Source organism: Nipponia nippon, unplaced genomic scaffold (assembly GCF_047370975.1).
Source record: "Nipponia nippon isolate SJK-2023a ecotype South Korea unplaced genomic scaffold, ASM4737097v1 scaffold_40, whole genome shotgun sequence".
In the NCBI taxonomy this organism is placed as follows: domain Eukaryota; kingdom Metazoa; phylum Chordata; class Aves; order Pelecaniformes; family Threskiornithidae; genus Nipponia; species Nipponia nippon.
In genome coordinates, this window is record NW_028262359.1 from 763,971 (window position 1) to 897,998 (window position 134,028).

At 57.8% G+C, this 134,028-nt stretch overlaps 7 protein-coding genes across 34 annotated transcripts in view; 5 read left to right on the plus strand and 2 right to left on the minus strand.

The window, feature by feature from the left end:
• The first annotated feature begins 764 nt into the window (after positions 1-764).
• ATOSB (atos homolog B) lies at positions 765-41,719 on the plus strand. Of its 19 annotated transcripts, none has more exons than XM_087777718.1 (16): positions 765-847; positions 6,020-6,116; positions 17,537-17,681; positions 23,799-23,935; positions 24,242-24,362; positions 30,697-30,845; positions 33,095-33,187; positions 33,794-33,949; positions 34,248-34,349; positions 35,760-37,016; positions 38,600-38,658; positions 38,945-39,041; positions 39,529-39,687; positions 40,099-40,167; positions 40,638-40,843; positions 41,153-41,719. In XM_087777718.1, the coding sequence occupies exons 10-16, from the start codon at positions 35,940-35,942 to the stop codon at positions 41,304-41,306; spliced, it is 1,821 nt and encodes a 606-aa protein (XP_087633844.1). In that variant the 5' UTR covers positions 765-847; positions 6,020-6,116; positions 17,537-17,681; positions 23,799-23,935; positions 24,242-24,362; positions 30,697-30,845; positions 33,095-33,187; positions 33,794-33,949; positions 34,248-34,349; positions 35,760-35,939; the 3' UTR covers positions 41,307-41,719. The 19 variants fall into 19 exon arrangements, with proteins under 19 accessions (XP_087633844.1, XP_087633842.1, XP_087633835.1 ...); XM_087777716.1 differs by lacking the exon at positions 17,537-17,681 and adding an exon at positions 22,133-22,296; XM_087777715.1 differs by lacking the exons at positions 765-847; positions 6,020-6,116; positions 17,537-17,681 and adding exons at positions 19,768-19,937; positions 20,205-20,977; positions 22,133-22,296.
• A 630-nt stretch (positions 41,720-42,349) lies between these two features.
• LOC148053038 (stomatin-like protein 2, mitochondrial) lies at positions 42,350-48,403 on the plus strand. The gene is made up of 10 exons (XM_087777730.1): positions 42,350-42,652; positions 43,383-43,535; positions 43,871-43,970; positions 44,643-44,701; positions 45,044-45,145; positions 46,435-46,569; positions 47,116-47,260; positions 47,594-47,673; positions 47,899-48,027; positions 48,134-48,403. The coding sequence occupies exons 1-10, from the start codon at positions 42,602-42,604 to the stop codon at positions 48,263-48,265; spliced, it is 1,086 nt and encodes a 361-aa protein (XP_087633856.1). The 5' UTR covers positions 42,350-42,601; the 3' UTR covers positions 48,266-48,403.
• On the plus strand, positions 48,138-60,481 carry PIGO (phosphatidylinositol glycan anchor biosynthesis class O). Of its 4 annotated transcripts, none has more exons than XM_087777704.1 (11): positions 48,138-48,232; positions 49,027-49,520; positions 50,874-51,017; positions 52,153-52,276; positions 53,288-53,447; positions 53,994-54,167; positions 56,128-57,700; positions 58,198-58,401; positions 58,711-58,913; positions 59,710-59,780; positions 60,342-60,481. In XM_087777704.1, exons 2-11 carry the CDS (start codon positions 49,028-49,030, stop codon positions 60,460-60,462), a joined length of 3,267 nt encoding a protein of 1,088 aa, XP_087633830.1. In that variant the 5' UTR covers positions 48,138-48,232; position 49,027; the 3' UTR covers positions 60,463-60,481. The 4 variants fall into 4 exon arrangements, with proteins under 4 accessions (XP_087633830.1, XP_087633829.1, XP_087633831.1 ...); XM_087777703.1 differs by lacking the exon at positions 48,138-48,232 and adding an exon at positions 48,514-48,910; XM_087777705.1 differs by lacking the exons at positions 48,138-48,232; positions 50,874-51,017 and adding an exon at positions 48,514-48,910.
• Positions 60,482-64,009: 3,528 nt separating this feature from the next.
• Positions 64,010-73,364, plus strand: FANCG (FA complementation group G). 2 transcript variants are annotated; one of them, XM_087777707.1, is made up of 14 exons: positions 64,010-64,408; positions 64,606-64,696; positions 65,362-65,493; positions 66,108-66,301; positions 66,930-67,083; positions 68,266-68,396; positions 68,771-68,917; positions 69,705-69,865; positions 70,109-70,175; positions 70,636-70,973; positions 71,136-71,191; positions 71,733-71,870; positions 72,732-72,855; positions 73,102-73,364. In XM_087777707.1, exons 1-14 carry the CDS (start codon positions 64,010-64,012, stop codon positions 73,217-73,219), a joined length of 2,250 nt encoding a protein of 749 aa, XP_087633833.1. In that variant the 3' UTR covers positions 73,220-73,364. The 2 variants fall into 2 exon arrangements, with proteins under 2 accessions (XP_087633833.1, XP_087633834.1); XM_087777708.1 differs by lacking the exon at positions 72,732-72,855.
• Positions 73,365-74,683: 1,319 nt separating this feature from the next.
• VCP (valosin containing protein) lies at positions 74,684-95,429 on the plus strand. Its single transcript, XM_087777605.1, has 17 exons — positions 74,684-74,841; positions 79,693-79,804; positions 80,194-80,366; positions 82,586-82,728; positions 83,719-83,849; positions 85,568-85,699; positions 86,108-86,210; positions 87,728-87,861; positions 88,116-88,251; positions 89,313-89,425; positions 90,090-90,254; positions 90,365-90,487; positions 91,499-91,711; positions 92,966-93,274; positions 94,167-94,322; positions 94,459-94,613; positions 95,007-95,429. The coding sequence occupies exons 1-17, from the start codon at positions 74,825-74,827 to the stop codon at positions 95,110-95,112; spliced, it is 2,421 nt and encodes an 806-aa protein (XP_087633731.1). The 5' UTR covers positions 74,684-74,824; the 3' UTR covers positions 95,113-95,429.
• Positions 95,430-99,273: 3,844 nt separating this feature from the next.
• DNAJB5 (DnaJ heat shock protein family (Hsp40) member B5) lies at positions 99,274-114,376 on the minus strand. Of its 5 annotated transcripts, XM_087777632.1 has the most exons (5): positions 114,331-114,365; positions 111,780-111,901; positions 107,291-107,535; positions 104,613-105,211; positions 99,274-100,313 (listed from the first exon to the last, which is right to left on the minus strand). In XM_087777632.1, exons 2-5 carry the CDS (start codon positions 111,815-111,817, stop codon positions 100,080-100,082), a joined length of 1,116 nt encoding a protein of 371 aa, XP_087633758.1. In that variant the 5' UTR covers positions 111,818-111,901; positions 114,331-114,365; the 3' UTR covers positions 99,274-100,079. The 5 variants fall into 5 exon arrangements, with proteins under 5 accessions (XP_087633758.1, XP_087633760.1, XP_087633757.1 ...); XM_087777634.1 differs by lacking the exon at positions 111,780-111,901 and having other exon boundaries at positions 114,331-114,376; XM_087777631.1 differs by lacking the exon at positions 114,331-114,365 and having other exon boundaries at positions 111,780-113,189.
• Positions 114,377-129,722: 15,346 nt separating this feature from the next.
• PHF24 (PHD finger protein 24) overlaps positions 129,723-134,028 on the minus strand; it is a 10,228-nt gene continuing 5,922 nt past the window's right edge. For both annotated transcript variants that reach the window (XM_087777615.1, XM_087777614.1), the window contains 6 exons: positions 133,191-133,376; positions 132,678-132,756; positions 132,385-132,587; positions 131,573-131,739; positions 131,301-131,402; positions 129,723-131,195 (listed from right to left, as the gene is read on the minus strand). In XM_087777615.1, coding sequence (XP_087633741.1) covers positions 131,099-131,195; positions 131,301-131,402; positions 131,573-131,739; positions 132,385-132,587; positions 132,678-132,756; positions 133,191-133,376 — 834 coding nt within the window. In that variant the 3' untranslated portion in view covers positions 129,723-131,098. The remainder of the gene's footprint in view (positions 131,196-131,300; positions 131,403-131,572; positions 131,740-132,384; positions 132,588-132,677; positions 132,757-133,190; positions 133,377-134,028) is intronic.

A 134,028-nucleotide genomic window follows, 5' to 3' on the forward strand; every position in this document is an offset into this window, starting at 1 on the left:
GGGGGCAGCTGCCCCCGTGGGTCCTGCACCCACGGTCGGCTCCGGCACAGCCCGGCGCTGCCGTTTCCCAGCCCGGCTGCGTGGGTGTCCGGCAGGCTGGGCCCGTGGGCACCGGCACCACCGGGACACACACACACCCCCGGGTGGTCCCACTCGGGACATGATCCGTGGGGTGGGGACGCCGCGGGGGTCCCGCCTGGGGGAGGCCATGCCCGTGGGGCCGTGCCTGTGGGGCTGGGACACGCCGCAGCGTGGGGCTGGGGGGTGTCTGTGGGGCTGGGACACGCCGTGCCCGTGGGGTGGGACACGCCGTGGGGTCGGTGGCGGGGGGAGCGGGGGGGATGAGACACGCTGTGCCCACGGGGCAGGGGGGGGCCGTGCCTGCGGGGTGGGACACGCCGTGGCCGCGGGGCCCGGGGGTGCCCGCGGGGCCCGGACCAGGCCGCGGCCGTGGGGCAGAGGCGCGGGGCCGGCACCGTGGCAGCGCCCCCCCCCCCCCGCCCCCGCCCCCAGCCCGGCGCGGCGTGAGGCCCCGCCCCTTCCGCCGGCGGCCAATGAGGAGCCGCTTCGCCCGTGACCGCCCCTTCCCCGCTGTCATCACACACCCGCACGTGGAGGGGGCGGGGAGAGGGCGGGATCTCGGCGCCGCGCGTCACCACTTCTCCTCCCGCCCATTGGCCTCACCGCCCCAGCGCTGGCCCCGCCCCGCGTCGTGCCCCGCCCAGCGCACCAATCAGCGCGGGGAAGGCGGGCGTGCGGGGGGCGTGTCCCCGCCGGCACCCGGAAGGAGCGGAGGGAGCCGCGCAGCAGCTGGGGCCGCGGCGGCGGCGGCGCGGAGGGGGCGCTGGTGGGTCCGGCGGCGGGCGGGGCCGGGGGGGCACCGGGCGGCACCGGGCAGAGGGGGGGACGGGCCGCCTGTCCGGCGTGAGAGAGGGGCCAGTGCGCCCCGTCCCCGCCGCCCCCTCCCGGTTCCAGAAGGTTCGGGGGGGGCGCTAGGACCGGTGTGGGGAGGCCGTGACCGGGTGGTGCCGGGGGGCCGTGACCGGGATGGGGGGCTGGGACCTGCGGGGGGAAGGTCGGGCAGGGGCAGGGTTGGGGTTCGGGGGGCGCGGCGGGGCCGCTGCCCGGGGGGGCGGCGCAGGCTGCCTCGGGGGGGTGCCCCCGGTCCTGGCTCCCACCCCCCGCCGCGGCCCCCGGCAGCGCAGGGCGGCTGCGCTGTCCCCGGTCTCGCCCACCAAGGCCACGTCCGCTCCGCCGTGAGATGGGCAGGGACAGCCTGTCCGGGGCTCTGCGGGCAGGATGGGGCCTCTTCCTCCTCCTCCTCCAGGGCATCAGCTCGCACCGCTTGGGACGCGCTGGCTGCTTTTCTCCCCCCTGGACACCCGTGGCAGTGGGGCCGTGCCAGAGGCCTGGAGCTGCCGTGCCCCGTGGCCCGGCCACGCAGCCCAGCGAGGCGGGGAGCGGGAGATGCGGCTCGTCCAGCGCCTGCTCGGCCGGCACCTACCCCGTGGGTAAATCGCAGCCTTCAGCGTGGGGCTGTAAAAACAGCTCTGGCGTGGATGCGGACCCCAGCATCCGTGCCGAGAGGCCTGTCACCCTCCGGTGACAGCCGCCACCGGTGGGGGACATTCACCCACCCAAAACCAGCGGCTAGAGGCCTGGTGGGGTTTTCAAGCATTTTGCTGTAGCCAAGGCCCCCGATTTCTACAGAAACGGCATGGGCGGTGGGCAATGTACTCTTGGCAGTCCCAGACGTTATGTTTGGAAAGCTGCCGTGCATTAGGGAAGACGGAGGGGATGGCTGCGCAATGGGAGCTGGGGCTGTGGGCTTGCTCACGACCCACCTGTGAACGTGACCCGTCTGGTGACACATACAAGGGGCATAGGCTTATCTCCGGGGTTTCTAGCCTTCTTTTGTTTTTTAAGGAAGGAGCGTGGAGTTTGCTGCTGCTGTGGAAAGTGTATGGTAGAGGAATGCGGTGCTGTGTCTTAGGGTATTTTAAAAGTCACTTCCACTCAGTGCCTTTTTAAACAGCATCACACAAGCAAAGATCTGCTTATGGACTTCTCCTCCTCTGCCTGATTTGTGCCCATTAGCCTTAGCAAAGAGGGGAAGTGGTGGAGAGTGTAGCAGGGCTGAACCTTGACACAGAAGAGAGTCTTGGCAAACTCAGTAACACGTGCAGAAGGTGTACAAGGTCTGGCAGGTGAAACAGGAGAAAACTCTGTATGTGATAGTACTAGAGTTACTTTTGGCTGCGCTCTGCTTTAGAAAGGGGTTGAGGACCGGGAGAATTAAGTCACCCTGTAAAGCCTTGTCACCGCCTTATTTCAGAGCAGCGACTCACATCGTGCGGGTCTTGGCGTGAGTGAGCCCTGGTAGGGACTACATGTCCCAGCATGCAGCTCCCTCTGCGCAGCCCAGCCAGTCCGGGCATCGCGGCAGGCTGGGATCTGCAGCCTCCTGGCAGCTCTGCCTGTGCTGAGGGCAGGGCAGGGGCGGGAGCTGGGTGGGCAGGGAGGTTTGTACAGGGTTTGGATCAGAGCGGGACACTGCTGCCATGGTGTCTTTTGTAGAGGAGACAGCACCTGCCTTGGCTTCATCTGCAGCAGCTGCTCCCATAATGTTTTGCCGGGTGCCTGCTGACTCTCATGGGGCCCAAACACGTCCCTTCCCGTGGACCCTGGGGTGGCCAGGGTGTGTGGGGACAGCAGAGCCCTCCTGTCGCCCCAGCCATACAGCTGCGGTCTTTGGGGAGCTGCGCTTCTGGACCAAAGCCCAGCCTGCAAGTGGGGCAGGGCTGGGGCTGTTTCAGCTCTGCCAGTCACCGTGTTTCTGTTCCCAGTCCGAGAGGTTTCTTGCCCACCGCCCGAAGGAAAGCTGGTGGGGTCACCCTGCGCTGAAGGTGGGGACCCCGCTGTTTGAGGCACGGCTGGCTGAGGGGCTCCCCCACTCCGCTGCCTTTGCAGCAGCTGGGCAGAGCCGCTCTCAATGCTCTGTTCTTCACATCTGCCCTCTCTGCAGAAATGGACTTTAGAGAATAACATACCATGTTAATTTTACTGGTAGGGTTGCTATTTCACTCCTGGCAGCTTCCTGAAAGGCAGATGAAGCACCCAGTCCATACACCCTCCCTCTGCTGTGCTGCTGAGCTTTCCCAGCCCCTGTTCCCTCAGCAGTTTCAGGTCTTCTGAGCATGCGGAGCAGGAGGAGGAAAGGAAGTTCCCTCCCTGAGTTCAGGGGACCTCTGAGGTCAGAGAAGCACATCTGCACCGCTGGTCTTCCTTCTTGCTGTCTGCTACCATCTGCTTGCCCTGGCACGTTTCTGCATGGCCACTCTGAGAAGCAGAGGCCAGAGATGCCCGGACCTTCGTCACTGCTTGAGTCTGAGGGTGGTTCTAGGGGATAGTTATCGACCTGACTCTGGAAAGTCAATGACTCTTGACTCTTCCCGAGTCCTTTACCTGCCCTTACTGCTCTGGGCCTGCCCACGCTTGTCCCCTGCTAGATTTGGTAGGCACCGTCGTGTGCTGTGTGGAAATGCATAGTGCCTGGGGGCCAGGACGTCTCTTGGATGCAGAACAAGAAAACCTGTCATTCGTAGGTACACAGCCACAGGTGTGAAAGGAAAAAAGTGAAGCCATCTTGGTTAGAAAAGTGGTGTCCTCAGCACGCTATCAGTGTAGCTTTAATCAAATTATCGGAGGCTTCCATGGCTGGAGGAATTAAGAAGTCAGGTTTGAAGCAGGACAGGTGTGAAGGGCAACACGGGAGAAATCCCGAAGGGAAACATTTATATGCTAACAGATGGCTTGTGGAGGGTGTCGTTGCGGGTTACTTGGCAGTGAGAGTCTTCTGTGGGAGGGTTTTGCCTGGTGCCTCTCCACCACACATCGCTCCCAGAGTCCGTCTTCCTCCAGTGGGTTGTGTGGGTCCCTGCCTCCTGGTGTGGTCCCTGCCATCGCGTGTTTCTGGTCCTTCCTTCTGTCTGCAGCACCTGGCAGCTCTGCTCCCTGGAGCCTGTTTTCTGACCAACTCTCTTCCTTTGTTTTTCCATGTTGCTTTTGCTCGTGAGCAAGTGAGCCAGGTGAATATAACCTCTAGAGAACCTGCTCTCACAAAGTTTGAGGTTGGCTTTAAAAATTATTTTCTTTGACTGGGAAGTGTCCTTGCAACTCCTCATCTTCCCTTTGCTCCTCTCTTTCATAGTCTCACTTGCTTGGCCTCGTGAGTGCCCAGCTGCCAATTAACATGTTTTCCCCCTGTTTCTGCCAGTGTCCTCAGCTGGTTGTGAATCCTGAATGAAGAGCAGCTGAGCTCACATGCTCTGCATTTCAGTGAGCTTTTTCAGGACTGGCCGGTGGTTTGCAGCCATACTTGCCTATGTTGTGGCCTGGACAACCCCCCAGCTAAGCAGCATGATGGTAGAACAACACTTGGATGGGGAGCCTCCAACAGAGTCCTGTGTACTGCAAAAAGTGCAGTTAGTGATTCAGCTGGAAGTGCTTTTTAGTAACAAATCCATGTCCTGGGCCAGGGCTGATGTCAACCCTGTGATTCTTCTGGTTGGAAATGAACAAAGCAAAGCCCTTTATGCAAGAGCTGAGGTGATAATCCAGATCTCTTGGCCTCAGTCCATTTGGGGTAATTGCATTCTTCCTGGGGAGTGTTTTCAACCCATCCCTGTCGGATACATCACCATCGCTTCCTGCGCTGCAGCAGTATGTGGGTGGCAGGCCTTCAGCCGTGTCCAAAGCAATTCTTGTCACTGCTCAGGCTTGGAGCCTCTTGAGCCCTCCCTGAAAGACAGTGTGGTAGAGCAGGGAATTGGTGGAGAGTTTTAAACATATACACATGCTGCACTTACTGGGGCTTGTTCTGCTTGTAAGCTCCCCAAAACCAGCCCCCATGACAAGCCGGTTCAGCTTCCAGGTGGGACCTCTCCTGGGACGCTGGTGCAGGTTGACCTGCTAGCTGTGTCGGTGCAGGTGACGTTGAGCACAAACTTTCTGGGTGCCTTCATGACTTGTTTTAAGGACTGGTGCACCAGTAAGCTAGTGTGGGTGCTTCCCCATATCACAATTTAAAGGCTGTGCTTCTGGGGGACCGGCAGCGTGACTGCTGCTGCGGCTCTGGTCGGAGCTGGGTTGCGCTGCCGGTGGTAGCCCATGCGGGAGGGCAGGCTGGGGAGCGGGGACTGCCCCTACGCAGCTTTTGCTCATCATGCCTGTTGCCAGGGGAATGTCAGACCTGGTTTTGGGGAGGCTGATGTTGTCCCAGTTTTCAGGACCTGCTGGGCATCAGGACCTAGTGCCCACACAGTGCGATCTGCAGTAGTCTGTAATTAGAGCCCTGAGAGTCCGGGGAGGAGTCTTAAACGTCTTTGTGATGGTGTTGGCAGGCCTCTCGGAGATTTCTATTAAGCAGTTGTCGCTTTCCCCCTTCAATGTAGCCTGGGAAACGCTGCAGTGTTGGATTTGGCTTGGTCTGTTTGGGTTGTTGGGAGCGGTGTCTCCCTGCAGCGGAGTTTGGCCCTCCCTGCCCTGGCTTCACGTCCCCATGGGGTGGTTTAGCAGGTGGCCTGTGGGGACCACGGCCAAAGCCTGTTCTTGCAGGTAAGCCATATGCCAGTGCACCCACTCGAGTACCAGCAAAGCCTGTGTGGTGGAGCAACTTCGCACTGAAATCCGGGGAAGGGGGACAGTGGCAGTGACCTTAGCAGCCCTCTCTGGGGGACCAACTGTGCACCCACCCGCAGTCACAAGGGGAACTGGGGTGATAACTGGAACCCCAGGAGGGAGTCAGGGCTGCAGCTGGAGGGGCGGCCTCAGCACTGGTAAAAGATACGGTGGGATCTTTGAGGTGCTGGGGTGCTCGGGGTCTCTTGCTTCTGTGCATAGGCCACTAACTCGCTTGGCTTGGATGGGCAATTACTGCCCGCCCAGTGTTCAGAAGGTCTTCTTGGGTGGGCAGGGTATTTCCCAGCTGAGCTGAACGTGTGTGCACTTGTCTTTCCAGGTCACCCAAGACAGCTGGAACAAGCAACCCCAAGACCACACTGCGGGTGCTGACAGCTGAGAGCTGCCTTTCCTGTCTGCTTCAGCCCTACACCAAGGTTAGCACCCGTTCAATCATCACCGCTTTCTCTTCCTTCACCAGGGCTACGTGAAGAAGCAAGGGAACCCTGTGCTTTCCTCCCCTTGGCCCGTAAGGGACCGCTCCATAGGGTAGGCGTCAGCCAGGTGAGGTGCTCCCACCGCCCAGGCTTGCTGGGTGCTCCTGCCTCCCACCTTGCTGGCAGTGTGGTGAAGGCAGCCTGGATGTGTACCACCGGTGCTGTTAAGACCGTTGAACCCTGCACACAGTTGTCAGGAGCTCAAGGGTAGTGTGTTTTAAGCCCCTGGGAACTTGCAGCCTGTCCTGCTTGCTGCACTCATCCTTCTGTGTACCAGCAGTATGGAATTGGGAGCGTTTCCCAGCTGCTGGTCTCTGCTGCTTGCTGTCTTTTGCCTGAACAAACAGAGCTGAGACTCTGTATGGCCACTGTCAAGAAATGTGAAGGTCAGGCCCTCACTGCTCTAAGGTAACCAGCCTGGAGCAGGCTGAGATGGCTGTGGGCTTCCCGTCCCTATGCCTGGATGCTTGCGTGCCTGCAGGGGATCCAGCAGTGCCCGCCCTGGGTGTGCTCATACCAGGAAGGGAGCTCTCATCAGCACTGTGCCTCCAGGGAGACAGAGCCCTTCTCTCACCCCACTGCTCAGGTACAATTTGGCCAAGAGAGGTTATATGGGGAAGCCGCTGTTCAGGATGCGTGGCTGCCCAGGCTGTGTGGCTCTTCCTCTGAAGTGTCTGCCAGGGAAGTTGGGGCCAGTCCAGAGACAGCTGGAGACTGGGCCTCAGGCCATCTCGTCCTTCAGCCTGATGCTGACGTGGTACCCACAGCGAGTGCGGCAGGGGTAGATTTACCTGGGAAGTTAAAAGGAAGGAAGGAAGAAGTCCTTCGCTCATGTCAGTGCTGTGTGCTGCAGATTCCCAACAACACAACGCAGTGGCAGCAGAGCAGCCCCATTATCCAGCAGAGTTGTTGCAATCACTAATACCTGCTCCATGCTGGGATCTTATATCTCTCTTAGTGATGGAAAAGAGACACGTTATGCGGCTAAGACCAGAGAAAAGGTTTGCCCTTGGTTCTGCTGGAGCTGCTTGCAGATCCCAGCCCACCAAGCTCACAGCATCCTCTCAGGGCTCCCCTGTCTTTTGACAACAGGCATTTGAACAAAAAGCTTACCATGTCGGATACACTTTTCTTCCCCCCTCCCTCCCCCACCCCCCACCTTGCTGACCAAATAACATGATACCTCCAGGGACAGCAAATCTCCCATATATGTGTAATGCAGCAGCCTCTCCTGTTACTTGGTCATAGCATGAGCCTCTTCTCTCTGCTTTCAACCTCTTCTCTCTCATGCCTAACCCAGGTGTTATATATTTGGGCTGAATTAACCATGTTAGTTCAGTTTCAGGCAGCTGGCAGTAATCTGGAAGCCGATAGGGCTTGCAGACCCTTGGACAGACTTGCAGTGCCTCTGTTGGGATGGACTGCTTTGCTGGCAAACTCAAAGACCGGGCAAAGTGGAGCTTATATCTTCAACAGAAAGTGGTCAGCCTAATGTCCTTCGGCCTGCTCTTAACGTGTGTAGGCTGCCATTGCCCCTTGGTCTGACCAGCTGATTTAGGAGTAGGTCTTCTTTCCACTGGAAACCTCAAGAAAATGCTGCCCCCCTTCAGAGATGGGGCCCTGGGTGCCTCGTGAGTATTAGCACTGGAGTTATGCGAGGAATCCCCTCTTTGCCCTACCATCTCTGTTCCAAGTAGGTTGGGCATTCAAAGATCCTGTTCATGGGAGTGTTGGGACAGCTGGATCCTTGTTCGGTTCTCGCTGCTCCCAAGAATGGAGCAGAGAATCATCTGCTGAGGCTAATTTTAGGTCTCTGAACATTGCTGGTGTCCCTCTGAGCTCCTATTTGTGTGCAATCCTGCAGCTCCCTACTAAGAGCTATGTGAGAGTCCCATATCCTCATGTGCGAAGGTTTTGCCGGGGCATAGCGTCCCAGGGATTAGGAAGAACTTTGAATTCCTCACTTACCTAAAGTGTCTAAGCCATATCAGATATATGTGTGACCCCTTTTTATAGCCCTAGTGCCAAGCACCCTTTGGACCTTGCTTTGTGGGTGCCCAAGCATTGCACAGTGGAAACTGGGCTGCAGCTTTCCAGCCTTTCCCTGCCAAAAATGCAGCATCCCTCCTGTTTGCACCAGTCGGTTCCTATTGTCTCAGGTGGGTGCACGTGATGCAGGAAACAGCCTTCCACAAAGCCTCTGGGTGTGGAAATACTCCAAAGCTCACAGCCGAGTGAGACGAGAGCCCAGCTCTGGACGTCTCTGTACGGCTGGATGGCTGCTTGGCATTTGTCACCGCCATGCTCCAGCCCAGCACAGGGTGAGGCTTCCCAGCCTCTCCCTTGTTTGTACACCCAAGACTTTTGGCCTCTCTGCACTTTTTGGTTTCCATCTGCTCAGGTGATTTTTCATCAGCGCTGAGCTTAGCGCTGAGCTTTGCTAAGTTTCGTGTTGAGGCAAGACATGGCTCTGCATTTTTTGGCCCATCTTTATTTTTAGCCTGTGTAAGACATGGTTGATGGTATCAGAAGGAAGTTGCACGGTCTCCTGGGCTCCTTGACTCATCCTGGATCAGGACCGAGGCTTCGCTAGCTTCTGCTATAACCCTCAAGTGATGCAACCAGTTGTGGTGGGCCCTACTAGATCTGGGGAAGGGCAGAATGGAGAGGGAAGCAGAGCTTTTAGAAGGTCTTTTTTTTTTCTTTTTTTAATCCATTCTGTTCAGCCATTAAATTTGTTCTTTGAAAGACATTGGCAGGTATCACACCTGAGTGTGGTTCAGCATTGTCCTTTGTCTTCCCCTCACATCTTGTGCCTGTGATCCCCTCGCATCTTGTGGGAGAGGTGAAAGGGAGAGGAGCTCTGCTCTCACGCCGGGTTGGGTAACTGTTTAGCAGCACGTAGCAACAGTAAACAACAGTTTTAGGACAGGAAGCGAAGCAGGATCCCGTCTCCGGTTCACGCCACAGCGAGGTTCGGTGCAGCAGAACAGAACTGCCTGAAGTGGAAATGGGCTGGGACTAGAGCACAGAGATGTAGGAGGTGCCTGCCAGGCTGCAGCGAGAAGAGTCTGGGACCCTCATTTCCATCAAACCTGGTGCTGTCACAAGGTAGAAAGAGCTCATGGGGCTTTCTGAGCTGCAGGCAGCTGTGTTGGGCTGGGCTGGGCAGGGGCTGCGTGTCACCACCGTGGAGCAGGCAGTGTGGGACAGGCAGTGATGTTGAAGCATCCCTGCCTGCCACAGCACAATATGGGGTGCAGCTGGAGAGGCCTCTGCACCTCAGGTCTGGCCGCCTGACTCTCCTATGTCTCCGAGCATGGTGGGGTGTGATACACCCGGGTGTGGGGTAGGCACCTTGCCCGTGCAGCGGGTGGGGATGGCGGCTTGTGGGGTGGGCTTCCACCTCTGCCCCCTGTCCTTCCTCGGGGTGATGAACAGCCCTTTAGCAGCATGTTGAGGCTTTTGGGTGTTGTGCAGCGGGTTTTATGTGTGGGGTAGCAGGGAGGGGACAGCAAGGCTTGGGGGAGCAGAGACAAAGGAGGGAGGCAGGGAGGGCATGCTTGGGGGGATTGCTATGGCAACTCACTGCTGGCAGTATCGCTGCACCGCAGCGCAAGGTGGAGGAGCAGCCAGGGCAAACGTGCAGCCTGCCGCAGCCTTTGATGCAGCCCCATCCCAGCTGTGCCATGGGCTCAGCACCACTGGGCTCCTGCATGACAGTCTGGTGTCTGGAGCCCTTCTCCTCGGGCAGCAGCCTCAGGGTGGGTGGCCAGGGGGGTTTTGTCCATCTTCTCCCCTCTTTCACCCCTCGCTGGGGAATGGGCAGGCAGCTCCTGTTTGCAGACCTGTTCTGTTTGAAGCCTTGAGTTGTAGAGCAGGCCAGCCAGAAAGAAGCCAGTTTCCTGAGACCTCTCACTGAACCGCAGAGGAAAGCAAATTAGAGTGGGTCCAGAGGAGGGCCACAAAAATGATCAGAGGGACAGAGCACCTCTGCTATGAGGACAGGCTGAGAAAGTTGGGATTGTTCAGCCTGGAGAAAAGAAGGCTGCGGGGAGACCTTATTGTGGCCTTTCAGTACTTAAAGGGAGCTTATAAGAAAGATGGTGGTGGACTTTTTAATAGGCCCTGTTGCAATAGGACAAGGGGTAATGGTTTTAAACTACAAGAGGGTAGATTCAGACTAGATATAAGGAAGACATTTTTCACGATGAGGGTGGTGAAACACTGGAACAGGTTGCCCAGAGAGGTGGTAGATGCCCCATCCCTGGAAACATTCAAGGTCAGGTTGGACAGGGCTCTGAGCAACCTGATCCAGTTGAAGATGTTGCTGCTCATTGTAGGGGGTTGGACTGGATGACCTTTAAAAGTCCCTTCCAACCCAAACTATTCTATGAGTCTGCTGGCCTTGTTCATCCTCAGTTAATCAATGTAAGTGGCTCCAGCCATGCCAGCATCTTCCAAGGATACCTGGCCTTGTACCATGCTGGCCACCTCTTGCAGCCAGTTTGCCTTGCTCCAGTGTATCTGTGCTCTGATGGAGAGCAGACAATCTAGTGAGCCCTCTGATACAGTCCGAGACCATCTTCTGCAGCAGGTAAAGGGGGAGTTAAATGTTTCTGAAGCTGCCTTTGGGCAGACGCCTTGCCAGATCCTGGTAGAGAGCTGGCTCCTGTTGCTGAAGGAAGCAGGGAACATCGTGCCCCTTGCTGCACAGAGAGAACAGGTCAGGAAGCCAGCTCCAGCCTGGCCGTAACGTGAGTGTGACTGAGACCTGACCTGTCATCCGTGATGTGCCTAAAGCCCTGGATGCGAGCCAGGGGGAAGGGACCGGCTGGCAGCAAGCACAGCTTGCCCGTCTCGACACGGATGGCTGTGTGAGCTGTAAACCTCTCTCATTACACCTCTCAAAGGTCAGTGCTCACAGTGAGCTACAACGCCCTGCCCGCAGCTCTGCACCCAGCCCAGACGAGAAGGGAAGGATCCTGCCCCACCTTCGGAGGATGCTCTGAGGGCAGACGTGCGGGGTTGCCATGGGGTGGCACGCACTGCTGTGGTGCCTGTGGCCAGAGTTTGTCTGGGACTAGGATGTTCAGGCAAAACTGAGGGGGAAAGGATGCCTGCCTGTGAGCTGCCCAAATGGCCTTGTGCTCACAAATGTCATGATCCTGATCTCTGACTGCTCCTTCCAGCTCTGAACCAGGGTACAAAGCCACAGGAATTCCCCTGAAAACCATTTTGCCATTTCCAATCTGCCATAGTGTCCGTCTCCAATTTAGGGTGATTATAAGATCTGTATAGACTGCCCAGCGCTGTCCAGTGCTACAGTTCCAATCATCTTAAAACTCCCAAATAGGCTAGACTTGTTTGTAAAATGTCCCCTGGACTCCAGACCCTGGTGTTGCCAAGGGAGAGCAAACCAGGAGGTGGCAGCTGGAGCATGGAGGCTCTGGGCAACCTGCTTGCGGCAGACAGCGGCGTGCTTCCTCCCTCCCGCTTCCAACAGGCTCCTTCCCTTTTCGGAGGGGAACAGCTTGCTTTGCACAGACGGCTGGAGCTTCCTTCCCACGGAGGAAGCTGGGACACTGGTACCTGACACTGAAGGCGATTTCAGCTCAGCAGCTCGAGCACTGTTCTTCGGGTATGTGACCTTCAGCACTTGGTGTGAGAACTGGCGTTACAATATGTTACGGGTACGGATGATGGCAGAGCATGGTCAGAATCCATTGAGCCAAACTGTAGTTCCCTCTGACCCCACTGTCACAGCCTGTTGTTTCTGATCTTTTCTCCGAACTGAGGCCCCAAGATGTGCTATGAAATACCGTGGGGTGGATGCAGAGCCCAGCAGATAAGGTTATGTGTGTGTTTTGGGGTGCGAATTGCCAGTTCCTAAGGGAGATGGTGTTTTCTCTTTTGCCATTTGTACAGCGTCTCATGTGCCGAGATCCTTGTCCAAGACTCGAGCTCCTGGGCGCTGTGATCTGATGAGTTATAACCATGCCATCTTTGAAATCACTGCTCCCTCCTTTTCTGTCTTGCCTGTTCATACTATGTGTTTTTAAGCACAGCACAAAGGGTCAGAAAAGCCCAAAGGCAGTGGGGTCACATACTCGGCTCCTGATTTGGGGAGGAGTTAAGACAGGCAGTACTGGAATAAGCATTTAGGGAGAGGCAGCCAAAAGAGATTTCCTCCTGGCTGAGCTGCAGTGTTGAAGTTCGGAAAGTACTTTGTGGGTTACGTGCTGCTGCGCTTAGGCAAGTCCGGGACATGCATACCTGCTAGCAGTCAGATGGGAACACCATCCTGAGCAGTGTCACTCTGAAAAAATGGCCGGTGTCCTTTTGGACATCAGGAGCAACCTTAATGCTGCTGCTGCAGAGAGTGCGCTGGGGATTTCAGCAGAGAGATGATGGATCATTGGGACCAAGAGGAAACTTTGACTCGGTGGGTGTTTCTACCTGCATTTGCTAAATTGTGAGAAGACAGTCGAGCCCAGCAGTGCTGTACAGATTGCCTTGTCTGGAAGATGCATAAAGAATAGCTTGCAAGAGCCAACTCTTTGCTCATATTAGACCTGGGGAAAATGCTCTGTGCACTGGGGTTTTCTTGCTGCCATTCAGCAGTGCTGTAGCTGTGCGGAGAGAGCATAGCGTAGACAGGTTAGCAGAGTCACTCGAGTCCTTTCTATACCAGTGTTTGCATTACTGATGAGATTAGCATAGCTGGGCCAGCGGTGGACAAAGAGGGGAACTCTCAAGGACCTCTGTGCTGTGGCTGCCAGCTAAATAAAGCAGTTACGGCATCAAGTAGCAGGTCTGAGCTTTGCTTTCAATTCATCTTCTAGGGGCAGCAATGGCTAAAAATATGAGCAGTTTTTGAGGAACTAGAATATTCTCAGGCTTTTTGTCTGGGTCTGCTCTGCCAAACTCTCTCTCCCCTGGGCTGACAGTCTGGGATCTTGGGGTATTTGCAATGATCTGTCTTGGCCATGTGATAAATCCGGAGAGAGAGAACACAAAAATCGGTGGCATCGGTCTGCTGCCCTGAAAGTGCTCCTCTTGCTGCTGTGCCTGTTCCCTGTAACCAAAGGGCTGTCTCATGGCTGAGATTTGTTGAGGAAACAGACTTACAGCTCCTCTCTTTTCTCCTGTGCAGCTATCTCCCTGGCAGCTCAGTAGGAATGATTTATTATAGATTACAGCTCCGTTTAATTCCGTTTCCCTACAATATCATACTGTTAAGAGTAACGGAGCAAAACGCAGCGGTGCATCCGGAGGAAGGCTGCTATCAGAGGCCGGCCCTGTAGCAGAGGCTGGAAGCAAGGAGGAGCAGTTTACCAGGAAACGCCTGTGTTTGTGTGCTAGTCGCTTTTGGGAAGGAAAAGGCATCTCACACTCCTTGAAAACTTTCTTACTACAGCACTCCAGATGCTGCTGATGGAGCTGCACCAGTGTGAGCAGCAGTGAGAATGTTGCCCTCCAGAGCCTGGGAAAGGTCTGACCAAAGTGGTGGTCTGGAATGAAAAGTCAAATTCTGTCCCTAAGTGAACGTCCTAGTGGTTTTTTTTGGAGTGGGTTTTTTTTGTTTGTTTGTTTGTTTTTTTGGTGGTGTTGTTGGTTTGGTTTCGGCTTTTTTTGCTACCAAAAAGAAAAGGTATTGCTTGTGCAAATCCTTGTGAGGAAAGAGCAGGGAATGTCCTTTGGAGTGAGCCTGCCTGCAGCTCAATACGTCTCAGATGTGTGTTAATAGAGAAATGAAAAGATTGTGCCATAAAGTGATAGGGCATAATGAGTTTAATCTACTGTTATGTTGTTCTGGGAGATAGAGCTGGGGCAAGCATATTGGCAGTAATGTTGTGCTTTGCATGACAATAGCAGCAAATACCACCTGAACAGGCTTCCCTGGGCAGGGGTGAAAGGGTCTGTTTTCAGCGTCCCCAGGAAGGTGGAGTGAGGCAACCAAGAGACCCTCAGCCTGGGGAAAGATGCCAGGAGATTTGCAGATGGGCAGTGCATAGTAGCTGTGCATTTTCTGCGACTTGAGCTCTGCTTTCCCATTCAGTGGCCCAGTTGAACTGGACAATGCTGGGCTCTTAATCTCATGGAGATCTTGAGAAATGCAGAAACTGTAACTTCAATAACATTAGTGAGATATCTGACCTGGTCCTGGGAAGGCTTAATTGGGGAGCAGGGCCCCAAAGGGTTTTTGGAGGGGTGTGGTGAAAACAGAGGCTGAGGGCAGTACCTGGAAACCTGTCAGCTCCTAGAGCTGGACTGGAGAATCCAAGTCTTTACTCAGATGCATGAATCTTTCAAAGTAAAGAATGCAATGATCTGCTTTCAAGGAAACATCCAGTCCGCTACCAGCTTTTTGGGAGCCAGGGCACTCTTCTGATTTATAATGCTGTATCTGGGTTGTTAATTTTTTTTGTTTGTTTTGGTCCTGTGTGGCATTACCTTTCTTTTCTGGGCCACGCTAAGTGACGTGCATCTGGTGCAGAGCCCTGCACATCCCCATCCCCTCTGGTGCCCGCGAGAATGTGGGTCGGTCTGTGGGGCAGATGTAGCCCACGCAGTCCGTAAGTCCACCAGCAGAGCAGGGCCAACTTCTGCTTCAAGAGAGGTGGGAGCAGAGGAGACTTGTAATTCGGATAGCTGCTCAGTGCAGGACTTGTGGGTATCTTTATCTCTCCCCATCGCTGGGGTTTTCAGAGGTGTCGGTACCAACCTTGCCCTGCTGCCCGCGCAGTGGTGGGGGCTGCCCACCCGCTCCCCTTCCCCGGGGCAGGGATGGCACGCCGTGACTCAGTTTCCCTGTGGCCTGGGGAGCAGGGAGGGGCGGAGCGCGGCCAGAAAGGGGCAGAGGGGAAGTTACAGCAGCTGGTAGGAAATGGCATTTTGGGGTGCTGCAAGGTGGCCCTACCCCATCCTGTCTGCAGAGGTGGTGTTTTGGGGTGCAGTGGCACAAGCTTGCTCTGTCTACCATGGAGCTGGTGTTTTGGGGTGCTGCAGGGCAGATCTGTTCCATCCCAGCTGCAGAGCTGCCATTTTTGGGTGCCACAAAGCATCTCTTGCTCCATACTGCCTTCTCCTGTGCCAGGGAGGGCTAGGGCAGGGAGGGCTGGCTGCACCTTCCATCCCCTCTGCATTCCCTTGTGCAGGGCGTATGATTACAGACAGTCCCGTGGCACTGCTTCCTCTAACGTGTGATTTATGGGCTGCTGCTTGGGACGTGGGTCTGAGCTTATCTCAGACAAGGCAAGAATCGGGAGGGCTGTCACTGCGCTCTTGCCTATGTGCAGGCTGCAGAGGTGACGGTATGGCATCCCTCGCTGTCTCTGCTTTGCACCTGGGCATGGTGCGATGGCTGTCCCTGGGGGCAGGAGCAGAGGAGTCCTTGCAGGAGTGACAAGGGGACTGCCCGGTCCCACTTGCTTCCTTCCTCACCCCTATTCCTTCCTTGCGGCCCCAAATCTGCCTGCATGGAGCATGTTTTGTAATAAACCTGCTGAACTGAGGGCAGGCAGAGCAAAACCAGGAGACTATAGACTTGTGAGCCCAGCCCATGCCCATGTCACTGCATCAGTGTGTGGCACAGGGTCCCCACATGCCCATCTTGGTAGTAGTTTGTGCTGCTGATGAGGATGAACAGAGACATCTCCTCCCCCTGCCCCGTTGTGTCTATCCGATGTGTCCTGCAAGCCACCAGCAGATTGTCAGCACAGCTCTTCTGTAGGTGGACGGTAGGTCCAGCTTCCCGTGGATGCTGCAACCTGCCTTGCTTCTGTGAAGCACTCTTTATTTGAGGCAGTGCCCTAAAGGGTTAAGCGGTTGTGGGGTAGGGTTTGTAGCAGGAACAAAGAGGGCTTTTAAGGTCTGTGTTGGGCTAGGAATAGAGGGGATGGATTGAGCCTTTCCCAGTGTGTTGAATTACAAAGGTCGTGGAGACCCTTTTGCTGGGAGGCAGCAGCAGTTGAGGTCCCTGCTGGAAGCAGGGCAGAGAGAAAAGAAATTGTGAGGGTCAGTGAGAGCAACTTCGTGGGGAGCTTTAAGGCCAGAGTGAAAACTGGAACTGTATCCCGAGATGAATGAGTGTTAAACACAAGGCTGAGAGCCAGGAGGCCAGGACTGTAGGCTTTATGCAGGCCTTCTGGCTTGGGATTTTTGGGTGGTTTGGTTTTGGTTTTCCCCCCCATATTACATTTGCAGCTGCCCCCACACATGGCACCTGAATTTTCAGCATTGCTGGTATAAGAAGCACTTGGGCCTCTCCAACCTGCTCTGAGCAGAAGGCTGCAGAGGGTAAAAGGCAATGCCTGCAAGGGAGGATCTCTCCAAAATGCAGAAGAGGAGACAGTCCCGGGTGCCTGCGGACACATTTTGCCTTGACAGAAGAGGGAAGTTGGCTTTTAAATGCCTGCCCAGGCTAAAACTGGATTTTTCATGTGTAGTTAAGCAGGAAAGCCCAAGTCTAGCTGCCTTCCTAGCCCCTTTGCTTCATGTTGTCTGCTCAGGGTGCCCCATAGGGCAGAGCACCAGACAGGCCAGCAAAAGAAGCCAGGGAAGGGATGGATGGCAGAAACCTCTGTTTCCCTTCCCACAGCAAGGTAGAAAGAGGGCACAGCTAGTTTCCATCCTGAGATTCGGACAGTGTAAGCCAGCCAGCCAGCCCACCCAGGACGTGTACGGAGGGCTGCAGGATGTGCTGAGTCAATAGGAGCATCCCCTTGCCACCGGCGGGGGGCTGATCAGGGCCGCCGAGACAATAGGGGTCTCCAGCTTGCAGGAGGGGTGAGTGCCAGCTGCGAACCACACAGTGGGATTTCCAATTTTAGCAAACTTGGATTGGTGTTACCGACCAGAAAAGGCGGTTTAGTCCTTAAAACTTTCAGGCTGGGTTAGCAGGCACTTGGCCATTCAGCTTCACCCCCTGGCACAGGCATGCCCCCCATCTAAGCTTTCATTTAAAGAAATTCCACATCTGGTCTTTATGTTGGATCAGATGACCTTGGATGTGACTTTTGGAACAAAAAGCTGCTGCTTTCTTGGTCTCTGTGTAGGTGAAGAGAGCTGGTCCCAGGGAATACTCCATGAGGGTCACTACAGCCACCACCTAAGTGGTGCAACCGGGAGGCTGCTCTACTTTCTCAAGGGAAGGGAGTACTGCTGCTCTACTTTTTCTCCCGTGAAGGGAGAACTGTAGGGAGATCAGAGCTGCTGTGAGAAGGAGAACCCAGAAATGAAAGGCTCAGTTCGGGGCTCCTGGAAGTGCTAATGTCCTCTGTTCACCTTGGTAGGTGGCCTGTTCTCAGAGTCGTGCTCTGTGTGTCTGTCCTTGTAACCAGTGACTGTTTCAGCAGAAGCACCAACTTTGTGTACTTCTTGCTGCTCAGCATCCACATTGAGAAAGCCTGAACTTCTCCACCTGTCATTGCCCCAAATCCTCTCTTCTCATCCCGCCCTCTGGCATCGCCTGTGCTGCAGAAGCAAGCCGCTGACATAAAGGTGGGTGAACAAACTGGCACCCCTCTGCTGACAGTTCCCAGCTTGCTGAGCTGAAACGTGCTATTTGAAGGCAGCAAGGTCTTGTCACTGTGCTTTGGAGGGACACTCTGCCACTCTTCTTAGCCACCTGGGCTGCAGAAGGGGAACACAAGGCAGGTGCAAGGGATCCCCTTGGCGTGGTCACAAGCAAGAGCAGCTTGGCTGTCTCCTCTCTGCTCTTCCCCTGCCAGCCTGGCTGGAGGGGGTGTTGCAGATGGGGTGTTAGCCCTCTGTTACAGCCCTCTGTTACACAAATGGGGGGCTGTCAGGGAATCGTTATGGTCTGGCTCAAATCGGAGCAGTCCCCGGCTGCTCTAACTGGTTGTGAGGCATATGCCTTGGCTTCCCCTCTGCCTGGGGGCTACGGCAGGGAGCTGTTCTTGCCTAAGAGCTCGTGTAGGTTGTAGCTGCTCTCTCAGGGCTCCCAGAGCTTGTAAGGAAACTCATGTTTTCAGTGGTGACAGGCTGATTTAAGCACGTGCCTTTAAGTTGCTGGGCCTGTCCTGCTGCTGGCTGCTGAGTTTTGCTCAGGTGCTTGCCCAGCGCTGTGACCTCGGTGACACCGTGACCACGGTGTTGGCTCTGCCTCTGGCCTCGCTGATGAGACGCGTTGAGCACTATGGATCTCCCTCCCTGCTTCCCTGGAAGGGACCCTGGCGACTGGAGCATCCTGATGAGAGGAGGGGTGGCACGCAGGGCAAGCTGCTGGTGCCCGTGGGACCCTGTGTGACAAAGAAAACTTGGTTTTCTTTGCCCTGAGAAGGGAGAAAGGCTCTTGTGTGTACATGGTGAGAATCAGGAGTGTAAAAATCTGGGGAGAACCAGCAGCTCTGACATACAGTCCTGAGTTTTGGCAGAAAATCATTCTTTGTCCCTATTAAATCCGTGACATCCCAGCCCAGAACATTGTCCCTCTCTCCCCAGCCAAAGGATGGTTTAGTCTGGCCTTAATTCCAGGGTGGCAGGGCCTCCTGACCCAGCTGGGCTGTGTGACCCTGCTGGAGACGTGATGCTTGACCGACTTGTTCTATTGCAGCACCAGCAAGTCTTGTCCTGAGCAACCTGCCTGTGGCTGTGGGCAAGATGCTGCAGCTGGCCAAGCGCTCCTCGGTGGAAGGGGCCAGAGCCCCTTGTCAGCGTGACTCTGACCCGTGGGATGTGGAGTGGAAAGAGTGAAAGAGCCAGTAATTTTCTCCTGTAGTCAATGGGAAATGGATCCTCCAGCTACGACAGGCAGAGGCGCAGGTCCGTGACCGGCTGTGCTGCACAGACCGGCGTCTTCCGCGTGCGCCGGCGCTCTCGTGTGCTCCTTGACGCAGATGGATGTGCTCTGGTACGCAGAGCCGCTCGCCGGCTGGGAGGTGTGTACCGCAGCTCTCGCTGAGCTCCGGCACAGCTGCGATGTGCGGTCTTACTCTTGTCGCCTCTCTCTGCTCTGGTCCGCCCCGAGAAGGAGGCTGAGGTTAGCCGGAGGGCCCTCGGAAGGGTGATGCTGGGGGAGAGGTGAAGGGAAAGGCGAAGCCTGTTTGAGGTTCACCCCTTAGCATTAGGGGCATTGCTAGCCAGAGAAGCAGCCTGCAGAGGACATCTGTGCGTAGCATTGTGTGCGGGCCTTGTAGGTCCAGATTTAGGAACTGGCCAAGCCTGTGGGCCCTGCATGGGCAGTGGCACTAGCTGATGCTGCGTGCTTAGAAGAAATCCCTTTCTGCCTCCCAGGACGCTCTTCACCCTGGAGAGTCAAACTGGGAAGGGGCACAGCCTGGGAAGGGTATATTTGGCTGTACCCAAAGGCAGGTTAGTTGGCAGACCACTTGCCTGTGGATCTGAGCTGCGGCAGTGCTGGGTAACCCTCCCACAGCCAGCGGTGGGGTCAGGCTGCCAGAGGGCTGATAAAGCGAACGGGTTTGCCTGGAAGGCAGCCTTGGAGCCCGGAGGAAGCCCTCCCCCAGCATCGCTCCTTATCTCGGCAGCGCTGGCACACAGCAGTGCTCCCGGCCTGCCTTTCCGCCCCGTCTCCCTGCCATGGACTTGAGCCAGCGGCGTCATTTCTGCCTCTCCTGCCGCTGGGTGCTGCGGGAGCCGAGGGCTCTGGCACAGCCCTGCTTGGCTCCCTGTCCGGTTTGCTGCCTTGCAGAGTTTGTGCCATTGCCCCGACAACTGCGGCTGGGTTGCACAGACACACGCGTGTGTGTGTGCACGGGGCTGTGGCAGAAATGGGTGAGTCAGGCAGGAGGAGGGGGTGAATCACAGGGGAATGAGTCAGCGGGAAGCAGAGGGCAGGTGCTCTCCCAGGGCTGGGCTTTAAGGGAGCCCAAGGGCCTGGCAGCCCATGCCGGGTCCCTCGGGGGATGGGATGAGAGTGCCGGAGGAGAGCTGGGAAAGCCGCAGGGCTTAGCAGGTGGAAGCAGTGCCTGTGGCTTGGGAATGGGCCTGGATCCAGCTCAGCCACGTGCCGAAGCCATACTCTGCCCGTGTCTCCTCCAGCCGTGGGTACGTTGCTCTACTGGAGGGGCCTGGGGCATCCTCGGTGCCAAGGCTTTCCCAGGAGGGACCAAAGACGAGCGCCGCAAGGGAGCAGTGCAGTGACCAGGTATCCCAGCCTCCGGTGCATGGGGTGGATCCCTGTCCCCATGCAGGCAGCCCTGGGCAAGCTGAGCAGGTCTCTTTCAGGGTCAGATCCTGCCCGGTAACCTTCCCATCTGCTCTGAGAGAGCGGGAAGAGGATGGAAAAATGAATGATCCCTGCTGGAGCAGAGGTGGATAAACAGATAGCTCTGGATTGAGTGGACGCAGCGTGGGGGGAGACCTGGGATGGGGATGGTGCGCGGCAGATCTGGGGGCATGGTTGGTTGTTGGCTCTGACATCCTTTGCGTGACCTGGGCTCTGCTGTAGACCCTGGGGGGTCCAGGGGGGGTCGTGGATGGCTGCTTCCCGCATCCACAGACCTGCTTTGGGCTGTCGAGTCTCCATCTAGCCCAGCTGGTCTCTGCTGAGTTTGACTCCTGGAGGTCCTGCTCCTCACTCCTGAGGGCAGGTCCCCGTGGGTGTGATGGAGGTAGGCCTGCTATCAGTGCCACAGCGGTGAAGCCAAAGGTCTCTGTATTTAGGGCCAAACTTCTTGGAGCAGGTACTTGGGACTCCCAGCTCGGGATAGCCTAGGTGTTTTGCCACAGGCACTGACACAGGTACTTGCTTCCAAGCAGAACAAGGATCTAATACTTGAATGAAAACAACGCCCACTGGTCTCAGTGTTGAGGTGAGTCTCTTTTTCCAATACCTTCAAGGTGTGCAGGTGTCTGCTGCTCAAGGCTGGCCGCCAGTACCTCTTGTCCTCCCTGTTGGCACCCTTGGCTGGGCAGGATTGAGACTAATGGCCTCCAGCACTCTCCAGAGATGCCCTGGAGCTCTGGTCCCACTGTGGGGCTGCTGGTGTGCTGCAGCACATCGGGGGCAGAGGCTGAGAGCGGTGGGTTTGTGCAGCCTGGGAAAGGGAAGGCAGTGAAGGGGGCTCTCACCGCTGCCGGCAGCTGTGGTTTTGGAGAGAAACTGTAGGCAGGCTCTCCTGGGAAGTACCCAGGGACAGGATGAGAAGCAATGGCACCCAAGGGAAATTCCAATTAGATATTAGGAAAAATATTTCCCCACAAGGACAGTTAGACTCTGGAGCACGGCCCAGAGAAGGGGGGCAGTCTCCACATTTGGAGACCTTCAGCCCTTCGCAGGGGCAAGCCCTGAGCAACCTGCTCGACGTTGGCCCTGCTGTGAGCAGGATTGGACCGAAACCGCCGGAGGTCCCTTCCCATCATCATTCCCCAGTTCTTCACCTCTCGGGGTGCTTGACAATGGCAGCAGCTTGTGGCCTGTTGGACTGACAGGCTTGTAGGCAAATGGAGGGCTCAGGGGGTTGTTCTGTCCACCCCCTTGTCCTGGCTTGGTTCACTGCATCCGTATGGTATTAGCAGTGCTGGGGGATGGAGACACTGCCTTAACAGCATTGCCTAGCTCATTGCTTTGCCCCCACCTATCTTAGCCATCTCTCCAGAGGTCCACATTATTCCCTCCCTGCACGAACACAAAAAGCTGGTCGGCAGTAAAGCACGGGATGGTAGACCATCCGCCCTGCTCTGCTGGCAGTGCAGAGCTGTGGTCTGTAGCAGGCTGCTGGCGTTGTTGGGGGGCTGGGGAGGACGCTGGCCCCCAGCCCTTCTGCTGGAAGGGCTCCAGGTTTGTCTTCCCCATGGTGCCTGTCCCAGAGACAGTGGCGATTGTGGGGGAGGTCACCAGTAGCCTTTTTAAAGGCTCCAGCTGCCTGACCGTCCCAAGCAGATAGGGAGCAGATGGAGGCTGAGATGAGCCCAAAGAACTGTCTGGAAAGAATTACTTACTCCAGTATTTTCTGTTTCTTTGCCAGCCTGTTATTCTTATGGCTGTTCTTTTCCTGATCCTGTACTTCTGCAAGGCTGGCAGCTGGCAGCCTTATCAGCCTTGTCTTCAGAAACAACTTTGCTCTGCGATTTATTGTGTATCCGAGCTTTGACCCTGGTGCCTGATGCTGCAGAAGCCCGTGTATGGTGTGTAAGTGCTCAAAGGGTGTTTAGTGTTTTCCCCATCCCGTCTGTAAGAGTAATGAACTCTGGTTCATTAAGGGGGCAAAGACAACTGGGTCCAAAACTGGGTCCAAAACACCTTCAACCCTGCTAGCAGCCGTGCCGCTGGGGACACAGATGTCCCCCAGGACCTGACCCTCCTAGGGAGACAGAGCCATAAGAGACCCAAGAACTCCCCACGGACTACCAGGAACCAGTTCGTCCTGGGCAAAGGGGGCTGCATGTAGCAATGGCGTCGGGGCAGAGCTGGCCTGCAGTGGTAGCTATGTCTGCCTCCCCGTCTGGCAGAGGCTGGGAGGATGTACAGGCTCCCCGTGCTTTTATATGCATTTTCAAGATCTAGGACATTCCCATGAGCCTGTGTTAGTCTCCAGATCCCTTCTCAAGTTGCTCCTCTCAGCCTTTCCCTTGGGCTTGTTGATGCTGGGCTCCCATCTTCCTCAGAGCCCAGTGTGCTCTCCCTTCCTTGTCAGCCTGCTCGTTACTCAGTACCGCTCTGGGCACTCTTGTGTTACTTGGGTATCCCTGTTACAACACCCGCACGCATCGAGAGCAGCAAGGTCTCGTGGTCTGAGCCAAGAGGCCTCTGGGGTCCGTGCCCAGCTGTACGGGACAGACTGGTTCCTAGTAGACCATGGAGAGCTCTCAGGTCTTTCGTGGGCTCTGTCTCCCTCGGAGGGTCAGGTCTCGGGGGAAATCTGTGTCCCCAGCGGCACAGCTGCTACCAGGGTTGAAGGTGTTTTGAATCCAGTTGCCATAGTTCAGCTGGTATCTGAGGTCTCTGAGCTTTGTGTGTTCCCACAGAAGCAGCACAGCAAAACACAGGGTGCAACAGTGGCAGCAAGCAGAGTTTGCCTGGGGGCCTTTGCGTCTTGCAGAGACTGACGTGGGGGCTCATGTCCTGCAGATGAGGGTTGTCTGGGGATGCAGCTGCGTCTTGAGCCCATCCCTGTTCACTATCACTTCTGTGAGGACGGAGGATGCTGATATCCCGGTGCCCCAGTGCCGTGTAGTCCCTGCAGGCTGCACCTGCCAGATAGCCCCAAGGGCAGGTCCTCTCTGGCCTCCTCCTGATGTGAAGCACCAGTTCAGCCTTGGCTTCCTCCATCTCCATGCAACATCCAGGTGCCAGGTGGATTCCCCCTTCCATCCCAAGGGCATCCCCGGCCATGTGCATTGCTCAGAGCCCTGGCAGCCCTGCAGGAGCCCGGTCCTGCTAGAGGGAGTAGTGGATGGGCTCTGCTGGGAGGGCAGAGGACTCTGCTGTCGATGGGACCCACAGGTGGTTTGGGGTGCGTGGACCAGGTTTGCCAGTTTCACGGGGTGAAATAGGAGCTGGGCTGTGCCTCCTGCTGCCCTGCGTATTGGTATGCCTGCAGTTGGACATGCCAGTCCCTCCTACCCCCACTTTCTTTTCTCTGACAAAGCACAGGACGTTGAATTCATGGTGGAAATCCTCCTTCCTTGCAGTAGCCCTGGATGTGTCCAGCTCGTTGCAATCAAAGATGGACAAAGCCTCACCCTTACGGCCCGAATCCCTGCCCAGCTTGTGCCACCGCTCTGGCCTGCGATAGACTTGAGACTTTCTAAATCGCTGCTGGAAAGGGGTGAGTTGGGTGGGTGTGCATAGCCATATATGTGTGTGTGTGTGGTATCTCCTCCCCCTGTGCCATGTAGATGTCTAGCACGGGGAGTGGAAAAGATGCTGAATGTCCCCACAGCTGCTGCAGCCTTATCTGCAGGCTGCAGCTTGGTAACACCCAGCCGGAGGCCTGCGTGCCTGTGCCCAAGCACCTCCCTTGGAGGGCTCTTACGGTAAAAGGAAGTGTATCGCAAGAGCATTGCGGTGGGGACGGGCAGTTCCCACGGGGTAAACGCTGCATGCACAATCCTTGCTGCTCTCCCCACCACAGGTACTTCGCCTGCTCCCGCTTCCCACACATAGCTTTGATGCCGGTGTTGTGAGCTGCTTGGGGTGATGCAGCATCCCTGGGACCTTCTTCGCCGCTCTGCAGTGCCCTGGTGATCATTCAGGTGTGCGGGGAAAGGTGACGTTGCTGTGGCTGTCCCAGATGGGTGTTGGGGACTCGTCAGCGGTGTGTGTGCGAGCAGGCTCGGGCTGGCAGGGCTGTAGGTGCATGACAGCTGGGGACGGGGAGAGACTGGTGTAAGTTTCTATAGATACATTAGCAACAAAAGGAGGGCTGAGGAGAATCTCCATCCTTTATTGGATGTGGGGGGACACATAGTGACAAAGGATGAGGAAAGGGCTGAGGTACTTAATGCCTTCTTTGCCTCCGTCTTTAATAGTCAGACAGTTGTTTTCTGGGTACCCAGCCCCCTGAGCTGGAAGACAGGGATGGGGAGCAGAATGAAGCCCCTGTAATTGAAGGGGAAATGCTTAGTGACCTGCTACACCACGTAGACATACAGAATTCTATGGGGCCGGATGGGATCCACCCAAGGGTACTGAGGGAGCTGGCGGAGGTGCTCACCAAGCCACTTCCCATCATTTATCAGCAGTCCTGGTCAACCGCGGAGGTCCCAGTTGACTAGAGCTTAGCAAATGTGACGCCCATCTACAGGAAGGGTTGGAAGGAGGATCCGGGGAACTGCAGGCCTGTCAGCCTGACCTTGGTGCTGGGGAAGGTCATGGAGCAGATCATCTTGAGTGCCATCATGTGGCACGTGCAGGACAACTAACGGATCGGGCCCAGTCAGCATGGGTTTATGAAAGGCAGGTCCAGCTTGACCAACCTGATCTCCTTCTGTGACAAGGTGACCTGCTTGGTGGATGAGGGGGAGGCTGTGGATGTTGTCTACCTGGGCTTTAGTAAAGTCTTTGACACCATTTCCCACACCATTCTCCTGGAGAAACTGGATGCTCATGGCTTGGACAGGCATAGTCTTTGCTGGGTAAAAAACTGGCTGGACGGCCAGGCCGAAAGAGTTGTGGTGAATGGAGTCAAATCCAGTTGGCGGCCGGTCACGAGTGGTGTTCCCCAGGACTCAGTACTGGGGCTGGTCCTGTTCAATATCTTCACTGATGATCTGGATGAGGGGATCGAGGGCACCCTCAGTAAGTTTGCAGACAACACCAAGTTGGGTGGAAGTGTCGATCTGCTGGAGGGTAGGAAGGCCCTGCAGAGGGACCTGGACAGGCTGGATCGTTGGGCCAAGGCCAACTGTATGAGGTTCAACAAGGCTCAGTGCTGGGTCCTGCACTTGGGTCACAACAACCCCATGCAACACTACAGGCTTGGGGAGGAGTGGATGGAGAGCTGCCTGGCAGAAAAGGACCTGGGTGTGTTGGTCGACAGCCAGCTGAACATGAGCCAGCAGTGTGCTCAGGTGGCCAAGAGGGCCAATGGCATCCTGGCCTGTATCAGGAGTAGTGTGGCCAGCAGGACTTGGGAAGTGAACGTCCCCCTGTACTTGGCACTGGTGAGGCCGCACCTCGAGTCCTGTGTTCAGTTTTGGGCCCCTCACTACAAGAAGGACATCGAGGTGCTGGAGCGTGTCCAGAGAAGGGCAACGAAGTTGGTGAAGGGTCTGGAGCACAAGTCTTATGAGGAGCGGCTGAGGGAGCTGGGATTGTTCAGCCTGGAGAAGAGGATGCTGAGGGGAGACCTTATCGCTCTTTACAACTACCTGAAAGGAGGCTGTAGCGAGGTGGGGGTTGGTCTCTTCTCCCAAGTAACAAGCGATGGGACGAGAGGAAACGGCCTCAAGCTGCGCCAGGGGAGGTTTAGGTTGGATATTTGGTAAAATTTCATCACTGAGAGGGAAGTCAGGCACTGGAACAGGCTGCCCAGGGAAGTGGTTGAGTCCCCATCCCTGAAAGTATTTAAAAGACATAAAATGATAGAATCGTTTAGGTTGGAAAAGACCTTTAAGATCATCAAGTCCAACCGTTAACGTAGCACTGCCAAGTCCACCACGAAACCATGTCCCTAAGCACCACGCCTCCATGTCTTTTAAATACCTCTTGTTACGGCACAAGCTGCAGTGATCAGGAGGCAACAGAGCACGGGTAAAGAGCTGGGTACATTGGCAATATGCATGGGGGTGCATGTAAACAGGGCAGCATCTGATGGTGGAGGAGGACGGGGCTGGGGTGGGAGTGAAGAGGAGCACGCTTATGGGGATGCAGAGCCTGGCTGTCGCGTGAAGGATGTGGGGAAGGTGAAGGGTTTTGCATCTGGGATCAGGCAGTGTGGATGGCTGCGGGGTATCAGGGTACAGAAGGAGCTGGCTCAGTAAGGAGGCTGCAGCTGTATGCGGGGTGGCTAAAGGGAAAAGAGTGCAGACAGCAGAGGTGGGAGCAAAAGGGGTCCCATCACCCACGGACTGCCGTGCTGTCTTCTCCCACCTCAGAAAGCATCACCCCGCCCCGGGGCTCCCTGTCAAGGAGTCGTGTTTCTGTACCCTGGTTGTAGCGATGGAGAGCGGGCTGAGCTGTTCATGCCACACGGTTAGATCACACTTTCCACAGTGCACGGCCTGGGACGGGGGGCTGATGGGATGGGAGTTACCAGTAAGTGATTGCCTTTCCATTGGGGTTGAGTTAAATGGGTTGGGATAGGGGTTCCCAGGGCTTCTGATGCAGACACCAACCCCAGGGCATCATTCTTCCTCTTGGGACGTCAGATAAAAAGGATTGTTAATGCTAACATTTGTGCATCACTTAGTATGGTGAGGGTGTAATCCTGCTTGGACCTGGGGGATGCCTCCCTTGGACAAATGTTCGTATTGAACTTGAAACATGGCAGTGCATTGATGCCCTGGTCACGGCCAAAGACCCTAGGTGTCATGCAAGCACAGAGCAGAAGTGGTCCCTGCCCCTCTGCCAGGCCCCATTTGCCTTCTTGTGGCCATCCTGCGACCGGCTGCACAGGCACATGACTTTGTAATCACCCATGGTGGAAAATTTTCCATCGGTTGCGGTTGGCACCGAGGTCTGGAGTGGAACAGCCAGTCTGCATGGTCATCCAGTGGCCGAGGTCCCCGTCCTTTGGGTCATGCCCCTGGAGAGGGACAGGAGGACTGGAAGGGAGCTGGCCAACATGTCCCTGTACCTGGGAGGCCAGGGGCTTGCTTTTGCTGCGGGCACTTCCTTTGTTGCCCCAGGGTGACTGCCAAGGCTGCTGTGCCGCTGCAAGGTCAACGCTGCCGGGCTCTGCAGATTGCCCTGGTGGCAAAACTCGCAGGCACAGCGCTGGCTGCGCCTTCCCCCGGGAAGCAGTGGCGCGCAGCAGCTACCCCGAGGTGAAAAGACGCAGCTTTTTACGAAGCAGAGCCAGCCCGGAGGAATTTTCCCCTTGTGGCCAGCTGTTGTCCTGGGCCTGGCTTGCGTCCTCCAGCACTTCCCAGCCGGCGCTGCCTCAGGGAGGGGAGCGGGGGCTGGCCCACCCTCAGGACTCCCTGCGCCAGGCGAGTGGGTGCCACCTCGGGCTCGCGGGGGTGAGTAGCCACGGTGGAGCCCAGCAGCATCTTGCTGCCTCTGCAGGGATCCTCTTGGGCAGCGGAGAGTTTTCCCCACCCCCAGCTCTGCCGCTGCGTCTTTGTTTTCTGGCAGAAGCCTCCGTGCCTTTTCATTGCCGTTGAGGCGCCGAGCAGGAGCCTACATGTGCCGTGTGTGCATCTCGCCGGGAACGTGATGCGGGCTGGCAAGCCTGCTGGGCCAGGCATCTCCTTCGTGGGGCTGTGGAGGCCAGCTGGCAGCTTCGTGGGTCTCCTTTCCTTGGGCCGTTCCTCCGGTCGAGCAGGGCTTCGAGGCCGCTGGTTTCCTCCGCGAAACCCTCTTTCGCATTGGCAGCGTTTCTGCACCTTGCCACAAGTGGAGTAAGTTGGATGGGAAGGGGCCGGTCCTCAGCTCTGCTCCACTGGGGGCTTGGGCTCTCCGCTGCGGTCCTCCCTCGCCCTCGCTCCCGCTGAGAAGGCACCTGAGATTAGAGCAGCGCCAGGGGCTGCGGAGCCGGATACGGTGGTGGCTGAGGATTGCTTGTGCTGCGCCTGCCTCTCGGTGTATTTGATCTCTCGACTTCCAGCGGGGACTGAATTCCTGTGCTGGATTCTGGGCTCGGCTCTTGTGAAAGGATCCAATTATTTCAGAGCTTTGAGCATCTCCATTTGCTGCCCATATTTGCGGCACCCGGGTCTGCGCTGGCTGGAATTCCAAGTGATTAACGTGGCTGTGACATCCCTCCTAGGGGTGTTATCTTTGCTCGCTGTCCCCCACCGCCCCCCTCTTCTTCCTCCTCCGGCAGTGAGCGAACGAGACAGGCAGGCAGAGACAAAGGTCTGTCCTCAACCTGGGCTGTCCTCCCCGTGAGCGGCTGCTGCATGGGATTTCCCTGCCCTGCCTGCTGCAGGTTTCCTGGGCTCCCGGTCGAAGGCTGGCGCTGGGCGGCCGTGGGCTGTATCGCTGAGGTTTGAGCCTGCTGGTGCTGGGTGGGCAGGGGGTGCTGCTGGCTTTGGAGAGCTGCCCAATTGTCCTGATGGATTTTAGGCTGCTTTTCGTTCTTTGACTGTGCTTTCCTGGGGAGAGGGGCAGCCGTGCATGGAGGGGAGGCTGGCGGGGGCAGTTGTACGTGGGGGAAAGCCGTACACAGGTGGCTGTTGGATAGTAGGATCTGCCTGCAGACCCTGCGAGCCCCCCTTCCCAGCCGCAGGCTATTGTCAGCGTCGCTGCCTGCACGCGAGGCACCCGGGCAAGGTGTGCGGAGGCGATCCGTGACAAGATGTGGGGCATCGGAGGGAGCAGGGGTAAGCCCCCGGGCCAGGAGCTCCCAGGAGAGGTTTCGTTGTGTTATCCTGGCTCGGCCGAGCGGAAGGGCTCAGTCCCTGCGGCACCTGTGCGCGGGGCTGGGGAGGCACCGCACGTCGCTGGGCAGACCTCAGCCCCTCAGGAGCCTGCTGCAGCCTGGAGCCCCAGCAAGGCACCCTGTGGAGAGGGCTGCTCTGTCCCCAGGGGCATCTGCACCCTGTCAGTGTCCCCTCCCACAGGATGGATGGAAGGGCAGCAGCAGCACCTCACGAACATGGTTGCTGTGGGGCAGTGGGAGATGTCGGGTCTGTCTCTGTAGAAGCTGTCTCTGTTGGTTTCTAGGAGCTTGCACTCCTGACGTGGGCACTGCCTCTTGCCCCATCCTTCCCCTCTGGGCTTGGGCTTCCTCCCTGTTATCTGCACAGGGGCCAGCACTGAGCGAGGCTCTGCGGCTGCATAAATCTGGCACAGCAGGAGGCCTCCTGAGGACCCCTGAGAGCAGCACTTGCCCTTGTGGAGGGGCAGGGATGCCCCCTCCCTCTCCATCCTTCCTCCCTCCCTCTCTCTTGTTTCCACCAAGTGTGAGCTCCTTCCTCCCCAACCTGAATCCCAGGGGAGTGCCAGAGCCACGTCCACACCGGTCGTCTTTCCCTGCAGGCACAGTTTGTCCCTCTAGCATCTCTCTAACCATCTTCTCTCCAGGATTGCCACCTCTCCTATGGATGGTGCTGGAGGTGGTCCCCAGCCTCACATGTCTGTCTCTGTCCTGATGGTGATATGCCTGATCTGTCAGGCTGTGGAGAAACCCTTCTCTGGTGGCAGCATTGCTGCTGGTGCTGCTGTCCTTCGGGGTTGTGATGGAAACTTTCTGCCTGCTGGTGCTTCTTAAGCTCTGTTCTTAGCCTGTGCCAGGGAGCTTCTGGGTTTGCACTTCCACTGACTGGATTTCCTTCCTTCTGCTTGGGTTCAGATAGGACCGATGGAGCTGTGGCTTATCCTCCAGGCAGTCTGTTTCCAGCAGTTTCTGTTGCCTCTTCTCTTGCCTTGTGCTATGCTTATATCGAGGATGATTACTTGCCCTCTAGTAATGACAGCTCCTCTCTTTCCTCGCTGCATGGTTCCTGCTTCACCCTCAGTGAGGCTGCGAAGGAGACCTTAGCCTCTTCCTAGGAGAGGGAGCAGGAGGGAGGAAGGCAGCAAAAGCCAGTTTGGGGTTGGTTTGGGGTTTTTTGTGGTCTAAATAGTGCAAGAACCCTTCTCAGCCCAGCCAGCCCCTGGGCATGGCACTCTGTCCCAGGCAGTAATGCCAACACCAAAGCCTCTTGTCCACCAGCCGTGTGTCCCCGTGACTGGCTGGCAGTGCTGCTCTGGGAAACCGCATGGATCCCCAAGTGAGCATGGCCCCTTTGGGCACAGCTCTTGCTCTCTCCCTTGCACCAGTGCTGTGCTGCCAGCCCTGCCAGGCTCCCCTTTCCAAGGGCTCTGCCGGTCCTGCCCTGTGACAGATGCCTCCCTGGCTGGCAGACCTGCCCCTGCACCCGTCCCGCGTCCTTTCTGACCGGTACAGTACAGTTAAAACAGCAACAGATCCTTTTGCAGGCTGCAGCCCGGCATGTGGTACAGCTGCTGCATCGCCCAGCCAGGGACCCTTCCTCACCCGCCATCCTGCTCTGTTACCACCAGACTGAGACCACGGTCTGTTAATCCTGGGTCCCCCCTGGATGTGCTAATAGGAATGAAACCAGCAGGTAAGCCAAGTCCCCAACCCCCTCCACCCCTCCAGCCTGGCTGTGTCATCCCATCAGGGTCTGGTGGCTCGGTGTCCCCGGGGAATGCAGTGCCTCTGCCCCAGTGCCTGGGAGACGCTCCCTCCCTGCAGGTCCTTTGGCACTGGGTATTTCATCGCTGTTGAAGCATAGTGCCCTTCCCCAGACCTCACCGGGCTAGAGGAAGAAAAGCAAGCTGTGCCTGGCATAGCTCTGGACCCAGGTGCTTGGAGACCCTGGGAAAAGCACAGGTCCCCTCCTGTCCTCTGAGCATCAGGGGAGGCCTGGGAGCTTGGCAGGAGCAGGGCAGAGAGCAGGAGGAGCTCTTGCTGGGCTTCACCCAACAGGCAAAGCCCTTCAAGTCCTGTCTTAGAGTCAGAGCACCAGCACGGGCTGAAACACCAGCAAAATCACCATCACTTGGGCTTAGGAGGGGCCAAACTCTTGGCTTGGGCACATGGAGCCCCACGTGCTGCATCCAGGGAATGGTACTTGTGCTGCTCGGCTGAGCTGGTGAGGACCTGGACCTGTCCCATCCAGGCGGCCAGAAGCAGGGCCCTGGAGACGCCTGGCTCAAGGGGAGGAGAAGGGAGAGGTGACCAGGTGCCATCTCCCCGTCCCTGCTTCAGGTGCGGGAGTCGCTGGTCCCTGTGCTGCTCTCTGGCTCTTGGTGGGTGCTGTAAGAGGCTGAGCCCTGCTGCGAACTGTCTGGGCTCTCAGCAGGGAGGAGCTGCCCTGGGAGGCAGAGCTAAACACAGCCAAGAAAAACCCCAAAGACTAGGGGAAGGGGAACAAGAGCCTCCCTTGGCCACAGTGCCTGGCAGGAGGGTGAGGAGCAGTGCTGTGCTCCAGCTGCTCCCCATCCCAGGCTGCCAGGTGCAGCCCTCCACGGGGATGTACAAGGAGGTCCCAAGGTGTACTTGAAGACGTTTTTGGGGTGGGCTGGGGAATTCTGGCATTTCCCACCACGGTGCTTTGGGAAACAGTGTTTGGGCTGGCAAAACGTGGTGCAGCCCCTTGTGCTCGGTGTGTGCACTACTGGCTAGTGCTGGCATCACCTGGTGACTGGTGTTGAGGTTTGTGGGATGGGTTTGTGGTGTCAGCATGTCAGCCTCTCCCGATGGACTCCCTGCCCCGAAAGGCAGCTGCTGCTGGGGAGCAAAGGGCTGTGACTGCAGACGGACATGGGAAGGAGAAAGAAAGGATGAAGTTAACTGTGTATTTGTCCCGGCACGGACACACGCAGGAAGGATGTGGCTTTCTCCCACCATGCCATGGTGACTCTTGCCGCCGGTTGCTGATTTTGCTTCCCAGCGGTTGACTGTACCATGCAAGTCATGGTACAAATCTCCCCCAGGGATGGAGGAGGGAAGCGGCAACCTTCCAGGCAGGCAGAGCACAGCATGTTACCACCTTGGCGTCCGCCTACAGCTGCGGGCATTCACTTGCTTTTTCTACCTGGCTTGGTGCAGTCCCCATGTGGGGTGCCAAGAGGAGCTAATCTTTACAAAGAGCTTTTGTTGATGTTTTGGACCAGAGGTTTGTTATGCTACAGCGTTGATTTGCCCTGCTGCAAGTGCTCCTTGGCAGCTGGTGTATTGTATCTGTGTTCTGGCTGGTCGCTGGCAGTGCTCTTCCCCAGCACTGCTGGCAGTGGCTTTTGGGCTGGCCAGCTCTCAGAGACTGGCCATGACTGCCTGTGAATCACAAATCTTAGTGGAAATGTGATGAAAGAACAACCCGTTTCCTGGGGCAGGCGAGGCCAGGCAGCGAGCACAACGAGTGACCTGCTGAAGCTGACTTCCCACCTGCAGGATGGCGGGATGCAGAACTTGCCGCACCAGGGTGCCAGAAAGGGGGTGCACTTGGGTGTTTGGTGCCTCTGAGCATCCCTTCAGGGATTTTGTTCATCTGCCTGGCCCTGCTCTTTCCAGATTCAGAACAGTGCTGGCGGGCAGGATGCCCAGTAGGACAGACGGCAGCTTCCCTCAGGACGGCCGCTGCAGTGAGCCCCCAGCCGAGGGCTGCATGGAGAGGGAAGCAGGGAGGACATGGTACAGGGATGGGCAGCATTTCCTCCTTCACTCGGAGGTTCCTAGGCCAGCAAAGCTTACATGCTGTCCCTGCCACAGGGGGGAGAGGGTGGAGGTGCCTGAGGGCTCCTGCCCACTCTGAAGGTGTTGCACCACAAGCTGCTGCCCAGGCTGACTTTCCTCCTTGCCCCCTTCCAGGCATCAAAGCTGCAGTGCCAGTGGAGTATGACCGCAGGGGAGCTGTGTTGCATCTGCAAACCTCCATCATGCATCAAGGGCACATCTGAGCAGGTGAGTGCTGTGCACATGAAAAGACTGCTGTCTTTGTGCTGGGGGAAGCTGGTGGGGGGCCATCATGGCTCAGGGCTGTCAGGCTCCTGGTTTCTGCCTTCCTGGCCAGGCATCTCTTATTGGAAGAAAACAATTGCAAGCTCTTCTCCGTGTCTGTAGGGCTAGAAAGTGTCCTGTGCTGTGGGTGAAAGGGGCAGGAGGTGGACATGAGACCAGCAGCTAGCCGGAGGCCCAGAGGTTGCTGGTGATCTGCAGTGTCTTGGAAAACAAGACATGAAATGGTCACCAGAAAGAAGCGGGGATCTGTTCATATGCACAGGTTTTCCTACAGGAACACATGCAAAAGGGATGTAAAATACGAGCCAGGTATGAGAGTTCACAGCTTAGTTTAACATATTTGTAGTTTAAATGGAAATCGAGGTGATAGCACTGCCTGAGATGGCTGAGATGTATGTGGCCTTTGGGTTTGGGAGGTTGGGAGGGGCTGCGCCTCGATGCTGCCTCTCTGCCTGTGTGACCCCGCAGGCAGCCAGTACCCTAATGCCCTTCTTCTGGAAAGCATGTGAATCACTCCAGCCCTGCATCTCCCCCTTTCCTTTCCCTCAGAGCCAGTGCGCAGACTGAAGAGCTGGAGAGGACGGTGCAGAGGTTCGGAGCCACACCGTGATGGTGGGAGCCATTCCACGGCAGCCACACCGCTTCTGGGGGGTGCCTGGCTGTCAGGTGTCTTCAGCTAGTTGTGCCAACGACCGCCCGCTGCAGGTCAGGGAAGTTAATCTGGAGCAAAGTGGGGTTCTGCTGCAGAGGGCTGAGTGTGGGGGGCAGCCAGGACAGGCTGCAGCGTAGCGGGTTATGAAGAGGGGTTGAGGTTGGTAGGGACCTCTGGAGGTGATCTGGTCCCACCCCTCTGCCCAAGCAGGGCCACCTAGAGCCATTGTCCAGGACTGTGTCCAGACAGCTTTTGAATATCTCCAAGGATGGAGACTCCACAACCTCTCTAGGCAACCTGTTCCAGTGCTCAGTCACCCTCACAGTAAAAAAAGTGTTTCCTGATGTTCAGACAGAACCTCCTGTGTTCCAGTTTGTGCCCATTGCCTCTTGTCCTATCACTGGACACCACTGGAAAGAGCCTGGCTCCATCTTCTTTGCATCCTCCCTTCAGGTATTTATATACACTGATAAGATCCCCCTTCTCTTCTCCAGGCTGAACATCCCAGCTCTCCCAGCCTTTCCTCATAGGAGAGATGCTCCAGTCCCTTAATTATCTTAGTGGCCCTTTGCCACACTCTCTCAGGTGTGGCCTCATCAGTGCTGAGCGGAGGGGAAAGATCACCTCCCTCGACCTGCTGGCAATGCTGTGCCTAATGCAGCCCAGGATACCATTGGCTTCTTTGTGGCAAGGGCACATTGCTGGTTCATGTTCAACATGGGTGTCCTCCAGGATCCCAGTGTCTTTTCTGCAAAGCTGCTTTCCAGCTGGGCAGCCCCCAGCACGTGCTGGTGCATGGTTATACCTGGCAGCACTCCTTTTAAACAAAATCCCTGGGCTCACCCACCCTGGCCTGCCACTTTCCCATCCTCATCGTGGCAGGGGTGAAAATACCACGTGCAGCCTCGCTCTGCAGATAGCCTTCACCCACTTGGAGAACCAATTCCCCTGTTGCACGCCTGCCTCTAAGCCTTTGCTCCACAAGAGCAGGCAGAGCTGTGGGGACAGGCAAAGGGCAGAGCTGCCAGGCACAGGCATTTTGTAAGGCTCTGGAGCTCCTCAGCCTGCCGGTGACTTTTCCTGCATCTCCTCAGCTCTTGCAGCCATTTCAGTATTTATCATGCCAGAAAAACTCATGGCCAGGATTCTCACAGCTCTGAAACTGGGATGAAAATCAAAAGTGAGGCACCATACAGCACAGAGGAGGTCAGGCCCTCGGGGCAGGCAGGGGTGGGTGGATGGTGCAGAAGCCCGTGGTGGGCTCTGCAGCCCCTGGTACCACTCAGCTGCTGATTGAGGTGGTGGAGGTCTCTGGTCCAAGCCAGCAGAGCTCGGTGACGTTAGGCTGCCCAGCCAGGTTTATGTCCCTGCCATGGGGCTGGCAGCGCAGGGCACCAGCCCTGCCTCATTCAGCGCATGCGGCCAGGGCAGGTCTTCTTGGTGAGCGCTGGGAGATCTTGTTGCCGTTCCCCAAAGGGGTGATTACAGGCCTGAGCCCCTGGGACTGGTCTGACCTGCCTGACTCCTGCGCTCCTGAACAGCACAAGCACATCAAGTCCCTGGCGGAGGGCAGGCCCCCTTCTCCCCACTTGTCCAGACTTGTCCCCAGTAGCCTCCAGCCCGGCTGGAGACTCCTCTCCGTGCCCAGGCCAGGAAGGAAGTGCTGATCCTGCAGGTGGGTGATGCCGCAGGGTTCCCCGGGGAGCCGCACCAGCCTGGTTCCTCTTCCCGTCCCCGGAGAGGGAGGTCCGAGTGGGGCTGTATGGGGAGTTGCCCGCATCCCGGCAGGTCCCTTGCAGCCAAAAGCCCAGATGAGGACGGCGATCCCGGGCTGATCTCCCTCCTCCTGCTCTCTCTTTTCAGATGCTGAGCTGCAGTGCACTCCGTAGCGGAGGGCTCACCCGGACATCCTGAGCGAGGGGGGGTCCAGCTCCCACCCCCTGCCCTCGCACCCTGATCTGTGGCACTTTACGGTCCCCCTCCTGCCGCTGCATGGGCTGTTCTGACTCCGGTTCTGCACAGAGTCCAGGCAAGTAAGGCTCCATGCGGCACATCCACGCGGAGACCTCCCTGCCCCCGGAGCGCGGCACGGACACCAGCCTGTCCCGGCCCAGTGGAGAGGCGCCCTTGGAGCCTTCCTCTCAGCGCTGCACCCACCGTGGCATCCTCATGGGCTACAATGAGACGGAGATCAAGCGCCAGAAGGTTTACCAGGTCTCCATCTTCTCCCATCTCTCCAGCTCCTCTGAGAGCACGGAGCAGCGGGCAGGCAGCCGGCTGGCTGGCAAGAGGGGTTACCCTGAGCAGCGAACTCCGGAGGCGGGGCGAGATCCCAAACGAACTCACTGGGGTGTCAGGGGGGTGGATGGCAAGCACGATGGGGGCCCTGGGCAGGCTTCCCTGGACGATGATGATACCTTTGAGGATGGTCTGCTGGTGGAGGAGCTATCCCTGTGTGGCTCAGCCCAGCACTTCTCCCACAGCGGGCTGCGGGTGGTGGAGCACCGGTGTGAGGGCAGCCCTAGCCACAGCCCCAAGGCCAGCAGAGAGGACAAGTCACAGGATGTTTCCTCCTCCTCCTGGCTCCAGCACATTGCTTGCAGTACTTTGCACACGAGAGACGGTTGCTCTGTCTCATCGGGGGATCAGCCCACAGACTATGGGGAGAATGGGGAGCAGGCAAGTGGCCACAACTTGCTTCACCTTGATTTGCACAATATTGCACAAACAGCCCAGTTGGACTCTGGTGGGAAGAGAGAGAAGCCAGGGAGCAGCCCAGCTCACAGCAGCAGGGCTAGTGGAGAAGAAGAATGGCCAGTGGTGGCCAATGGGTGCAAGGAGCCCCCAGCAACTCAGACAGTGCTCAGCCCTGAGCCCAGCAACCTGAGCTCCCTGGAGAAGACGCCCTGTGGGAGCAGCCAGCTCAGCAGCAGCAGCTGTCCTGCCAAAAGGAAGCTGCTGCCCGCTGGTGAGGCTGTGGCCGACTCCTGCTCTGAGGACGAGAGCCTGTCCCCGCTGCCAAGGAAGAGGGCCCTGCCGTGCCATCCGGCGCCCACGGCCTGCCGCAGCACCGATGCCAAGGGAGCTCCATTCTGGAATCACCTGCTTCCCACAGCCAAGGTGAGCATCGCTCGCAGGGGCAGGCAGGGCATGGCCTGGGGACAGCCAGAGCTCAGGGCTGTCCTCAGGGGCACCCATCGTGGCACAGCACCCCCTCCTGTCCCAGTGCCACAGCACTGGTGTGAGCAGGACGGTGGCTGACAGCCAGCCCTGGGACATAGAGTCTATATGCTGTCACTGACTTGACACCTTTTAGTCACTGGATCCTCTGCTTACAACCAGCTCTTTAGCCTAGAGAGCCTTGCTCGGACAGGACACGACCTCCCTGTGACAGCAAGAGTTGGACATGTGGCGTGGGGCCACCCTCGGTGTCTGACAACTTCACCTTAAGCCGGACTTGCTGGCAGGCTTGGGAAGAGTCACTGTCTTCTGCTTGCCTGACAAGGAGGAGGACAGAGGGGTGGGATGGCTTGGGTCCCTGGCCGTGATATCCATCAGGGCAAGGGTTTGGTGGCAAGGAGTGGGACTGGACACGCTCTGGCCAGGGAGTGGGAGCCCCAGTGCTGTGTGCAGAGATGCCACTGTTTTTTTCTGCGCTTCTGGGGTGCCTGTGGCATGTCCCCAGGGTGCCACAAACTCAGAAATGGGGCAGGCTCCGGAGGTTTGCAACCACCCTGGCAACTCAGGAGCTGCCTGCAATTCCTCCTTGCTTACCAGTCCCGCCTGACCAGCTCCCTGCCTTTGCTGCGTCCTGCCAGCTGAGGCTGCAGTAGGCTCACACCAGAGCTGGCACGCTCCTCTCTTTCCCTGGCGCAGGGACCCGCAGGGACCAACGGCAGAGCTGCCCTAGCTTCTTGCTGCTTGGAGCCAGGACACATCACCCGTGGAGCACAGCTCCATCCCTGCCCACGTACCCTTTTGGGTGACTGTCCCCCAGCCCAGCTGCCCCCAGCACTGCCCTTGCGGAGTGAAGCCCTCCAGCAGCTTCCCTGGGTTTTCCTGGTCATGCCAGCCAGCTCCATCATCCCTTTGTGTTGTGCTGCCCTTTGTGTGGCTTCCAGAAGGGAAAACCCCTGAAAAGGGGACATCTTTAAAAGGAGGCTGCAGTATGGTCCCGGCTTTAACCCCCCACCCTACAGCTGTAGGAGCCTGGCTGTGGGCAGGGGTGGGCAGCAACCCCTCTGCCCGCCATCACTGTTGAGGACTTTGCATGAATCACCACGGGACGGGACTTTTCCTGGGCCAGCCGGGGAGCTTCATCGTACGTGTTACCCTTCTGGGAGGTACAAGGGGATGTTGGTGCCTGGATCTGTCTGGGAGAGCCTCATCACCAGGGCTGGTCCTGAAACCTGCTTTGCAATGTGGGAGCTGTGTGCTTCACCCTCGGCTTGGGTACCAACACCCTCATCCCCAGCAGAGCCGCTTTGGGGTTTGGGCAGCCCCACATCTCCACCAGACACCGCAGCCCTTACGCTGCCCTGTTTGCCGCCCCTGCAGAGGCCACTGACAGCTACCTACGGATAGGAGCCTCTCCGATCTGCTGGGACCCTTGTGGGGCATGGCAAGGGGCAGTGGCACCTCCTGGGGGTGAGCAGTCCCTGGTTGCTGTCCTAACGCGGTTCTCTGTTTCGTGTCCCCTCTAGAGCTCTGCAGATTGCACTGCGGTCGGGAGGAGGCTGAAGAGCGGGCTGCGCCTCAAATCGTGAGTGTCCTGGCAGCCCCGTGGGAGGGATGTGGGGGCTTGGGGTGCCCAGCCATCCCAGCACCCCACAGGCCTGTGGGAGGGTCAGGTTGGGTCCCTTTCCTGTACCAAGTGTCTCCCGTCCTCAAGACCCCAGGCTGTGGGGCGGAGGGAGGTTTCTTCTGCCTCTGGTTGGTAGGAAAGTGGGTTCAACGTCCACCAAAGAAAGGGATAGGGGGGCTTGGAGAGGGCAGCCCAGAGCTGCATGCTCTGCAGTCCAACACCAATCTTGTCTCCTCTCTCAAAGGCGACATCTCCGGAGCAGCCTCCGGAGGGGTACCAGGTCCTCCGCAGCACCCTGGGCCACCACCACTGTCAGCCATGCTCTGCTGGGCAACTTTGAGGTAACGACACCCACCTGCCGGGGAGGGAAGTGGGTCCTGGGGGCTCCAGGCTGGGCTGGTGACGGACGTGAGAGGCTGAACCTGGCACGATCCCTGGTGTGGGGCTGGGCTGATTGTCCCCAAGGGCCTGGTGTGCAGTGGCTGTGTCACACAGCCACCATCCACCAGCAGATTGTCTCAGCCAGCAGATCCTTGGGTGATGCGCCAGGACCCTGGACCCTGCTGAGATGGCTGCAGCGGGGCTGAGCCGAGGCGCTTTCGCTGGTTCTCTGTGTTAGATGGCTGGTTTTAGCCCACCAGTTCAGGATGGGTCTGTTCCAGAGTGAGCAGCCAGGGACCCTCGTGGGTGGTCTCCAGAAAGCCAGGAGACATGCGAGGGAAAGCAGACATGCAGTTGCGGTGGAGATGGGGGTGATCTCACCTGCAGCTTCAAGGCGAGGGGCAGGACTGGTGTTTCAAGTTCCCTAACACTTCCCTCCTCTCTCAGGAGTCCATCCTGAAAGGGCGCTTTGCACCCTCGGGGAGGATCGAGGGCTTCACGGCAGAGATCGGCGCCAGCGGCTCCTACTGCCCCCAGCACGCCACCCTGCCCGTCGACGTCACCTACTTCGACATCTCTGAACACAGCGCGCCCTCGCCTTTCCTGGTACGGATGAGGGAGGGCTGGGACCCTGGGGGAGGTGAGTGGGGGCTGTACCCAGGCACTGCACATCCTGGGGGCTGCCCCTCTCCAGAGAGTGCTGCTGGAGCAACCACCTGCCTGAGGAGACCACTAGGTGTGCCAGGAGCAGTTTTTCACTCAAAAAGCAAAGAGGGAACCCTTGCAGGTGTATAAATAGGCAGGCTGCTGCCCAGCCGTCTCATGGCTGTTGCTTTGCTGTCACCTCTGCATTGCTGGTTGTTTGTCCACGGGTCTGGAGAGGGACTGAGCTGGGCGTCTTCTTGCCGCCTTGTGCCAGGCATTCCTGGCAAGGGGGGCCCTCGGCGCTGTGCCTGGTCCCAGCTGGGCTCTCTGTGGGCTTTCTTCCTCTCTCACGTGCTCGCTCTTTTGCCCCAGGGTGTGATTGACTTGGAGGCCTTGGGAAAGAAGGGTTACAGTGTCCCCAAAGCTGGAACCATCCAAGTGGTGAGTCGTCCCCTGGCCTCTGGCAGCGCCATGGGGAGGGGGCTGGGTGGGCTCCGGTTGCTCCCCTGGTGTGGATATGCTCCATTACATTGTTTGGCAGGGCAGCAGCCAGAAAGCTTGTGCAGAGGGAGTATGTGGCCACCAAGACAGCACAGCAGAAGGGAGCACAGGGTCCCCGGGGTGCTGGCAGGGATACAAGGTGATGGGAGATGCAGGAAAGGAAGAGGTTGGTGGGAGGGACGGGGTCTCAGCAGGAGAGCATGTACGTGCAGTGGGGATGGGATAGGAGCATGGGAGCAGAGGTGGGTGCAAAGGACCGACCTGTGGGCCTCAGGCTAAGCCCTTTGGGGCTGGTGTGGGGCTTTCTGGACCCTTGGGCCTGCCGGTGCTGCCCCCAGATGCCTCAGCCCTACCCTACGGATCCATTCCTGTGCCCTTCCCAGTCTTACCCCCTACCCCTCTGCCCCCAGACCTTATTTAACCCCAACAAGACTGTGGTGAAGATGTTCTTGGTGACATACGACTTCCAGGACATGCCAGCCAACCACATGACCTTCCTACGCCATCGCATCTTCCTGGTGCCTGTGGGGGAAGAGGAGGGGGCCACTGTGGCCCCCAGCGACCCACCAGGCTCTGGCCCTCCTCGCCGGGTCCTCTGCTACCTGATGCACCTAAGGTAGGGTGGGATGGATGCCTGCCCCGGGCTCGCCCCTGGGCTCCTCTCCCACGTGTCCTTGTCTCCCCAAACCTGCAGGCCAGAGCCGGGGGGTGGCAGCCTGACCCCCTTGCCCTGGGGAGAAGCAGGGACCGGCTGCTCTTTTGGGGAGGCTGGAGCTGCCATCCTGCCCAAGGGCAGCGGTCTCTGTCCCTCTGAAGGCAACCGGAGTGTGGCCACCTTGGTGAGGGGGTCGTGCCCACCACCGAGGCTGTCCTGCCCTCGCCTGGGAGCCTGAGGCCCCTCCACCCTGGTCTTGTCTCCGCTCAGGTTTCACAGCTCCAAGTCGGGAAAGATCTACCTTCACGACGATATCCGGCTGCTTTTCTCCCGCAAGTCGATCGAGGTCGACTCGGGGATCCCCTATGAACTGAAATCCTTCACGGAGATGCCAAGGAATCCCTGCTACTCACCTCGGGCCTGACCTTCTCCATCTCCCAGGGCCACCGGGGAGCCTCCAGCCCAGCACTTTGGGGAGAGATGAGTGAAGGGCCAGCAAGGAAGCACTGCCTTGAAGTATCGCCCTCCCTGCGCACCCCTGTCCTCCCGAGCAGCACGGACACTGTGCCCGTGCCCTGCGGCAGGGCTGGGATCACCGCGGGGCTTTCCCAGGAGGGGCAGGGGCTGGGGAGCAGCCCTGGTGCTCCAGGGACATGCCCAAGCCTTCTGCTGGAGCTGCTCCCAGCTTGGAGACTTGGCTGTAGCTGGGGGAGGGGGGGAGTGAAGAGTTGGGCTGGGGGCTCTGGGTGAGGCTGCCTACACTGGTCCTGGGGTTGGGAGCAGAAAGTGTGGAAAAGTTTGTATTTATTAGTATTTATTGTTGCTGGGAGCACAGAAGAGGCTTGCAGAGAATTGGTTCTTCCCCTGACCCTGTCGGTGCTGGCCAGGCCCCCGACTGTGCGGGGCTGCCCGGGTTGGGGCAGAGCTGTGGGGACTGCGAGGGGGACGGGGACCCCGCAGCCTGTGGAAGAGGGTGACCACCGCTCAGCCAGGGTGACCACCGCTCGGCCGGGGTGCAGCTTGGGGGCCGGGGCTGTATTTAAAGCCCCGGGAGAGGCCGAGACTTGCTGGGCATCCATTCTTCAGGCAGCTTGGGGAGGCCTGGACTCGTCCTCCGACCCCTTTAGGGCACGCCAGACCCCAAGGCGTGTGTGGCTGCCGGGGAAGTGGCCATCGCCACGGACCCTGAGCCAAGAGGCATGGCTGCCGCACGGACGGGGACCTGTGCTCTCTGCAGGAGCTGTGGGTGTGAGAAAAGATGGAGACTGCCAAAAAAGCCGAGTTTTGCACCGTCTGCAGGCATGGGGCGAGTCCCATCCAGGAGGCGGCTTTGGGCAGTGCCCGCAGGTGCCGGAGGATGGGCAGGAGCCCGGGCTGAGTCCTGGGACGAGGGGGAGCAGCGGAGGGGAGGTGGCAGGGCCTTCACGGGGAGGTGGGGGCGATGGGGACGGGGCTGCTGCAGCCCAGGCGGGGTCCGAGAGCGGCAGGGGACAAGGGAAATCATCTCAACCAGACCCGCCCGCCCGGGGCGCGGGGCGGCCGTACCGGTCCCTCTCCTGTTTGTTTCTAATTTAATAAAGGCCCGTTCGGACAGCCAGGCCGGAACCAGGGGCGGGGGCCGCGGCGGCGGGACGGGCACCGCGGGTGGTGCACACGGAAGGGGCGGGGCCTGCCGGGAGTCCTTCCGCGGCGGCGGCGAGCGGGGCGGGCGGCGGAGCGATGCTGGCGCGGGCGGGTCGGCGGGCCGCGCCCGGCCTCGGCCTGCTGCAGGTGGGGCCGGGGGAGGCCTCGGGGGACCGGGGGGTAACGGGGAGGCCTCGGGGGACCGGGCTGCGGGGGTGCCCGGGGTGCTGAGGAGGGGCCGGGCTGAGGGGAGCGGGGCTGGGGGGGTAAATGGCGGGGCTGGGTTGAGGTACGGGGGTTAGGGAGGAGGCCGGGGGGAGCCGGGCAGGGGAGGTGTTGAGGAGAGCGGTGGGAGTGAGGGGCTGTGGGGAGGAGGGCAGGGGAGTGCCCGGGGGCAGCAGGTGCCTGGGGGCGGCCCAGAGGGCTGCCACAGCTGGGGAGGGAGAGGGGTTTGAAGGGGGGTGGCCTGGGAGTGAGGGGGGGGGAGAGGGGTGGGAGGGGGGCTGAGCAGCCTACGAGGGGCTGAGTGGGGCAGAGACACCCCACACACCTTCCTCTCCCTCACAGCGTCAGGGGCTTTATTCCTTCCCCCCAGCGGGGATGTGAGGGAAGGGGAGGTGTGGAGAAAGCCCCAGCGCGGGGCTGAGCCACCCTACGCTTGCAGGGAGGGCCCCGACACTCGCGCTGGCCCTGGGGCCCAGCTCTCATCCCTGTGGGGACAGCCCCTGTCCCCGCATGGCGTGGGCTTGTTTGGTGTTTCCTGCCCTGGGGTATCGGCGCCGCAAGCAGCCATCCCAAATGGGATGGGATCCCAGATGGTGCTGGGCTCTGAGGTGCCGGCGGCCGGTCTCCATCCCCTTCCGTTTCTTTTCTCCAGCGCTCCCAGCAGCTGAAGCGTTCAGTGTGGCTGGTCCCGGCACCGCACCGCTTGAACTCCGGCCTGCCCATGAATATTGGGGTGCTCTTTGTGCCGCAGCAGGAGGCTTGGGTGGTGGAGAGGATGGGCAAGTTCCACCGAATCCTCGAGCCTGTAAGGAGCCGCTTTTCTCCCCTTCTGGATTCAGCAGGTTCCTAAAGCTCTAGCGAGACGTGTCCTTTGCGCACGGATTTGGGGAGTGCTGTGCTTATTCTTCCAGATCGTGATCCTTTTGACGGCCTGTAGATTAATTTCCCTTGGTGGGGTGTTAAAAGCACTGAGAAACCTAAACTCCCTCCACGTGTAAAGCATGCTTGCTCTGCCTGCAGCACCTACAGCATGTAGTGTACTTGGGCTTTGCTTGCACAGCTCTCTCTACTCTGGCTGAGCTCTCTGGGGGGAAAACCCCAGATTAGGGGCTCAGCCATCTAATCCCACCCTTTTCCCAGGGTTTGAACTTCCTCATCCCTCTGCTGGATCGGATTCGTTACGTGCAGAGTCTCAAAGAAATCGTCATTAACGTCCCAGAGCAGTCAGCTGTCACCTTAGGTAAGGAACAGCTTCTGCCTCCTGACCCTTTCCTTCCCCTGCATCCGGGGTGAGCAAGGGACGGCGCAGGGAGGAGTGGAAGTGTCCCAGGCTCCTGCGCTCAGCCCTGTCCCTGGGGACCCAGGCTTGGCTGTACTCCTGGCCCTGTGAGCGGGGGCACCCCAGGAGGCCCTCTCTGCCCTCTCGGGGCTGTGGCTGCTTCTTCTTGCTGGGTTGAACGCGCCTGGGCAGGAATCCATTTTTCAGATGTTTTCCTGTGTTGAATCGCAAAAAATCTCTGTGTTTCTTTAAAAAAAGGGTTTGGATCAGGTTAATGGACAGCTCTGTTACAATTCCAATATTAAGCTTTTTGTTTTGGGTTTTTTTTTCTCCTTAAATCTTTATTTACAAAGATAACTACAGTATGAAATGTTTTGATCTGGAGACCTGAGACTTCTTATATATTAAGATGTCAAAATGTAGTGTTTTCTAGGGAATGTCAAGATCCTTTTTACAAAGCCTTTTAGATAAGGAGATCCATTTCAGCCATTCCCTCTTCCGTGCCACGCTGCTGACACCAGGAAGGAAAGGGATGACCCTGCCCAGCTCTGCTAGTTCTGTCAGGGGAGAGGGGGTTGCCATACGTTGCCTTTGCTGCTGTCGTAAACAGGATGTGTTGTTCTCTCCCGGCAGATAATGTCACCCTGCAGATTGATGGTGTGCTCTATCTGCGGGTTATGGACCCCTACAAGGTACCGTCCCTGCTGTGCTGACACTCAGCCTGAGTCAAACGTGTAGCCTCCATGGCTGCGCCCAGCACGGTCTGCATGTGTCGCGCTGCTCAGCTGGCCACCGTGGCAGCCCCTTGGGCACCGCTCGCCTGGCTCTGCTGGCTCCCTTCTCCCCACGACGGGCACTTCAGCCTCCTCCCAGCTTGCTGTGCCCTTGCAATCCCTCCTGGGGCTCTGGACTCCGCTTTTCTTTGGCAGGGGTGTCTGTGGCAGGTTTCTCGTCTCTATGTTTGCCCACCCTGCCTTGTTCAGGGTTCCTCTTGGCACTGCTGTTGACTCTTGGTTTTTGCTTCTGCTCTCCAGGCCAGCTATGGGGTGGAAGATCCTGAGTATGCAGTGACCCAGCTGGCCCAGACCACCATGAGATCTGAACTTGGCAAACTCTCCCTCGACAGAGTCTTCCGGGTGAGCTGGGGAGGTGGATCACGGAGCTGCCAGCATCTCTCGAAACCCCAGGGCGGTCTGCACGACCAGGCTGATACGCTTAACACCAAAATGTCCTCTGCTAAGAGGGCTTTTGGATTCTGTTTCAGTTGACCTATTAGTGAATCCTGGGAGATGGGTCTTGTCATAGAATCATGGAATCATGTAGGTTGGAAAAGACCTTTAAGATCATCAAGTCCAACCGTTAACCCAGCACTGCCAAGTCCACCACGAAACCATGTCCTTAAGCACCACATCTACCAATCTTTTAAATACCTCCAGGGATGGGGACTCAACCACTTCCCTGGGCAGCCTGTTCCAGTGCCTGACAACCTTTCTCAATGAAGAAGTTTTTCCTCATGTCCAATCTAAATCGCCCCTGGAGCAACTTGGCGCAACCTGAGGCCATCTCTTGTCCTATCGCTTGTTACTTGGGAGAAGAGACCGACCCCACCTCACTACAGCCTCCTGTCAGGCAGTTGTAGAGAGCGATAAGGTCTCCCCTCAGCCTCCTCTTCTCCAGGCTGAACAACCCCAGCTCCCTCAGCCGCTCCTCACCAGACTTGTGCTCCAGACCCTTCACCAGCCTCGTTGCCCTTCTCTGGCCATGCTCCAGCACCTCGATGTCCTTCTTGGAGTGAGGGGCCCAACACTGAACACAGGACTCGAGGTGTGGCCTCACCAGTGCCGAGCACAGGGGCACGATCACCTCCCTGGTCCTGCTGGCCACACTATTCTTGATACAAGCCAGGATGCCATTGGCCCTCTTGGCCACCTGAGCACACTGCTGGCTCATGTTCAGCCGGCTGTCGACCAACACCCCCAGGTCCTTTTCCTCCAGGCAGCTCTCCAGCCACTCCTCCCCCAGCCTGCAGCGTTGCATGGGGTTGTTGTGACCCAAGTGCAGGACCCAGCACTGAGCCTTGTTGAACCTCACACAGTTGGCCTTGGCCCAACGATCCAGCCTGTCCAGGTTCCTCTGCAGGGCCTTCCTACCCTCCAGCAGATCGACACTTCCACCCAACTTGGTGTTGTCTGCAAACTTACTGAGGGTGCCCTCGATCCCCTCGTCCAGATCATCAGTGAAGATATTGAACAGGACCGGCCCCAACACTGAGCCCTAGGGAACACCACTTACAGCCGGGTCTTGTTTTGGTTTTTTATTTTATTTGGCTGACCTTGGCCCGTGATGGGAAGGTGTCTGTTTCCCTCCTGACCCATCTCATGCTAAGCGCCTCTTTGCTCTCTGCCATTTCTTTTTTGCCTCTCAGGAGCGGGAGTCCCTCAATGCCAACATTGTGGATGCCATCAACCAGGCTTCAGACTGCTGGGGCATCCGGTGCCTGCGCTACGAGATCAAGGACATCCATGTACCCCCGCGCGTGAAGGAGTCCATGCAGATGCAGGTTTGGTTTCCCTGGGAGGGCAGACTGGAACAAGAGGGAAGTCTCTCCTTCCATGCCGCTCCGTTGTTATCCATCCAGAGCTGGCAGCACCAACCCCTCCTGTGGTGAGGGAAACCCATTGGTGCTTTGGCTGCAAACGTACAGCTGTTGAATAAATAATTCCTGTCCTTATTTTGGTGATGGTGGCCCCTGCTTGCTACACGCAAGCCCTGCTAGCTCCCTTTAAAATCCCTACTGGGCTCTGTAGGAATCCCAGAGCTGAAGGTCTCCTCTTGAGAAAAGCCAGGCACCAGATCTCTGGGTGGGAAGGGGAGGAGGGGGAAGCGTCTGTCTGGTTAAGTGTGGACAGGGCTGTGCAGCGTGGGGAGCGGGAGCAGGACCAGCCCTCACCAGGAATCACGCTGTGTTTTCTAGCTGCGTGCTCATCCTCTGCTAAGCCACACTTGCCCAAGCGAGACGTAGGAGCGTGTCCTCGCTGCGCTTGCCCCCCGGATGGGCTTTCCCCGGCGCGGCCGTGGCAGGTGGGTGTCTGACCTGTGTTTGCAGGTGGAGGCAGAGCGACGGAAGCGGGCGACGGTGCTGGAGTCGGAGGGGACGCGGGAATCGGCTATCAACGTGGCTGAGGGGCAGAAGCAGGCCCAGATCCTGGCATCGGAAGCTGAGAAGGCCGAACAAATCAACAAAGCTGCTGGTAGTGCCTTGGGCTAGAACGTGTGGGGCCTGGGGGATCTGCAGCCCTCTGCACTGAGGGTGATGCTCCCAGGGAGAGACCGCATCGCTGTCTGCGGGCCAGGCTTCCTCAGCCACGCTGATACTTCCCTGCTGGGGCCTCCAGCTCATGCTGCTGCCCCGCAGCCTGGGGCGGCAGGAGGTGTGCGGCAGGAGCATCGCCCTGCTGCTGCTGGGGAAGAGAGGCTTTGTGTGCCTGAAGTTGTCTTGATTTGTTCCTTGGAATTGTCTTGGTTCGCTCCTTGTAAGCGCTTTGTGGCGGTTCTGATGGGCGTTGTGCTGCGGTTCGTTGCAGGAGAAGCCAACGCCATGCTGGTCAAGGCCAGGGCCAAGGCGGAGGCCATCCAGCTCCTGGCAGCTGCTCTGGCACAGCAGGTGAGCGACGGCTCCTGGGGGCCGGCGCCAGGGGAGCCGAAACCGCGGCCGGCGTGGCACCCGGCTTTCTCTGGGAGGCTCCCTGGTGCCTCCGGCAGCAGCGAGCGAGGAGTTTGGGCTTCCTGGGGGCCGTGCGCAGCCGGGGCGGGCTGGGGCTGGGGGTGCGGATCAGCTCTCGGTGGTCCACGACTCGCTGCTGAGCCTCCTCCCTCCCTCCCTCCCCAGCACGGCAGCGCCGCCGCCTCTCTCTCCGTGGCCGAGCAGTACGTGAGCGCCTTCTCCAAGCTCGCCAAAGATTCCAACACCCTGCTGCTGCCCGCCAACACCGGCGACGTCACCAACATGGTCGCGCAGGTCAGCGTGGTCGGAGGCACCCGTCTCTCACCCCAGGGGAGGTGAAGGCGGCAGCCCGGTGGGGCGCGGTCCTCTCCTCCCTCACGGCTCTCCCGTTTCCCCCCAGGCCCTGGGGATCTACACCACCCTGACCAAGCCGCAAGCCGCGAAGATCCAGGAGGAGATGTCCCCAGCCCGCGAGGACCCCCAGCCTCCCGCCACCGAGGTGCTGAAGGCAGAGCAGGCCAGCTCCAGCTAGCGGGGCCGGAGGGATCCCGCGCCCTCGCCGGCAGTCCTGTCCTGCCGCTCTCCCCACCCAGACGCTCTTCCTCTTCCCTCGATCCTTATTTTGTATTTGGATTTAAATCATGTAATAAATGGTACCGGTGCTGCTGCAGCATGTCCCCTGGTGCTCGGGAGCCCGACCCGACACCCCGCCGTCTGCTGACGAAGGGGGAACCATCCCTCCCCAGCAGGCTCCTGCCAGCGGCTCCCGCGGACATGCAGTGACCCCCAAGGGGAGCCGGGGGACCCCTCTCCCGGCGGGGACCCCACTCCCGGGGGAAAATCCCTCTCCAGGGACGAGGGCTCTTGTCGTCGCCCCCTCGCTCTCCCGCTAACTGCCCCTGCATGGGTTCTCGATAGCGTGCTGCTCACAGTGCGGGCCGCAGGGAGGGGAGCGGCTCCGGGGATTAGTTAATCGGTTAATCAAAGCAATGTCTCGGACGAGCTGGAGATGCCGCGCGTCCCCACAGGCGGAGGGAGGCCGGCGGCTCCGGGCCGCCAGGGGGCGCTGTCGCCCCCGCCCGTCCCCTGCGGCGGCGCCGCTCTTGGGAGGCCGACGCTAGGCGCGGCGCTTCCGGTAAGGGCAGGGGCGGCTGGGCCCGGGCCGCGGCGGCCGCAGGTAGGGCCGGGAGCGGCGGGGGCCGGGGCCGCGGGCAGGGGTGGGTGCTGGCGGGGGGCGGTACCTGGCCCAGGCAGAGCCCCTCGGGCTGAGCCCGCCTGTCCTTTCCCCCCCAGGATGCGGCGGTGGCCGGTGCTGCTCTTCCTGGCCTGGGTCTGCCTCCTCTTCTTTGCCGGTATCGGGCTCTTCATGAGCGGCTTCCTGCTCACCCGCATCGAGCTCGCCAGCAGCAGCTCCTGCTCGGACCCGCTGGTGTCACCGCCCCGGGAGAGGCAGCGCCTCCCGCCCGGCTCCTGCTGGGTGCCCCGCCGGTTCCCCAAGGCCGTGCTCGTCATCATCGACGCCCTCCGTTTTGAGTTCGCTCGCTTCAACCCCGCCAAGGCCAGCCCGCTGCCCTACGAGAACAAGCTGAGTTTCCTGCACCGCCTCGCCACCTCCCAGCCCCGCCATGCCCGCCTCTACCGCTTCCGAGCCGATCCCCCCACTGCCACCATGCAGCGCATCAAGGGCCTCACCACCGGCTCGCTGCCCACCTTCATCGACGTGGGCAGCAACTTTGCCACCTACGCCATCCAGGAGGACAACCTGCTGGCACAGATGGTGCAGAATGGTAAGTGGGCAGGGGCCGCGTCCCGCGGGGACAGGGCACGTGCAAACCACCCGTCCACGCTCACACGGGACCTTTATTCTTCTCTCCTGGGGAAGGGAACCGCTTAGAACACGTCCACCCCGTCAGCTCGTTCTTTTGCCCTACTCAGTGACAGTTGTCCCAGGCAGAGCTGTCATGCAGGCAGGGTTTCTCTATCTTGTACTGGGAGTAAGTAACTGGGACCGCAGCTTCATCTTCATCATCTTCATGGCTGTACTGATGGTGACTGTCACAAGGTCACCGCCAGGAGCGGCCGTACAAAGGCAAGGGCAGTCGGTCGTGTTGTGTTTGCGTTCCTGTGAGAGGCGTGACGAGGGAGGAGCTGGTGCCAGGTGCGCCACGCGGGTGTCACTCGGGCAGCAAGCCTGCCCCGCCGGCTGCCTGCACCTGTTAGGCAGCGACCTCGTCACGTTTTCTGTGTAGTTTGGTGCTGCCGGGGTGTGCAGCTGTAAAGGGCTTGTTAGGGTGGGGTGATGGAGTAGAGAAAAGGGGACAGCACAGAGTCCTGTGTTATCCAGAGAGATTTCCTTCCAGGGCTCAGAGTGGCACAAATACCAGTGCCTGGGATGAGGCAGTGTGACTGGGTTGTCCGCTCCCCTGTGTGCGAGCAAGGTGGGCAAACACAGTAAATCATCCGAGATGGAAAAAGCTGGCAGACCCTGCGCCAGAGCAGCAGCTTCGGAGGAAACGGTTCCTGCTTCCAGGCTGGAGAGGCTCTGCAGAAACACGGAGGGCTGCCTGGTGGCAGGCAGGGCAAGCAGAGCGAGGGCAGCAGGCAGCGTCAGTGCTTTTGCCTTCTATTTTCTGCGCATGAAAACCCACCGCTGTTGTGTTTAAAGCTGGAGCCCAGGATTCAGAGCTTCTACTCTACCCCTGTCAGCAGCCATCTGCTGCCTTGTGTTTTACAGTGGGGTCACAGGCTATCAGCTTGTCTGGAGGGTTTGTCTGCTTCATGCTGTACCTTCCTGAGTGCTGCGGTGGCACGGGTGGGTACCTGCCTGCTTCCTGGCCGGTTCAACCCAGGGGTCTTTCTGCTGGGGTGATGGGTCAGAGGTCAACGATAAGGCTGTGCAGGTGGATGTGGCGTGGGGGGCACTTGTACGCGTAGAAACAGGGCTGGTTGCTCCCCGTATTCAAACTCATTTACAGTCAGATGGTCATTTTAATTTTAGGTCGCTTTTGGAGGTTGGTTGGAGAGGAGCCCAGCACTCCAGACCCTGACCTGGATCTGCCCAGGCTCTTTACACTAGTGTGGGTAACAGCACGACTCGGGTGGGCTCCCTACTCTCATTAATTCCTTTCTTGCTGACTCAGGAAGGAGAGTGGTCTTCATGGGTGATGACACTTGGGAAGGACTCTTCCCGAAGAAGTTTTTCCGCTCGTATTTCTTCCCTTCTTTTAACGTGAAGGATCTTCACACTGTGGACAATGGGATCCTGCAGCATCTCTATCCAACTGGTAAGCAGCTCTTTCCCCCAGGGCCAGGGCAACCCTTTATGTTCTGCAGGAGTCCAGCTGCGAGTTTGGGGTAGGACTGAAGAGTTTTTTCAGTTACAGAGTGGCGCCGGGCAGTCACACGCTGCTGCCTGGGGATTACAGTGCTCTAGCTGGATTTCCACAGATAAGCCAGCTTCTGGGGCCCGTAAACTGGTTCTATAAAAAAAAAAGAGCGTAGCTTTATGGGAGGAGGTTAGACTTCTACATCTGTCCTAGGAATACGCTGCCAGGATGGAGCAGGAGGAGCAGCTTCACTTTGACACGTGGCTGCCCGGGCAGGCACACAGTGCTCTAGGAAATACCCAGCAGTGCAGCCAGTAGGCTGGGGCACAGCACTGCTCTCAGCAGAGTACAAGTGGCTCCCGGTCTTGGGAAGAAGGTGAAGTGTGAGATGAATTTGTGAATTTTAGGTGATTTCAGACTCCTCCCTAGGTCTTAGGACCGAGGAGAATGCTCTTTGCTTTATCTGTGTATGAATCTAAGTAAATCAAGGGTGCGGTGGCCTTTCACGGGGAAGTCCTTGTGCCTTGTGGGAGAGCCGCAGTTCATCATTTAAGCCCAAATATGTTGGTTTTCATGTGTTGAGACCCTGCAGCAGAGGGCAGAGGCCGCGATAACTTTCTAGCTAGGGACAGCGTTGGTGTGCCATGCCCACGTGCTGGGTGGGACACAGAGGGGCACACGGATGAGTCTGACCTGAAATATCTCCAGGGGAGGGCTGGAGTTCTGGGTGCTCTTCCTGATCATCCCTGTGCTTTAGCTCCGTTTATGGCAATTTGAGTTAAGGGTATTTCAAGGTGACTTGGGTGACATTGGGCCTTTCCTCTCCTGAGAGGTGGTGAATGAAAACCGTGGATACTGGGGCGCTTGTGGGCGTTGAGCTTCCAGCAGCATTGCACCCAGGCACCCGCAGACCAAGAATGTGCTTCTCTTAAAACCTGCATCGATCTACTTGAGAGCTGGGAGTGATGGTGGCAGGAGGGGAAGAAACAGCAGTTTCCAGAGGCAACCAGAAAGCTCTGGCAGGAGAGTCCAGGTGTAGAGCCTGTGCCTGAATCCCAGGCTAGTATGTGATAAGGCTGCTCTTGTTTTGCAGTGGACAGTGGTGAATGGGACCTGCTGATTGCTCACTTCCTCGGCGTGGACCACTGTGGGCACAAACATGGACCTGACCATCCCGAAATGGCTAAGAAGCTCACCCAGATGAATGAGATGCTCAGGTGATTAGTGTGGCGGTGGGGGGTTGCCAGGTGGCCTCTTTCTTCAGCTGAGCCGGTGGGGTCTTCCCAGGGAATTTACCGATGCAGGGGGGCAACAGGGAAGGCTTATTGTGCCTGTTAACACGGTGAACGGCTTTGGCCAGCGGCAGCTGAAACCCCAGCTGTGGGGCAGTCTTGGTTGCGTAGACAAATGTTCATGAGAGGTTTGGTTTCAGAGGTCTTGGAGGTCTGTCTTCAGGTCTTGGAGCCTTGGTTCTCAACCAGGTGATGATGCAGCTGGAGTACAGCTGAGCTTCACTCTCCCCGTCTTTAAAGTGGAGATTGTCACACTGAGGTTTGGCTAATGTTTGAGAAGCACTTGGAGAACCCTGGCTAGGGAACGCCGCGTTTACTGCGGCAGGCCTGTGAGTTGTGCCTTTGTGTCAGAAGGCAGAATGGGACCCAGAGATCCTGATCACACAGCCATGCCTCAGCCAAAATGCTGTGGCTTTTGACTCTTAGGACTGCTTTAATTTTTGCTGCTGGAAGGAGTGGATAACTTGCCCTGCTGCATCTGAGAGTGCAGTATATACCGTGTCATACCTACTGCATCCTTCAGGGACAAATCCTCTCTTTTTTCCTTAAAAGTAGGAGATTGCTCACACAACATGATACAATATACAAGACGCAAATAGAAGCAGTCTAAAATTTGTTCCTGTTGGGAACTTTTCTTCCGAATTGCATTTTGTCAAGATCCCCAAAGGCACTGAGGAACCAGTTCACTGGGGACCTAAGCAAGATCAGTCCACTCTGTCTCAGGACTCTGAATTTTCAGTTTGGTTTTAAAGCGTCTGTTGTCCGGATCCCTGGCTGACTTGTTACAGCTCTGCTTCAGCACTTAGTTTTGCTCAGATCCTTTTGTGGGCTTCACCTCTGTCATGCTGGCAGGCTTGGTGGGGACATGTCCTCTCCCACCTGGGCTACCTGGGACTCTGCCCAGGTAGGGGTTGACCTTCCTTATCCTGGTGACAGGTCCTTGGTGGATCACCTGGGGAATGACACCCTTCTTCTGGTGGCTGGGGACCATGGCATGACAGAGACCGGAGACCATGGCGGCGACAGCGAGAAGGAAGTGAATGCAGCACTGTTTGTGTACAGCAAAACACCCCTATTTGGCACTGGCCCTCCAGAGGTGAGAAGAAGCTGATCCTTAGCTGCTGCTGCCTGAGGTGGCATCCGGGGTGAAAACTGCATCCTGGGGTTACAGAGAGTAACGGTTCAATTGGGATTGTGGAGATTGAGAGGGGTGGGGAGTCTGTCACCTTTCCCAAGAGAAGAATGGAAAGGCTGATGCAGGATGCAGGTAACTGAAGTGTTTGGGACCCATAGTCCCATCGGGGGATGGACTAGGTGACCTTTAAAGTCCCTTCCACCCCAAGCATTCTGATTCTATATCCGGGCCCTTCCAGCTGTGAGGGGTTTCTGAGTGGGGCCAGGTGAGCTGTTAGACAGCCAGGGCGAGACCCAAGGGCCTGCGGCTCCCAGCAGGCATCCTCCCCTCCACAGGGCACTCGGGGAGGGCAGAGCTGTGCCTGTGCCTTCGCATGTGTTTTTCCCCCTCCTGGCTTCCCCAGGTTCCCCTCCTAACAGGGATGTCTTCCCCACCATCCTCTAGCCCGAGTGAAAAGCTGCTTTGCTGTGTTCTTTCAAATTTCCGATTCCTCCCCTGTCTCTCCAGGAGCCTGAGGCTGTTCCCCAGGTGAACCTGGTGCCCACTGTGGCCCTGCTGCTCGGTGTGCCCATCCCCTACAGTAACATCGGGGAGGTGATGGCTGAGCTGTTCTCCGGGGACGGCGATGCTGTGTCTGCAGCCTTGCAGCAGCTCTCGGTCTATCACATCAATGCCAAGCAGGTACGGCCTGTGGTAGGCCTCCTCATTGAACTAGAGAGGAGAAGGAATGGCATTTTAAGCCCATACCTCTTCTGTTTGCTGGAGGTGGGGCGGTGACATGGTGTTATCTTCGTGAGGAACTTGTTTTGAAGAGTTACCTCCTTGCAGTGTTTGCTCCAGTGAAAGGTGGCACCATTTTCCCAAAAGAGAAAAAAGAAAGATCTGTTTAGTGCTTGGTGGTGGGTGCTGTGGCGTGGAAAATGCTGGCCGGGAAGGTGACATTTGCTTCAGGATGAGGGTTGGCCCCAAATGGTCAGAGGTGGATTTGGTTATTGGGGAGGCTGGTTCCTCAAGGTTGAAGATGACTAGGAGCAGGTTTTGTTAATGGAGATTCAAGAGTACAAATGGATGTTTTGATGCTGCTTCTGTTTTGGAGGAAAACGGTGTTAGCTAAAAAGCCATTCTAGATCAGTGACAGAAGGAAAACAGTAACAAAGGACTAAATAAAAGAAACACCATCTAACAGGTGACTGTAAGGTGGGATAGGGAAGGAACCAAGCGCAATGAAATACAGAACCCCAACCACGAGTGACAAAACTTGAATGAAAGTGATGATACCAGGCGTAAAAGAAGCCCAGGCAATGGAGCAGGCACTGTGCCAGGGCAAGCCAGACCCTCTATGGAGGACACGGGGGCTGTCTGTTGTGGCTCTTGGCATGCTACAGAACCAGGTTTGCCGCACATTTTACAAGGCATGTGTCTTAGCTAAGTGCCGGCCTGCCTTTGAGGGACCCCTGGATTGCTAGGAGCACAAAAATAACTCAGCCAGCTCCCTGCTGCACCCCTGGGGCTCTCGGGGAAGAAGCCAAAGCAGACCAGGTCCTGTTTTGGGCCCAGTTGCCTGGAAGCAACCCGTGATGTACCAGTTGGAAACCATTGGTGCAAGTCAGCAAGGAGCTGGAGAGGATACGACTGCTGATGGGAAGGCAAAAATGTTCAGCCTCTCTGCTGTGTATTTATAGAGCAGCAGAGTGCTTTGTCATTTAAAGATGATAGTGTACGTTGCTCTCCATTAGTCACGGAGGATATAGATCATCATCTGTTGGGAATTAGTGTTATCCAGTCCTGCCTGTTTAAATATTTGCACTCATTTGTCTGAGGAGGTTTCTGGCTCAATCATGTTGGTGTTGCAGAAGCTTTGCAGGCCTGGGAGAGAGCTGGTGCTTGTGTTTGCTATTCGTGGGCAGGAGTGGGCTGATTCTGCCTGCGCTCTGAGGTGACTGGAAGGCACGCGAAGGTATCGGTGTGTTTCAGGGCTTGAGCAGATCTACACTGCTGAGCAGCTGGGTGTTTGTACGGGTGCCCTGCCCCAGTAATGCCCTTGTAAGACTTTTGTATGACTTTGGGATCGTAGCTGCCTCTGTTCCTGTCCTCTTGAAGCAGGAAGCAGAATGAGCTCTCCTTAGCCTATGGTACAGTTGGTTAATGTGCTTGTATTGAAGAAGAGGGAGCAGTTTGATTTGATCCACTATAAGCTCTTCAATTTGATGTCTGTCCTCAGACAAACAGCGTAAAAGTCGCCATCAGGTGTGGATGAATAGCTAGTAGTGACCCGAAGTTCTGGGGGAAGTTTGCCTTACGGTTACCATCAAGACTCTGCATAAAAGCCCTTAGTGATGCACAATGCTACCAGAGGTGCACCTGCAGATGAAGAACTGAGGGGAGTCAGTGTGGCTGTCGGGATGGATATGTCACTTGAGAAGGATGTCACTTGGGCAGAAGTGTTGTGTTTCCTGCCAGTCACATCCTGAATTTGGGTGACCGGCCCCGGGTCATGTGGCGGTGGACAGGTCTGTCCTGGCAGGGGCTGGCAGATTGGAGCCCTTTCCATTCTGAAGGGGCTGAGTGAGGAAGATGGCGATGAATCCTATTCCCAGTGGTTCCAGTGCCACTGTCTGACCCTGTGTCCCCTCTCCTGTAGGTGGACCGCTTCCTGCACTCCTACTCGCTGGTGGCTCAGGACCTGCCAGCAGAGCAGCTCCAGCACCTGCAGGAGCTTTTCTCCAGCGCCGTGGAGGAGCACACTCAGCTCTTGGCCCAGGTGCAGGGAGCGACGCTGGTGCCTCCGGAGCTGGAGTCCAGGCTGGGAAGCCTCATCGGCCGCTTCCAGCTCTACCTGCGGGAGGCGCGGGCTGTGTGCACCCAGTCCTGGGCCCGCTTCCATCCCCTGCGTATGGTGGGGGGCTGCACCCTCATCGCTACTTCCTGCCTGCTCTGCTACGTGGCCTCAGAGCTGGCCGCAGCATCGGACTCTTTCTATCGCAGCTGCCTCCTGTACCCACTGCTTTGGGGCTTGGTGGTGGCTGTTCTGCTTGGGCTGGCCCGTGCGTTCACGCAGGAGGGGCTGGATCTCCTCCTGGTGTTGTCGTCGGCAGCCGCAGCTTCGCAGCTGGGTTTTTTCTGGCACTGGTGGGGCCGGCATCCCAAGCGAGCCCGTTTGGCGGGCAGTCCACCACCCTTGGCCAGCATTGGCCTGAGGCAGAGGCTGCGAGCATGGCTGGGGCTGGCCTTCCCCATGGGCATCCTCCTCTTCCGCTGCGGAGCTATGTTCTCCGATAGCTTTGTGGTGGCCGAGGCCCGGGTGGCCCCGTTCCTGCTGGCCTCGCTGGTGATGTTGCTAGTGGGGAAGCTCCACTGGGACGGTCGCCTGACTGTGCCAGAAGGCCCCAAGCAGCAGCTCCTTGGCTTTTCTTCTTACCGGAGGGAGATCTGGTACCTGCTGTGCTTCGTGGCCATGCTTCTGGTCTGCGTTCGCCTCTCCGGTTTCTTCCACCAGTGCCGCGAAGAAATCCCTCAGTGCCGGCCCTCTCTTTTCCTCTCCCCCCTTGCCAGCCTGAGAAACACACGGGCCAAGAACCTCTTCTACCTCCTGTGCGTGGCCTTGCTGGCCGGGCTGGTCTATGCAGTGCGGAGCTGGCTGCGACACTACGGCAACCTGAACAGCTCGGACCCCCTCGTGCTCTTTGTGCGCTGGGGTTTCCCGCTGGTGGTCCTCTGCATTGCCTGCTACTGGGCCGTTGCCTCCAGCACTGACGACTCTCTCGGCAAGCTGCAGGAGCTGGTGCAGGTGGCGGTTGTTGCCTTTCCATGGGCCGTCTACGGACTAGCATCCGTGGGGCTGCTGCTCCTGCTGTGCAATCCCATGACGGTGCTCGCCAAGGACACGCGGGAGTCGGCAGGATCCATCGTCACTCCCTACCTGGGGGTTCCCAGCTCTGAAGTCGACTTCCTGCACGTCATCCCTCAGATCTACAAGAGGATGCAGGAGTCTCAGAAGAGCCGCCTGGAGCGGGGAAGCTGCAAGGCCACCATCGCAGCATACGGGCTGGGCAGCGTGTACTCGGCAGCTCTGGTCATAGCACTCACCCTGCTGGGCTTCCTCTTGATGCTTCTGCACAGCGAGCGGCTGAGTCTCGCCTTTCTTCTCCTCTTCCTGGAGGCCTTCATGCTGCTGCACATCCACACGCGTGCCAGAGGCCTTGCTGGAGACGCTGGTGAGTCAGGGCTCGGTAGAGCATCCTCTGGATGTGTGACCTGGGCCTTATCTGCAGCAACCTTGTCTTATTTCCAGGGAGACAAGCAGAGCCCAGTCTCTGCTCTTGGGGAATGGTGGTACACTGATCCTCAGAGGATCCTCCTAGCTTTTTTAGAGCTGCTCAGATCCTCTAATAGAAGAGAGATGCGTGCAGCAGGGGTGCAATGTGGGAGGAGGAGGAGTCCCTTGTGTCAGGGCAGGGGGCTCTACACTCATCCCTTCTCCCCAGGGTGCGAACAGCCACTGAACCCCACTGCTGCTAACAGAGTCCAGTAGCAGGGCGGGCAGCAGAGGGAGTGCCTGGCCCCTCACCGTCTCCTCTGGTGGGAGCCTGACTGGTTTCTTTCTGTCAGAGAGTGTGGAAAGGGAACCTGGAAGAAAACTCAACAGGCTTTTTTTGACTGTGGATCTGTCTTTTTTCCTCGATGCTGATCTCTCTCTCTCTCAATCTCTCAGAGCCTTTTTCAGTGCCCTGGTACGCAGTCATCTCCTGGCTCCTTGCTGCTTCCCAGTTCTTCTATTCCACGGGCCACCAGCCCATCTTCCCGGCCATCCACTGGAACGCAGCCTTTGTCGGCTTCCACCTTGACCACGGCACGAACCTTCTGCCTGCTGTTCTGGTGGGCGCCAACACCTTTGCCTCCCATATCCTCTTTGCAGGTAAATCAATTTCTTCCTGGGCTGTTGAGCCTGAGCAGACTTGGCTCACTGCTTTGCCTTGTCTGGAGGCCTGCAGGCTGAGCACGAGGCGATGAAGGCTCCAGCACCAGCTGAACAGCAGCATCCTCGCTGTCCCCTTCTGGGGCCATAGAGCTGCCCACAGCCTGCAGCCTCCATCCAGTTGTGCCTGGCCAGCAAACTGGAGCTGGGGCGTGTGCGTCCTGTACATCCAGGGCGTGGTGGCAGAGCCTAGACTGCTCCTCACCTCCTGGGCTCCAGTAACTTCATGTGCCTTTGTCCTTGAGGTAGTCGGCTGCCCTCTGCTCCTGCTTTGGCCCTTTGTGTGCGAGATGCCCAGCTCGCATAGGAAGAAGCCCAAGAAGGAGCCCCGGGAGGAGCTGCCGGAGGTGGAGGAGCACATGATGGAGATGAGGCTGCGGGAGTCCCCGGAGAAGTTCTCCACTGCTCTGCTGCAGCTGGGGCTGAAGTACCTCTTTGTCCTTGGGACACAGGTACGGACAGAGGCAGGATGGCTGTGGAGAAGGCTGTCCAAGAGGAAAATGGGTTGCTAGGAGAACCATGGGGTGCTCTGATGAGGGAAGGGGGTCAGCCGGGCACAGACAGGCCCAGCGGTGATATGTCTGGTTGCAGGTGGAAGAGCAGCTGCACAGGTCCTCTTCTCAGCCATGCTCTGTGCTTTGGGAAGGGCTCCAGCACAGAAGCCGCAGTATGGATTAGGCCGCTTTTCATACCTGTCTGCCCAGAGTGGCAACGTCTGTTCAGAAACTACAGGGTTGTAATCCTGCTCCCCTGCTTCCCAACCATGCCTATCTATTTTGCACCAGCTCTGGTTTTCATCTGATCCTGTGCTGCGGTGGTATAGGGAGCAAAACACCAGAAATTTAATCCTGTGAAAGAAGCAAATAGCTTTCTGGGGTTTAGCCCTTCAAATCGTTCTCCTGTCTGGTCAGACCAGAGACAGTACAAGGGAGGAGGCAGGCCCCGCAGCAGGAGAGCGTGGGTGCCCCTCTCAGTGAAATACTAGGTCAGGTTAGCCACAGGGTGAGCCCTCTTCTGTACTGTCCCAGCCTGGCCCCAGGAGGGCTGCGTGTACCCCAAGCAGCTTGTTTTTCCAGACTTGAGGACATGATGGAAGGGAATCCTCTTTGGCGTGCTTATTTATGGTGTGTGCTGTACCACCAGCCTCTCAGGTGCATGCAGTTTCGTACCGCCTTCAGATGTGAACCTAGCGCCCAAGAGGTCTCTCCAGAGTCACTTGTAACTTGTTTTTCCTGATCTCCCCCACAGCTTCTGGCCTGTGTTTGTGCAGCTATGATCCTCAGGAGGCACCTCATGGTCTGGAAGGTCTTTGCCCCAAAGTAAGTCCCAGGAGTTGCTCTGATGCTGGGTTAGGGCTCATATCCGTGACATCTTGACTAGAGTTTGTAGACAGTAATGTTGAAAGAGACCCTGTGACTTCTTACCTAGCAGAGGCTGTAGGACTGTCCTTAACTGATTCCTGCTGCAAGTTCAGAAGCTGGACTTGAGCCAGAGCCTAGAAACTTCTCCTTATCTTTATTTCCAAGAACACACAGAGCCCACCTGGAAGCTAAGAATATTCAGGGCAGAGAGTCAAAGGTGCAGGGATACCAGACCAGAAATGGTAAACCCAGAAATGGTAAACTAGCAAACCTTTGGGCCAGTAGGGAGTGTGGGGTGGCCTTGGCCTCTGAGGGATTCAAAATCCCACCTGGGTGTTGTCCTGAACAGCCTGTAAACCAGAAGCATGCTTGGCTTCCAGGCTGCAGGCAGCAACTGCTGGGGAGTGAGCGTAAATCAGGTTTTAGGACCTGAAATCAGCCTGCTGGGAGCGAGGGCAGCAGCCTGTCTTTGCAGGCATGCTGGCTGCAATATCCTTACTACGTCTGTTGTGCCGGCAGGTTCCTCTTTGAGTCACTGGGCTTTGTGGTGAGCAGCATCTGCCTCCTACTGGGGATCTCCCTGGTGATGCGTGTGGACTGTGCCGTCAGCACCTGGTTCAGCCAGCTTCAGCTCAGGTAACGTCGGAGATGTGGGGAACCCGACCCGCTCGTCGGCCGAGGCTGTGGTTGTCTCCCTGGACCCCAGGTGCCAGGAGGGTTACATGAGCCACCAGCAGCGAGTGCCTGCCGACAGCAGTCGGGGATGATCCCCAGCTCCCTGCCTCAGCACTGCACAAAAGGACCGGACCCAACTGTTCCCCGCTCATCGAGACGGTGTTTCTCAGCAGTGGTAGTCAGAGCTCTCGTTGGGCATCTGTTGGCAGCGGGAGGAGTCTGCTGCAGGAGCCCAAGAAGCAGGAGTCCTGAAGTGCTGCTCTGGAGAAACACCAACCCGGGGTCTTGCTGCTACTTTCCTGACAACTGTCCCCACTGTGTAGCTAGTTGGTTTCAGTGGCTGGCAAGGTGTCACGCCTGTGCAGAGACAGTGACTCGCGGGAAGCGGCCTGCTGGGGAGGGGAGGGCAGGGAGAGAGGAGAAGGAAGGTCCTGCAGCCACCACTTCTCTTTGCGTGCTCAGTTTTCATGCTGGAATCAAAGTGCACGTGGTTACGCATACAGATGGTTCCTGGGGTCTCGGTGGCAGCTGCTCCTCTGTAAAGTCAGTTGGTTGCTCTGTAGTGAGGCCCCTCTTGCCCTACACTCCCATTTTCCTGGTCTTCCTCAGCCCTGCGAAGGGCAGCAGGGAGCACTCCGGGCTGCCTCGTACAGCCTGAAGCAGGTTTAGCTTGTTGGGGGAGCAGGCGCAGGGAGAACTGGCTCCATGACCAAGAAACTCTCCACTCAGGGTCTCGGCCTGTCAGTGTCCCCTTGGGCTGGGCTGCAGCAGCCAAGGCTCCCGATCTCTTCCTGAGCGTGTGCTGCCAGATGACAGCTGTTGATTGCGAACAGTTGAGATGCAGTGGGACATAGTGACAGAGCATTGGCTCATCCCCATATTGCACCTGGTCAGGAGGAAAGGGGCATCTGGAGTAGCTGTCCCAACTGCAGGAGTGGCCTTGGTGTGAGCTCTGGTGCCTGGGAAAAGCTGCTTGAAAGCCCTGAGCAGGTGACAGTTCTTCTGGGAGGTAGTGTAGCTTGCTGGTGTGGTATGTGCTGGGGGTTGTGTCGCCTCGAAGGGTCCCCGGGCACTGCAGCCGATGGCATCTGTTACCCGCATTTGGTGCTTGTCTCCCTCCTGACCTTGGCGTTCTGTGTGGGACTTCATGCTGCAGGGTGCAGCCACCCTTGGCTCTCGCAGTCAGGAGACACCGTATTTCTTTCTTTACAGGGAGAGGTAGAGGACAGTGACCATGGTGCCTGGCCACATCCCAGCTACATTCCCCCTGCATTTCGATGGGAGCTGGGATTCCTTACTGCCCTGAACCACTGTGTGGCATTACTTGGTGCTATGAAACCTTTTGTCTCTTTCCCCTCTGCAAAGAGCTGAGGACTGCTTGCCTGGGATTCCGGCGTTAATTTTTGTTCTGATACCATTTGTTTTTTAACTCATGCACCATGACTGCCCCTTTCTGAGTTCCTCCTTGCCATCTGCTAGCGTAACTCCAGGCTCTTCTCTTCTCTGCCCTGGAGAGTCCCGGGGAAAGTGTCTCGTCACCTCATCATTTCAGTTCTTGCTGTTATGCCCAGTCACTGTGGAAGATGGCTCTTGAGGGCAGGTTTAGTTTTATATTTTACCCCTGCAAAATGCTTGTTCAGGTGTTAGGGTGCAATTCCAGGGAGGCTTAAACTGCTCTAATTTTGGGTTTCCGTTGCCTGGCCTCCTCCTGAGCTGCTGGCTGTGCTCTCCCACCTCAGCCTCGCATCTCCCCTGCCCTGCGGGCCCGTCGTTAATTTCACCCAGCACAACCAGGGACTGGTTTGTAGCTGGCATGACTCCCTGGGCTGCCTCACCGCCTGGATGCATGCACACCAGTGCTAGTGCAAGGCAAGGGGTAGCAGCGTGCAGCAGGGAAAGCTGGAGGGGGCAGGAACGCATCAGCCCACCATTAGATGGGCTTAAGGCAGTCCCACCCTTAAAAATAGGTTATTTGCTGTATACTGTGACCCCTTGGTGGCCATAAGGTTCTCGGTGCTGAGGGGTCCATGCTGATGGGTGAGGGGTAGAGAGGAGGAAAGGGGTGGAGGTAGCAGCTACCCAGTGAATTTTCATTTAACGTGAGGTTAGTCTAGATAACACACATTGCTAAACCCCTGGGCTGGTGCCCAAATAGGTCCTGTTGTAACCTCGTAACCTGGTCAGGAGCTTGCTGCCTGAATGTGTTTGTGCTGGCAGGAATCCTTGTGGTCACTGATGCTGTAGAACTGGCCCCTGACGTCCCTGCAGCTGCCACCCAGGCCCCTGGGCATTCTTCTCTCCCATCTGTGGGACTAGTTCCTTTTTCAACAGTCACCATAATGCTGCTGAGCCTTCCTGCGCCCAGTGTTCGTGGTTGGAGCGCTCAGACGGCGCTGGGACATCCTCTCCTCATCCCTCCGTACCACCCCTCTGCCTTCCTGCTGGGGCTGCAGGCTCACGGCCCCGGCAGGCCAGGGCAAAGCAGGGGGGACAGCAGAGCTGCCGCGCCGTGAAAACACGCACATTTATCTCGACGGAGACTAAACAAAACTTGCAGCAACACAGCTGCAAGTACATGCTTGTCACTGCAGAGATGCCAAGGAGTGCTAGCTGCTCGGCCAAGGCAGACTGCCTACTACACCAAAGAATTCAAATTCAAGAAGACGAGTTTTCCAAGGGCTGGAGATGCTCTTGCTTTCTTTCATTGACAGTTTTAGTCTTTGCCAGCCTTCCCCAGCTGCCCTCAAGCTGACTGTTTGGCTGCCGTTCTCCTGAGTGTGCCGGGGATGACAGAGTTAATGTTGGTCCAAGGCTTGGCGACCTTGGAAGCAGGACACGCTGCTGATGCTAGAGCAGACGTGGCTGTGTTTGCTGATGTAAAACCCCAAGGAGTGTCCAGAGGAAGGTGCCCGCTGTCCAAACCAAGGCTCTGCCCTCTGCCCCGGGCTCTGACTCGACTTGCCATTTACTGGCTCGGAGCGAGATTGTTGTTTTATGTTTTGTTATTAACCTCTCTGTGCCTCAGTACCCCATTTGGGGAAAAAAAAAAAAAAAAAAGGGGATGGACCCAGTTCTGGAAAGCAATTTGGGGAGCTCTGCATGCAGCGTGGTGCTACGCTTTCCTGGGTATTTCTACATGTCTGGCTGTTATCGCTTGTGTTCCCATTCAGCGGCTACACCGGGAAGGTGGAAGCGATGCTGGGGTCTCTGCTAGGAAGTAGAGCCTTTTTTCCTTCAAAAAACCCCCAAAATAGGCAAGTTGGCAGCACTCGTTGACCCGAGAGCTTCGGCTCTGGACCACTGCGGTCCTCGGGGCCGGTGCCCCGCGTCCACCGCCGCCGGGCTACCGCTGGCCCGCCTCGCTGGGGCTGCGCCGTGCCTGGCGTGCGGGAGGCAGCCGCGGAGGGGTCGCTTCGTTATTAAATGACTCGTTAATTAATCGGCGGGGGTGGGGAGTGGGGGAAATTTGCTGTTTGAGGGTGGCAGCGGGGCTCCGGGCGGCTGCAAAACAGATGCCTGCAAATAAAGCCGTGAGATCCGAGGCGGGCCCTGGTCGTCTCCTCCTTCGCGGCCCCGGGGCGGGGGCGGGCAGGCGGGGCCGGTGCCGGTGCCGGTGCCGGTGCTGGTGCCGGCCGCGGCGTTTCGCCCGGCGCCGGGGTTTGGTCCTCCTCGGCCGCCGTCCTCGTGGCGGGACGGCGGGCTCGCTGTTGCCTCGGCGACGGTCGCTTCCGCTCGGTCCCGCCCGCCAATGGCCGCGGCGGAGCGGCGGGCGCCGGCCAATCAGCGGGAAGGCGGGAGGAGAGCGGGGCGCGCGGGCGGCGGCCATGAAGCGGCGGCGGGGGCCGGCCCCGGAGCCGGGCTGCCTGCGGGCCTGGGCCGCCGAGAGCCAGGCCCTGGCCGGCCGCTGGCGGGTGCGGCGGGTTCCCTCTCCCCCTCCTCCCCGTTCCCTCAGCCCCGGGGCTGGCCCTCCCGCGACCGCGCTGCCTCCGGTGGCCGTGGGAGCGCCGCCGCCCGGGGCTAGGCCGCAGCCTGCCCGCCGGCCGCGGGGCGGGAGGGGAAGCGGTGCCGCGGCCCGGGCCGGGCCGGCGGGTGAGTGTCTCCCTTGCAGGCAGCCTGGTGCTCCGGGGTCGGCGGAGCGGCGGCGCGGGAGGTGAGACGGCAGCGAGGCGGCCTCGGGAAGCTGCTGCTGAGGATGCGGGGTGAGTGGCGGCCCGGTCGGCACCCGAAGCGCACCGGGGAGGAAGCCGCGGTTCCCGGGCGCTGGTGTTTACCGGGCTGCAGCTCCGCTATCCCAGTGCGGGAAACAAACTTCCAAAGGGAAACCTTCCCCGCTGCCCTAAGCTGAACTGGGCCTGCAAAGGGATTAAGGCCCAGCCCCAACCTCTGCCTAACCTTGCCAGAGGATGCGGGCAGAGCTTTCGCGTTCTGGAAAAAACGAGGCAACCTTTGTCCTGGGAAGCTGGGGAATGGGCTCCCTGCCGCCGCTGTGGTATAGAGGAAGCCCGATGCGAGGGAGAGAGGCGCAGAGTGGGAAACCTGTGCAAAAGGGTGGATGCGTGTTGGAATAGGGTAGGCTACTGACGCTCTTTTGGGAGAGCTGAAAGGTCTCGGTCCTGGAGGAATGCAGCACCTGGATAGGGGGGGAATGGATGTCTAAGGCCGCGCTGGCACCTGGAGCGGTGGCGCCTGCTGTCTCTCTAGGTGCTGCAGTCCCCAAGCTGTTAAATCTCACCACAACAACAACAAAAAGTACTTGCCAGGACACATCTGTTGTCACAAAGCTGGGTGATGACAGCTTAGCGTGGATGGTTGTTGGGTTCCTCCTAACCGGCTCAATTTCTTGTTGGGTTGGCTGTGATCACAGGGCTGCCGGCTGCCCTCCCCGCCCTGCCACTGGAGCTTACTGTCCTCTACAACTACCTGCTTTTTACTGTGGGAGCATCTGATTCTGCCATCGAAGGAGAAGCAGAAGGAATACGCCAGGGGCTCCTCAGGGGTAAGGAGATCGTTCTCTCTACGGGGGCTCCTCGGGGCAAGGAGGTTGTTCTCTGTGCGTTGGAGGTGTGCGGCGACTGGCCGGAGGCGGCGGGGCTGTGAGCAGGGAGGTGGGGCGGCTTGCGGCCAGGGATGGTGTGCGGCTGCCTGCCTGCCTGCTGCTGCCTGCAGGCGTGGGCCAGTGGTTTTAACGGAAATGAGAGTTTTTAAGGTGTAAGGTGCCAAGTCTCTAGCAAAGTTTTAGTGACAGTAGAAAATGAGTGTTTTCTTTAATTATGGTGCACTGGCTTCAAAGAAAACTCACTGAAATAGGCTGCAGGTCAGAGGGGGATCTGCAGTGCTGGCACATGCTTGCCCCGGGGCAAGTGACCTCAGGAGGACGCGGCAGAGCCAGAGTCATAGCAGGCTCTCCTGAGCCTGCCACTGTGAACTCCACTGTCCGAGAGCCCGATTTCCGTGCCGCCGAGGCCGTGCCAGCCCTGTAACCCCATTCCTTCCCTCGCTATGTGGAGCCCGTGCTTGCTTGAGACTTTCTCTCCCCCTTGGGAGGGTGTCTGTTACAGGGCACCGACCCGTTGTCCAACAGTTGAGCGTTTTTTTGTTTGGTTTTTTCAGTTCTGGAGGCTTGCGGGGCCTGCGGGCAGGATCTTAGCACCGAGGAGCTGTGGCAGAAGGTGCTGCAGGAGGTAACCATGAAGGAGCTGCAGGCGCCTTTGCACCGACTGGGGGCCCTGCAAGCAGCGTGGTGGCTGGCAGCCAGCCGCCTGGGAAGCGCCGCCGGCCTCTTCCGGCTCCTGAGCAACGATAAGGTAACCGGGCACAGGCGGACGCGGTGCAGCTCCCGGTTCCCTGCACCGGAGTATCTGCGGGGATATAAATACCCACGGGTTTGCTAAAAGAGGCAGAGCTGGCATAAATACCATGTTTGTCATAAACCCCACTCTGCAAAATGGTGCTGTGGCATTTGGAGACCCGAACCCATCAGCGCTGACCAGTCCCAGTCAGCGTGAGTAATCCTCTCCCTGCTGTCCCAGCATAGCCTAATGGCCCTGGCTGGAAGGGGGCTGCAGGTGGACTTGCAGCCTCTGCAGGGAGCAAGCTGCGAGCAGTGGGATGCGGAGGAACCTTCCCTGCTGTCTGTGAGGCTGCCGAGGGGTCCCACCTTTTTGAATGCCCTCCAATAGCACTTGGGTCTGCCTTGCCGGGAGCCCCTCGAGGTGCATCTCGCTCTGAGGTGGGGAGGTGCTGCCCCGGGCCAGGCAGAATCACTGCCACGAGTGGGCTGCAGCTGAAGTGAGGGGGTGGTAGGACAGTGCTCCCCAGCACAGGGAGCACCGTCGAAGGGTTTGCTGGGACTTCTGTTTCCCTGTGCCCTGGGATCAGTGTTTCCTGCTTCCCTTCAGCATTCCCTGCTCTCTCTCCTCTGTGTATTCACAGGACCTGGGAAGAGCTCGCTGCAGCGAGGGGGAGAACGAACTCCTCTCCCTGCTCAAGGCATGGCGAGTACCTGCTGAGAGGGCCTCCCCGCCCCTGGTACAGAGCGCCGAGGACTTGAAAGAGATCCTCTGCACCGCAGCAGCCTTTCTGCAAGGTTTGTGTGGAGGAGGTACTCGTGCCAGCATGGCCTTCCACCGCTCTCCCATCCCAGGGCCCCCTCTCCCTGCCCTTATCGTGGTTTTTCTTCCCAAGCAAACTAGCCCTTGGGGTTTTCCGGGCTGTTCCTTTGGAAGAGGGCTTGGGCTGAGCCTGTGGGTCTCAACTTTGCCGTTCAGTATCTGAAGAGCTCTGCTTTTTCCTCAGCTGAGCCTTTCTCTGCACTGTCACAGGTTCCTCTGCCTGTCTGTGGCTGTAGGTAGGTGTCTGGGCCCCGCAGTGATCTTGTATAAAGCGGAAGGCTGGCAGGGGGCTTATGAGAATTTTCCTTTCTTCTGTCTGTCTTCTGGCACCTGCCTTGTTGCAAGCACATTGTTCCCCTCGGATTACGGTGCTGCAGGAGCCACGCAAAGCTGTCGTGCAGCTTCGTAGCCTGGTGTCACAGCACGTGACTGATCTCATCTCACTGCTGCGTTTTGTCCCGCTCGTGGTTTTCCCTCGCTTGCTGTCGTGACAACCCGAGCAGCGCCGGGGGCAGCCAGCACTGCCTCGCTGCTTTCAGGCTGACACGGGGCCTTCCTGTGAGGAGGGAGGGCAGGAGCCTCTGCCCACAGACCTCTCAAAAGCCTCGAGAGTGGCGATAGCCCTTCCAGCCGGGAGGCAGCAGATGTGAATGTGATGTAGGCATGCGACAGCAGCCTCAGAGGGAAGCTTGAAGTGAGGACTGAAAGAAAAGCAAATACCATTCGCAATAAATATTCATTAATTAATATCCCAGAGCATCCTGTTGGGAAATGGCTCAGGTGCGCTGGAAAAAGTCTTTTTGAGATTCTGTCTGTGCTTCCTCATCCGCACCGCCGCTGCTGTGGATGAACGCGCAGGTGGACCCGCCCAGCACCTGCCGCTGCCCTTGTTCTGGGCCAAGGCAGGCATCTTGGTATCCGGGCTTGGAAGTTGCTATGATTTCTGCTAGACGTTTCCATCAAGTGGCTTGTTGTTCTCTTGCAACGCCATCAAACCAAAGATGGCAGCTTGGCACCATCCTGCTGTGCATTGCTGGGTGTGGAGGGGATCGGGCAGGTCCCTGTGGCACTGGGAAGAAAAGGGCACGTACGCTTGTTTGGGGACCAGGGAGAGCGGGAGGGGGAGCCGCGGAGCTGAGGTATTGGGTCTGTCCTAGGGCTGCAGGAGCTGGAGGCTGGGAACTTCCCCACCGCCCTCTCCCTCCTTCAGGAGGCTGCGGGAGGATTCTGCTCCAAGAGGGTCCTGGCCCAGATCTACACCTGCCTCGGCTGCTGCGCTCAGCGAATGGTAATGGACGGGCCCCTTCCCTGTCAGTGGGGAGAGGTGAAACGCAGCCTAGAGCGGGGTGGGGAGGCTCAGGCTGATGTCTTCACTGCCTCTGCGTGGTCCTAGGCTGCTGCAGGAAGGCGAGGTCTTGAGCAGAGGTTGCCCTTGTGGCCCCAGCCTTGGAGAGCTGCAGGCAGGGATTTTGTCCAAGCGCAAAGGGTTGCTGTAGAGAAAGAAGCTCAAAAACTAGCCTGAGGAGGGCTGCCTTTGGCTAAAGTGCTGCCCTTGCTTAGTGGGGGATCACTGGGGAAGCAGAGCAGGGATTGGGATCCCACCAAATAGTAAAGATGTCAGCAAGATGTCCTTGCAACATGCACCTCTTCTCATCTATCCAGGGCAAGCCTCAGACAGCCCTTCAGCACCTGAAACGGGCCCTCCAGGTAGATTTCCAGTGCTTTCCTGCCTTGTCCCACATGGCAGCGGTGTACCACGAGCTGGGGGAGACTGAGGCAGAGCTGCAGGCCCTGGCTCTGCTCTACGAGGTATGTCTGCTTCCTGTAGTCCTGGGTTTATTTTTGCCCAGCAGAGCCTGCACAGAGCTTCAAGCAGGCTTCTGCCTTCTTGTGGGTGCTGTTTCACCTTGGAGGGACCCCCAGGTAGACTACAGTGACCTAGCCATGGCGCCGCCTTCAGCGGTGGGCAGGAAGGAGCCCAGTGAGGTCCGAAATTCCTGCTCAGCAGCTGGCTGTTGAATGTGGCAGGACCTTTGGGTCCCAGTTCATGTTCTTGGTGGCTCGGGAGAAGAGGTTACACTCAATAAAGTCTCTAATACTTTAAAAGGCAGATTGTGGCTGCGGGAGAGTGTGCATTAGCTGTAGCAACCTTGGTCTGCCTGGGCAGACCTGTGCAGGTCATAGAGTTAGCTCCAGCTGTTTGAAATCCATAAGATGCAAACACAGCTGTGGAGAGGGATCCCTCTCATTACAAATGGTCTAAGATCTGGTCTAATTAAGTCTGCGGCTGCAGTGGGAGATGGTGTTCCAGGCAGCTCAGAGCACCTTGAACTGAAAACCTGAGGTGATCTGGGTGATCTTGCACATCTTCTGATGCTGCCTGGAGAGCAGAAGCCTGCCTGTCCTGTGTGATCCTGGTTGCTCTTCCTGGCAGCGTCTGTGCTGTACTGAGGGAGAACAGCGGAGCTGTGCTTATGAAGCGCAGTGCTTCTGCTCGTCTGGGTGCATCTCCAGACACCAGAAGTGGCAAGTGATTGCAGCTGCTCGGGACTTGACTGGCATTGTGTTGACCATATTTTCTGTTCCTGTTTCACAGGCTCTGGGAAAAAACCCTCCAGCAGCTGCTTCCTCTAGTCCATATTTCCTAATCCGAACAGAGCTCCTTGTCCACACACCAATATTAGCTTCTCTCCTTCGCCATCGCCACCCCTCTGAAGTGAAGTACCTGCTGGCACAGCGGTGTCTCCAGGATGGAAGGTAACAGCACCTCTGATCTGCTTGCATCACGCTGCTTGTTTGGGCTCTGCGGTTTTCTCTGTACTCCTGGAAATCATCCCGTTCGGTGCTGCTGTTATAGGTCTGCTTAAGTCACGGCTATCGCAACCAGAGCGAGTGTGGTGCAGGGAGAGCCTGTGGGCTGGTGATCCAGGTTCCACCTGGCTGCTGGCACTTCTTCGGGTCCCCCTGCTCCTTCCACCACATGTCCTGTCCCCATTGCAGGGTGGCTGATGCAGTGGAACATTACCTGGATTTTCTGGCTCTGCTTCAGGAGGGGCTGCAGCAGCAGGTGGGTATCTTGGTGAAGAGCTCCCTTGGTGACCTGGTAGATGAGGTTTCCATCCCCATCCCAACCTGGACTCCAGGTTTCAGTGTCTAGTTTGAGATGTGAAGGAAATGAGGCGGGGGTTGGCACCTCTGACCTGTGGCATGTCTGCGTTCTGGCTTCACACCAGAGACCACGTGCCACTGCTATTCGGAGAAACGGCTTCCTCTTCCCTGTGGGGAGCAGCTGTTGGCCTGGTTTTGAACGTCCTTCCTTTCAAGAGTAGGGATTTGCCACCTTGACTCTGCAGAGCTGTTAGTGCTTCACAGCTTCTGCCTCCTCCGACAGGCTCCAGCATCTGTGGGAGTGGGTCTGGGCTTTGCTGGGCGGCGGTGCCGGGTTCCCAGTAAGCGCGGGGTCATTCTGCTTGGTTGGGCGCTCTGCGGTTCTGCGTCTGAGCACTGCCACCGCTCGTGCTCCCCAGGTGCCCCTAGACGGTGGCTCAGCTCTGCCCAGGATCCCCGAGGTGTTCCTGGAAGCAGCGTCTGCCTTGGAGCAGGCTGGGAGGCACCAGGATGCCATAACCATGTGCGAGGAGGTCATCAGCCGGACGACTGACCTGATCCCACGGATGTTACGAGTGGAGGAGAGGCTGGAGCAGCCGGAGTGCCCATCGCCAGGGGCAGGGCTGGCGAGTGGACTCCTGTCCCAGAAGAAGGAGAGTCTGCGCTGCCTTGCCTGGAGAGCAGCTGGATACCTGCACCAGGGCTGGGCGTGGGCTGAGCTGGGCGAGAGCAAGGAGGCCGTCACGCAATTCAGCAGGTGACAGCGCCTCGCTAGAAGAAGGGGCCTCCCCGGTGGGCAGCAATGGCTGGCGGGGGCCGGAGCAGGGTGCGGCACGGCAGCGGTCCTGGCCTGACAGCACGGGGCCGAATTCCCAGCCCGGGGGTGGTACCAAAAGCTCCTCTGTCCTCCCACCCGCAGGTGCCTCAGCGATCTCTTGCGAGTCCAGCTTTACGGGTCTGGCGTTGAACCGACAGGTAGGATGCCGCGCGGCTGGGACCTGCACGGGGCCTGGCTGGGCTGGGAGCTGCGTGCCTGGCAGCGGTGGGTACAGGAGCAAGGTGCCAGGCCTGGCGTCACCGCTGGCAGGAGGCACTTGTCCCAGCCTGCGGAGCTCTTTCAGAAAGACTGGCTGGTTGGGCTGGAGCAGGGTTTGGCCTTGGCTCTGCCTCCTTCCCTGCTGTCTAGGTGACAGTTAAACGGATTGTGAATCGGGAAGCTTCTCAAATCCAGATTTCAGGGAAGAGATTTCTCGGCTGCTGCCGAGGTCACTTCACCGGAACCATGTAATGTACCAAGCTCTTGGCTTTCTTCACTCTCACCCTCTGCCGCCTCCTGGCCTCTCCCAGACTGGCGGGGAGGCTGAGCTCTGCCACGGGCCTTTTGGGGAGCTGGAAGATGAGCAACCCAAATAAATGTTCAGCCTATCCTGACTGCTAACCTGTCTCAGCCTGCTGGGATGAGGGAGGGAATGTCTGGAGGATGCTGTCTCTAGGTCCATGTGTCTTTCCATGCCAGAGAGTCTCCGGCCAGAAGTGGAGGTGCTCCAGAAGATCAGGTTGCTCTCTCTCATCGGGAGAGGTTCACAGTTCCTGGAGCTGGGGAGGCACAAGGAAGCCTTGTTGGATTTCCAGCATGGTTTGCAGATTGCGCCAGGTAAGAGGCTCATTTTGGTGAGGAACAGGGGATCTCCACAAATTTGTCCTGGGCTGCTTCACTGTCTTCAGCAGAAAGCTCTTATGCTTTAGACCATGCTTATTATTATTATTATTATACGGGTATCGAGGACTACAGCAGGGCTGCCAGCAATGTTATGTACTTGAGAGGCTTCTCTGGAGCCTGGTCAGCTCACTGCCTTGGAGAAGCAGACCAAAATGATTGTCAGGGTGTATCGGAACACTGCCCACAACCTCTGCCCCGAGACAGCTTGGAAATTTCTCCTCCTCCTGCCCAAACCCCAGCCTGGTACAGCCAGCTTTCTCCCAGAGCGGGTCTGCTATCCCAGAACAGCAGCTGGACTCTCGCTTCATCCGAGGAAGCAGCATGTCCACACCTGGCAGTCCAGGGGCCGAGTCCAGAGGCCGGTCAGGGGAGAGGGGAGCGGAGCAGGGAGCCGTATGTGTCCCGAGCACAGCCAAGGCATGGCTGGTGCTGCTCCCAGGGGTGACCCTGTTCGCTGCTCCAGCCATGCCGATGCTGCAGGGCTGTGAGATCCGCCAGGATCTGCCAGACCTGCTGTTCCCAGTCCTGACCAAGGCTCCCAACCCGTGTCCTAACAGAGGTGTGGTTGGCTGTGCCGCAGGGCTGATGCTGTCTGCCTTGGCTACCAGCCCCAGGGTTAATTAGAGCCTGCGACACATCCGGGATGGTCTTCTCCCCATTACGCCACCTCTCCTCATGCTCACCTCCCTCATCTGGTTTCTAAGCTGCTTTTTCAACGCCTTGCAACCCACAGCAGTGCTGAGGACCCGCTCCTCCCCTGCTAAGGGCTGAATCCCCCCACTTCGTCTCTTGCAGGTGACCCAGCTGCTGCCTCCTACCTGGTGCAGGCCTTGTGGAAACTGAACCGAAAGCAGGAGGCAGCAGCTCACTGGCAGAAGCTCTCCCAGAGCATCCCTGGGGAGGATGGGCAGCAGGGAAGGTGCGTGGAGGGATGGGTGGGATCTCAGCTGGCCACATGAGAGCTCCAGCAGCGCAGCCCTTTGCTCCGAGAGACCAGGGGCTGGGGCTCTGCAGGGAACCCCGCCGGGGCTGACAAGAGCTGACACGGAGCCAGACAGGAGGGCAGAGGCCGGGGCCCCCGCCGCGTGGGGAGCAAACTTCCTAGTCAGACCGTGGCAAGGGAATGCCGCAGTCCATGCTGCTGCAACGCTCCCTTCTCTTGCAGGCCCTTCCCGTTGTACCTGGTCTCGTGTCTGAAGCAGGCGATGTTCCCACACGGTGAATCCCTTGCCAGAAGTGTACAGGATTACCTCCGGACTACGAGCCGGGACCCCTTGAGCTAACCCGGTCAGTCTCCCCACAGCAGGCTGGCACGAGGCCTTTAAGGATTCCTCCAGGACTCAGAATTACTCTTGGATAAAGCTGGATTCCCAAAGGACTGAAACAGAATAGATCTCCTTTTCTAATAAAAGCCTCGGCTCTATTTCATTTAAGTTTTACTGTGCCCTTTTTCCAGAGCAAACCTTTTCAGTCACGGCCTTGGAGCTGCTGCGAGCCCAGGGGCTATGCCCTGGGTGTGCGGGAGATCAAGGGCAGAGATTTCCTCCTCCTCCGCGCTGCAGGGGCAGCTCTGTGCCAGATGTTCCTGTAAAGCAAAGGGCTGTCTGTCCTGACCACCCTTTGTATTCTGGCTTTTTTACTCGGTCCATGTAGTTTGGAGCCCAGAGAAGCGGTTTTGGCTGGATCACGGTGCGTCCCCGGGCCTCTGGGCCCCTCTGTGACGGCGAGTGGGGTTGACGGGGCTCCAGCTCCTGCTCGGCGCTGGGCGCAGCTCATTTTGGGCGAGGAAGATCCCACGACCACCTAAGCCAGGCCTTTGGCAAGCCGGGCCTCCCACGAGAGGGGAGAAAGGACCAGGCGAGGGGCGAGCTGGGAGAAAGGAGAGAGGATGTGACCGAGCTCAGGAGAAGCGTGAGGCCTCTTTGGAGGGACGGAGAGGGGCTTGGAGCCAGCTTTGCCCTGCTGCTCCCGCGGGAAAAGTATCCCGGAACGTCCCCTTCCCGGGGAGGGAGCAAGGCTGGGAAAAAAATGCCTCAAACCGTAAATGTAATGGGGAAAAAAACACCCCAAACCATAAATGTAATGGGGGAAAAGAGCCAAACCGTGAAGGTAATGGGGGAAAAGGCCTCAAACCGTAAAGGTAATAGGGAAAAAATCGCCCCCAAACCGTAAGTGTAATGGGGAAAAAGGCCCCAAACCGTAAACGTAATGGGAAAGCAGGGACGCGGGCGCTCGGGGCGGAGGGGCAGGGCCCGGCCCCCGACGCCGGCCCCGGCCCGGCGCTGCCCAGACCCGCGGCCCCGCAGCCGCGCCGCTCCCCGAGCCCCCGCCTCCCGCCCCTTCCCATTGGCCGCGGCCCTGCCGCCCGTTTCCCTTGACTCGGGCACTAGCCAATAGAGAGGCGAGGCTAAGCCGGATGGCCGCCGGGGCGGGACTTGCCGCTCGGATTTTCCCATTGGTGGATTTTTCCCATTGGCTGCCTGGCCCGTGTTGCCCGGTAGAACGGCCACGGCAGGGACGGCGCTGCGATTGGCTGACGGGTGTCGCGCTTGGCTCGTGGCGATTGGGCAGGGACAAGGAGAGGGGCGGGGCGGAGGGGGGCGAGCGCCGTTCTTTCTCTCTTCTCACCCTCCGCGCTTCCACCCCTCCCATTGGCTGAGGCGCTGGCCGGGCGGAATTTCCCATTGGCCAGCGCACGCTGTTGCTAGGCAGGCGAGGCGGCGCGGGGCGGAGCTCCCCCTTCTGATGAGTCGGCTCTGAGGTTCAGTCAGCGCCCAGCGCCCCGACCCGCCGCCGCCAGGCTGCCCGAGACCCGCCGCCCGCCGCCGCCGCCCGCCCTGAGGAGCCGCCGCCGCCCGCCTCCCCTCGCCCCTTCCCCCCCCAGCGCCATGGCCTCGGGATCCGAGTAAGTGGTGGGGCCGCCCGCCGGCAGGCCGCGGCCTAGGCCCCGACGCGGCGGCGCCGGGCCCGGCCCGGCCTAGCCCGCCTTGCCTCGCCTCAGCGCGGTGCGGCGTCGGGCCTGATCCGGTCCCCGATCCCGCTGTGTCACGCAGGCCCTGAGGAGGCGGAGGCGGTGCTGGGAGCGGGAAGGGCCGCTCCCCGTGCGCCGCCACCCCCCCAGCCCCGGCCGGGCCTCCCCGGGAAGTGTCGAGTCATGGGGGGGGGGGGGGGGGTGAGGCCCGGGCCGTCCCGCCTGGGCTAGGCCTCAGCCAGGGAGGGCTTTGTCTTCCAGGCCCCGGAGCGGCTGGTGGGGCAGCGAGGCGGGGGGAGAGGCACGTCCCGGCCTCCTCCCCGCAGCGGCCCTCGGGCCGGGGCTACCAAGTGACTTGGCATTAGCAGAGGCAGACATGTTGTGCCGGGCTGGCCTCTGTGGCAGCTGAGGCAATCGGCTATATTTTCGTCTCTGGTGTCTTGCCTCACTCTGTTTCGAGTTCCAGGATCGTCTTTCGTGCTCCTCAAAAATGAGTTGAGTAATAGTGGCCTCTCGGCTCCTAGCCCACGTGCGCAAGCCACTTCATTGCCCCTTGAGAGGAGTAAAAATAGAACCTAAAGGTAAATGTCCCAAATCCAAGAAGATTTGAAGTGACTTTTTGGCCTTGCCAGAGGCACTTTCGGTCCCTTTAGTGTCTGTTGTTTATGTTCGCCTTTCCTTCTGCAACTCCTGAAATTCAGACCTGCTTGGTCCTACTGAGCCAGTTCCAGCAAGGTGTGCCAAGAATTCAGTGTCCGCGGTAGAGCTTGTGATGGAAGTGATGGTCTCAGAGGTGTATTTCGCAGCTGAGTGAGGTGAACAGCGTCTTTAAAAAGGCATTTCTACTTTGGCAAAGTTCTCACCACACAGGAATCCACAAAAGTTACTCTGCAACTGGAAAACAGTTAACTTTTTAGTTGCCATTTTTGGGTCAATGCTGCTGGCAGCCATCTTGCTGAATTGAGCCTTAGCGCAGCGAGTAGCATTGCAAGAGCCAAGAGAGTGTGGTTTCTGAGGGGATTCTTGTTTTCGTGTGCCTACCTGTCTGAAACAGTGTTTGAGAAGTTGGCGTCTGGAGCAGGGGTATGAACTCACTGCTTGGTTGTCACGGGCTGTTCCAGTAAGTGGCTGCAGTCATCAGATATCTCACTCGTTTGCTTCAACGAATAAAATGGTTTATGGATTTGTTTTTTTTGTTTAATACTTACCAGTTCAGTCTGTAACATGGATGTTCAGGATGGTAAGAAACTGTTGACAGGTTTTAAGCTGGAAGCGATTTCATGAGGATATTGATAAAAAGGCACACTGGCATGCAGAAGGCATGACTGTTTTCACTTTCATTACTGCAGCTGGAATCAGTTTGACTCAGTTTGACAGACTTGCAGGAGCGACTTATTTCCTTAGTTTAAGTGAAGCTTCGGAGATTGGTAGTCGTTTACAGAAGGATCGTTAATTGGTAATTACTTTCTGCTCTCGCTTGTCATACCACCCACCATAACGCATGGCCTCTGGGCATTGTCACGTGCTGAATGAGGGGAGCTCTGACACACAGAAAAACGATGCAGTGATGCAGAAGTTCTAAAAAGTCCCCTTCCCTGTGTCAGATGGGGCTGTTGAACTGCTTTACTGAGAGAGAAAAGTAGGCTAAGGATGGGAACTGGGAACCTTTTATTTTGGTCTTCAGGGCTAGTGTATATTTGCTTCAATTTTATTGATGTCTTGCACTTTACATGCAAGTTTGGCCATTAGCTGTGCTGGGGATTATGTCCTCACTTCGGGCCTCTGTGTAGGGGCAGGCTCGATGCAGGCTTTGAATTTCCTTTTAATTCCAAAACAGCTCTAAAGCTCCGTTTTGTGTTCAGTTTATCTCTTTGTTGAGTCAATGAAAGAAAGGAGCGAGAGGGAAAGTGTGTGACGGAGCTGACAAAAGGGGTGGGTAGGGGAGATGATCTAGAGGATTTGCACCAGGCCCTCTCTGTCAGGAAACTCATTGAGGAGCTTTAAAAATTACCTAGGTTAGCTGTCTGTCCTACCCTTCACTGAAGCTTACTAGCACATGTAGGAAAGTTGTCAGGAGAAGCCTTGACCCATGCCTTAGGCTTTCCTGCTTGGTATTTTCTGTTCAGGCTCTCTGATGCACAGATGTCAGGGATTGTCTGAGCACGGTTAAGGTGCGCAGACATACTTTGCTCCATCATCTCAGTTGCAGAGTGACGGCCCCCCAGGAGAGATGCAATGAGGGCAAATGGTGATGATAATAATGTTCTAAATTGCTACTGGAAGAGGGGTAGTGCTTGTCTCTTGCAAGTCCTTACCCTTGTCTGTAGGAGAAATAACATCGGTCTCCTGTGTAGCTGACGTGTAATTTCGTAACACCTTTGTTTCTTTGTCTGCAGAACTGTCCAGTCAGGTAACTGAAGCTGACCCCGCACATTTAGATGCCTGCGTGCTGTTTCTTGGAGACCTTTATTCCATTTTTAATGCCTTCAAGCTTTTTGATTGCTTTAAGTGCAGTAATGGACTGACAATATCGATCCAGCCCTCCCTCCTTACTTAAGAACTGAATCTACAGTTTCCTCAGTGCTAAAACTTTTTTCTCGTATTCAGCAGAACCAAGTGGACCTCTTGCTGTGCTCTTCAGCACTGCTGTGTGTCAGGAGGTATCTGAACTTTCTTTCCAGATTTATACAGCTTTTGGTTTGTTGACAATTTTGGTCCAAAAGCTTCCACTTGCTGACCAGTTCCTCTTCCATTTATTTTTATCTTGGGCCCCAGACTGGTTTTTAGGCTGCATGGCAGTCTCTGCATCCTGAGGGACAGCCACTCAGCTTCAGTGACAGTTTACGTAGCCAAAGTCTGGCCGCGGTTTCTTATCAAAGGCCTTTGGATCCACATCTCATGTGCAGAGGGTTATGAGTTACATTCACAGTTAGAACAGGCTCAATAGGAGTATTGTTTCTTTCTGGTGTCCCTTAGCTCAAGTTTTAAAATCTAGCTGCTAAATTAATTTCCAGTGTCCAGGAGCTAATGGTGAGGCAAGGTCCTTACAACTAGGTTGTTTTTATCCTCTCTTTTAACCACAAGATCCTGTCTGACCTGACAATGTATTCATTCAGTTTTCTTACTGCTCTCAGTTTTTCTGTAAATCTCAGACCTTTTAGGACTTTACCAAGACCACGTTTTAGGTTGAAGATGGAATTCATGAGCTCCTTCCAGCATGTACCTAGCAGCCTTTCTTCTGTCTTTTGTGGCTCAGAGAATGGACCTGTAACATCTCACATGGTCATCGAAAGGGATGGATATTGATGTCTTACCTCTTGCACTCTTCAATGGAGAGAGGGAAACATGACTTTCCCAGTGCTGGCAGTCCTGGAAAGACATGTCTTACAACTCCTTCTTTTGTTCACTTAAAATAGTGTTGTGTCTCATTTCCAACATGTTTCCTATGCTACCAGGGCTTATGCAAAGCTTGAAAGCCTCTCAGAAGCAAGCTGGCTGCCCTCAGAGGCTTGCTTGATATTGTTACCCCTTTTAAGTGTCTGAGAAAGGAGCCAACACCGCATAGTCTGTCTGGGAAAAACCTCCATCTTGAGAGGCGGGGGGACCTCGGGTCGCATCACACTGTAGGTATGTCACCCCTCTCTGATGTACTTTTAAAAATGCAGTGAGCGTGCCAAGTGACGCACCGCTGACACTCTCTGTGTTCGTGCTGTGTGGCTGCTTGCTCTGCCGCTTCCACTCAAAGTTTGATTTCTTCTGATTATTCTGTCCCTAAAAGAGTGGAATCAAGCCAAAGTGTACGGCCAACACCGTCGTCCACAAAGCTTCCTACTCTTTGCCGGTGCTTGCTGCTTGCTTAGGACAAAGGAAGACTTGACTTTTCTTTGTCAGAATCAAACCAAACTGTGCAAAGTTTTCTGTTCCTACCTTAGACACTGGCACATCTGGAATACTTTTGAGAAAGTAGTCAGGCGCCCGCCAAGGGAAGTGACAGCAGTCTGCCACGGTTGTTGCAAGCTGAGGTACAGCTTCCGAGAGCTCCTCAGGAATCAGTTGGTTCAAATTCTTGTTTCTTTCATAATGAATTATGTGCTGTACTAAATTCTGAGGGAAATTACTTAATGTGCCTTTCCTCCATTTCTTTGTTGTTTAATTTGCTCCATTTTGTCAAGGCTAATGAGTTATCTGTCATATTTCTTGTGGTGTAGTGGGCTAGAGCTGCCGTGACTCCTGTGAAGGTATTATGGAAAGATGCTGATATCCTAAAAAGAAACCCCCATTTTTCATGAGGACTTGAATATTTCTACTGGCTTCCTAGGTTTAACTAATAGGCCTGGACAGGCTAAACTCTTACAGCTCTTCTGGTCAGGGGAGCTGCAGCATTGTCCTTTAATTCCCCTATTTATCCAGGATTTGACACCAAATAGACTTGAACTTTTGTTTCGGTCGCAGTGGTTACATGGAATTTCAGATGAGTCTGACTAATTCTTTTAGGCAAAACATCTTACAGTCAGCAACATCTCACAGACCACTTCTTTTCATAGGTAGCTTCATAGCTATTTCCATTTAAGGCTAGTAAAGTAGTTATATTTACTGACAGAAAACACTGTACTTTGAACTCCTGCAACTGGTACCTGGGAAGAATATTCTCCTTTGTCTTACAAATAAGTTTCTAAAAGACAAGACAACAAAGAAACTTGTAGAAAATGGAGATGAAAACAGGGGGGTGGCTGGAAAGGGGGGAGCAGTATCACTCAGCCTCATAACTTCTGTTTTCTTTGCCAGTTCTAAAGCGGATGACTTATCAACTGCTATTCTGAAGCAGAAGAACAGGCCCAATCGGTTAGTTGTTGACGAAGCCATCAATGAAGACAACAGTGTTGTGTCACTGTCCCAGGTGCGTCATCTATAAAAGCAAAGCATTTAATCTGGTAATTCGCCAGCTGTTGCTGTGTGTTTACTTGAAGTGTAACTTTGCAACATGAATCCAAGTATTTGTGTCAGAAGTTGCAGCTGTTAAGAGTGAGGGAGGATTGTCTTGTCTTGTTTCCTAACTCTCTTCCATGACCAAATGTATTTTGCTTCTCAGTTTGTAGAATTCAGTTGAGCTTGTGCCCTTAGTCTGGCTTCAGGGTTAGCTCTTGACCAGTGTAGTGGGAGCCTGTGTCCTTGTAGATTTAGCATATCACTTCCAAGATGTAATTATCCAAAGTCAAGTAACTCTCCTTCAAATGCTTGAGTTTCTGTTTTGTCAAAAGCTTGTTCTAATGCTGTTAATGTTTACAGGCAAAAATGGACGAATTGCAGCTGTTCAGAGGAGACACTGTTCTGCTAAAAGGAAAGAAGAGGAGAGAAGCAGTCTGCATTGTTCTGTCAGATGACACCTGCTCAGATGAGAAGATTCGCATGAATAGGGTTGTTCGCAACAACCTGAGAGTGCGCCTGGGTGACGTGATCAGGTGAGGACTCGTTCGAGAACTGTTGCATATCCCTGGGTTGCCTAAATAATTTGTGGGCTGGCTCTGAATTGATTGAGTCAGTGGCAGAGACAGGATCTGCAGGAGGTACTCTTACATCTTCCAGAAGAGACCACAGAAATGTTTTCAAGTGTGTGGCTTACCTTGGGGATCTCTGTTTACTTTTGCCTGTGTTTCTGGCTGTACACGTATTCAGATTAATACTAAAAAATGATGCTAAAGATTCTTGAAGTCTCTTCAGGACATTTGCGAGCCCAGGTCCTGTCATTAAATTGAGTGTGATTCAATTATCCCACTGTTGTCACAGTCTTCTTCCCAAATTCACATTGTCAGGTGAACTCACAAGTTTTTCTCATCTAAATTTTTAATGTCTACAGTGTTTACTGTGGACGGCATTAAGGAACATTGTAATTGAACTCGTAGTATCTGAGCTGCCCTGTGGCAAACAGAAATTAAAACTTCCTAGAAATGAGTGACAAAAACATGAAGCAGTCAAATAGCAAGATTAAAAATCCCCGAAGGATGTTTATATTCCGATTTTTTTACAAAAATAACTTTAAAAGTAGAAATGCTTAAAAAGTGTTGCAGGGCTTTTGTTGTGCAATGCTTGCAGAAAATATTGGGAAAGCGTTGAAGTATACATCTTGGCTTGCGGGAGACAGGTTCCATTCTGTGATGGGAGTTGGGGGGAAAACGGTGTGAGCATTTCTTAAACATAAGTGTGCTAATTTGCATGCCTAAATATGGGAGGGCTGACAGCTCTTCCTCCTGAGCATCTTCCTAATCTGGAATATCCTGCATGTTCTGGGAAAATTGGAGCCTGGTTTCTGACACTAGGCTTCCTGGGGTGATATCTAGAATAATCTTTACATGCAAAATGTGTTTCATACAAAGTTTGTAGCCAAGTAGCCAAGAGGAATGAGGCTCTTCCACCCATTTCTCTACCACTAGAAAGCGCAAGTTTTAAACACCACTGTAGTTGGAACTGAACAGTGCTTTCTGCCAGTCTGGATTTAAAATAAAGGTGAATCCTTACTTTAACCTGACGTGAGGTTACTGTTGGAGTCGTTTCTAGTGTGACAGTTCAGCCTGTGCTCTCTCCTTCTTTGCCGGGACTGTGTCTGTAGCAGTTGTCAGCCTTCCAAACGCATTACCCATTGTCTTAGCTTTGTTGCAAGGGTCAGAAAATTTTCACACCTCTTGCCCTCAGAGTTTTTCTTACTGATCTTTAACTGCTTATCGTGTTACTTTCTGTGGCCTCATTTCTGCCAAAATCTGGAGTCGTGCACTAATTGCTTCCTGCTTGTGGTCTGTCAACTGTTTTCCTTCTGGGGCAGTCTGTCTTTTCCTTTACCCTTTCTGCTATATCCTCTCTGTAAAGCACGTTGTAAAAGAATCTGTTAACAGAGTCTTTAGCAAAAGTCCCATATGAGAAGTTGCGTGCTCAGCTGCAGTTCCACGTAGGCTTTTCTTAGCTGGCAAAGCCAGTTTGAACTTTCTGCCACAGCTTGACACTCTGAGCTATCGCCATGGTAGGCTGTTGTCCTACACCGCAAAATAATAACTATAATGTTTATTTAAAAAGGGGGAAGGGGCCTTCGGACTTTAACCTAAATGTCAGCCTCCACAAAGCGGGGCTGACAGACGCCTCGCTGCAAGCTGGTTACCCCTGGCTGGTACTGCAAGAGCCTTCGTTCAGAATCCGGGTTGTCAGCAACAGGGGCTCCGGTCTCTGTAGTAAGTTAGAGAGAAGGGAACAAAGAGCTTCCCCCAGCTACCTTTCCCTTGCAGCTGGTTCAGCTGTAGCTTGTTATTGAAACAAAAGTCAGCTCGTGACTCTCACAGGTCTTTGAGCTGCATTAGTAACTGGTGAATGTGCCTTGGGGATGGCAAGGGGGGCTACAGAAGAGCAGGGGGGTAGGAAGAAAGTATGAAACTCCCCAGTGGCCTTGGATAGGGCTGAGAGGAGTGAAGGAAAGCGTGTGTTGTGAAGAGTAGCTCTAGGGCTAGTCTGCGCTCATAGGGCATGATTTTTGCCTTGTCAGCCTTGAAATGTTCTTACACAGGTGGGAACTCTCACCAGGGCTTTGGTGGGTCCTTTCTGGGAAGGGGATTCACCTGGGAAGGAGCATCGCTGCCTTTCCCAGGCTCGGGTGTAAGTCCAGCACGATGTGGCTAACTGGAGTTTTCTTCTGTTGCAGCATCCAGCCTTGCCCAGATGTGAAATACGGCAAACGTATCCATGTGCTGCCGATTGATGACACGGTAGAAGGGATCACGGGGAATCTGTTTGAGGTCTATCTCAAGCCGTACTTCCTGGAAGCGTACAGACCCATCAGGAAAGGTAATAGCACCTGTTACTGCAGTCCTGATGGCAGCGAGTGTGAGCTAGTCCTGAGACGGAATAAAGAGAATTTCTAGAAGCTTGCACAGATCTCTGTGAAGCATTAGACTGACATCCGTAGAGTGAGATTTTTGCTGGTGCTGATTTAATTTTTTTGTAATCTTCAGAAGAAAGGGTGATTGCTGCTGCTGGCTAGCAGAGCAGCTTGATAGTTCTGCATTTTTTTGCTGCGTGAGATGGGAGAGCATCAGAAAGGGTTCAGGTAGAACTCAGGAGAAAATCTCATTAACCTAAGTTGCTGCCACTTAATGGAATTGGGGAGTTGCCTGCATGTTAATCAATTGGTTGTGTATACCAGCTGGCACCCTGACTAAATTCACTTCTTCCAAGTAATTTAATTAATAACTGGGAGAGTGCATAGAAAACCAAATGCACTTTTGGAGTTGTGCTAGTAGCACTCCTGCTGGAACAAATAGGTCCTAATACACTATAAACGCTGGTTGAAATTATCCAGCCTCTGCAGCCCAGTTCAGCCAGGAGTCATGGTGCAGTATTATATATTATTCTGCTTCTGGAAATAACCAGTTATAACTAGTAACAACTAGTTATAATAACTTCAAAATGAACTTTTATTAAGTTAGGGCTTTTTGCCTGTTTTAGAAATGTTAAATTGAAACTGAATGGAAAAGAAATGTGATTCCTTGCCTCTGTGTTTTGTATTTAAGCAGAGTATTCTTTTCTATTGTTTGCTGGTTTTGTTTGCTGTTAGTGGGTGAAATTTGAGACCTTTAACTGCTGCGGATCTAAATGGTGCTCGGGTAGTCACAGTACATGCGGCTCTGGAGTTTAAAATGCAGAGCAGTGTTACAAATGCCAGCAGCGTATGCCTGCGTAACCCACTTCCTTGTCCTCTGGGGCTGCTGGTAGTACAAGGGTCGACATTTTGCAGACATCAGTTGCAGCAGGCTACTGAAGCGTGGGGTTTTACAGGTGACATCTTCTTGGTGCGTGGAGGGATGCGTGCAGTGGAGTTCAAAGTGGTGGAGACAGATCCAAGTCCATACTGCATAGTGGCTCCGGACACAGTGATCCATTGTGAAGGAGAGCCCATCAAACGAGAGGTGAGCAGAATCGGTACTCCTACTGAATCCCCTCTGTCCAAAATCCATTTCTGTGACAGTGCTTGAGAGCAGCAGTGTTTGCAGTTCCTCTTTTGGCATTTTATGTATTGAATGTAATGGTTAGAAACACCACTTTCAGGAGATGAGCTGCTGCTGAAGGCAGTCAAAGAAATGTGCTTCCAGTGTCTTTCCTCATATGCTGAGATAGCACCAGTGCGTAGGTTTGCTGACGAGATGTCACACTTTGGCAGCAGCTGCTTTTGCATCTGCTTCCAGATATCTCATGCTGGACTTAAATGCATCTTTTAATTCCAAAATTCCCTTGATCCATAGCAGGGAGAGCTTACAATGTTGATGAATTTCATGCCACGTGAAAAGAAAGCAATTAGTGCTTTTTCAGTGAGAAATTTGAAATCCCAAAATGGTTGACTTTAAAAAAAAAAATTTCCCTAGTCCCTTAAGGTGTCTAGCCTTGAGCGTCCCAAGCTTGAGGCAGCCTGAGTGGCTTGTCTGTCAGGTCTTGGCCACCTTACTGTTACAGTGTAGGAAGTCTCAGAGAAATGAGCCAAAGTGGTTGCATACTTTGCAAAGTACGTGCCTTTTTACTACCTGCAAATCAGGGTGCGTGCTGGTTTGTAGTTAGTTGCCTTCTGAAAAATTCACCTCTATGTGGCACTTGTGAGACTGCATCTGATGAGTAGTTTGGGCTCTTCAGGGTGCAGCAGAGACAGACGGGAGCAAGTTCAGCCAAGGCCACCAAAACGATGAGGAGCCAGAGGTCAGAATGAATGAGGAGGGGCTGGGAGAGCAGGATGATGCAGCCTGGAGAAGGGAGGGCAACGGGGCAGGCTTACTGGCAACTGCCTGATGGGAAGGGGTAGATGACTAGGCTCTTCTGAGAGCTGTGCCCAGGGACAGGACTAGAGGCAGTGGCATAAGCTGGATCAGGGGAAATTCCCAGCAGATGTTAGGAAAAAGGTTTCTCCCAACCCCAGAGCAGGGCCCAGAAAGGGCAGAAGTCTCCAAACCTGGAGACCTTCCGTGCTCGATAGGCCAGACCCTGAGTGACCTGCTTGATGTAGTGGTTCCCATTTACAGGGCTTGGACTAAGCCCCTCTGAGATTCCAGGCTGTGTTATTTTATTGTTTTAGTGTGGCCTAATGTTACAGATAACTAAGGTCAGTAGAGATTTGGACAGCCAAATGAATGGATACTGTGGAGCTATACTGGAAGAGCTGGTTACAGTTGATCTTATCTGTGTGTCTGGATCTTAACATTCTCTGTTAATTTGAGTCAATACCAAAAGACAGCACTGCATCCGAGAACTGTATGACAGCTAGAGTATGTCAAGTAGTTAGAGATACCACTTACAGTTTAAGGAATAAGTGTATTGAGCTTCATTGTGTATTGCTATCTTTGTTAGCCACGTCAGAGCATCGCAGAGCTTGTTTTGCGCTAGAGTCCGTTGGGAATCTGGCAGCAGAGGCTGTCATTCAAAAGGGTGGGCTTCAGTGAGGTCTGGGTATGCGGAGGCTAGGTACGTGCAGGCCATTCCCTTTATATGTCTGGGAAGACATCAGGAAGACTTGAAAGTGAGACTCTCAAGACAGCAAAGAAATGGCTATGAGAAAAAACCAGATTCCTGGCTTCTGTAGACTGGGAGGGGTTGTTGAACTATTGTTTTCACTCCAATGTTTAATATATTTCCTTCCGGATAGGACGAAGAGGAGTCACTGAATGAAGTGGGCTATGATGACATTGGTGGCTGCCGGAAGCAGCTGGCTCAAATCAAAGAGATGGTGGAACTTCCCCTCCGACACCCCGCGCTCTTCAAGGCCATAGGGGTGAAGGTAAGTCGCCGTGTGCACCAGGGGGATGGGTGGGCTTGCCCTTGCAGATGACTCTTGATGTCAGAGGTTTATGAGGCATTGGTGGGGAGAATAAGTAATTTGTGGGGTGTTTTTAATGCTGGTGTTAGGAAAGTATTTCCTTACATGTTCTGGACACAGATTAAAGTACTGGCAACTTGTAAAGCGGAGTGATGCTTTGAATCAGCGCTGTCAGTTACTGGCAAGGTTTCTGTTTGTGTGTCATGCAAAGTAGTAAGGGTGTTGATAGCAATGCTGGGATGGCAGCTGTTGCATGAGTTTGCATCACAGTTTCGGACTGGCTTTATCAAATGCTCACAATTTCACTGTGAAGCTACTTAGGCATTCAGATGCTAGCTCACTACCTAAGTCCCTTGCCTTTGTCCTCAGCCTCCACGTGGGATCCTGCTGTACGGTCCTCCTGGCACTGGTAAAACACTGATTGCCCGAGCGGTGGCCAACGAAACGGGGGCTTTCTTCTTCCTGATCAACGGTAAGTTTTGTGGCTGTTTTGGCCCCAGGTCTGCTGTGTGCTCATTCATCCATCTTATGGTAATGAATGGTGTTAATAGGGCTTGTAGAGCCACACTATCTGCCTGCCATCCTTCCCTGCCTCCTTCAAGTGTGCCTCTGGGGACAGTTGGAGGCCATTTGCATGGAAGCATCTGTAGTGGCACTTCCATTAAGCTTGATTGTGTTGTAGCAGGGTGGTTGGAAGCCAGCTTTGCAACACAGGGACTTGGAGTCTGTCTGGTTGGGTGTTCATTTATGTTGGTGAGGGCAGAGCTGGGAGTGAAGTGCTAAGATTATTCTAAGTATATGGGTGCAGGACACTTGCTTCTGTTGCTGCCACCATGTTCCGTTCAGAAAAGAAGCTGGTCTGCTGTGGATTTCTCTTTCCCCTCAAGTAAAGCACAAGACCTGTTTTGTTTCACGTAACATTAATTGGGAGGAACTTTAAGCTATAATGAGTACCTTGGGACTTGGCTACAAGTGAGAGAGCCACCTATTGATAACTCTTACCTGTAGCAGTTGAGATGGTTACTGGTTTATGTCCAGTAAGGACCAAATTCTGCATTTTCCTCATTGCTTTTCTGTCCCATTTTACTGTCAGTGCTGGAATAACTGAACACTTTTACTTAAGGAGTGCTGATTTTGTTTTCTGATTTCAATCACATAGACCCGCGAAGGCAATAGCAAAGGAGTGTATAGCACAGCATAACAGTGACCAGCAGTAGGGAAGTGACTTGCTTTGTATCTCAAGATATCAGATGTAAATGGGCTGGTTTTAACCATATGTCGCCCTTGTCAAACACTTACTAAAGTGTGTGGAAGCTGTCACTGAATGCTAATGAGCCAGCCATTTCTTCAGACACTTGCACTTCTCTTGCATAATAAAAATGCAAGTGATGCGTTCTCTGCTGGTCCCAAGCCTGGAGCTGCAGGTGGTGTAGTTGTAGACAGAGCTACCTGGTGAGTTACCAGTAATGAAACACTCCTAGTACCTGCCCGCACCAGTGGTTTTGTTTTGTTGGGTTTTTTAAAACTCGTTTATAGGGTCTTACAGAGGTAAATGTAAACCTGTGTAATGTAAGCTAAAGGCAGCTTCAGTATCTTAGAGGTTTTTCCTTCCCTACCCTGATAATTCATCACCTTATAATTTGATTGGTTCTCTTGCAAGCTAGGACTGGCATTAACAGTGTGTGGTGGCACATTACAGAGAAGCTCACCAAGTGTGAAATAGGGTAAGGAAAGAGGCAGCTAAAGGTAGCTCATTGACTAGTGCTGCGTTCTGTTAGAGTAAACGGAAACCAGCAGAATAATGATAGAAAGTAATTCTGCATGCCGTTCTTGCCTGTTCAGCTGCAAATTTAGTGAACTCAGTTGATAGTATTTGCTTCGGCTTGAAATGTAGATTGTCCCATGTGAACGTTGTCCTAAAAAAATTCAGCTGCGTGTCTTGGGGCTGGCTGTCTCTCTTCTGGGTGCCACAGTGCTGCTATTTTTCAGGTCCGGAGATCATGAGCAAGCTGGCTGGTGAGTCTGAGAGCAACCTGAGGAAAGCCTTTGAAGAAGCAGAGAAGAACGCTCCTGCCATCATCTTCATTGATGAACTGGATGCCATTGCTCCTAAGAGAGAGAAGGTAAAAAAAGCCTGTGGAAGGTAAAGAACTACATCCTTTTTGGTGGCAGCTGGCGTGAATCTCTGCATTTGACTACAGGGTAAAGCGATATTTACCTTAACACCTGATTTCAGTTGGACATGAGAAGAATCGGGTGTAGTTCATGATGTTTCTTAACAGCTCGCGGCTGTCGTATCTGTCCACTCTGGTGCAGTACTATTTCCTGTGCTGTGTTGTAGAGCCTTTGGTCTAACAGCTGCTTTGTCTCTCCATAGACACATGGAGAGGTGGAACGTCGCATAGTGTCTCAGCTGTTGACTCTTATGGACGGACTGAAACAGAGAGCACATGTGATCGTTATGGCAGCTACCAACAGACCTAACAGCATTGACCCGGCACTCAGGCGATTCGGTAACCACACTGCAGTCGTTTTCTTGTGTATCATGTACTTTGTTACAGGCTATGCTTCAGGGGCATTGGAAGGATTGAGCAGAAATTAATACTAAACATCTTCTGTGTGTTACATAAACTATTGACTTGTCTCCAGCTGAAAATTCATTTGAAATTCATTTCTAGGCTTCCAGCCTTTGGTATAATTTTCTTTGCCCTTTTAGGTTAGAACTTGTAGAAATGAAAAAATGCTTCAAAGTGGAAAAGTGTGCTAACCTCTGTTAGGTGAAGCTATTTCAGGACATACTGAAGGAATAAGTGCCTAAGGGGATGTTCATGCCTTAGGTTGCAGACGGCTCTGAATTGTCTGATTTCTCTTTCTTTTATTGATGAGAAGTCCGGTAGTTTCAGAGATTCAGGTTTTCAAAACTTAGCATCATGAATGAATGTCCGGTGTATGACCAGTTGGTAAAAATCTGTAATAGCAAACCAGTCAAGTGTGCAGGGGAAAAAGGCCTCTTACATGTGTAGCGAGCCATTTGAATGCACAGCTATGGCTAGAGGAAAATGATAGGTGTACGTACCTTCGTTAATATTGCAGTGATACTTAGGTTTCCTGCCTCTCCAGATGTTGGGGCAGTTCATGTTTGTCACCACTTGGGTACTGCTATGAAAGTTCTGAAAAACTAAATCCCTCAGTATTTGCACACTCTTGTGATGAGGACACAAAGGCAGAAATAAACAAAAATGTATCCTGGTATGTTGGTTTGGGGAAGCATATTTTCCTAAAAATCAGGCTCAGAAAAAGTTACTAAACTAGCAATCCTCTGTGTCACATAATCTTGAACTCTAGCTAATACAGTAGTCTCACTTTCCCTGAATGGCTAAAGCCTTTCCTCCTTCTCTAATCTGACTGTGCTACTGTGCTGATAGATGCTGCAGAGAAACCCAAAGCTCTGGCATTTTCTGAAATTGTATGTGTTTGTGGCTTGTCATCGTGTTGTTCAGTCAGAGGAAGGCAGCAACTGCAGCTCCTCTGGTTCGCAGGATCAGCAGCTCAAAGTATGTTTTGTACTCCCCAGGTCGTTTTGACAGAGAGGTAGATATCGGTATCCCAGATGCCACCGGGCGCCTGGAGATCCTACAGATCCACACAAAAAATATGAAACTGGCTGACGATGTGGATCTGGAACAGGTGAGTAGCGTGCTGTTAGGAAAGCTTGTCTCTGCAGGCAGATGTTCCCAGTGCTCTGTTTGTAGTGGAAGAGTTGTTAAGGCTTGCTCGCATAAATGTAGTTGCTCATTTAGGACAGCATGAAACTGGGTGAACATGTAATCTTTGGGCTTCCTTCTAACTAGTTTACCAGTGACCAAAAATCCTCACTCACTAGTTAAGAATGGCCTGGATAAGTGAAACAAACATGCATCAGTCCAGTCTGGAAGTGCCTTGCCACTGTCCCCCTGGGTTTGCTTGCTGTGGCATTCTCTTTAAAAGTAAAGCAAACCTGAAACAGCTCACACAGCTGGGTGAGCGTCGTGGTGATTGGCACTGGACACCGCGTGTAAACTGGATGGTTCCTATAATCTCTGTCCTGAATGAAGAACTGCAGTCCTCAGGGTTATCTTTGTGCGCACTGCCCGAATTCCAGTTGCAGCTTTGATCTCAAGTAGGAAGTGAAACAGCGGTGTCTTTGCCTGTTCAATACGTGGTAGCATTTGTCTTGAATCCGCAGCAAAGCGCTGATGTTCCTGTCCTCCAGAGCTTTGTTGCACTTCCCAGCGAGTGACCAGAGCGTGCATTGCCCTTGCAGAGCGCTTGCTTGTATCCCTGTGAGTCATAGTCAGTGCTCTGCTTTCAGGTGGCAAACGAGACCCATGGCCATGTTGGTGCTGACTTGGCTGCTCTTTGCTCAGAAGCTGCTCTTCAGGCTATCAGAAAGAAGATGGATCTCATAGACCTAGAAGATGAAACCATCGATGCTGAAGTGATGAACTCGCTGGCTGTGACCATGGATGACTTCAGGGTAATGGAGGAGTGCCTCTCTTTCTTTTGGGTGCAATATCGAATTGCTTATCTGAAGCAAGTGAGCATAATGTGTTGGAATTCATATAATGCTGTTTCTTGTAACGACAGTGGGCTCTGAGCCAGAGCAACCCTTCTGCTCTTCGGGAGACAGTGGTGGAGGTGCCACAAGTTACCTGGGAAGATATTGGTGGTCTAGAAGATGTAAAGAGAGAACTCCAGGAGCTTGTACAGGTAAGTGTTTCTGACAGATTTTTGCCTAGTCAGCTTGAAAAATAGTTATAATAATAAAATCCGGAACTTCTTCAGATTCCCGTTTGGGTTGGGAACAGGGTAAACGCAGAGGTTTTTGTGGTCTTTGCTTGTAATGGACTAAGAATAACATGCTGTTCCACCTTGGTGAACTTGAAGAGGAAGCAGCATCAGGCTTTCCTTAGCTGAGTCTACAGTGTCATCTTGGGTGGGTGATGTGCTACATGCAGCAGTTCTGCTTCTCTTAAGTGGAGACCAGCAGTGGGACCGCTGCTGAGAATCCTCTTACGTGGTAGCTTTGTATGCCGGCAAGTGGATGAAGATTCTCATACAGAGAGCCTCCGAAGGGCTTCCCATCAGCATTAGCACAGGGACAGGTGAGAAGTAATTGTGAAGCCTTCTACGAAGGGAAAAACTGGGACAAAAAGTCATGAATGGTCTGTAGAAACATCCTGTCAGTGAATAAAAGAATCTAATTTTCAATCTAATTTTTTGATGCTAAAATCACCTACCTCTGACCTCATTGCTGAGGATAAATGCTCACATCAGACACCTTGCCTGTCTCCGGAGAGCAGAGAGAATAGGTTAGGTAATGAGCTGTTCCCTTTTGCTTCTGCAGGGCTGAGTGAGGTTGGGGTTAAGTGTGCTGGAAAACTACCTGAACGGGTCCTTTAGTTCTTAGAGGTAAATCGGTTGTTTAAGGCAACTTTCCAGTGTAGCCATGGTGCTTTTCAAACCCATGTCCATTTAAAAACTCCAGTGGCACCGAGCAGGCAGGATCTTGTGTTTAACCCACCAGAAATCTCAGGTAGTGTTTCTGGAAGGAGGAGAAACAAAACTGACCTAGAGAAAGATGTCCCTACCCATGGCAGAGGGGTTGGACTAGATGATTGTTGAAGGTCCCTTCCCACCCAAACCATTCTGTGATGGTACAGGTACAGGCCTGTTCTGGCTCATCACAAGAGGTTTTTGTTTGCTTGTTTTGTTCTTCAGTATCCTGTGGAGCACCCAGACAAGTTCCTCAAATTTGGTATGACCCCATCGAAAGGGGTTCTGTTCTACGGTCCACCTGGTTGTGGTAAGACGCTGCTGGCCAAAGCCATTGCCAACGAATGCCAGGCAAACTTCATTTCCATCAAGGGGCCGGAATTGCTCACCATGTGGTTTGGCGAGTCTGAAGCCAACGTGCGTGAGATCTTTGACAAGGTAAGCGTTTCTTCCACTCCCTGGGCTGTGTTTGTGCTGAGGTACCCCCAGAACTTGGTCTCCACTGCGTCTGTCTTACTGGCCTGGTTCTTGTTTGTAGCTTTTGTGTTTTCCCCACTTGCACTGAGAGCAGGGGCTGCTTTCCTGATGTTGGGGAATGAATCCTCTTCAGCACCATAGCTGTTTAAACTGTTTTCTTTGGCTGCAGTTTCCATCTGTTGTTACAGGATGATAAATGCCCCAGTGCCTTAGCAGTGAGGCTAGCATTAGGATGGCATAGATACCCCTCCACATCCCTGGAAACTTACCTTGACACCTCATTAGCTGTCACCATATACAGATTTTCAAAATATCCTGTGGATTCTTGTTCTGCAATGTGCATGGCTTGGAAAGGAGCTCGCTCCTGCTGCCCAGTTGACCTGTATATAGTGTTGCCTCCTGTCCCAGAAGGTATTTGCATGGATTGTCCTGGGAATCCGCGCTCCTGTTGGCAGGGAAGGTGCTGATAGAACAAAGTTGGAAGGAGAGAGAGAGAGGGGTGAGAAAAATTTAGGTTGGGAGGGAACCTCCGAGGCCATCTAGTCCAGCTGTTTGTCCAGAACTTGGAAATGCGATCAGGTTGCTCAGTGCCTCATGTTCTGACCATGTGCTAAGGATGGAGAATCCCTGACCTCTCTGGGCCTGCGTGCCAGTGTTTGAGATCTCTCACTGTGAAGAAGTTGGGTTTTTTTTCCTTATTTCTAACTGGAATTTTCTTTGCAGCCATTTGTGCCTGTGGTCTGTCATCCTTTCACTGCACACCTTGAAGAAAGATCTGGCTCCCTTTTCCCTACAACTACCCATTAGGTAGCTGAAGACAATGATTGGATTTCCCCCTTCCATCAGCTATATCTCACCTATTGATACTTGAGTGCCTAAATAACCAGTTGATGTGCCCAGGTCTTGCAGGGAGAGTTCTGGTCCAGGCAAATCGGCTCCAGCTTTCCCTCTAGGCATGGGAATTACCACCCTTCTGCCTGGTTCCCAGTGCTCCCAGCTTTGGGGAAATTCAGCTTGTTGTTCAGGAGAATTTAATTGAGGGTTTGTGTGGCAGGAGACTGTTCCGGAGCAGCTGCTCCAGGCTCCCCTTGCAGCAGCCGTGCTCTGGCACTCCTCTCAGCTGCTGTAATGGTAGGGTAGGCTGAGTGTGAAATCAGCATGCTCCTCACCGGGTGGTATTAACATGGACTAATTGTTCCTGTTTGCTTTTTGCAGGCCCGCCAGGCAGCCCCTTGCGTGCTCTTCTTTGATGAGCTGGACTCCATTGCAAAGGCTCGAGGTGGGAATATCGGCGATGGCGGTGGTGCTGCAGACCGCGTCATCAACCAGATCCTGACAGAGATGGACGGCATGTCCACCAAGAAGAACGTCTTCATCATCGGTGCCACCAACAGGCCAGACATCATCGACCCAGCCATCTTGCGCCCTGGCCGCCTGGATCAGCTCATCTACATCCCCCTGCCTGACGAGAAGTCCCGGGTTGCCATTCTTAAGGCCAACCTGAGGAAATCACCAGTTGCCAAGGTAGGATCTGTGCCCTCACTGCATCCGACCTGGGTTTGCTGTGTGCCGCACGTGCTCCTCACCAGCTGGGGACAGAGCAGAGGGCTGGTGGCTGCTCCGTGCAGGACAGAGCTGGGAAACCTTCAGTCACTGACGGATGGCGATGAAGAGGCAGGGGGAGGCTGGAGCTCTGAGGCTGGGTATCGGGGAAGCTAGGTGTCGGTGTGTAAGCACAGCAGGTCTTTGTCACAGAGTGGAGTTCTGCCCACGGTACGGGAACAGGAAAGCCTGTTATGGCAAGATGGAAAAGATTCTTGTACTCTGAAAGAAAAGTAAATGTAGAACGCGGGGGTGGGAAATGGAAATTGAAGAGGAAGCCTTGCAGTTAATTGTTGCTGAACTCTGTCATAGGCAAGAGCTGTGTCCCTTGCCTGCAGAGCAGGCAATAATGCAAGTGATAATTAATCAGAGAAAAGCAGATGTCAGGCGAGAGCCTAAGCTTTTTTATGCCAAGATTACCTTTTTAGGTTCTGTTGGGAAGGAAGGTTTCAAAGGAGGTTGCAGTACCCTCCCTCAGTTGAGGGGAAGGAGGAGTTCAGTTGTCTTGGTCTGCCTGTGCCCCACTTCCAGTCTGACAGTTTGACTCCTGATGCTGAGACCTGAGCACATCATACCCTCAATCCACAGGCGCAGAGGCATTTACAGCCGCTTCGTGGATTCTTGGTGGGCGTGTGGGGACTGTGGCCTGCCTTCGCGTGTGGTTAACTTCTCCCAGAAACAAGAAACTTAACAGCTGATCTTCCCCAAATTGGACAAAGTTAAGGCAGCGCCTTGGTAGCATGAGATCTGAAGTCACCTGAGGTTGTAACGTGTTAAGGAGAGGCTTCTCTTTTTTTTTTTTTTTCTCCACTAGGATGTTGACCTGGATTTCCTAGCTAAGATGACCAATGGCTTCTCGGGGGCTGACCTGACAGAAATTTGCCAGCGTGCCTGCAAACTGGCCATCCGCGAGTCCATCGAGAGTGAGATCAGGCGAGAGCGTGAGAGGCAGACCAACCCTTCCGCCATGGTGAGTGGGGCGTGCTCAGCTTTCCCCGCTCGTGAGACGGGCAGCCCGCCTCTGCGTCCGGGCGAGGTGCGATGCCTTCCTCTCCCTCATCCTCGGCTGGGGATGAGGCTCACCCGGGCCCTCCCTCCCGCCACAGGAGGTGGAGGAGGACGACCCCGTTCCCGAGATACGCAGGGATCACTTTGAGGAGGCCATGCGCTTCGCTCGCCGCTCTGTCAGCGACAACGACATCAGGAAATACGAGATGTTTGCACAGACTCTACAGCAGAGCCGTGGCTTCGGCAGCTTCAGGTAACCGTGGGGGGGTGAGGGGAGGGCAGCGCGGCTTAGCCGGCCCCAGAGCAGAGCGCCAAGGCAGCTTTCTGCTGGATTCCGGGTAACAAGCCCCTCTCCCAGCGCGTGCAGCAGCCAGTACACAGTGCGGCGGGTGTAGGCTGTGCCACAGGCTGGGTGTAGCTGCTCCGTTAGTGCTCCTGAAGTCCATCAACCCTTTTACATTTAGCACAAGCAACAGCCAGCAGCCGTGTGAGCCTTTCACATGCCCTGCTGTAAGGCCGCATCCCCTTTCTCCTGCCTGTCCTGCTTGGCACCGGGGTGCTGGCGTGGAGGGAGGGGATGGCGCCGAGTGGCGAGGAGACTTTCGAACAGCATCTCTTCTCTCCCCTTCTGCGCTGGTACACACAGGTTCCCGTCGGGTAACCAGGGCGGCGCCGGTCCCAGCCAAGGCACGGGAGGCGGCAGCGGGGGCAACGTGTACAGTGAAGACAACGACGACGATCTTTACGGTTAACTTGCCGTCCTCGGTGGACCAAACTCTAAATCAGGCCACGTTGTACAGGGAAAAATCCAATGTTCAATGGACTCTCGGCTTCTTCATTCCTCAGTCAGAACAGCGTAGCTGCACGTCAGACTTGTACAGGGAATGTTTTCTGCAAACAGAAATCCAGACCGTTGTTCAGTTGGGAGGCAGACAGTGAATTAACAAGGAGGGGAAACAACTTAATTTCTGAGAAATTTCTGTTCTAGTTTATGTGGCAGAATCAGCAGCTTTAGCAAAGGGTACAACGCTAGCCTGTATTAAAAAAAAAAAAAAAAAAAAAAAAAAAATTAATAAAAATCCCACAAAACTCAACCCAGGCCCTGGATGTTCCTTTGTGCGGTGCTGGTGCGGTCTGTGAGCCCGTGCACTCCTGCTCCGGTGGAGTCCGTCTGGATGGGCTGCGCAGGGGGTTGCTCTTCCTTCTCAACCCCTCGTAGCTCACGGTGACGGAAGAAGGGGGGTTGGCAGCGCCTCTCCCCTGCCCTGGCATGGAGGAGGCACCGAGTGGCAGCGCCCGGCAGCAGGTATCTGGTGTGGCTTCCCCCGTTGCTGGCCAAGAGCTGTCGCCTCTCCTCCTGCTCTGGCTCCTCGGCAGCCAAGGGCCTCTCCGGCAACCCCCGTCTCCGTCAGCCCTGCCTGAGGGCAGGCACCCAGGGGGCTCTCGGACGGGACCCTCCGTCGGAGGGGGCTCGGCCTGGCAGTGGGGAGGAACGCGCTGGAAGGGGGACAGCCGTGTTTAAATAGCGCAGCCTCCTGCAGGGCAGGAGGCCGCGCAGGCCCGCGGGGAGGGTGGGCGGCTCGGGCGCTCTGTCCTACTTCGGAGCTCTGCCGGCACCGCTCTGGCCCTGTCCTCACGCCACCTCTACTAGAGAAAACGCTGCTGCTTGTCCTGCCGGGAGGCTGCCATCGCCGCCTCCTGCAGCAGCGGGGGTGAGGATGGGGGGCTGGTGCTTCCCCTGCCCTTTTTGGGGTTAGCTGGTACCTGGAAACTTCTGCTCCTGGGTTGTTTCCCTCCCCAAAGCCTTCCCCAGCTCCAGCAGGGACTGGCTTTCTCCCTCCCTGCCAGTCTGGGACCACGCTGCCCAGCCAGCGCTGGGGACGATTGATCCCGGCATCTCCTCATCAGCGTCTGCTGTGGAGGTGGGGGCGAGCAGGGTGTGGGATGGCGGGGTGCCTGTCCCAGCTCCCGGCAGCCCAAGTCTTCCCTGCCGCCTCTCCTAATTGCACACGCTGATTAAATCCATCAGGAGAGCTGCAAAACCTCATCTTTCTTCCTTGCCGCCTGTGGGACGTGGTTCCTGGTGGGGACAGCACCCGTGGGAGCTCCGAGAGCATCTGCCCCTGCTCCGGAGCGCTGTAAACCTGCTGGGGGGCTGAGGGTGTCCCCCAGATCAGCACTTGCAGCAGCTGGGGAGCTTGGGTGGGCCCCCCTGGAGAGCAGCTAGCACCGGGGATGGGGTTTGGCCCCAGCCTGTGCCCCTTTCCAGGGCCGCCCCCGCAGCAGAGACCCCCGGTAGCTGCAGGGGCGAGAGCCTTCCCACGGCCCTCCCTCCCCTGCCCAGCACCTTGCTGGGGGGACTGGGCACCCCCAAAGTTGCTGGGGGGGGAAGGTGCTGGTGGCTGGGGCTTGCCCTGGGTGATGTGGGATTAGGCAGGGGGGCGGCTGAGGGCAGCCCTTCCATTGCCAACATGGCTGGCATCTCCCCGGGGTTCCCCAGAGCCACGTCCCCCCTGGCCCAGCCCTACAGCCGGGTCCCACAGGGACTGTGCGACCCTCAGGGACGGCAGCGCAGCCAGGCTGGGTGCAGGATGGAGGACCTCTCCCCAGCCAGGGCCTTGGCTTTAGAGGCCGGTCCCTGAGCCAAGGGATCGGGGCCCTCCTGCAGCACCCCAAAACCCTCCGGGCCCAGCAGGGGCTCCTGCCAGCAGAGGGCAGGCAGCGGCCGCGCTCAGCGGGTCCCCGCTCTGGGCCGGGCCCAGGTGCCCCATGGCCATCCCTGCCCCATGGGCACCCCTGGCCCCAGGGCCATCCCCCACACACCTCGGGCATCCCTGTCCCATCAGCGTCCCCTCCCCAGGGCCATCCCTGCCCCAAGGGCATCCCCCCCCCCCCCCCCCAGGCATCCCTCCTCCACAGGCATCCCCTGCCCCATGGCATCCCTCAGGCAACCCCATCAATGCCCTCAGACACATGGTGTGCATTTTGGGGTTGTCCTGTGCAGGGCAGGAGTTGGACTCGATGATCCCTGCGGGTCCCTTTCAGCTCAGGACAGTCTATGATTCTGGGATGCTGTGATCCCTTCCCCATGGCTGTTCCTGCTCCAAGGTCATCCCCAGCACCATGGGCATCCCCGGCACCACTGCAGCCCCCAAGGCTGGGGGGGCTGTGCTGGCTCTGCCCTCCCCACTCTGCCCAGCACATGAGCGGCTCCCAGCCCTGTCTGCTGCGTGGGCTTCAGGGCTAGCTTGTTGTGGGGTGATTTCATGGCCTCCGGCTCTTCCCTGGGAGGGGGCAGTGAGCCACGGCCCCCATTTGGGGTTTGGAAGCCTCTGCCCAGTCCCCTCCCGAGGATCAATGACCACAGGGTTTGCTCTCATCGCCTGCCTTTGCTGCTCCTGCTGAGAGCGTCGGGCAAACTTTCCGGGTATCGGCAGGACTTTCCCCGGGTGCAGCGTGTGCGGTGCCTCTCGCCCTGCCCAGGGCCCCTTGGGGAAGAGCCAGGCACCGGCGTCCCACCAGCCCCCCGGGCACCCCGCAAGGAGCCCCTTTCGCCATCCCGTCCCCTCCTCGGCCAGCCCCGCTCCCTGTCCTGGCAGCCCTGGCACAGAGCCCCGGCCGGTTCCCCCTGCTCCCCACCCTGGCAGCGTGGTCAGAACAACGAGCGCCACTTTATGAGGGGAGCGTCCATTCTCTGTGACCGAGCGGGTCACGTATTCGTTCCCTTCCCCTCGCTCTCAGGCCCTGGGCACCAAGCGGACAAACCAAACAAACCGATTTCTTTTCTTCCCCTCCCTGCCAGCCTCAAGGCTCCTGGGTGCCTGGCTGGTTACCCCTTCCTCACCGGCCTTGGGGGTCCCAGGCGGCAGGGATGGCCCTGGCACAGAGCCCCGTCCCCATGTGAGCACAGCCCACGCCACAGCGCGCCCTGAGGAACTATATTTTAATTTTTTTTTTAAAATACTTTATTTCTTTTTGTCTCTCAATACTGACATTACAAAAAAAAAAAAAAAAAAAAATTACAAAAAAACCACTATAAAACATTCAGGTCTCATTGAAACTGAGAAAAACAAAGCAGCTTGCATCCGCGCGCTGGCCTGTCTTCTCGCTCGCAGTGTCCATCGGGTTTCTCTATGCCGAACTCCACAGGGACCAGCGGAGGGAACTGGCAGCGTCCCCTCGCTGGCCAAACCGGGCGATTAATTAAGCAGCGGCTAACGGCTCTCCTCGCCCCGCAGGACACACTGTACAGCTGTACACCCAGCCCCGACGGACGCCCCGCGCTCGCCCCCCACCCCAAAAGATCCCCCCCCGTTTCAAGTCAGTGATTTCTCTTTACAAAAAAAAGGATTCCTGGGGCGGGGGGTGGAATATTTTGGCAGGGGTTTTCTCTGCGGTGCTGCGGTGGCAGAGGAGCCGTACAAAGCCAGGTCAAACGTGCCTCCCGCTCCGTAGGAGCCCCTTCCCGGGGGGGAAAAACCCCAAAACCTGGCACGAGGCAGAGTGGGCCGAGAAAGGTAAGAAATATAAAAATTCTCCTGCTGGAAATCCAAAGGTTTTAAAAAAATACAGCATTTGAAAACAAAGCCACCAAGCAGACTGCCTCATGCGCCTCCCAGCTCCACCCCGACGCCCAGAAATACCTCCTGAATGAATCGTCCCTGTAGAAAAATATATACACAAGCCTTCCTCTTATTAAAACCCCTAAGGTTGAACTCAAACGCTAGTGAAACCCACAGCTCTGCTCATGCTTGGCTCTGCTTTTGCACCCAGACTTGTGCTATACACACCCCCGCGGCGATGGGCTTGATGTTCGTGTGGCCGAAACACCCCCCCCCCCCCCCCCAAACCAAAAAGTCAGGGTGCACCACGCCAGGAACCCCAAAATGGGCAGAGAAAAAACCCTTACGGAGTTTTTCTAATGAGCTCTATATATATGTATTTTTAAAAAAACAAGAAAGCAGCAATGCAAACTCAACACATCTGAACAAGAAAGCTCCACCCTGCGCTGCCCAGGGGCACCGGGGACGGCCCGGGCAGGGGCAGGAGGCTGGACAGGACCATCCCCACATGCTCCGTTGTTTGGCACAGCCGAGGCTCGGTTGTAGGCTTGGCACAGGACAGCGGACCGCAGTCGGACTCGGTACCGCGATCCCAGGTGAGAAACAGTCTGGCTACGGTGGGGGGGCCACCGCGGGCGGGAGCAATCGGCACCGCGGTGCAGCCGGGACCCCGAACAGCAGCAAGTATTAAAGAGGGGAAGAGTGAAACTAACAGCAGGGACGCCAGATCCTGCGGAGTCCTATTTACACTGCACCGGACCCCGACAAGTCCAGCCTCTTGTGGGAAAAGTGGCCTGAAAAGCAGGTGACATAAAAAAACCCACAACGTGATGCACCTCCCCAGGCAAAGGGCCCATGCTGCTCGCTTGTGCGAGGCAGAAAAGCTGGACCTCAGGGGAAAAAATAAAAAGTTTGGCAGCCGGGAGAGCCGTGATGGGCAGGAGCCTCCCTGCTGCCGGAGTAGAAAATGGGCCAAGAGGGATAGATGAGGAGAGGGATGGACGGGGGGCAGCTGGGTGGGATTTTTGGGGAAGGAAAGTGGTGTGAAGGGGTGTTTTTTTGCATTTGAAAGTGCTGTGGCACCTCTGCTCCGTGCGGGCCGAGTGCTGCGGCACATGCGTTTGGAGTATTGCTGCTTGGAGGAGAGTCCCTGGGCTCTAGGAGCACGGGAGGTGCTGCTTGAGGATCTGTCTCGTCTGGGGAGCTATTCTGTCCGGGAAGCGGATTTTGAATTCCACGATCAAGTCTCCTCGCTGGCTGGGGGCCTTGGGGAAGGGCAGCCCCTCCCCGCGCAGTCTCTTCACTGTCCCCGGCTTGATGATGTCGTTGCAGGGCAGCGGGATCACCCGCCCGTCGATGGTGGGAATGTTCACGGTGCAGCCGCACAAGGCCTGGGGGGAGAAGAGGGGACAGGCTGTCAGACGCCCCAAAGCACCCCGATGGCCGCACCCCACTCCCCCACCGCCTGCTCCCCGGGTTAAACCGCCCCGCTCCGCTCGCATGATGCCCAAGAGCATCGGTTGGTGCTCACCAGCGCAAGCCCCGGTCTCTGCTCGTGCCAGCCCAGTCTAACCACCACGAACTGGGCTGCAGGAGAGGGGTGCCCCAGCCTCACGCGGGGAAGGACCACCCTCCCCACCTCCCGGGCTCCCCAGGAGGCATCACCACCCCACACGCGGCCGCTCGCAGCAACAGGACAGGCTAAATTTAGCCCCTTCCCGGCCTCACTGCCCAGCGTCGGGCAGCCAAAAATCCAGCTGAGGTCATCGGATGCTGCTGTGGTTCATCAGCTGTCACACTCGGGAGCCCGGCCGCTCTGCCCGGTGCTGGGGGTTATCTATAGCACAGCCCGCGTCCCGTCCCTCCCCAAAAAGGTTACGCTGGCGTGGGACGGCCATGTGGCCGCGGCACAGCACCAAGATTTCCTAGAAGCCGGGGTCCCGGAGGGGCTGGTCCCTGTTGCCAGTCCCCGTTGCAAAGCCAAGAGCTGGTTTGGTGGGTGCCACCCTGTTGCACCCCAGCCCTCGGCAGCAGCCGGCAGCAGCCGGGGCGGTGGGTGCCGCGGCAGCCGCAAGCTGGCCTGCATTAGCGAGCCACGTGATGCGGGAATGCAGCAAGAAAATCCTTGTGTCCTTAAATAACTCAGACAGCTCTGGCGTACACGTGGGCAGGATCGTCTCCAGGCTTTCGGCAAGGGCTGAGGGAGAGGACTGCGGAGCGATGCTTCTGGAATGGGGTGGGGGGGTGGGTTTGCTGGGGGTACAGCCTTGAGCTTCCAGGCAGGGAGCTGGCGCAGGTTTGCCCCTCCAAGCTGGGTCCTGGGGGTCCCAGCCCTCCCAAAACACCCTGCAAAGGGAGGGGAGGAAGATGCGATTTGCTGTTTGTGGGGTTGATGGGGGGATGTTCTGCATCCCCCTCCCCAGGGAAAGCCTCCAGTGGCAGAGCAGCAACAGGCACCAGAAGAAACCTTTCTTACCGTGCTGGCCACTGGCTCAGGGCCGGTGGCTGCGGCTTCTGCGGCTGAGCCAGGGCTTTGCACCAGGGTGACTGCAGAGACCCGTGCCAGAGCTGGCTGGGGGGGCTCTGGCGAACAAAGAGGAGAGCTGAGACCGCCTCCTTGCACAGCTCCTGTGCACGGGGTCTCTGCCTGGGATGAGCTTTCCTGGCTGCAGGAGGATGCCCATCGCCAGCTCTGTGCAAGCAGCAGGTGCTTGGATCTCCAGCAGGCTAGGGGCATGCAAAGGACGATCTCCCCCCATCAATGCGTTTCTGCCCTGGGCTCGTTGAAGGCTGCCGGAGCCCTCCTGCTCGCTGGTGCCCACCGTCATGCACTGGTCCACATCTGCCAGGGAGAGGACATCTCCAGCCACAAAATGGGAAGGAGAACGCGAACTCCCTATGGGAGCACATGGATGGGGCAAGCAGAAGGATGCGAGCAGGAGCGGGTGGTTACAGCGAAGACAGACGGGATCTTAATGTTTCCTTCCCAGAGCCAAGATGCAAGAATCCGAGGCGATCACTCCTCCACCGTATGTCCCTGTTTTTCATTCTTGCTCAACTTCACTGGCATTTGGGAAAACGGTTGCTGAAGTAACACCAGAAACCGCGGGAGCTGCCCCGCATCCTAGAAAGAGGCTCGGTTTATTCCTAGGGATGAAATCACCCTGTGTTTGGTAGCCAAGCGCTGTGCTGTGAGAGCAGAGCTTTACCCAGGTCAGCACTGGGTCCTCTGCCGCTCACAGCGAAGCTGCAGGGGCGGACGTCACCACCGGTTGCGTCTCAGCCAGGCGTTGAGGCGGGGATGCTTTGAGGAAGGTGACGCCAGGTAAAGGATGCAAAGCGGGCGGCTGCCGCGGGCAGGCGGCCGGGCGGGCGCGAGCCCCTGATTTGCCTCCCAAGAGAGGCAGCTGATGGCGGAGCAGTGTCACTCCTCCCTCCCTCGGCCTCCCACTGCGATGCGCACCTGTAATTTTAGGAAGGGACACTTCCCCGCAGCCCACGAGTCCCTGGGGAAGCCCTCATACACCTCCGGCTTCTGCAGCAGCTGGGTGGCAAAAATCCTGCTCCGTGCCAGCTGGGGGGATGTGGCACCCAGTGGGGCTGGGACGCAAGGGCTGGGAGGGCATCGCCTCCCCGGGTTGCGCTGCAGAGGGGTCTGTGGGATGGAGGAGGAGGAGGAGGAGGAGGAGGAGGAGGATGCTCTCCTGAGTGCCCCAAGCACCCGGTGCCTTGCTCCCCGTGGCAGCAAGGTGTGGGCCAGGGGTCTCTGGCACGGCACCCACCGCCTGCCAACTCTGCCTGCTGGCACTGTGCTGTGCTGCTCTTGTGGCAGCGGAAAAGACTAAAGCTCAGGCTAAAAAAGACAGCCTCGCAAGGAGGAAGGGTGCAAGGAGAGCGCCCACGGCTACTGCTGTAGGCTCAGGTGATGAAGAGGTTGTGCTCTGTCACTTACCGAGGTGGTGGCGTATGGAGTCAGGGAGCCCCCAGCATCTGCTTGTGCTCCAAAGCACTTAAGGTACTTCTTCTCAGGGAAGATAAAAGCAGCAAAGTATCACCCTGCCCTGGCAAGCAGCAGGCTGGGGACGGCAGCCAGGCCGGCAGCTCCCTGAGGATGCCCAGCACCTTGGGTTTGTGGTGGGGGAGGACAGAGACCAGAAATTCCAGCTCAAAGAAATAAATTTGCCCGAACCAGCAATTTTCCACTTTGTGACCACATCGTGCAAACCAAACGCCAGCAGGCACGCCTTGCTCACAGAGACCACAGGCACCCAGCACCAGCACTTCTGGTGCAATAGCACGTGGGGCCGGAGCAGGTCCCTCCGCTTGCTGCTCAAAGGGCAACTCCAGGAGAGAGTCCCTCCAGCCTGAGCAGCACATGAACTCGGGCCGATGTGGTCTGGACATCAGCACAGCCAGCTTGGGGTTAATTTTACAGATAGGGGAATGCACAGAAGGAAACATCTGAGATATGGCATGCATGGCTCCATAAATAAGGCAGCCTCTCCTGAGTATTTCTGGAGTGGCCAGGGGAGCCAGCCACCACAGGAATAAACCTCTTCGCTTCGCACTGCGAAGGAAATTCAACTCCTGAGTCTGCAGGTTAACTTGAGCTGAGTTTGCTCTGGGAGCACCTGGCTCTGCCAGACCCACGTGGCGGCTCCTTTCCCCCAGTGCAGCCGGTCACAGCCCCAGCTGGGATGCGGAGCCATCCCAAAGCTCTCCCGACTCGCTGGCACACTGACGAGCTCACGTTTCCCTACCTCAGGTCTGGCTCATTGAGCTTATTTCTATTAAATGCATTTGAGAACATAAATCTGTCTTCAGGGGGGAAAAAAAAATCAGCTCATTAAGAAGACAGACAGCGTCTACAGTCTGAAAGGAACAGCAAATGGTAGCTGCCAAAAACGTCAATGTTAAATGCAGCTGCCAGCTGGGATTTATTAAAAGGTAGTTATACAGCAGCGGTGGCAAACAGCACATCTTGTACTGGGGTAATCTCTCCTTCCTCTCCCACCTTCGTGCAGCTTGCTGGCTCTGATGCATCCAGCCCCGCCGTGACCTCCAGGACTGGCAGCCTGGACGTGTTGGGTTTTGCTCACTGCCTGAATATTTTGTTTATTTCGTTCTTTATCTAGGAAAGCCAGAGCCAAGGAAAGCAGCTAAAGCACTGCTCAGAGAGGGTGAGGTACCACCTTTCTCCGCATGACCCCGCTCTCTGCCCGTGGGGAGAGGCACCCGGCGCTATCCTGGACAGTGACTAAGCCACAGCAGGCTCGGCTACGAGAACAAGCAGGGACCAGGCTCATGCCAGCAAACCGGGGTTTTCCCTTTTCCTACAGAGGATCTGGGCTCTCTTCCACATGTGAATACCCTACGCTAAAATAGAAGGACAAGACATATGGGGAAGGGAGAAAACGGGTAAATACCACCTGTATTGGCTCAAGAAGCAAGGCGTGTTCAGCAGGGACCACAGCACCCGTGTCCTACGCCTGGCACGGAGGTTGAGCCTCTCTGAAACCAAGCATGAGTTGGTCTCTGTGCTCCTCTCTGCAGAAGTCTTTGCTTGTGTCTCTCGCGACCTACCTGGTCCTTCCTCACCGCCACAGGACAGGGACTGACTCCCGTCTTGGCCCCACGTGCCACGACCCAGTGCCACCTCCCACCCCGCGGGATTTCCCAACCATACCCACCTCTTTAAGACTGATGTTTGCCGTGTAGACCACGTTCGTCCCGTCCCTCTTGAAGTGCGAGTGAGGCTTGTCCTTGAGGATGAAGACGATGTCGGCAGGGATGTTGTCTGGGGTGGCGTCCCCTTCTTTGGGGAATGTGATTTTGGTTCCCTCCTTCCAACCCCGTTTGATAACAATGTTTAGGATCTTGTCCTCAGTCCGCATGGTTCGGCCATCAGCGTTGAGCCTTCTGCGGGTGATCTTCATCCTCTTGGTGGAGCCGTGGTAGATCTCTTCCAAGGACACCTTGAGCTCATGGATGACGGGTGGGTCTTGGACCTTTCTCCGTGTGTGCAGGGACTCTTGGTGCCGCCGGTGAACCCCGTTAATGCCGTTGAAGCCAAACCGGCCGAAGGCACTGAAAGGGTCATCATCGTCATCAAAATCCATGTCTTCCTGGTCAAAGCCATTGAACATCCGTGAGCGGCTGCTAGCGAAGAAGATGTCGAAAGGGTTGGAACCTCCAAAGAAGGATGCGAAGGTAGCATGGGGGTCTCCGTGGAAGGTGTAGTGGAAAGTGTTCCCTGAGCCACCTGAAGAGCCACCTCCAGTTTTGAGACCTGGAAGAGAAGGGGGAAGACGAGACATGAATGCTGCCCGCCGCTGGACGCCGTGCTGGGACATTTCCAGGCGGGAGCGTGGTCTCTGCTGGCTCCAGGCAGCCCTTCCAGCATCTCCCGGGGGTGCAGGTCACCCCCTCCAGCCCAGCCACCTGCGGAGGGCATGGACCAGGAAGGCACCACCTCAACCCATGACACACAGTCCTGCCCCTACAACCAGCAAGCTCCATCTCAAAAGCTCTTCAGGTTTTGTCCCCGCTACCCCTACTGAAGTGCTTCTTTGGTTCTCTCCGCCCAGTTCATGGCCTTTTCATTTAAAACATCTCCTGTTTCCCCATGGGCAGGCTCCCTTCTGCCCAAATAGCCCCATCTCTTGGGCTGCACCAACAGCCATGCTCCAGGAGCATCGCACCCAGAAGATGAGAATAGCTTTGAGCTCAGCGAGCGACTGTGACCCTGGGTGACAGAGCGGGTGGAGGTCCCTGTGTACACACTGTATACAGCTCCCTGTATACACGCTGTCCAAAATGCCAGGTAAGCTCAAGGTTTGCATCTTTTGGCAACCATTCCCATGGGAAACTCCCTTGCCAGCTCCCAGGCCGAGCCTTAGGGTCACTGCAACCCCCGCAAAGTCCCAAGCAGCCAAGGCACAGGAGAAGTGGCCCCCCAAAGCGGTGACACACGCTCTGCAAGGCTATTTTTGACCAGGAGGGGCCAGGAAGGGTTAAGCCAAGCCTAGCTCAAGGACTATTTTCAGGGCACACCGGTGACAGTGAAGGGCTATTTCTGACCTGCTGCGGGAGACAGGAGGGGAAGAAGCACCGAACAGGCAAGTCTGGGGGTCTTTAATGAATTAATGAAGTTAATACTCTGTGTGGGTGGGGGGGCTTTCGCTTCACTTCGCTCACCCCAGCGTGTGGGACCCAGAAGCCCCTTAAAATGTCGATCCCCAGGACACGTCGCTCAAAAAAACCGCATCTGATGGGAAATGAAAGGTGTGGAGACCACGGACCACAACTGATCCGATGGAGTTTGGCTTTGCCAGGACTCCCTGTCCCGCTGCGACGAGGGGGTGGTTTCGCCAAATGCCCAGCGAGCCCCCATCCCTAACAGTCTGCAGAGCCAGCAGGTTTCACCTTTAATTCCGTGACGCCAGCCCGAGCTGGGTCCGATTTCGGGCGCCTCCGGGGAAAAGGCTGGTTTCCCACTTGAGGCAGCCTCTTCTCGTTTTACACCACAGCAAATCACCCTGCCTCGGTGGGTCCATCACAGCCCTGACATAACTAACGGGTCGAGAATTAACGCGCCACCGGTTAATTCTGCCGGTGGCTCGTTAGGGGAGGCACCTGCCCGCTGGCCCTGCGAGAGGGGCTGCCTCTTCCACCCAGCAGCCTGCTCCTGCCAGACCTCCTGCTCTTTTAAGCACCCAAGCCCTGGGCTGATTAATGCAGATGCTATTCGATGCTCTCCTCGAATGGGGTTGCGCTCTTCCATCTTCGACTAATAAGGCCGCCTGCGGTGGAGCGGCTCTCCTCCTCCTCCTCCGTGCCAACCACCAGACAACAGCAACCGCTTGGTTTCAAAACAAGGACCTATTACTTAAATTGGGAAAAGCTTTGAATCCCGTAGGTCAGCCTGTACCAGGGAGGACAGCGGGACCAGTGCCCAAATGCGCGGGGGAATGAGGGCAAAAGCAATACTCCTCCGCTGGGATACTTAGGTCAATTAAAGAGTTGCTAACGAGTTACCCCAGGTATGACCCAGGAGGTGAGCTCCTTCCACTTCCATCGCCTCAGCCAGCTGCCAGGGTTTTGGGGCGGAGGGCAGGGAGAGCCTGGCCATCCCGGGAAGCAGGGTGGCGGGTTGGAAAAGCGGAGCAGCCCGGGGAGAAGCGGGATGAGGGGCCATTTCTGGCACCTGTGGAGCCTTCGCCCTCCCCAGGTCCGCAGCTAAGAGCCCGTTTTCGGGGGCAGGCATGAACCACAGGGGCAACTCTGTGCGAAAAACACTCCCTCGCCTATAAAAACCCATTTGTATCCAGCACCCCTGCCTCCAAGCGGGCAGCACTCGTCCCCTTACCTTCCTCCCCGTACTGGTCGTAAACAGCTCGTTTCTTGGGGTCGCTCAGCACATCGTAAGCCTCCGCGATCTCCTTGAACTTCTCCTCGGCATTGGGGTCTTTATTCTTATCAGGGTGATACTTCAGGGCCATTTTCCGATAGGCTTTCTTGATTTCATCCTCGTTGGCGCCAGACTGGATGCCCAAAATCTTGTAATAGTCCTTCCCCATGACGGCGACGCTGCCGGGAGCCGAGTACTTATTCCTGAAAGCAGAAAGACAGCTCTCCGTAAGGGGAGTATCGCACCGGGGCAGCCGGGGACGGGACCGTGGCACGCACTTATCACGGAGCCGATGCTCCCCGCGTCCCACCGGCCAGCAGCACCAGAGCCGGCTCAAGTCCACGCTTCCCACCGGAGGTCAGAGCCCCGGTGCCAGGACGAGCCCCGGCTCCGGTTTTACCCTCCCAAACCCCACGGCGGGGATGGGGAGACTCATCTCTGAGGCTGACGGGGAGAGGGAGGGCCCGAGCCGGGGCACGGCGTTATTATAAGGGCCACGCCACCGCTAACGTCAGGCCAGGGCCACGTCCCCGTCCCGTTCCCCCCCCGCCCCGAGCCAGGAGGGCTGAGCCGTGTCTAAATGCAGCCGTCAGCCCGTGCTCATCTCCCCGCCAGCTCTCTCCCAGCCAGGGACCTGGGACGGGAGTCGAGGCGATGGCAGCAGGTTTCTGGAGGCTGAAAGCGGCAGCAGGGGCCGTGCTGCCGCCTTCACCTTAAAGGAACTTCAAACATTTTGTTCCTGAAAGCAATTGGCATTCAGCTGGAGATAAGCACCTCCGGCGTGTCAGAGACGTAATTTGTATTTAGCGAAGAGAGAACGAAGCCGTTAGACAGAAACATCTTGTGATGGTGGGAGGGCTTTTTTATTTTTTTGTTTTTAAAAAAAAAAAATCACTTTCTAGCCTGACTTGCACTCCCCAAGAGCCTTTAGCTACATTTTGCAGTAAGCCAGAAACTCAGGGCTAACTCCCTGCATCGTGCAGGGGCCGAGGCCAGGGCCATGCCTATACTAAGGCATGGAAAACCTGATGACCGTAACCCATGGGAGGAAAAGGACGGGCGATTAATTCATCCCCCAGCCACGCCACTGGAGTGGAGACACCCAGGGAGCAGCCAGGAGGGGTCCTGAGCAAGCCCCATGCTCCTCCAAGGATGGTTCCTGCCGCTCCTCAGCCTTCGGTTATCCGACAGCGAACTCCCACGTCCCCGGGGCCGGCCTGGTCCCCGCTGCCTCGCACAGTGCAGCTCGGCGCTCGCTCCAGGCCCTGCTCTCCTCCAGGTGTTGCCCCAGCAGACCCTCCGCTCTCTGTCAAACCCTCCTGCTCCCTGCCACGGTCCAGGTTTCACCCCATCCTTGCTCCAAACGGCCCTGGGCAGCCCCAGCCCATCGCGCCCCGCCAACAGATAGATTTCTGCACGGGGCGTGAGCCTCAGCCCTTCCCTTCACCGCCACACAAGTTACCAGGTGTTCCCATAAGCTCTATCCATAAGCTCCCGGTGGAGGTCACGGAGGGACCCCCCCAACCACAGCAGCCCAGAGGAGGGTGGGTGGACACCCCTGGGGTGCCCATCCACAGCGCCAGCATCCAAGGCTTGCCTTGGGTCACGCCTCAGGCAATAACCCGCTGCAGCCGGGTAGCTGCTGTGGAGGCTGGGAAATCGGCCACCTTGATTCAAACCACCAACTTCTGCTCTTTTTTGCCCCAGCCACGGAGCAGGTCCTTCAGCGTAGGTGGGGAGGGGGGCTAAGGCACCCAACGCACCTCATGAAGGATGCAGCGAGGGAAGATGGGGGCACCCACGGACAGGCGAGGAGGCCCGGGGAGGGGGCACAGAAGAGGTGGGAGAAGGTCCCTGGGGGCGTAAAGAGCATCCGACAGCGTCTCCCGCGGCAGCTCCTGGATGCCAGCACGTTTCCGTACCAGCTCCTGCGCTCAGAGCTGCCGCCGGCACCAGCCCACGCAGGCGCTGGGGGATGCTCTGTCCTCTGCCCGCCTCCGCCTCCCCATCTGCCCTCCCTGCGGGGCCGGGGGGGCTGCAGGAGACCCCCAGCCAGCGACGGGGGGTGGGTGAGAGGTAACCTGCCAATCCGCCCCGACAAAGGTCACCCCAACGCCTCCCTTCCCCATGGCAGCCTCCACAGCGGGGCAGGGGCTCCCCACGACCAGCACCAGGAGCTGGATCAGGATTTGGCCCCTGCCTGGTGATGCCAGCCCTCCCGAGCAAGCCGGGCATCGCCGAAGACAACCCCATCGCACCCCAGCTCGAGAGACATGGAGGTGGCAAAGCTTCGGCTGTTCCCCCCGGAGACCACCGTGCCCGGCTCCAACCCCATGCAGCCCAACCTGACGGCACCACCGGGACCCCCTCTCCCGTCTGAAACCCCCACGGCGCTCCCCATGAAAATACAACCCGCCCCGGCAAAACGCTGTCACCCCCCGCAAAATCTCCCGTCTTGACCGCCAAGGGGTCTTTGGCCGGGGTGGGGATGCCCACCGGGGACGCTCTCCCGGCCGGAGACCCCTTTGGGCTCAGGGAGGGGGGAATTTCTCTACCGAAACGCGTCCCCGCGCTGCGGTTTACCGTGCCGGTGAGGACCAGCCGCTGGCGGGTGACCCGGTGGGTTAAGGCACGCTCCGGAGGCGACGCTCACATGCGCGATGATGGTAAAACACGACTCTGTCCCCGCAAAGCCTCCCTCTCTCCCTCCCTCCCTCCCACCTCCCGGGGATCAGCTGCGCCTTGCCGCTGCTCCTCTCCCCCTTCTGCTCAGTCATCCTCTCCTGCCTTCCCATTTAACCCCCTCGGGAACGGGGGAAGACGCCGCAGGGTGGGTTTCAGGCGGGCAAAGCCACCCCTGCATCGCCCTCCCAACCCGGACGCCTTTCGGACTAAGCCACGGCCACCCGGCTGCGGAGAAAACCACAAGCATCCCCTGGCCCCACCGAGCCAGCCCAGCCTCCATCCTCCTCTTGCAACCGCACCAGGAAAAAAAAAAAAAAAAAAAAAAATTTAAATAAAAAATTAAATCTTTGTTCCGGCCCCACACATGACATCAGCCCGTGCCACTGCTGGATGAGCGCGCCAGCTGAATAGCGATCGTTTGACATAATCCCTCCGCTCGGCAGTCATCTAAGGGAACAAACCCACCCCGGCCGCGGCACCGGGGAGGTTTTTTTGTTTTTTCCATCTCGGGGCGCAAGGTCACCGCGGGACGCCGGGGACGGGCACCGATGGTTTAACAAGGACGCGAGGTCGAGAGGCGGAAACCCACTTACCGAAACTTTACGAACACATTCAGAGTCCAAGCCGTCATTTTTAAAGGCTCTAGTTTTATTTTAAACATCGCGGTTGTCCGCAGGCGCCGGCAGGTGCTGCGTGCCCGGCCGGGAGGCACCGGAGGGTGGTGGGGGGACGGCGGAGAGAAAGGTGCCGGCTGGTGCCGGGGATGCCACCACTGCCAAGGGATGCTCCGGTGGCGAGCCTCCCCCTCCGGCTCCTCCGGCGCACCGAAAAGGCAGCTCCTCGCCAGCCCGGCGGCCACCCTTGCCTCTGACCTCCGCTCCCAGGACGGCTCCGAAAGGGCTTTGGCGGCGGGCAAGCCCGCGTCGCGGCAGCGCTGCCGGGGAGCTGCCGTCCTTTCTGCGCTTCCCAGCCGCGCGCGGGGGGACCCTCGATGGAGTCACTTGCCGAGCCGTAATTTTCCTTTGAATTGGTTTCTTGATGCTTTCTTGCTAAGCCGCCGGATTAAGACACTTCTGCTGTCAGCTCCGGCACCCTCCCTCCCCGCTGCCGCAAGGCCCCGGCCGCCCCGCTCCCGTCACGTCCCCCGCGCAGCCCCCGCTGCCGAGCGGGGAGCGCAGCCAGGAGCCCCCCGGCGTCCCCAGAAACGACTCTGCTGACGCCCAGGGCTTTTGCACCCGCCAGGCGAAGTGGGGAGGGAGAAAAGTAGGGCGGCGGCGTGGAAAAAAAAGTCACGTTAACCAATTTGCACCTCCCCAGTTTTCCCCTTCGGATGCGCGGGGGTCCCGTATCCCCCTCGCTGGGCGCCGGCACCGGTCCCCCAGCAGAAGGGGAATGACGACGGCTGTGCTCCCACCCAGCGACCAGGGCTCCCGGGACGGTGCCTTCTCCGATCCCGGCGGCGCAAAACCTACTTCTGAGAAGTCACCTTCACGCGCGCCAAGGAAATCCAGTCCCGCCGCTTCCCCCCCGTCCGTCACCGTCACTCGCGGGCCACGGAGAGCATCCTCTCTGGATACCCCACACCGAAATCGGGCAGCCGTACCGGGACATCGCCGGGCGGCTCCTGCATCCCACCCTCGGTCAGCAAAACGCCGGGCAGGTGACAGCCCGCAGCGTCCCTAGGGGTCGGGGGTCCGGTGCCTTGCCGGGCACCGAGCGCCAGGGCGGCTGAGCCGGCGTCAGTGCCAGAGTGGGTGCGTACCTCTCGGCGCGGCTCCAGAAGAGCAGGATGGCCGGCATGGCAGCGTATCCCGGGTTTGGTCAGAGAACCGGAGGGGATCTCGGCGAAGCCGGGGCAAGCAGAGCCACCCGTGCCAGTGCCGGCTGGCAGCCGCAGGCAACCAGGCAGCAATGTCATGACTACCCGCAATGAATCATCCCCTCCCCGGGCCCCCACACGCACCGCCCGCCTCCCCCTCCCCACCGACAGCCCCACTGGGGTGCCGGCACCTGCGTGGGGACGGGGTTAACCCTCCCCGCGCTGCCGCTGCCAGCGTGGCCCCCCCACACCAGCCCCTCCTGCGTGGGGACGGGTCCAGACCCCCTCCGCGTCTCCCCGCAGAGGGTCCCACGTTTCCATGCCCACGGGGCGCTGCCTCCTGCGTGGGGACGGGGTCAAGCCCCACTCACCATCCCCACAGATAGGGTGTCCCCCATTTCCACCCCTATGGGGTGCTGCCTCCTGCATGGGGACGGGGTCAAGCCCCCTCCCAGTGTCTCCCCATATAGGATTCCCCCTTTCCAGCCCCACTGGGGAGCTCACACTGGTGTGGGGACAGGGTCAAGCTCCCCCCGCCCCGAATGTCTCCCCATGTAGGTCCCCCTTTCCAGCCCCACACTGGCGTGGGGATGGGGTTAAGCACGCCCCCCCCTACACCTGGTGCCCCATTTCGGGGCTCAGTGAGGAGCATGGGCAGGGGTTCACCTCCCACAACCCTGCGCCCCACTGCACGGCCCCACAGGGGTGCTGGCCCCAGCCTGGGCTGACCCCTCGCCCCCCCTGCAGCCCCACTGGGACCCACTGTCTGCCCCACGGGGGGGGGAAAGTGGGTTAACCCTTTCCTCCCCGCCGCCAGCTCTCCTGGGGGACACCTTCACCTCCACTGGGGACAGGGGTTAACCCCTTCCTTGCTGGCCCCTCTGACCCCGTTACTGTTACCTGGTGGGGGGGAGGTGTTACCCATTTCCTCACCACCCAGTTCAGCCCCACTGGGATACACTGGTGCCCCCAATGCGGGGGGGCGGGGGGGTTGTTAACCCCTGCCTGGCCACAGGGCACATTATTCCCTCCAAGCAGGAGGGGAGAGAAGGGTTAACCCTCACCTCACCAGGCTCTCCAGCCCCACAGGGATGTACTACAGCCCCATGGAGGGTGGGGTTTAACCCCTTCCTCCCAGCCCCACTTGGATGCACTGTTACTGTTATGGGGCAGGGGGATTAACCCCTTCCTCCCACCCCGTTCAGACCCACAGGGACGCCCTGCTACCAGGTAGGGCAGAGCAGTTAATCCTGACCCACAGCCCCACCAGGAAACCCTGTCACCCCACAGGGGGCAGAGACACCAACCCCTTCCTCCCCTCCCTACAGTCCCATAGGGATGCCCTGTCACCCCATGGGGGCAACGGGGCTAGTGGCCAGCCTCCCTTCCCCACCCACAAAGGGGCAGAGACCCTGCCCAGCCCCACAGCAAAACCCTGTCACCCCATGGGGCAGAAGGGCTGATGCCCCCGGCCCCACAGGGACACCCCGTCACTTCATAAGGCAGAGGTTTAACCTGCCCCATTGGGACAGCCTGTCATCCCATGGGTGCAGAGGGGCTTGCCTCCCTTCTCAGCCCCACAGGGGCACGGTGTCACCCTATGGGCAGAGGGGCCGACGCCCCCCCAGCCCCACAGCGATGCCCTGTCACCCCATGGGGCAGAGGGACTGACCCCCCGGCCCCACACTGTCACCCCACAGGGCACGGGGACTGACCCCCCAGCCCCATAGCGATAATTTGCCATCCCACAGCAACACCCTGTCACCCCACGGGGCAGAGGGGCTGACCCCCCCAGCCCAAGAGCAACACTCTGTCACCCCACGGGGCAGCAGGACTGGTCCCCCAGCCCCACATTGTCACCCCACAAGGCAGGAGGACTGACCCCCCAACCCCATAGCAATGCCTTGTCACCTCACAGAGCAGGGGGACTGACCCCCCCCAACCCCATACTGTCACCCTACAGGGTAGAGGGACTGATCCCCCAACCCCATAGTGATGTCTTGTGACCCCACAGGCCAGGGGGACTGACCCCCCCAGCCCCACAGCAACACCCTGTCACCCTACGGGGCAGGGAGACTGACCCCCCAGCCCCACCCTGTCACCCCACGAGGCAGAGGGACTGACCCCCCAGCCCCACAGTGACACCCTGTCACCCATGGGGCAGAGGGACTGACCCTCCAGGCCCATAGCGATGCCCTATCACTCCACGGGGCAGAGGGACTGACCCCCCAGCCCCACACTGTCACCCCACAAGGCAGGGGGGCTGACCCCCCAGCCCCCTAGCGACACCTTGTCACCCCACAGCAACACCCTGTCACCCCACGGGGCAGGGGGCCGGACCCCCCGGCCCCACGGGGACACCCTGCCACCGCAGGGGGCGGAGGGCCCGCGGCCCCGTCCCCGCGGGGAGGCGGGCCCCGGCGCGGTGGGGTCTGTGGGGCGGCGGTGTGGGGCAGCGCAGTGGGGCAGGGCCGCCGCCGCCCCCGGCACTCACCGCTCGCGCTGTCCCGGGGCGCCGCGCGCTCGCTGAGCCGCCCCCGCCCCCGCCCCCCCGGCCGCCACGTCAGGGGAGTCCCGCCCGCGCCCGCCCCGCCCCGTTGGGCCGGCAGGCTGTCCGTCGCCGCGCCGCGCCCCGCTCATTGGCTGCTCCCCTCGGGAGGAGGCGGGGCCAGGCGGGCGGCTGGGCGGTGAGCCCCGCCCACCTCGCCCCACCTCCCCGCCGCCGCCTCCCATTGGCCAGTTCAAGCCGGCACCGCCCCCCCGGGGGCGCTCCGATTGGTCGGGCCCTGGTTTTCTAGCGGCGGGATCCCGGGGGGAATCTTCTGGAAGGCGGTGGTGTCACCGCGCGTCACGCCCCGCCCCGCCTCCCCCTGCGGGTGCCCAAGGGGGCGGCGCCGTCCCAAGATGGCGGGGCCGGAGCTCCCGCCGCAGGGGCGCTTAAAATGGCGGGGGGGGGGGGGGGGGGGAAGCTGCGGGGCCTTCGCCGTGCGGGGCTCCCCGCTCGCCTGGTCCAGCCCCCTGCTATGGGCAGGGGCATCTTCAACCGGATCGGGTTGCTCGGGGCCCCGTCCAGGCTGGCCTTGAATGGCTCCGGGGATGGGGCATCCACCGCCTCTCTGGGCAACCTGGGCCACTGCTCCACCGCCCTCATCGTGAAAAATGTCTTCCTTATATCCAGTCTGAATCTCCCCTCTTTCGGTTTAAAACCATCCCCCCTTGTCCTGTCGCAACAGGGCCTGTTAAAAAGTCCGTCCCCGTCTTTCTTACAAGCCCCCTTTAAGTACTGCAAGGCCGCAATGAGGTCTCCCCGCAGCCGCCTCTTCTCCAGGCTGAGCGCCCCGACGCAGCCTCCCCTCACAGCAGAGGTGCTCCAGCCCTCTGATCATTGCCGCGGCCTCCTCCGGCCCCGCTCCCGCAGCTCCGCGTCCCTCCCGCGCTGAGGACCCCCGAGCTGGACGCAGGGCTCGGGGGCTCTCCCCAGAGCGCAGCCGGGGGGCAGGATCCCCTCCCTCGCCCCGCTGCCCGCGCCGCTTTTGGTGCAGCCCAGGACACGGTTGGCTTTCTGGGCCGCGAGAGCACATTGCCGGCTCGTGCCCAGCTTTTTGCCTATCAGTACATCCCCAAGTCCTTCTCCTCAGGGCTGCTCTCCATCCCTTCATCCCCCAGCCTGTGCTGACACCGGGGGTTGCCCCGACCCAGGTGCAGGACGCTGCACTCGGCGTTGTTGAACCTCCCGGGGTATACACAGGCCCCCCTCTCCCGCCTGCCCCCGTCCCCCCGGACGCCATCCCGTCCCTCAGGGGTGCCAGCTGCGCCGCTCGGCTTGGTGTGGGTCCAGACCAGGGCGGGAAGCAGCCGGTCCCGCGGCGGCTCGCGGGTGAAGCCGAGTGGTGACATCGACGGTTACGCCTGTTGGTACCATCACACTCGTCGTGATGAGAGGGTGCTTTGGTAACCTCTGTGCGCTTCCCCGCGCTCAGGGGGTGTTCGAACAGGGCGTTTTGGGGTGACTCCGGGGTTCCCGGTTTGCCCTGCCCCTGTGGTCTGCCCACAGCATCGGTCTCCCCGTCCCCTCCCGGGCTGGGTCTCTGACCAGCTCGCGCCGCTCCTCCCTGGCCACCCCGATGTCCTGGCCCTGCAAATGCTTGCTTTTTGTTCCCTTTCATCGCCGGGGGACATTGGAGGCCCCGCTGGCCGCCGGTGCTCACAAATGATCTGCTCGGTCTGCAGCCTGCCTGGACACAAAGAAGGGATTTGGCCCAGGGGCTGGATGCGGCCCTTCTGTTGCTGGAAAGCCAGGCAGGAGCGGGGTCAGGGCAGACCGCAGCCGCCCTTCCCAGGGCACGGGGAGCGTTTTTAACCAAAAGTGCTCCTCCTTCACAGCCCGTCTGCCCGCCGGCACATCCGCACCCTTTTAAAGACACGCAAGGAAAGTGCAGGGAGGGGTGGCAGGGATAATTAAAGGTACGAAGCCGTTTCCATAGAAGGAACAATTACATAAACTGGCTCTCTTCCGTCTGGGGGAAGAGATGGCTGAGGGAGGCATGACGGGGAATAACAAAATCCTGCGTGGCGGGGGGAAGGTGAGCAGGGAGGGGTCGCTGGGGTTCCCAAAACGGGGCACCAGTGCGGGAAGAGGCAGCGGCACCTTGGGGTGCGAGCGCCGTTCGTGAAGCGTGGTCGGGATCGACCTGTGGAAATGGTGGCCTTGGGTGGAGGGAAGATGTGAGAAACTCATCTGAGGTCAAAAGGCAATTAAGCAAATTCCCAACAGGAGAAATCCACCGGGGGGTGTGTGTGTGTGTGTGTGTGTGTGTGTGAGCCCAGTACTTCTGGTGTGGGGAACCCCCCTGGCGGCAGGTGTGCGCCCCTGGAGCTTCAGCTCTTCTCAAGGCTTTGGCTGTGGGTCTCTGTCCCAGAGATGGGATGGGGAGGTGGGGGAACACAGCCCGGGCTGTTTTTCTGTTAAACCATCATTACTCGCTCTCTGAAGGCGGGAGTGGTGGATGAGGCCACCGAGCTCTGCAGCCTCCTGCCCGGGTGCTGGCTGCGGCGTGCTCTCCTGGCGCGGGCACCGTACCGCTGCGAAGGAGACCTTTCCCCCCTCGCTGCCACCTTCTCTGAGCTGGGTCTGGATCTCCCCGGGGCCGAGCAGGCGGGGCGGGAGCGAGGACGCGATCCCTCGTGCGGGAGAGCACTGGCTCCTCGTTGCGATGCTCTTGCCGGCTCAGCTCAGCATGGGGAAGTCTCTGGTGACGGTGGCTGGGCGAGCGGGGAGATGCATCTGAGGACACCAGGCTCGGCAGCAGCGGGGTTTGTACTCTGTTCTCCACGGCGAGAGCAGCGCCCACGCATTTGGTGCTGTCTCTCCTTCCTGCCTGTTCCCATCCTTGGAGATGCCACCCGCCTTTTCCAGCACTCTGAGCTGCAGGATGAGGAAAGGGCTGCAAGAAAAAATCCATGCCTGTTTTTTTTTTTGTTTTTTTTTTTTTTTAATTGCATTAATGCCCCGTTCCCTGCCCCGGCTGTGCTCTGAGGTTGATGCATCTCCGAGGAGATGCTGGTGGGTCATCTTCCAGGTCAGGCCTGGGTCTTAGCTCCTGCTGAAAGTGCTGTCTGTGCAGGCGAGCCTTGTCCTGAGGACACGGGGACCTTCTTCCTCGGGGCTCAGCCAGCCCCTGGCATGTCCCCCGAGGCAACCACCGAACCCGAGTGGCTCTCACCACCTCTCAGTCGCTGACACTTTGTCGGTAGCCCCCAGCACGCAGCGGGCTCGCGAGCACGGGATAATCCAGCTGGGAACAGTCCCCGGGAGGTCTTGTGCTCCAAGCAGGGTCAGCCACAAGGTCAGGGCAGGCTTCTCGGGGCTTTATCCAGTCTGACCTTGAAAAACCCCCAAGGACGGCGACGGCACTGGGAGAGCTTGTTGCAGCGGCATCTCCCACAGGGTTGCGTCTCACCAGCACCCGCCCGGCCTCCGAGGGCGCGCAGGAGGAAGGGGCTGGACGCCGCTGTGGGCCATGACAGTGGTGTTGGGTTTGTCCTCCCCGGCTGGGGCCGAGGATGCCGGCCGCTGCCTCCCCCTTGCCAGCGCTCTGCCGGTGGCAGCCGAGCCGGCCGCTCCGCTCAGCGCTCCGCACCTGCGGGGGTGGCATAATGAGCCGTGTCCTTGTCTCAACCTGCCGCTTCCTCTCCCGGCAGCGTCTGTGCTGCCAGCTGGGTTATTTTTTCTTTTTTTCTTTTTTTTTTTTTCTTTTTTTCCTTCCTGCCTCTAATTCTCAAGTGGTTCCCAGCCAAGGCTGGCACACAGCCTTCGCCAGAGACCTCCTCCTGGGCTGACCTTTGCAGACCCCCTCAAATGAGCGTGCTGGGGCTCTCCTGCCACCCCCGTAGGTGCAAGTGGCTCTGCACGGCGGTGGGCAGCAGTGCGTGGGAGCGCTCGGTCCTTTCCAGTCCCCTGCTGTCCCCACCTGTGCTCAGGCTCTGCTGGAGTGACCAAAACCTGAAGGCAAGAGCGAGTAGGAGGAAAGGGCAGCGTGGGCGATGCTGTGGTGCTTTTTGGGGCAGAGCAGGGCTCCACCAGGCAGATCCTTCCTCTGGACAACCTTGGTTTGTCCTGACCTACCCCGCTGGCTCCCACGCTGAAGCACCAGCCAGCACAGGTCTAAACGGGGCACGCAGGGTGCGTGGGGCTGGGGAAGCCCCTGGTCAGAGCCGCCTCTGCAAGCCCCCTGTCTGAGCAGGAGAAAGAGGAGAGGCGGTGTCCCCACCCCGACTTGGGGATGCTGGAGCACGGGGAGTTGTCCCGGGTTGCCGAGGGAATCAGCAGCAGGCATGGGATTCGAATCCGGAGCGTCTGGGCTCCGGTCCTGTGACCTCGGGCGTCCCTTGGGAAGGGAGGCCAGCCATGCTGGGGAGCCCGAATAGCCTCGGTCGCCCCTGGGGACCCGTCTGCACGTGGGGGACGTGCGCTGAAGTTTGGCTTGGCTCCGTTTCAGCTTCCAGCCTTTGCTCTGCTTTCCTCAGCAAAGGCATCTTGTAGCACTTGCTCTGCTTTCCTCAGCGAAGGCGTCCTCGATGGTTTCTCCTGGGGATGGCTCTCTCCGAGTTACGTTTTAACCAAGTTATTTCCAGTCTGCATTTGAGTGCCAAGCACACCGAGCTCTTCTAGTCTTTTCAGCCACCCCATCATTTGGGGAATTTTGGCCTTGAGACACATCCCGAGTCCCTGCTTTCCAGGGCAGGGCATCCACGGGTGTTCCCACCAGGGATGCTGGCCCTGAAGGTCACAGCTGGAGATGGGTGGTGTCCGGGCTGGAGACAAACCCTGCTGCATCTATTGGGAGTGTGTCCATCTGATGCTTTTCCTTTTGCAGATCTGCCTGGCATCTAATCCTTAATTTGCCAAATGAGCTGACAGTGGCAAGATGCAATGGGTTCATCAGGACACAAAGTGGTACCCAGCTGACTTCTGTAGGAGGCTTAGCACCTCGGTGATGCTACCAAATCCGTGACCTCTAAAAAGAAAAAATGACCCCGGGATTGTCAGGTAAGGAGAGTTTTCTGAAAGAACAGGCTGGCTTGCCTTTATTCTGGTCTTGCCTCTTCTCCGTTGCCTCCCAAACCTCCTTCCCTGTGACTGCCCTGCCCGACAGCAGCTGGTGCTCGGTGGGATGCAGGCGATGTTGTGCTGGGGGCAGAAGGCTCGCCTGGTGCTGCAGCGCTGCGGCGCCGCTTTCCTCCCTACCCGTAGCCCTTAACTACTAACCCCTCTGATTTTGCTCCTTCCTGAGCATCCCATCTCTTTGGTCCAGTGGGATTATGGATGGTGGGGGGTAAAGCCATAAAGATCCCTGTATAGAAGGAGAAGGAAAGGAGGATTTCCAAGCACTCCCCCCGGAGTGCTGGAGGGTGCTGAGATGCCCCAGTCTCATCTTTGCAAGCAAAAACCTTGCCTGGAGCTTTTCATCAGGAGCCTGAGACACCAGCCAGTGTTGAGGTTGAACTGGGAGGGGATGCGGTAGTGAGCGAACTGGGGATGCTGGCAGGGACTGGCTCAGCATCTGCTGCCCTGGCTGGAGGCCAGAGCGAGGATGCTTTTCCTCTCTGCCCACTTCTCGCTCAGAGGCAGAGTGTGGAGAGATGGGGCAGGGGGTGGTGGCGGCGTGTGAAGTGGCCAGTGGTTCACAGCGCGTTATGGGTCACCATCTGCAAGTCAAGCAGCTTTCTCCTCTGTCCCTGGCCCAGAGGGCAGTCTTTGGAGGCTTCTGTTTAATCTGGTCTCCTTGGGTGCTCATCCCTGTGGTATCTGGGCACCATGGTGAGGACTGCGGAGAGGATTCAGCCTGGCATGCGGTGCCCAGAGCTGCTGCAAGGCACCAAGATAAAGTTGCGGTTGTCTCTGGAAGGCCCGTCGCAAAGCAAATACATCCGAGCCTGGTCGGGGTGTTGGTGGGTTAAGGTGAAAGCGAGACTTTGCAACCCCCACCCTCCAATTTGCGGGAAGAGAGCGAACAAAGAGGGAAAAGTTACAGAGCCATGTAATTAGAAAGCAAATGAGGAGAGCAGCCGTGTCTCTGCATGAGAAGGGGCTGGAAGAATTAACGCTTAAGAAAACACAGCCCCAAACTAATTACCCGCTTTGCTTCAACCTTCAGTAAGGGCACTGAATGTACAGCCCGAAGGAGGGTGAGGAGTGGGAGGGAGGCGGGGAGGAGAAATTGCTGCTGCCGGAGGGGAACAAAAACACAGAGCGCTCGATGTGCCGGGCTTGGGCAGAGGGGCCGAGCTGTGCCACAGGCGCCAGGATTGCTGCCGCACACTGGGACGGTGGCAGGGCTCCCCTTCGGCAAGCCACCCTCTTTAAAGCATGGCTTGGGCTGGAGAGTATTGAATGCCCTGTGTTCGTGAAGGAGGAAGAGCAATCTGGGCAGATACAAGCCCCTGTCTGGTCTCGAATTCTAGATAAGGTTGAGTAAAAATGAGAATATTCAAAGTCAAATGGGAAGAGCAGCCATTGAGGGGGTGGGCAGGGACAGGGTGCAGGCTCTGGGCTGCAGACGCTGACGCTTTTGCTTCTTCGAGGCGTGCAGTCCGGTGCTGTATCCCTGGGTCACACCGATGTGAGCAGCAGCCCCCACTGCAAGGAACCCTCCCTGTCCAGCGCAGATGTCGGCACGCGTCTGCGGCAGCGATTAGAGGGGGGAAACAAGCTGGGTGCCCGTCCCGGGGTGCCTGCAGGTACATCCGTATTTCCCTCCTGTACAAGGGGAAGGAGAATAGGACTGGGGACATGTTGTGACAGCTGACCATCCTGGATGCCAGCACCTGTGACCTGCCCGCCGGCTCGGGAAAGGGGCCCTGGCCAGGGCGTGACGCCGTGCTCACGGGTGCTGCGCACGCCGTGCCGGCTGCTGCCGCTGCACCGCGGCTTGGTGCTGCTGGGAGGCTGCCAGGTGAGGAGGCGGCGGGGTGGAGATGGGATGTTTTCTCGGGCACCTTGCGGGGCTTAAAAGAAGAAGTTATTCTAGGAAAAGAAATGAGCTGAATCCGCTCCATCTCCCTGCTCGGTGCGGTGGCTTGTCCCACACTCGGCTGGAGTTACGTAAGGACACGCCGGCAGAGCGGGAGCAGGCAGGCAGGCAGGCAGGCAGGCAGGCTGCAGGCAGGCTGCAGGCATCGCTCTGCCCCGCTACTGCCTGGCCATGCCTGCATGCGCCCCGTGTGCACCAAACCCCCAGATGGGGTCCGCAGAGCCGTGCACCGCGGAGCGTGCCAGGCGTGTGTGTGCACGCATGTGTAAGCAAGTGTTGCGTCCACCCGGCATCACGCACAGGTGTGCACTGCGAGCCTGCGTGTCCGAGGGGAGAGAGTTTGCCAGGTGACAACCCCAGGCCAGACCTTCCACCTTAGAAATGGAGGTTTCCGTCCATACGTGTCCCACGTGGATGTGGCACTGGGACGGCACATATTGTGTGCCATGCACATGCATGTCCCTGCACGTGTGCCCTGCACGACCCCTGCCAGGTCCTGCTCAAGCTTTTGGGGATGGAGGGACACGTCTGGCTGCGGTGAGGGGTTTTGCTGCAGCAGCATCCCCTGTAGAAGGGTCTGCTCCGAGCCATGGGGGCAAACGCGGCTGGGAGTGCTTATGTGCATGCTAACGGGGCATCTCCCACTTGAGAGTCTTGGATTTGGGACCAAAAAGTGGCAGGGGGGGCTCCCCCCCTCCAAGGGAACGTGGGTCACCCCGCCACACCACGAAAGGGGACACACGTAAAATTTGCTCCAACCAGGGTTCCCCACCGGGGTTTGCGTGGAGTGACACGCACGTGTGCGGGCCGTGCTCGCATTTTGGAGCAGGTGGTGAAGAACGTGGCTGGGGAGGGGGATTCCTGGAGGGCGCAGGGGTGGGCACACGCGTCTGCCGCACATGTCTCTCTGTGCGTGTGCTTGCATGTACGGGCAAAGCTTCCGGAGAGGGTGAATGAATGAGGCAATTCACTATTTCAGCCTTGGCTCCGGTGAGGCTTTTCCTTTAGAGGCAGGCGTGCGCCGGCGCGTGGGCTCCTGCCTGCGTATGCGCGTGGGCTCCTGCCTGCGTGTGCAGGTGGGCGTCGAGGGGGCTTTCGGGAGATGTTTGCCACGTCAGGGAATTCACTCCGGGGGCTGGCGCGCGCCCCCGCCGCGCTCGCTGCCTCGTCGGCTTGATGCAGCGTTGTGTAACGTCCGAGGCCCCGCCGGATCTCCTTCCCCGGCAGGGAGGGATGCTCCGGCTGCCCTCCCTGCCCGCTGCCGGCGAGACATCCCCCCGGCCAAATGGGGCGAGAGGGGCAACCCTAATGTCCCCTCCTTCCCTGGGGATGACAGTGCCTTTCCTCCCCTTTTCTTCTCCTTGCCCTTGGCAGCCAAAACTCAGAGGGGACATTTTCCAGTGTCTCCCAAATTTATGCCACTCAAACAAGGTGTTTGCTCTGGGAGAGGTAAGGGCGGAGGAATGGGTCTCCCCCCGCAGGGGGCCTGCAAGTGACATCTGCATGCGGGTGCATCTCCCCGGGTGCCACGACCTGTGAGAGCTGGGCTGAGACCCAACAACTCATCTCATGCCATGCTGGGGAGAGGAGGAGATGAGGCTGGCAGGGCACGTTGTGCCCAGTACCCGCAGCCCGTTGGAGGTGCCCGGGGGAGATGGGGCAGCTTTTCTGCTCCGGGAAGCAGAGGGACGGCTGGGGGCAAGGGGGGATCTGCCTGACATTTTTGTCTCTCTGCCGGCAGCCGTGTTGCCATGCCAGTACAGCCGTTGCCATGCCAGTACAGCCGTTGCCATGCTGGTACAGCTGTTGCCATGCCGAGGATGTCAGGTTGCTTTGAGGATGAGGAGATGGGAGATGAAGCTGGGGTGATGCTGTGGTCTCTGAATCCCACCTTGCTGCCAGCCCAGGGACCTGCCAGGCACAGGCCGGCTCGCAGGGGGCCAGGCTGTGACAGAGGTGTCACTGCCCAGCGCTCCCCCAGCATCGCTCGTTGCTCCCCCAGCATCACTCGGTGCTCAGGGTGCTGGAGGGATGACCTGACAGCAGCCCGGTATGTCCGTGGTGGTGTTTTGGCAACCGGATTTATAAAGTCATCAAATAAAGAAGGCAGGATTATTTGACAAGCCCTGTTGAACACATGGGTTATAGCCCCTTCCTTAATTTCTTTTCCTGCACCATCCTGGACTGTGGTCCTGCTCTCGTAGCCTATAGATGTCCAACTGACAAGGCTCATCCCCTGCCTTATCCCCACTCCCTGACCATAACACACACATTCAAATTCTGCACCATTAAAGTGAGATGGAAACCCTTGTGGCACTCCTGGCTGCAAGTTTCGGGGGCTTTCTGGGTTAGAAATGATGCTCCCCTTGCAAACGTCCTCCTGGGCTGGAAGGTCTGGAGGGCACGCAGGTTCCTTGGCTCCACTTCCCGTGCACGGAGCAGCCTGCAGGCTCGCCCAGCTTCCCAGGCTGGGTGGGTTGGGATGTTTGTGCCCCAGTTACACTGCAAAAATCTTTGCAGAGCGGGGAGAAGAGTTGCAACCCGCAGGTCAACAAGGCAGGGTGGCCCAGCTGCAGTATCAGCAGGAGTTGTGGCTCCATGTGCTTGAGTTGCTCTTCTCTAACCTGCTGACAGCCCCTAAAGCTCAAGGTGACCCCAGGAGTTAGGTTTGGTACCTGTCAGCCCTGGGAACAGCTTATGTGGTGGGGTCCCTTCCTTCCCGGGAGAAGGGATTGGCCCCAGAAGATGCTGAGCCCCTGGGTCTCAGCATCCCCTCCTCCTGCCTTTCATTTTTGTTATGCAGCAGGGGACAGCACTGCCGTGCCAGGCCGTGGCTCAGGAGAGATGCCACATAGCGGGGTCTTTTTTCCACCTTTCTCTCCCCATCGGTAAAAATTCACCTCCTGAGTGAGGTGACAGACAGGTGCTGAGGTGAATTTTTGCAAGGCCAGCGCCTGTCTGTCCCCAGCAGCCGGCCCGGCACAGCATGGTGCAGCCCGTCCGCAGGCATGGGGCTGACCCCAGTGTGGGAGCAGTGCAGCCCCCAGACCAGCAGAAATACCTCCATACATAGCCCACCGTCTGGCTGCCAGCATGTCGCGGGAGGGCAGGGATGGGGCTGTGCATGCCTGGGGACCTGCCCTGCGCAGGCAGCTGCCGGGAGTTTTTCCACGCATCGGGGATGCTGGCTGTCCTGCAGTGCTAAGGGCAGGTCCCCGAGCCAGCGCCTGGCCGTGGGGTTGGGGCCAGGGCAGGACACCTCCTTGGCTGCAAGTATTTTCTCCCCAAAAAGCGAGCTGGCAGCTCCCAGTCCCCCAGCTTTTGTGCCGTTTCTCACCAGCCCGGTACCCGGTGTCCCACCGGCGTAGAGGGGGAGCGCTGCCAGAGCATCCCACCCAGCCTCCACCCCTCTCCTTCCAGCCCCCCTCCCTCCGCCCCCATGCTCCAGCCTGAATAATTCCTCCTCTGCCTGGCGGTGTGCAGACTGCTCTCCTGTCCTTCCCTTAGTCATCACTCAGCCGAGCGAGACAGATATAGTTATGTGCGGCTCCTCACGGATCAGTCACTCCAGCCCCCAGATCGTTTTGCTGCCAGGTCGCGGGGTGCCCTGTGCCAAACACGAGGTGCCTCCCCCTTCGCTAGCCCCATCGTCGCTGCCAGAGCCCCTAACCCCCGGGCCGGGGAGCGAGCGGTCCTGTCGATGCTGGGTGGGTTGGCAGATGACCTGAACGGGGCTCCATGTCCCGTCTGGCTGTAGGCTGGGTGCCTCTGCCTGCGCCAAGCAGAGTGCTGACTTTCTGGGGTGGCTTGGATCCAAATCCCTGCTTTCCAGGTACCCTGGCTGCCTTCCTCCTTCCCTGTCCAGCCTTGGCCCCATGGGGCTCCCGGATTAGTCCTGGACCGATGCCTTGTTACTGGTGTCCCCATCAGGTGCCTTGACACGGGACTTTGGGGGGGCAGAGGGGACTGTGTGTGCTGGCTTTTGGGTCCAGGGGTGCATCCCAGACGGAGAGGGGATGCTGGGGTGTGCAGGGACATGCACGGCACCGCACAGCTGTCCACTGCGCTACCCGGAGGGACTGGCAGCGTCTGCTCCAACACCAGCCACGGGGCTTGGATCCGCACAGCCAAAATGGGAAGGCAGGTCCTGCCATTCGCCGCACCCCAAACCATTTCCCTCCCCACCTTATTTGGCAGCTGATGGCCCCCTCCATGCCAGCCCCGGCACTAGATAGTAGCTGCTTAGGGCCAGCAAGGTGCAGGCGGCTGCGGAGAGGGGAACAGCAGGACACGGGAGCCCCAGGGAGCCCAGGGCTGGGGCCACCGTTCCCAGTGCCACCTCCTGGTCCCCCTGCGAGGCCAGAGCACAGGGAAGTGCGGAGGAGGCACCCAGGACTTGTGGTGTTAATGCGTTGCTCCTGCATGGCCTCGCACCGAGGCGGGAGGGGACCTGGACACCCTGCCCGGGTGCTGCGTGGGTTGCCAGGATGAGTCACAGCAAAGCTGCTGCAGGGAGCAAGATGCTCGCTGTGCTCAGCACCACACTGTGCCCCACCTCGTCCCCAGGCCGCCTCTGCACACCTTGCACCACGCAGGCACCCCGTGTCCCTGTGCGTGGCCGTGCTGCGGGGAGGAAAGCAGGAGCGAGCGTGCTGGGAACAGGAGGCAGCATCTGGCAGCCCTGCACCGTGTCAGGGCTACCGAGCTGGCAGTGTTGGGGTGGCAGGAGCTAGCGGCACAGCATGCCGGCGGGAGGCTGTGCACAGCCCCCTGCGGGGGCTCCCGTGGGCAGCCCAGGCCATGTGCACCCTCCCAGGAGAGGAGCACACCGCATCCATGCCAGGGTGCCAGTGGGGTGGTGTCCTGTCAAGGCAGCTCGTCCTGCAGCTCCTGGCAGTGTGCTAGGGGAGATGCTGGGGAGGGGACTCCATTTCCCTGCTTGGGTCCCATACGGCTCCCTCCAGGCTGCCTGTGGACCCAAGCAGCACGTGGCCGGTCCCAGCAGGCGCTGGTGCGCATTGCTGTCGCTACCCCTCTTACCATGCCCGGTGCCTGGCTGCATTGCCATCACTTGAGCATCCTTCCCAGCCCTGTGGCAGTGCCAGGCGCGGACAGACCCTGCAGCTGTTAGGGGGGTGCAGTGGCTCTGTGCAGAGGAGGGGGATGCCCGGGGCTCCTGCCAGGGGACACAGAGAGGAGGGGGCTCCGACTCCCCATGTGTCTTGCAGGGAAGGGGTGCTGGACCCGAGGGAGCCCTGGGCCGGTCCCTTTTCTCCATGGCCCAGGGTCTCCTAGCTCCTGGGTGCTGCAGAGGATGGAGCCTACCCCAGACTGAAGGAGCCTGGGGCTGCCCAGGCTGAGTCCTGGCTCCTGACGTGGGGTGCATGGCCCAGCACTCATCCTCCACGGGCACGTAACCATCAGGGAGGAGGGTGCTATGGGGCAGAGACTGGCATCAGAGACGGGGTTGGGGCAGGAGGAGAAGGGGGTCACAAACCACGCTACAAAATTTCTGGGGACTGAAATGAGTCCCTGCATCCCTCCTCCCTGAGTGCTCTGATGGCTGTGGGACTGGTTGCTGGGCATGAGGAGGGAGGCCAGCCCCCTCTGCTCCACCGGGACGGGCTGGTGGCGTGCTGTTGTCCCCTGCCTGTGTCCCCATCCCCGGTGCGGCGGCCAGGGATGGCTGTACAGTGTGCATGTCCGAAAGTGGCATTGCCTGCTGCCGGCGCGGAGCAGGGGCGACACCCTGTGGCCACCTCTCTGCTGGGGGGGACACACTTCTTAGGGCCCCTCGCACCTCTCCCTGGCCCCCTCGCCCCCCCAGTCTGCCCAGAGGCCTCCCCAGAGGGCCCTGGTCCCTCTAGGGACCCTGGCTCGGGGTGGGAGTCACTTCTGGGTGGTCCAGCCTCCTCAGCTCCGTCCCCCAAATCCCCTCGGCTGCCCCCGCCCTCACCCTGCTCGCATCTGGGGGGATGTTGCTAAACGGGGACACTCGTCGCCGCCCTGCGTGGTTGCTCCTGCTCTGGCCTGGGAGGGGAAGGACGGCTGGGGCCATCCGAGTGGCACTGCCTCCAGGAGCTGCGGCTGTTGCTGTCACTGTCACACACCACCCAGAGAACCCCCCTTTTCTGCTTGTTGTCCCTGACTGGTCCTGTGGCACCGACGGGATGGGGCTCTGACATCTTGCCTCAGCGACGGCCGGGTGCCACAGCTCATGGTGACACTGTCTGAGCCCAGTGAGTCACCCCTGTCCCCCCTGTGTCACCACAGCTCCCTGCACACGTCCTCAAGGGTCGGCTGGCTCTGGTGCCGGGCACACCGTGGTCACCTCCTGTCTGGGGCACGCCAGGCCTGATGGCAACTGGCCAAGCCCAGGGGAGCCCCGGGGACACACAGAGGTGCCCGGGCTTGGAGGAGGGTGCAAAGCCAAGCACCCATCTTCTCCACAAGCGGAGGTTTTTGGGGTGGGTGGCAGCCCTGTGCAATGGCCGTGCATCCCAGCAGAGGGTGCAGCCTTCCCGCAGAGCTGGGCACTGCTGCGCCCTGGAGTCCCCATGGGACAGCCGGGACACCCTGAGCCGGCGGGGCGGGCAGCAGGAGGTGCTCCGGGTCCCTTGCAGATGGCAGGACCACCTGGGTGAAGGGTGGCTGATGCTCTGACCGCTGCCTGCTGCAAAACGTAACGCATGAGCCAGAGCTGCCCCCGTCCCCGGATCCCACGACGCTGCCCCAGGCTGGGTGACGCTGGGCTGGAGCAGCCCCATGGGTGCACAGCACCCGCTGCATGGCACCCGGTGGTGGGTGATAGACCTGGGGCGACGGACACTGGGCTGCACAGGCATTACCACTGCAGAATGAATTGCACACCCTGGGATTTCCTTCCTTGCGAGGTCCGGCGGCGGGGTGGGCTCGTCAATTCTTCCCCAGCATTGAATCCCACAGGAGCATCCCAACCTTTGGTTTGGGGCCTCTAGGACTTTCACTGGGGAGGTTTGCACCAGCAGCTGGGGAGAGGTTTGCACCAGCGGTTGGTAGGAGGTTTGCACCACCGTTCAGGGAAAGGTTTGCACCAGCATTCAGAGGGGTTCAGGAAGGTGTTTGCACCAGCATTTGGTGAGGTGTTTGCACAAGCATTCAGGGGAGATCTGCACCAGCATTTGGGTGGTGAGGAGGTTTGCGCCAGCATTCAGGGATAGGTTTGCACCGGCATTTAGGAGGGTGGTTTGCAGGCCACGGAGGCTTTCTGGGGACGGGGTCTCTGAGGTCACCAGTCTCGGAGGGGCAGGTGACAGCACCCTGCCCATTCCCTCACCGTGTCCCCCCACTTCTGCCCAGATCTGGAGGCTGCCCACGCGGAGACACAGCTAGCTGGGGCATGCTCTGCCCCGCGGCGGGCGCTCGCCGGGGACCTGCAGCTGCAGCAGAGCATGCATGCTGGGCAGCTGGTGCCGTGGCGGTGACAGCACAGCCCTGTGGGACGAGGGCCAGCCCAGCCACCTGCGGCCCTCGTTAGCCAGCTCCTGGGGGACACCAGCCGGCTGTGAGCCTGAAACGCTCACTGCTCCCCAGGCTGGATTTTCTCCGGGGGGCCGGCTGGACACCACCGCTGTGGTCTGGACCCAACGGCAGCCGTGGAAATATCCAAGTCCAGCTTTTAGCAGCAAGCTCTGTGTCCCCGCAGACCCTATGGATGCTTCCAGGGCAGCTTCCCCCTCCTAATTCCCCCGCAGATCCGCTTCTCAAGCCCCGTTCCCCTCTCAGCTGCAGCACAGGGACTGTGCAAGGAAAGCCCCCCCAGGCAGGCAAGGCCCCTTTGCCACCAGCTTCCCCTGGGAGCTCCCTGGATGCGGCTAGCACTGGAGGAGCCTCCAGCTGCGGGGACCCGTCTCCAGTCGCCTCCCCCTGGGGATCCTTGGTGTCTCTGCGGGGATATTTCGGGTTTCCCAGCACCACTGCAAACAGCCTGTTCCCAGCATCCAGCCCTCTCCTGTGCCCAGTGCTCTGTTCGCAGCCTCCAGTGCCTCCACAGGCAAGGAGCACCCTCATCCCAGTGGATGGGTGTCCGTCCTGCTGCAGGGGCCGGGCCAGTTGTGGGACCAGCCAGGCATGCTCCCCACTGTCTGCTCTCCTGGCCGAGATGTGGAGCACCCTGAGTTTGCAGGGTCCTGGGTGCACCCCCTGCCTTCCCCCCATCGCTGCTGCAGGACACTTTGGGGACACGAGGCCAAGCCTGCCTGATGGGACAGGGACCCAAAGCCGGGGCAGGGTGTTAAACACAGCAGGCAGCTGTGGGGTCCCCAGAAATCCCTGGGGAGAAGCCAGAAGCCCCGTAAGCGCGCCGGTCAGAGGCTAATTGGACACAGCTGTTTAATGGATGCTTCTTGGTACAGAGCGGGTGTAGCGACACACAGACCCCTGGCCGCCTCCTTGCCATGGCCATGGCACCGGCCCCGTCTGGGACCTGGCACCTAAAACATCCCCATTGGCCTGGCATGCGAGGGCGGTAGAGGAAGGTGTCGCGGTGTGCCTCCCGGTCTTGCAGCGGGGAGAATCCCTGGAGAGGGACCCTGGCTGGGGTAGGGGGGCTGAGCGGGACGGTCCCCCCATCGCAGCGGGGGGGTGGAGGGGAGGGAACGATCAGGCTGCCGCAGGTGCACCTCTGGTCTGTGCACGCCATGGGGCACCCCCGCTGAGCCGGGGCACGCCAGGCGGGGAGAGGCTGAGGGCACCATGGGGACGGGGTCGGAGGCTGCTGGGGCTGCCGCAGGACCTGGGCATCCCCCCATCTGGCGTGTGTGGGGTTTGGTTTCTGGGGGTCCCTGTGCCTTCACCTGTGGGCTGAGCGCATCCATCCACCTTAGGGCCACTGAACATCGGCCCTGCCCAGAAGGTGCCTCATCCCTGCAGCTGACACCCCGGGGGGCTCTGGGCTCTGCCTCCTCTTCCTCGCCCCAAGCACTAATGCCCCCAGTGAGGCAGGGATGCCTGCTCGCTGCGCTGGGGAGGGAGTGGGAGCGAGTGGGGCTGGGGCAGGACCGGAATGCTGAGCAGGGGGAGAGCATCCTGTGGGACCAGGGGGACAGGAGGGGACAGGGATGCAGGGGAGCACTCCTGTACATCCGAACTTGCCCTCCCACCCCCCTGGGGCTTTCTGTTCCCGGTGCTCCTTCCCACACCGTTGCCATCGGCATTAAATGGTTGGTCCCCAGCAGGGCAGGGTCAAGCTGTGCTGCCAAACACTCTCCCAGACACAGCCACGAGCTGTGAGTGCAAGGATGGACCTTGCAGGGGGTCCAGCCCCTGTTGGAGAGGGGCTGGGATGTGAAAGAGGCCAAGTGGTGGTCAGCCCTGTCCTCCCCCCCGAGGATTCACCATGCCAATGAGCTGAGCTGGCGCTTGCCGCAGACCCCCAGCTGCTGCTGCCCCACGGTGCTGCAGGAGGCTGGGGGCACACGGCTGCTCCAGGCTCTGCTCTCACCCCGTAACCACCCAGACCTGGCTCCAGGACCAGAGCAAGCCCCACTTCTCCTCGGGGGCAGACCCTGCTCTGTCTGCAGGTCCTTGGGGACAGGTCCCCGGTGGCTCCGGGTGCTGGTGGGCGAGGGGGTGCGGTGGGGCTGGGGATCATGGGGGCAGCCATCGGCGGCCAGCTCTGCCCAGAGGGGAGGGCAGGGCGGGTCTCCGTGGCGGGAAAGGCCTCGCCGCCCAAGATGGCATCGCTGGGTGCTAAGCCGGGGGCTGCAGGTGGAGGGCGGCGCTGTTGGGGCGGGCGGCCAGGATGTAGGCGACGTTCTCCCGCAGGAAGCCGGGCCAGTCGACGGGCCTGTGGGCAGATGCGGGGCTCACCGGCTGCCCCGACACCGCTGCTCCCCCGGCGTCTCCTCCAAAATGTGGGTGTCCCCCACCCCCAAAACCGCCCCCGCCTCACCTGGCCTCCTCCTGCTCCATGGCTGATGGGGTCTTCTCCTGGCTCTTGCCGCTGCCACTGCTGGCCGGGCTGCTCTCCGACATGGGCCCTACGTGGCTGATGCTGTGGGGACGAGGAGGAGGGCGATCTTCGTCCCCCATCCTTGCACCCCAAATGGCGGCAGGAAGGAGGGGGCAGCCATTTGCATGCCGAGCCCCTTCGGTGGGTGCTGGGGTTGTGGTGGGATCCCCACCAGGGATGTCACCCCCACCCCTGGGCGGGCGTCCCCGTACCTGACGTTGCAGGATGGCGTCTCCTTTTGGTGCTTGCGGAACCAGGCGTGCCGGGCCCGGTGGCACTCACCCTCCCCGATGAAGCCGTCGTTGTCCTGGTCCAGGGCCAGGAAGGCTGCCCGTGCCCGCTCCCGCTCCTTGGCTGTCAGCAGCCGCAGCAGGGCGTTCTGGGGGGGCAGAGAGGGGAAGGGGGAGTGCTCGCCCCACGGGAACCCGCCCTGCTCCCATCCCCAACGCCATGTGGGTCTTCCACCCTGGGTGCCATGGCCATGGGTGCCGGCCATGGAAGCCGGACCTGGGTGCTGTGGTCATGGGTGCTGGCCATGGGAGCTGGCCCCAAGTGCCTTGGATATGGCTGATGGCTGTGGTAGCCAGCCACAGGCACTGTGGCCATGGGAGATGGCCACAGGTGCCACAGCCATGGGTGATGGCCGTGGCAGCCGGACCTGGGTGCCATGGTCATGGGTGCTGGCCATGGGAGCTGGCCACAGGTGCCACAGCCATGGGAGCTGGCCATGGAAGCCAGTCCCAGGCGCTGTGGCCATGAGTGCTGGCCATGGCAGCTGGACCTGGGTGCCATGGTCATGGGTGCTGGCCATGGGAACTGGTCCTGCGTGCCTTGGATATGAGTGATGGCTGTGGTAGCTGGCCACGGGGGCTGTGGCCAGCCATGGGAGCTGGCCTCAGGTGCCATGGCTGAGAGAGCTGGCCGCAGGTGCCACAGCCATGGGTGGTGGCCGTGGAAGCCAGCCCCAGGTGCTGTGGCCACGAGGGCTGACCGCGGGAGCCAGCCCCGGGTGCTGCAGCCATACCTGCGGCCGTAGTTTCTGCAGCAGCTGGATGGATTCGTGGGAGAGGAAGTCGTGCCACTCGATGTGCCCCTTCTTGTCGGGGTCCAGGGCGGAGAACTGCAGGGCTGCCTGCTCCTCCTGTGCCTCGGCCATGGGCCGCTCGAACTGCTGCTTGTGCACCAGGTGCTTGTAGTGCAGGAAGTCGTCCAGGGTCAGGCAGGTCTCTGCAGGGGGCAGATCGTCTGCGAGGTGCCCGGGGAGGGGGGACCTGCCTCCCTCAGCCACCCGGGACCCACCGCGGGGAGAGTCCGCACCTGGAATGATCTTGCAGTGCCGCAGGGTCTCCATCAGGCTGTACATCTCTTCCTCCGTCAGCAGGAGATTGAGGTTGTCCTGGTGTGGGGAGCAGAGAGGAGCCATGGGGCAAAGGCACGGGGTGGTGTGAGCACCTGGCTATGCCGTGGCACTGGGATCCCTTGGGTGCGGGCACGCAGGGAGGGGTGGTGCCGTGTGTCACCCGGGGTGCCCCAGTGGGGTGGCTTCACGCCCCTGGGCTTTGGGTGCCATTCCAGCTCTGCCACAGCTCCTCGTGCGCCCAGTCACGTCTCCCCACCAAGGTGCTGGCTGCTGGGGTGGGGAGCTGGCGAAAGGCTGCTGTCCCCTCCTCTCCGGTGGCTCCCCATCAGGCCAAGGTGGGCGACAGGAGCTGGGGAGCAGCAGGTCCCCCCCTCACCCTGGGACCCTGCTTATGTCTGCGTGGGGCACGGCCCCCCGGCAAGCACCCACCACCCAGCAGAAGCCTGGTGTCCCCCACCCCGGGCACTCACACAGTAGTAGCAGCTCCAGCCTGTCTCAGTGTGCGCTGTCTCTGTCACCTCCACGGCGCTGTCGTTCTGCAGGTAGCCCATGCGGCGCAGGCAACCATCGTGGTACACCCGGCTGCAGATGCGGCAGGGAAAGAGGCTCTCGGCTGTCCACACCTCACAGATCTCGCACATCTCGTCGTTGAGGACCTGGGGAGAGGTGGGCGGCTGCTCAGAGGGATGGCGTGGGCAGGGGGCTGGCTTCTCAAGGCAGGGGTCAGGGTGGTGCTTGGCAGGTGGGGATGGATGTCGGGGGGCAGAGGGGATGGGAGGGTGGGATTGCGTGGGGCTGGCGTAGGGAAGAGGTGGGCGGTGGGGACATAGTGGGCATAGCTGGTGGGGTTAGAGGAGGGTGGGTGGGTTTGTGGGGGTGAATGGAGGGTGGATGGGTCCGGCTGTAGGGTTGGTGGGGTTGTAGGTTCTCTGGGGTGCAGCATGGTAGGTGTGGATGGCTGGGCTGAGGGGTCGTAGGTTGGCTGGTCTTTAGGGTTGTAGCGTGGCTGGGTGGAAGTGCTGGTCTGTGGGTTGGCTGGTTGTAGGTGTGGATGGATAAGCTGTAAGACTGTAGGTGTAGGCTTGTCGGGGTGGGTGGGTGGATGGGTAGGGTCATGGGTGTGGATGGGTGGGCTGTAGGATTGCGGGCATGGGTGGATAAGCTGCTGGGTTGTAGATGAGCTGGGCTGTAAGGGTCACAGGTGCAGATGGATGGGTTGAGTTGTAGGCTGGCTGGCTGTAGGCTGACAAACACATAGATCGAATTGTCCTTTTCTCTTCCCCAAAGCTGGAGCGGTCTCTGCCCAGC

Coding starts and splice junctions, on each gene's coding strand:
- ATOSB (XM_087777718.1), top strand. CDS start 35,940: ATGCGGCACATCCACGCGGAGACCTCCCTGCCCCCGGAGCGCGGCACG. Junction 38,659..38,944: donor AGCGGGCTGCGCCTCAAATC/GTGAGTGTCCTG, acceptor CCTCTCTCAAAG/GCGACATCTCCGGAGCAGCC. Junction 39,688..40,098: donor GCGCGCCCTCGCCTTTCCTG/GTACGGATGAGG, acceptor CTTTTGCCCCAG/GGTGTGATTGACTTGGAGGC.
- LOC148053038 (XM_087777730.1), top strand. CDS start 42,602: ATGCTGGCGCGGGCGGGTCGGCGGGCCGCGCCCGGCCTCGGCCTGCTG. Junction 43,536..43,870: donor TCCACCGAATCCTCGAGCCT/GTAAGGAGCCGC, acceptor CCCTTTTCCCAG/GGTTTGAACTTCCTCATCCC. Junction 48,028..48,133: donor TCACCAACATGGTCGCGCAG/GTCAGCGTGGTC, acceptor GTTTCCCCCCAG/GCCCTGGGGATCTACACCAC.
- PIGO (XM_087777704.1), top strand. CDS start 49,028: ATGCGGCGGTGGCCGGTGCTGCTCTTCCTGGCCTGGGTCTGCCTCCTC. Junction 52,277..53,287: donor CAGATGAATGAGATGCTCAG/GTGATTAGTGTG, acceptor TCCTGGTGACAG/GTCCTTGGTGGATCACCTGG. Junction 57,701..58,197: donor AGGCCTTGCTGGAGACGCTG/GTGAGTCAGGGC, acceptor TCAATCTCTCAG/AGCCTTTTTCAGTGCCCTGG.
- FANCG (XM_087777707.1), top strand. CDS start 64,010: ATGCCTGCAAATAAAGCCGTGAGATCCGAGGCGGGCCCTGGTCGTCTC. Junction 65,494..66,107: donor ACGCCAGGGGCTCCTCAGGG/GTAAGGAGATCG, acceptor TGGTTTTTTCAG/TTCTGGAGGCTTGCGGGGCC. Junction 67,084..68,265: donor CGCAGCAGCCTTTCTGCAAG/GTTTGTGTGGAG, acceptor GGTCTGTCCTAG/GGCTGCAGGAGCTGGAGGCT.
- VCP (XM_087777605.1), top strand. Junction 85,700..86,107: donor TCAAGGCCATAGGGGTGAAG/GTAAGTCGCCGT, acceptor CTTTGTCCTCAG/CCTCCACGTGGGATCCTGCT. Junction 89,426..90,089: donor ACGATGTGGATCTGGAACAG/GTGAGTAGCGTG, acceptor CTCTGCTTTCAG/GTGGCAAACGAGACCCATGG.
- DNAJB5 (XM_087777632.1), bottom strand. CDS start 111,817: ATGCCGGCCATCCTGCTCTTCTGGAGCCGCGCCGAGAG. Junction 105,212..107,290: donor CGACCAGTACGGGGAGGAAG/GTAAGGGGACGA, acceptor CTTCTCTTCCAG/GTCTCAAAACTGGAGGTGGC. Junction 100,314..104,612: donor CAAACATCAGTCTTAAAGAG/GTGGGTATGGTT, acceptor TTCTCCCCCCAG/GCCTTGTGCGGCTGCACCGT.